Source organism: Lemur catta, chromosome 5, assembly GCF_020740605.2.
Source record: "Lemur catta isolate mLemCat1 chromosome 5, mLemCat1.pri, whole genome shotgun sequence".
Classification (NCBI taxonomy): Eukaryota; Metazoa; Chordata; class Mammalia; order Primates; family Lemuridae; genus Lemur; species Lemur catta.
In genome coordinates this window covers 77,068,502-77,212,680 of record NC_059132.1, presented here as the reverse complement: position 1 = coordinate 77,212,680, position 144,179 = coordinate 77,068,502, and the positions used below count along the sequence as shown (strand labels likewise).

General features: G+C 37.6%; 1 protein-coding gene and 1 pseudogene across 3 annotated transcripts; one reads left to right on the top strand and one right to left on the bottom strand.

The window, feature by feature from the left end:
- Nucleotides 1-74,776: 74,776 nt before the first annotated feature.
- On the top strand, nucleotides 74,777-75,333 carry LOC123638810 (annotated as a pseudogene).
- A 13,482-nt stretch (nucleotides 75,334-88,815) lies between these two features.
- Nucleotides 88,816-137,075, bottom strand: RBM46 (RNA binding motif protein 46). 3 transcript variants are annotated; one of them, XM_045550676.1, is made up of 5 exons: nucleotides 136,908-137,075; nucleotides 121,553-121,714; nucleotides 119,605-120,072; nucleotides 118,314-119,096; nucleotides 88,816-89,757 (listed from the first exon to the last, which is right to left on the bottom strand). In XM_045550676.1, exons 2-5 carry the CDS (start codon nucleotides 121,701-121,703, stop codon nucleotides 89,558-89,560), a joined length of 1,602 nt encoding a protein of 533 aa, XP_045406632.1. In that variant the 5' UTR covers nucleotides 121,704-121,714; nucleotides 136,908-137,075; the 3' UTR covers nucleotides 88,816-89,557. The 3 variants fall into 3 exon arrangements, with proteins under 3 accessions (XP_045406632.1, XP_045406634.1, XP_045406633.1); XM_045550678.1 differs by lacking the exon at nucleotides 136,908-137,075 and adding an exon at nucleotides 136,633-136,778 and having other exon boundaries at nucleotides 88,816-90,825; XM_045550677.1 differs by lacking the exons at nucleotides 88,816-89,757; nucleotides 136,908-137,075 and adding an exon at nucleotides 98,286-98,341 and having other exon boundaries at nucleotides 121,553-121,703.
- Between the last annotated feature and the right edge of the window lie 7,104 nt (nucleotides 137,076-144,179).

Here is a 144,179-nt window from a genome sequence, read left to right as displayed (position 1 = left end):
ACTGGCCTGGGTGAAAACTCCCTTAAATTCTCTGAGTAGTAATTAGAATTGGAGGAAAAATTCAATGTGTGAATAGAAATGACTATTTGGTATTTGACAGCTCATTGTTTCCACTGGGCAACTCCATAAATAATATACTAAGCAATTTGTGCATGAAGTGGAACCTGCTTTGGGTTGATGATAAGAGGTGGTGAGGAGCTTGGATTGATCTCCATCCCAACTCACTGCCCTGTCCCCGGCTCTCCCATGTAAGGTAATGCAGCAAAATCACACCAAGCACTAGGTACTTAGCAGAGATTAGAGAATGAAACCAAATAAGGATTTGTCAGAGCAAAGGATATTTCCTCAAGGATATGAGAATAATATTGGATATCTATACAAATAATACAACTAACTCGAATCTCTGAAAGCTCCATGGTTAAGCAGAAAAAAATCCTGTTGTCTGGCAGCTCTATTTTTATCTTCTTTGAAGGTGTCATGTTACAACAGTAGACCTGGAATGACGCTCTCGAACTCATATCAGCCTAGTAGGAAGTGCGGTACCCCACCCCAGCCAGGCCACCCTCCAACGTAGAGGGAATGTTGAGCAACGTCAAGAGAGCAGTCTTTGAGGTCAGACACCTAAAGGTTAATTAATTATTATTTATGTCACTTAAACACTGTGTAGCACTAGTGGTTTTCTATAACCCCTTCAAGTTTCAATTTCCTTGTCTGTAAAATGAGATTTGTACAATCTAGCAGAAAGTTGCAAAATCTAAAAGAGATTAAAACAACTTTATGCCAAAGACCTACACAGAGCAGGTGCAACATTTCCATTCCTTTTTTGCTCTACTTCACAGATGCTGGAGGCTCTAGCAAACTCTGTCTTCAACTATAGAGATATTGAGCTTGCACCTAATGTACTCATTCTGAGTTACTAAATTTTGTATCTCAGATTTCACTCTCCTTTTCTCCATCCAATGTTTCCTCTGTGCATCTGGCCTGCTGTTTCAACCCGCTTGGACTCAGCAGCTGCCCTCTACAATCGCGTAACCTCCGGCACCAAAGCCAAGCTGTATTTTTATTTTTCACTATTCTCCTATCCTCCCCGCAGGCCTTCTGAATACATGCTTCTTTCTGAACTTCTGCATAAAGCAATGGCCCAGATTAAGTCATTGATGTGAATCTTCTTTTTAATTATGTTATTCACAGAAACATTATGCTCTTTTCAGAGTGCAGCATGGCTCATTCTGTTAAAAAGTATGATCCCCTGGGTTATGTGAAAAGGATATAAATGAGGCAGATTAGAGGCTGCTTGATCGGCTTCCTCTAACATCAGGAGATTTGGCTTGAAGTTGCTTTTTCAAAGGCCTCCTGAATACGGTGAGGGCTGGTTTACCCTGGGCTTTTGCTTCCATTTCTCCATTCACAGAAAATGTATTTAATTCACTGGTATTTAAGTGTGTGTGCTGAGAGAGACAGACAGACAGAGACAGGGAGACAGAGAAAGAGACAAAGAGAGAAGAGGGTGAGAGATTGGAATTCAAAAGGAAATACACAGGAAACATTAAAAATGAGAATAAATGTTTTGTCTAAGTGGGCTCTGAACTCACAGAGGGACAATTTCAGTATCAATGAATGTTGAAGATTGAAGGTGACTTTGAAAGGATTTAGCTCACCTTTTTAATTTTGTAAATGAGGAAATTAAGGGCCAAGATGACAGGAGTAAGAGACAGAGCTTGGAATAGAATAGAATTAAGGGATCGCCAGGTCAATGTGATTTCCATTATACTGTAGGCAAAAGTAAGTCTGTCAAGCAAGGTGTGCAGCCTTTGCTGTCAGAAGTTCTAAAAAAAATATTTTATTTTATTCTAAGGATAAATTTATAATCAGAGACTCAAGAATATCCAAGTCCTGAGATATTACTCATCTCTCCTTCCCTGGGAACTCACAAGAGGACTCTGGGAAAGGAAGACTAGTCATATGGGGAGGGAAGTATGTATTAATAAGTGAGCCAGTATTTGATACTGCCAAAGTTGCAGTATGTATCTCATACTTGAGCCGAAGTTGGACTCTTAGATCCTTCTGCAAGTAAATCTTGGGTACAGCTGGAAGGGCTGGGCCTATGCAGCATGAAAAGCCAGGAACCAAAGGAACGTGAATCTTCTCAGATGCTCAATTATGTATTTAGAGAACTAGAAAGGGAGAGAGCGGCCTGGCCAGGCCTCTCTAGGAGAACAGAAGAGAGGGCCACACACAAGTCCCAACCAGTGAGCCACAGTAACCACCCAATCAGCTGATAAAACAGGATCCAATAGGTGTTCTGAGCTCTGCCTAATCTGATCAATAGTTATCCCTCCCTTGGGAAGGAATTAGTTAGGAGTTGTCCAGAGGCCAAGCAGTAGGGCTCAGAGGACAGAAACCTTCCCTTCTCAGTAGTGCTAGAGTAACAAATCACATGTAGGATGCAAGGCTGCAGGGGCAGTGGACATGCATCCTCTCTATTTGGTGAGATAACCCTGAATATATCTGATTCACGTAGAGTAGTAATGCTATTTAGTGTCTTCATTGGTCATATATAAAGGGATTCACTGTGATTAGAACCAAACACTCATTTCATTATTTGAGCAGCTAAGGTTCTCTCTTAAATAGTTCTCAAAATTACTTTAAATTATTAGTATATTGACCTCTTGATTGGTGAATTCAGCACAGGCAGAAAACAGAAAACCCAATTTTTAATTTTTTTTATTTTTAATTATTATGGGCACATAATAGTTGTAAATATTTATAGGGTACCTGTGATGCTTTGATCCCAGCATATAATGTGCGATAATCAAATCAGAGTAATTGAGGAATCCATCACCTCAAGCATTTATCATTTCTTTGTGTTGGGAACATTCCAGATCCACTCTTTTAGTTATTTTGAAGTCTACAATAACGTATTGTTGATTACGTATTGTTGATTATAGTCACTCTGTTGTGCTATCAAATATTGTTCATTCTAACTGTCTAACTACACTGTTGCACCCATTAATCATCCCCACTTTATATCCCCCTCCCTGCTACCCTGCCCAGCCTCTGGTAACCTTCATTCTACCCTCTATCTCCATGAGGTCAATTAGGAAACCCAATTTAAAAAAAAAACAAACCTTGGAAAAAGAAATTTTTCAACTAGTCCCAGAAATCTATCTCAGTTTCTATTCTACCAGCTAAAAACATGGAGACGCAGAGGGGTGAAAGGGCTCATTTGGGTAGAAAGGCAGTGAGGCCCCAGCTTCCAGGCTCCCAGCTCAGCATTTTTTCCTTTATACATCACAGCCTCTGCATGAAGGAATAAAAGCACAGACATTTTTCATTTGTCCAGTCATCAGCATTAAGGTCTGCTGTAAATATGCGGGGTCTGGTCTGCTCAGAAACAGAAAAACAAATTAATGATCAACTGGTCACAGTCATGACCTTTAGTTTATGAGCTTGTCACTGTATTCCAAAACAACTCTCCTTCTAAATGATCCTCAGAGCCTTCTTTTGCTACCATTTCAAAACAAGGCTACCCAAACTAAACAAATGTTAAATTAGCACACGCAGGAGCTGTGAAATCCCACAGCAACCAGAAAGTCATTGAACACACTTTCCTGAGCTCTCTGAATTCCAGTACAAATGGTAAGAAGACATCTGCCAGCTCTCCTAATGGTGCATTCAGAAAAAGTCCTTCAGCAACCTCTAATCAGAGAAAGTTGAAATCAAAATCAAATCGCTTCTCCTCTTCCCTCTTGCTGTTTAACTGTATATGCCACAGACATAAAAGTTGGACCCCACCTGTCTAAAGAGCAACATCGCAATTTGAAGTGAGTTGCTGAGATGGGTGGATTTGTCAGAGCCCATTCACCCAGGCGACAGCTGCGGCCGCAGCCAGATTCCTAAAACATCTGCTGAGCCATTGGCCTGGGGTAGAGATGAAAGCCCCATCGGCTGAGTATACTCCAAACTAACTTTTCTTCTCTCAACTTTTTAAATAAAAATCTAATAATCTTCTGAACAGAATTTATTTAAATATCAATTATTTAAAACAGGGTTTAGCTATTCCTCAGACACCCATAGGAAAAACTGTGAGGCCACAATTCTCAATTACAATGAAGATTGTAATTGATTTAAAAATTGATCTGAAAGAGCAGGTTTTCTTTGCCAGATCTCTCACCAATGCAAGAGCTCCAGAAATCGTTGCAATCTACAAGCTGGACCTCTGCTATGGTTGAAATTTGTCATTGTCAACATTCCGTCACCTTACCTTAATATGAAAAACTGTTCATAAAGCGTTTTGAGCTACATTATCTGAGTTTTAATTTCATCATAAGGCTGTGGAGAAGCCTTATGCTTCTTATGCAAAGAAAATATTATTTTTCCCTTTTATAGATGAAGAAATTCTAATCTACGATGTCCCAATCTCCCAGTCTGTATTTAGTAGAGTCAGAATTCAAACTCATCATGGTCCAAATCCAAGTCTAATGTTTGTTTGCGCTGCTACATTGTGTTACCCAGCCTCTCTGAAGGACCACACAGCCTTGTCATGGCCTCTAAGCCAGAGGTGAAACAACTGGCAGCCTCTCCTTCCACCCTCTGCCTTTGCCGGTGATTCCTGGGTGGCGTTGGAACAGCAACATCATGTGGTGGATGCAAGACCCTGGAATGAGCCTGCAAAGTTTGAATCTTGGCTTTTCAATGTATTATTTATGTGATTTGGTACATCACAATTGTTTTGTGCCTCAGTTTCCTGTTTTGTAATATTGAATGAATAATTGCATCAATTTCATAGGTTTTTGTAATGAGTAAACAAGTCAGCCCCCAATAAAGCACTTAGAACACTGCCTGCTACAAAATACGTGCTCAATAGATGCTAACTATCATTATTTCCTCCTGATACTCAAGTTGACAGACAGAGCCATGAATAGTGAAATCCACATCGTTGTGTCTTCCCAGAGTCCGTTTTTCCACTAAAATGCTTAAGATTGGGTTTCAATCCCTCAGAGCCACAGGACAGATGGTAACTGCATAATTTAACTGGGATATGCAAGGGATAGCAAGTGTTTATTGTCATCCCCTTCCAAGATACTCTATTTGTATTTTGACAGCAGTCTTATAAAGACACAATAGAATAATTCATAGCTCACAAACTTCCCACGGTTCATACATCATCTGAGCCCCAGTGTCATCAAACTTGAATCACAATCTCTAGGGACAGAATGTGTATTTATTTTTTTTAAATAGCTAGTTTATTGAGATCTAATTCACATACTGCACAGTTCACCCTTTTAAATTGTATTGTTCCATGTTGTTTATTCACAGACTTGTGCAATCATCACCACAATCTAATTTCAAAACATTCTCATCACTCTAAAAAGAAAGCGAATACCCATTAGCAGTCCATTCCTGTCCCCTCCTCCCAGCCCTAGGCAACCACTAGTCTACTTTCTGTATCGATAGACTTCTCTAATTCTCAATATTTTATGTCAATAAATACATACAGTATGTGGCCTTTTGTGACTGGCTTCTTCACTTAGCATGATGTTTTCAGACTCAACCATGTTGCACCGTGTATCACTATTTCACTCCCCCTCTTTATTGCTGAATGATTGTATGGATATAGCACATTTTGTTTATGCATTTGTTAACTGATACATATTTGGGCTGTTTTCACATTTTGACTGTTATGAATAATGCTACTGTGAACATTAGTATATGGGGTTGTGTGGACCCATATTTTCATCTCTCTTAGGTGTGTAGCTAGGAGTAGAATTGCTGGATCAAATGGTAATATTATGTTTACCCATTTGAAGAACACCCAGACCACTCTCCACAGTGGCTGCACCATTTTACATTCCTGCTGGCAGTATATGAGGACTTTAATGTCTGTATATCTTCATTAATACTTGTTACTTTCTCTTTTTTATTTTAATCGTCCTAGTGGCTATGAGATGGTATCTCGATGTGGTTTTGATTTACATTTCCCTAATGACATTGAGTATCTTTTCATGTGCTTACTATTTTTATTTCTTCTTTGGAGAAAAGTCTATTCAAATCCTTTGCCCATTTTGAAAATTGACTTATTTGTCTTTTTATCACTGAATTGTAATAGTTCCTTACATAGTCTATTAACAGATACTAGACCTTTATTAGATACATAACGTATAAATATTTTCTCACATTCTGTAAGTTTTCTTTTCACTTTCTTGATGGTATTCTTTGAAGCACAAAAGTTTTTAATTTTGATGAAGTTCAATATTTTTCTTTGTGTTCTTGTGTTTTTATTGTAATATCTAATAAACTATTGCATAATCCAAAGTCACAAATATTTATCCCTGTGCTTTCTTCTACCTGTTTTGTAGTTTTAGCACTTATATTTAGGCTGTTTATGCATTTTGAGTTAATCTTTAAATATGGTGTGAGGCAGAGAGGTCCAAGTTCATTCTCTTGCTTGTGGATATCCAGTTGTCCCAACATCATTTGACAAAAAGTTTGCCCTTTCCACATTAAATAGTCTTGGCACCTTTGTCAAAAATCAATTGCCCATAAATGCAAGGGTTTATTTCTGGACTTTAATTTCTATTCCACTGATCTATATGTCTATCCTGATGCCAAGTGCCACACAGTCTTAGTCTTGACTACTGTAGTTTTATAGCCAGTTTTAACATTGAAAATGTGAGTCTTCCAACTTTGTTCTTTTCCAAGTTTTTTTTTTTTTTTTGGCTATTCTGGATCCCCTAAATTTGTCAGTGAATTTTAGAATCAATTGTTAATCTCTGGGGGAAAAAAGCTACCTAGGGTTATGATAGGTATTTCATTGAACCTGGAGATGAATTTGGAGATTATTATCAACTTAACAATGTTGAGTCTTTCAATCCATAAACAAGGGATGTCTTTCCATTTCAGTTCTTTTTTAAATTTTTTCAAGATGTTTTATAATTTTCAGTGTAGAAATATTCCACTTCTTTTATTAAATTTATTTGTACAAATTTTATTCTTTTTGCAAGCTATTGTTAATGGAATTGTTTTAATTTCATTTTTGGATTGTTCATTGCTAGAGTGTAGAAATACAATTCATTTCCATATAGATATCATATCCTCCAACCTTGCTTAACTCATTTATTAGTTCTAATAGTTTTCTAGTAGATTCCTTAGGATATATAAGAGCATGTCACCTGCAAATAGAGATAATTTTACTTTTGTTTTTCATTTTCAATACAGATTCTTTTATTTCTTTTTTGGGTCATTATAATGCCTTGTACCTCCAGTACAATGTGGAATAAAAGAGATGAGGGCAATCTTTGTCTTGTTTCTGATCTTTGAAAGGTTTTAGTCTTTCACAATTAAATATGATGTTATCTGTGAGGGTGTTTGTAGGTGTGCTTTATTTGGTTGAGAAAGTTCTCTTCTATTGCTAATTTTTGAATGTTTTTATCATTTTTTAAAAAGATGTCTCATAACATCAAATGTTTTTCCTACATATATTGATGTGATCATGTGAGTTTTTCCTTTATTCTATTAGTATGGTATATTGCATATTAATTTTTGCATTTTTGAACCAACTTTGCATTAGTAGATAAATTCTTCTCTCTCTACTTCTCTACTTCTCTTTCTATTTCTACTTCTCTTTCTCTCTCTCTCTCTACTGCTCCACCTCCATCCTATTAGTTCTGTTTCTCTGGAGAATCCTAATATACTATCCTCTTGCCATTTTTTTCTATTGGTTCTATTTCTTTATTGTGCCTTCTTTTCTCCTTGTCTGCATTTTTTCATTAATTGCATACACTTGCTTATCTATTTTATTACCTTTATTGGCTTAGTGATTCTACCTTTTTATTCTTTTTCTTTTACTGTTTGGAAACCCTTAGCTTATCATAGTCTACCTTTAAATAACTTCATATTAATAACATAATGTAAGAACCTCTACAACTATCTACTTCTATTTCCCCATCCTACTATTGTGGTCATACATTTTATTTCTATACAGGCTATAAATTCCTAAATAAAATGTTATTATTTTTGCCATACATAGTTAACTTAAAAAATAATTTATTAATATTTTAAAATGTTAAAAAGCTTTTTAACATTTAAAAATATTTTAAAATATATCTTTTGTTTTTCCCCCATGATTACCATTCCACAGAAACATGTTTCTTCAGCAGATACAAAGTCCTAGCTTGTCATTTTCTTTCAGTCTGAAGAACATTCTTTAGCATTTCTTAAAATACAAATCAGCAAAGGACAAATCCTCTTATTATTTGTTGGTATTAAATTATTTAATTCACACTGATTTCTAAGTGACCGTTTTGCCCGACAAAAATTCTAGGTGGACTTTTTTCGTTCAACATTTTAAAGGGTGAATTTTATTATTTTCTGACTTGTATAGTGTCTCATAAGAAGTCTGCAGTTATTTTATATTTTTGTATCTTTTTTATTTTTTATTTTTCTCTAGCTGCTTTTGAGATGTTCCTTTTATTATTGATTTCCAACAGTTTGATTGCAGTATAACTTTTTGTGATTTTTTTTTTCTTTTACTTATCCTGTTTGAGGCTAATTGAGATTCTTGGAATTGTGGGTTATAGTTTTTATTAAATTTGGAAAAATTTTGGCCATTATGCCTTCAAATATATTTTTCCTACCCATTAGACTTCTTGATATTTCTCCATAGGACATTGAAGCTGCACTCTTTGATTTTTGTCTTATTTCTCTTCATTCTTTATTTTTGATACATTACATTGCTACATTTTTAACTATGTGATCTTTTCTGCTATAGGCTCTAAGTCTGTGATGACGTGATCTAGTGAAATTTTTATTTCATATATTATATTTTTAACTACAGAGGTTATATTTGTATCTTCTATATATCTTCTATTTCTCCTCTCATCATGTTCACATTTTCCTGTAAATTCTTAAGCATATGGAATATATTTATAATGCCTCCTTGAAAGATTTTGTTTGCTAATTTCATCATCTCTGGTATTTAAATGACTATTTCTATTGCAAGAGTTTTTAATTTGTTTATTGATCATATTTTCTTAGTTCTTTGTATATCTAGAAAATTTTGTTTGTAGGCTAGATGTTGTGAATTTCTCTTTATTGAATGCTGGATATAATTTTATTTCCTTAAATAGCATTGGGCTTTATTCTAGCAGGCAGTTAAATTATTTGAAGATTACTTTTAATCCTTTGAGGGTTGTTTTTAATCTCTTTTTTCAGATGGGCCTGGAAGTAGTCTTTTCTCTGTAGGGCAAGTTTTGCCCTGTGAATAAGGCATGACCATCTGTGGTTTTTACCAAATTCCCTGTATAGTCAGTGTATACTGTGCATAGTGGGAATTTAATTCCCAACCTCATATATGCTCTGAGACTAGGTTAGCTCACAATGCCCCACTGATTGTTCTTTTATTAGGAATTACTCTTTACCCAGCCTCATGCCCCATGCATGTGCACAATGGTATTGATCCAAAGACGTAAGGAGATGACCGTGCACATTTCTGGAGGTCTTTCTCCACTTAGCCTCCTACTCTACAGTACTCTTCCTTGAAAATTATAGCCACCTCAAAGTCCTTATTTCTGCTTCTTTAATTCAGCAAGACTACTGGTTTCCCTCTTTGTGCTACTCTCCAGTAATTTCTTCCAAGAAGAAATCCAGAACAATAAAATGACAGGGCTCACCTCTTTTATTTCCCATCTCTCAGGAATCTCAGCCTTTAACTGTCATTTGCCTGGTGTCTGAAGACTGTTGTTCCTTATCGTGTCCAGTTTTTTAACTGTTTTGGCAGCCGTGTAAGTAGAAATTTGTTTACTTCATCACAATCAGAAGTGGAATTCAAAGTAGCTTTCAAGATAGGATTTACACAGCCATGAATATATTTTGAAACCCAGACTTCTGAAGGAAAACAGCAATATTTTCCGATTCAGCACGTTAGCAATAACTCAAGATTTACCTCAACACATGACACTGTAAATCTGACTCTAAATACCGTATGTTCTGTGGTGACAGTGTAGCAAAAAAGAAAAAATAAATAAACATCTTGTTTTGCTTCCTGAAACATCCACCACCAAATCCAGGCCCAGCTGCTTTAGATGCTGATGTTCTCTCCTTTGAAGAGTTTATTACCAAATGAAAAAGAGAGGTAGGGAGTGGCTTTCTTCACACATGCCGATTCTGAACAATATTAGCTTCTCCACAATTACATGGAAACTAGGATCTCTGGAGAAATCTTTTATTTTACTGCAGGTGACAGCTATTTGGTTTTATGCTATTTTTCTTTGCTCAGTAAATGCTTTTTGAGAAATCAAAACTGGGCTGATGTCACATCAATACAGCAAAATATTCAAGAACCAGGTGGCCTTCTGGATCCTTGAGTGTGGCCTTTTGACTGGATCCAAATTTTATAGAACAAATCCTTTTAAAGAAGGAATTTGTTCTGTGAATTTTGGATTCGGTCGAGGGGTCACACTTAGGAATCTGGAGGGCCACATGGGGCCTTAAGGCTGCAGGTTCCCCACCCCTCAGTGCTTTGATTTATTCTATTTAAACTGATACACAAAATTTTTCTAAATTTAATTTGATTCTTTCCAATCAGCTAAAATGAAAAATGAGCTTGATGGTTTGCTGAGGATGGACTTGATCCCCTTTGCCTTTGGCTGCAGCCTGGGAGTGAGGACGTGGGCACACTAAATGCTGGCAGAGTTGCTCTGGCAACTCCAGCCCCAGAGGAAAGACCAGGCGGAAGGCCGGCAGTGCCTGCTGCAGCTCTAGAGGGAAAGGGGAGACAAGCTGCCCCTCTGAGATTCCCAGCGTGCAGGTGTGGGGACGGTATGTTCAGGGCTGCTTCCTCTCCATGGAAAAGCCTGATCAGGTTCAAAGTCCAGTCTGAAATACAATCAGCTCTCTGGAGCTAGCCCTCAATAAAACCAACCCGCCCAGATCTGGCCTGGCCAGATCCCGAGAACAATTTATCTCATTCATCACCAGCACAGATGTTGTGGGTCAAGAATTCAACAACTATTCCCCACCAAGGACCCTTTTAGATAATTTTCTCCATATGGGCCCTATGTTTTGAAAAAGATGCCTATCAAATAAATTTCAAGAAAAAAATTTACAATTTTTATTGACCAAAGGATGCTGGGGAAATACAGAAAAGTACATGAAATGAACCAGAGATACCCAATGCTACACTGGCCCAAACCACAGAACCTGATACTTTACGTAGCTTCTCAGGCCCGATGGAAATAAATGTGTGATTCCCAGTGGGCTTTTTAAGATCCTGCGCATAGCTCCAGAATCCCATCTCTAGCTTCAGGAATCAACACTTAAAGTTGACTTATCTGGATTTAATTTCCAAAGTGAGGCTAAAATCAAATCTGGGGCAGGGAAGTTAAATTAAAACTTGCCCTTTACTTCTTCACAATATTGTACTTTTAAAGACATGAAATCCAATCGTTCCTGTACTTCTGAGTGCATTAGAGCTTCGTGCTCTGAAGCCGTCTCGTTGGGCCTGAAAAAGATGTTGTACTTTGGTCTGTACATCATCAAAAGAGCTGCATGATTCTGGGGAGGGCAGGAGGTGACAGCAGAACATTATCAAGAGTCCTACCAATTCAGTGTATTTGCCTCTGATAGACACTCTCAGATAGACACTCTCAGATAGAGAGACCTAGCATTAGGATAGACAACCTAGCAGATAGACAACCTAGCATTAGGACTTCCCTTCACAGAGATATACTCCAGGAATAAAAACCAAAACAATAATGAGAGGTCAAACTGTCAAGCTGCTTTGAACCACATAAAAACAAATTTAATAAATGTTGCTCAGAAGTTGCACATGAATAATCATTAGGGCTGTTATGTCTGCCTTTCTCTGACAACTCATGCCTCTTTCTTTGGATCTTAGGATCTTTCTTTATCTCTAAAATTGTTCCACTGAGTTGACTTGTAAAATTAATTCACAGATAATTCAAACATTGTGCCCTGATTTGATAATCAACCCAACATCAGCATCAGAGAGAGTCATAAAATAGGTGAATAATTCTACTAGAAGTCCTTTTAACTTAAAGAAAGTGACCAAGCACATATTTATATATTCAACAAACAGTAATCAGACAAGCTTGAAAAATGCTAAGTGTTTTTCTCCCTCATTACACAAGTAACTGAAATGCCATTTTGAAAAATGGCATGAGCCTGGGTAAGCAGTCTCCAGCAATACAATTAATCACAAGGAAATATATAAGAATTGACAGGTTTTTTGCTAGACCCAAAAGTAATAACATTTCAAGTAAGCTGAGGGCTCATGATTACTTTCTCTTGCCCCTAGCCTACAAAGAAAGCTAAGCAGTGCATTCTTTTATGAAATTTGTAAAACTGGAAAGGACTGAATTTCCTAGAAACAATGTTGACCATAATAATACAGTGATTGTTGACAGTAATCTATGCAGTAGAATTGTGTTATAGCCATAGCTGTAAATTTTTATGGATCTGCAGGCACTTTTATATTCTGCTGCACTTCTGAACAGTGTTTCATGATTTCAGGATGGCTAAATGAGGCAGAAGATGCAGGATGTGTTAGAGAACTATTTGGTTCACCATGTGGCAAGATATACAAGTGATTGGATCAGACGAAGGGACTACAAGCATATGGAGCTCATTGGGCAGATTGTAGAAAAGCCAACAGAGTTTTCCATTCATCTAAATACAGTATGCGTGTGTGTGTGTGTGTGTGTGTGTATAAATTTACAAGAAATTATAAAAATCCATTTATTTGCATAGCAATTTATTTAATTCAGCTTCATATATCATCCTATGCAGCAACCTCTGCTTACACTAAAAGAAAAATTCATAGCATAGGGTCAACCCTTTAGAGAAGGCATGATTCCAAAGACAAAGTAATCAATGAGAAGTATAGCCAATATTAATTTGTTAAACTAACACAAACATTTCCTTGCCCTCAAAGCATTTACTGTCTATTGTGGCAAACAGAACAACATTAATCAAACAATCATACAATACATATTAAAAACTGAGATAAAGACTATGTAGAAAATGTCCGGGGAGCTATGAGAGCTTTAGCAAGATGTTCTAACTTAGTCAGCAATGTCAGAAAAAGTCCCTCTCAGTAAACAACCTTTGATCTGTGATCTGAAGAATAGGTTGGATTAACTGGGTCCGAAAGAAACAAGGAGGTAAAACAATATGTGCAAAGGCCCTGGGGCAGGTGGGAGTATGGCATATTTGAAGGCCTAAGAAAGATCCTGAATTTAGTTTTGGTTATTGAAATGCAGACCCTGTAAGACAAGAAGGCAGTTGGATGTATGGCTCATCATCCTGTAGCCTTATTACACCCAATACTCCTGAAATGCCATACTAATATTAATATAAACAACACAAATCTTGTTTTTAGATGATCATGAATATACAGAGAGCCAGAGGATAGTGTACAATATTTTTATAAACTTTTATCCCTTTAGTCACCTTTCTGTGCACAGAGCATTCTCTAAGAGGTACCCAGGAGACTGAGATTTTTCAGGCTTCCCTCTTCTTTGCCTTCAGGACCTCAGCTCCACTCTGCAGAGACAGCAGGTGTTTTACATACAAAGCACCACTCTTGACTCCATCTAGGAAGAACTATGGCAGGACCTTATTGGGCAGAGCTGGAGATTCCTAGTGATAGGAGCTTTAGGAAGATGCCTCATAGTACAATATCCGTAAGACAAACGATGTCTCTGTCTCAATATTGGCTAATTTTCATAGTAAGACTTCAACATATTTATAGTAACAGAAATCTCTAATTAAACAGTACTTACAAAAGGACATTGCATTTTTATTTATATTAAACCACTGCTGAGGACTTTGCTTGTTTTGATAGTAAAGAGATAGAGAAACTTCGAGCCTTGCGTGATATTTCTTCCCATTGAATCGGGAAACCAAATTTTGAAACACTTTCCCAGTCCAGCTCCAGGTTAAACTCTGCTGATGGATTCTTGAGCTGGCATTAAAGGTGACTTTTTTCTAAACTTAATGATGGGCCACCATCAAGCTTGTGCAAGTGTTTATAGAAGGCATTTCCTCTTCTGTAAACCTAAGGAGACTGTTCACAGAAAGTGGAGCTTCAGACCTATCAGCCGCTTAAACAGAAATAAGAAGACAGAGGGAAAAAACTGAAACCAGGCTGAGGGCAGTGCTCTGTTACTTCCAGTATCTGTGTGTGTTGACCCCTCTGAGCTTTGCAAAGCCAGTGAAGATGCTCATGGTGACCGTGTAAACTGGCTGCATAATCAACTGTCTCCTGCACTACAAGGTAGCTGCTCTGAGGAAGTGAAGCCCGGGAACTTCCTTGGCCTGGAAGAGGAACAAAATTGGGCATGCCAAGACCTAAAGTCTTCTCAGAAGGATCCAGAATCAGAGCACAGCTGCCACCACCAGGAGCAGGAAGAAATCTTGGCGGTTGGAGTCTGGAAGGCGGAGGCCAAGTTCACACCACGGAAAGAGGGGGTTTTGCAAAGCCAGCTCACCTGCCAAAGTTAGTGCAATGCTTTCTGTGGATATTCTGGGGACTTTGAAAATATTAATACATTTCAAATCTGAAGGCCTCATATCTCCAGCATTTGTTCCCAAGCACATTGGCCAGAAGCCTCCAATGGATCAATGAGGTCTTCCCCTCAGTCCAGGCAACAGTAACACTCCTTCCCTCCCTCCCACCACCACCCTGAGTCCTCAGGTCTCAGCTGCCCCTTGTTCCCCTCTGGCAGAAAGCAGGCAGGAGAAGGGTTTAGCTTCCCCATTACAGTCAACAAAGCTGAGGGTAAAGACAGAATTACCATGACAACGTGGTCCGGAGTGACTTGAGACTCATCCCAGCTCAAACACTTCCTCACTGCCCCGCCCCCAGGCTTCCCTCCACACCCCCTCAGCATGTTACTTTCATCGGCTGGATGGTGCACTTCCTGAGGATGGGAACCATGTTCATTCTCACAGCTCCTGGCAACTTGCAAGGGGCTCAGAGAATAATTTTTTACTTGAATACTATTCAGCATTTTTCAGGAAGGCTATCCAAAGACTGGCTCACATTAGCTTCCAGGAGAGGTTCTAGGAATCAATACGTGGAGGGACAAGGGAGGGAGAATTTTATACTTTTCATCTTATACTTTTTGTATCATTAGAATTTTGGTTTTTGGTGTTTTGTTTTGTTTTTGTTTTGTTTTGTTTTGTTTTGTTTTTGCCACATGGATATATGAATGTCTTTTAAACAAGATGCTCACTTACGGTTGGGGCACTATACCTATGCTGTGATAATTATTCCATGAGATTCAAGGAAATCAATGATGGCTTTGAAGATTTCAGTCAGAATAGTTAGTGATTAAGATCTAGGGCATCAAGAATGGAAAAATAAGCACCACATGTACTCACCATCAAACTGGTTTCCCTGATCATCACCTAAGTGCACATTTGGGAATAACACTAATTGGGTATCGGGCAGATGTGGGGGGGAGGGGATGGGTGTATACATACATAATGAGTGCGATGCACACTGTCTGAGAAATGGACACGCTTGAAGCTCTGACTCGGGGGCTGGGGAGGCAAGGGCAATATACATAACTTAAAATTTTGTACCCCCATAATATGCTGAAATAAAAAATACACATAAATAAATAAAAATAAAAAAATAAAAAGATCTAGGGCATGACACTCATGTGTTTATCACAGCACAATTCACAATTGCAAAGATATGGAATCAACCTAAGTGCCCATCAGTCAATGACTGGATAAAGAAAATGTGGTATATATATACCATGGAGTATTACTCAGCCATAAAAAAGAATGAAATAATGTCTTCTGCAGTAATTTGGATGCAACTGGAAGCCATTATTCCAAGTGAAGTATCTCAGGAACAGAAAAACTAATACTGCATGTACTCACAAGTGGGAGCTAAACGATGGGTGGACATCGCCACACTGGGGTATAATGGACTTTGGAGACTCAGAAGCAGAGAGGATGTGTGAGGGATCAAAAGTTACCTATCAGATATAATGTACACTATTCAGGTGACAGGTGCACTAACAGCCCTAACTTCGCCACTATACAATTCATCCATGTATCAAAAAACCGCTTGTACCTCCTAATCTATTGAAATATAAATAAATAATGAAAAATTAAAGTTTTAGACAACAGTAATTATAATCACATGCATAATGGTACAAAGTTCTAAATATACAAATACTGAATTTGTATATTCAGCATTCAGAGACTACCTATAAGTCTTTCTCTACCCAGCATACCAGTTCTTAAGAGCTAACTGGACTAAGAATTGCACACCATGATAATTCAAAGCTGTTGTCAAATAACAACTTCACACCAAGGAATCTAAGTTAGAAACGGGAGAAACAGGTCCAGACTAGGATGGAAGAAACAAACAGGCGACACAGAACACAATAAAACGTGGCGTAATCAAACAGCAGAACTATAGTCTGTCTCCGGATGAAAGCCATCCATATGAAAAGAAACATTTTGTTTTTAGTTGCCATTTGTGAGTGAGAACATGTGGTATCTGGTTTTTTTGTGCCCAGCTTATTTCAGTTAACATAATGACTTCTAATTCCATCCATGTTGCTGCAAATGACAGGATTTCATTCATTTTTATAGCCGAATAGTAAGTTGATCTCATGGAGACAGAGAACAGAAGGAGAGATACCAGACGGCAGGAAGGGCATGTGGGATATAGAGAGGTTGGTTCATGGGTACAAACTTACAGTTAGATAGAAGAAATAACCTCCAATATTCGACAGAAGAGTACAGTGACAATAGTTAGCAATACTATATTGTATATTTCAAAGTAGCTAGAAGAGAGGACTTGAAATGCTCGCAACACATAGAAAGGACAAATACTCAAGGTGATGGAGTCAAATACCCTGACTTGATCATTACACATTCTGTGCATGTAACAAAATATTCATCTGTACTCCATAAATATGTAAAATATTTTGCATCAGAAAAAAAAAACAAAGAAAAGAAATGTGCCTTTTGAAGATGATGCCTTTCACCGGTCTGGATGGCGGCCTCCGTGCCCTGGTGGCTTCTGTTTTAGGTGTAAGCAAGCAGTGATCACCAAGGCAGAGTGCTGCCTCACACCATCAAATCCTCATGCTGCTTTTTCTGCAAAAAAAGGCTCTGCCCCAGAGGGCCATCACTCCACAGTTTCCACTATCATGTCTCAAGCTATAGGTGGTAGCCTCATCAGAGACACCATAGGGTGTTAATAAAAAATAATCTTTTCAATATGTTCTTTTAATCCCATGATGGCCAAAGGCAGAGAAATTCTTTGGAAGAAAAATAGCTAGTACTGGAAGCCCCAGCTCTCTTTGGAGTAGAGCAGTTCATTTATTCACCAAAATGAGGAACTCCTAAATCTCCTTTAAGTCGTAGAGGAAAATCACATTGCAATCCAATTCCAGTACAAAGGAAAATGGGGTATTTGTTTGTCTGAGAGGCCACAAATACGTGACTGGCTCCAGACAACTGGTATAATTTGGCCAGGTTCTTGTATGCTCTTTAGTGTACTGAGCACCTGCTAGATGACCCAAACAGTTGTTGATAGCACAGGAGTAAAATCCCCAATAGATTCAAAGTGATCAATTTAGATACTGGTCTATCAAGCACCTACCATATGCCAGACACTGTGCTAAATGCTAGGTATGATCTTTGCACCCAGAATGTTTGTACCGTCAGAACCAAGATATTCACACTCAGCGAATAATTGGAGAACAATGCGGAAGAACAGAGGGTGGAGTGTCAGCAGCAGGGACAGTGTCAGAGGCCAGAGTCAGGAGAGATCAATACAAAACATGTAGCTCAGAAAGCTCCATGGACCGGGTGGGGAAGACAGGGCGGTGCCTTACTGACAGAGAAGTGGCCTGAGCAGGGTTTGGAAATGGGTGCAGATGAAAATCATAGGTTTGGGGAAGAAATGCAACAGGTCAGACAAAGCTTCTGTTGGAGGTTTTGGGAGCTAATGTGGAGTAGGAAAAATGGAACCAGATTACTAAATCCTTTGATAATAAAGCAGCCCCAGTATACATGACGACAATAGAAACTAGTACAACCTCCCTTCCTGGAATTCCCCTAGTGCTAAAGCCCATTTCAACATGGAAAACTTTTTTTTTCTTGACAACCATAAATCTAGTTCACATTACTAATTTGGATTTTGTTACTTTATGTAGGATTTTAAAAATACAGAGCGCTGGTACCACTATAGGGCTCTAACGTCCTCCTAAAGTATTCAGTGATGAAGGGAAGATGAAGATGAGCTAGCCATGCTTTGGTGTAACTACTCTGTGTTTGAATATCAGCTCCTCACCTGGGCCAGGCACTGTGCCATGTCATGTAATACTTACTGCAAGCCGCTGAAGCCACTTCCCTATTTTCAAATTAAAAATATGTGCCCCAGCAAGATTAAGTAATTTTACCAAAGTCACCCAATTAGCAGGCAGTGTGTGCACATCAGCCCCGGGTCTGGGTGACCCTAACGCTCATGTTCTTCACACTTTGGCATCTTCTTGGTGCAACAAACTTAAAGCTAAATAAGCCTGTCCAGACAGCACTAAGGGGACTCATGCTTGTCTGTTATGCCCATTGAGGATGCAGCATGTTGCCCATGAATATCAGTTAGGGCCACCCAGTGTGAGACGCTCTCCCCAACAACCCCTAAAAGCTTCCTCCTGCTTTATTCATTATTCCCCAAACAGGAAGTGCTGCTTCTGTGCTGGGCACTGCTGTAGGCTCTGGGCCGGAGCCAGGAGCAACGCAAAGCCCTGCCCTGCTTGTGTGCCTTCCCCTGTGGAATAAACAAATGCTGGGAAAGCAGTAAGAAAGAATTTGTTGACACAGTAAGTAACAAACTATGAGCAATAGTTATTTAAATTCTGTCAGGTACCCCTGAGGCAAAAATGCTAATGTCAGCATCAATGTATACAGCTAACTAGAAATAAAGCACAGCTAAAGATACAGTATAGCCTTACATCAAATAATCATTTTAATTTCTAAGGTATTGGTAAAATGTATCATTAGCTAAGAGAAATGTCCTTTTCTTGTCTGGGACTTTTCTTGTGTTCCTCACCCTCTACTAAGCCACTTCTGAGGCTTGTGGGATCAGATTGGACCCTTCCTATGGGTTAGGACACAAAATGAAATCTCAGTCTCAGGCTATAGTTACTCCAGGCAGAGACTCTGAAACCACAAGGCTTTGATGGAACTCAGTTCTCTACTCCAGCCACTTCCCCGGTGCCTGCAGCTCAGATTTAAGGTGAGGCAGGTTTCTTTCACCGTGTGGCCTGTAGATTTTGTCTGGTGACGTGGCAGGGGGGTCATGTATTACACAAATGCCTCTTCCTCCTTCCCCCTCAGATCAAGTAGTGAGCATTGTGGGGGACGGAAGGGGAGAGAGTCCTTTTAGTTTCCCTTGCCTTTAAAAAAAATCTTTTTTGACTGGCTATTTCTCAAATGGATTTCTCCATTACATTAGAAAGCCATTATTCGACTTTTGTTCCCCAAACTCTGTCATGTCTTCCTCCCACTCTCACATCATCCATAAAATATAATTCTGGCTTCTTAGAAACCCTAACACTTCAAGTGACTATAATCAGAAATCTACTTGATTCATCCAACTCAAGTAAAAGGAACTACAATCTGTTGTGTTTAATATGGGTTTTTGTTTAATTTTTCTATAAATTAAATTTCTTAAATTCTGTAACCTAAAAATATTCTAAAAGTACTTTGAAATAAAAACTTGAAAAATAACTTCAAACTGCTTAGCAAAGTCTCCTTTTGAGAATGAGAAATTACCTAAGTGACTTTTAGCAGGACCCAGTTTTAGTTCATATTACAAATCAATCTTTGTACTTTACTGATCAGCAACATTTTGTTTATTGAGCACTGTAGAAGACTTTCTTTTTTAAAGGCAAAATGTAGAGCTCTTATTTTCACTGTATGTTTTGCCTATGGTTTGTGCACAATTGAGATTTACAACATATAGCAGAGTGTGCACACAGCATAAATAATATAAGAGCTCTACTGGAGTGGAAATAGACAAAACAATATACCTCAGAATCCAGAGTTACTCCCCCTATGGTAACCACTCATGCATCCACCTTGGTCTCTCTAGAAAGAAAGAGACAGGAGATGCCCCTGTGTTAGAAAAGGTACAGAGGTTTTGGAACAGTAGCTGAGACCAGCATGCATTTCAAGGTCAGAAGCCTGTATTAGCTTAAATGCAAGCCATATAATTTATTGGCCCAAGAATAAAATTGCCTGGTTATGCTTCATATTTTCAACTACCAGAAACCACTTTAACCCTTGAGAGGGTTAAATAGGAAGGATGCATTTGAAAATATTACTTATTAAAGCGCTCTCTCTCATTTTTTTTTTTACTGCTGTAAATTCTGCTTCCATTTAAATGCAAGCAGAACCAGACAAATTGCTTTCATGATTCTCTTCCTATTTGTGTTTCTATGGAAATGGATTCTTTATTAGGAAGGGGAAAGCTAAAATCAAAAGCCTTATAAGCAATCAAAGCATAACTAAAGGCATTTTATTGAGCAGTGGTCAGACCTCATCCACTACAAGGTAACATAATGTTAAAGTAGCCCAAACTTACAGAAATAAACACTCATGCGCCCACTTTACCTCTTCCAGAGATGTTTGGCCTCTGGTGTTTTCCTGAACAGAGCTTAAGGGAGGCCTGTCAAATACACAAGAGTAAGAACTCCAGGGCTATGATTTATGAATCTTTACTACTCAACACTACTGGGTCTTTTTGAATATTTCCCTCTTAATTAGTTTGCAAAATATGATGTTTGCCCTAACATATGTGCTCAAGAGCAATGGAAACTTTTGGGATACGCTTAAGAAAAATGCAGTCTAAAAAGATAAAAAAAATAATTAAGCTGAATTTCAAAGTGTAAATAATAATTTGGTATCACTTTCATCCTTATATCCCAACCATTTCTTAATAACCAACATTTGAATTAAAAATAAGTCAGATTTATACTGTCCCTATGTTGTGAAAAACTGACATATAATATCTATTGCTAAAAGTTTTTATTATACAAATCGTGTCTGTTAGCTGCTATCAATTTCCACAAACTTTTGACTTCAAGATTTTTGCCAAAAGTGCTAATACTCTCTTGTGACAGGAATTTTGCATCAGTATCAGCACAGGAACAAATGACACTAATATTTTCTGTGAATGTTCAATGTTTGGGAAATGTACCTGATATAAATTCATTAAATAAAACTAAAAAAAATCTTAGTTTAAAATAAGTCCACATAGTTATATAAAATATCAAACAATTTTTGTCACATACATCTATATGCCAAAAAAACATAGCCACATTAACATCTGGGACCGATGATCTGATTGTACATTTCAAATTTTGTGTTAAAACAAAATGATGGCAAACATATATGATACTCATTGATTTTGTGTCTTAGAAAGAATACTCAGCAGGCTAAAAGAGCATTACTTGAAAAACGCTTTTGAAACCGATTATCTGACTTTTCTGAAGATATACCACCTTCTTAATCTTTCTTTTTTATTAATATTCTCAATAAGGAAAGACAATACAGCCATTATAAATTTCTGACCAAATGTGCCAGGGAAGCAAATGCCTGGCTTCCCAAAGAAAAATACAAAACAAAAGAAAAGAACACTTGAACTTTATGAGAACAAGTGAAAGCTATCCAAAAGATTTCATTATAGAAAACTAGGAATCACTTTCCATTTGAAAATATATCCTTACAATGTCTTTCATCCCAATTCCAAGGTAGAATAATGCCAAAACTGTAGCTTCTATGAATCATCCCTCTATCTTCCCTGGACTCTTTCCCACACAATTCCATGTGCACCTCTTGAGTCCTTCCTAAGCTGGTCTAGCTGGACACATTAGTGTTTTAGGACAAGCCTATTGATATGCACTCTTTCCTATTTCTTCACTCTCATTTTCTAAGAGGTATAGAGGAAGTGGTAGTAACCAGAGCGGACAGAGAGAACATGGTGTGTGTGAATGAGACGTCTTATGGTGAGGTGAAGGACAGGCATGCGAAGACTAGATGGCCAAAGTGTGTTCTGTTGAAGGGAGCCAGCGAGTCCAGGCATAGACTGAAGGTGGTTGAAGATTCTGCTTCAGACTTGGAAGGGATGGAAGAGGGAAAGGGATCTGAGTGGGAGTTCCTCCAGGAGAAAGGCAGCAAAAGGCAGTAGGGGTGGGGGAGTATTCTGGGAAGTGTTTGCTTTACCCTAATTATCACTTTGAAAGTAGAAAAGAGAAAATAGGTGGTGACTGTTACCTTTGTTGAGAACAGGTGCTAAAAAGATGATTGCAGTCAGATGATTAAGTTTAATGAAATAAGTACTGTAAAGTAAGAATTAAAAATCCTGTTCATTGCCCATTACAAGCTAATTATTAGAGGGCCTATTCTTCATTTTATACCAAAATAAAGTACTTAATGGTAATTGATATTCATCAGGCATAAAGCAAAAGAAAGGATGGAGTGCACTAGGGGAAGGCAATAAATGTACGGCTTTATTTAATTTAATGTACACTTTCAGCTTTCATCAACACAAGGGAAAATGTACCTAGTTTATGCCCTTTAACAGTACATAGGGAAATGACTCAGAATCAGCAGATCTTTTACTCAGCCACACTAATCAATATTTTTTAAAACTCGTATAGACCAAAGAGAGAAGGGGAGAAGCGGGGGATAGAGCTGGGGGTTAGGGGAGGAAGGGAAAGGGGAAGAAACAAAAAAAGGCCTCATCAACATGTTACTATTATGACAATGGATCACAGCAACTTAAAAAATGAGAATCCGTAGATGTTTAGAAGTTTGGAGCAATAGAGATATAATCAAATGAAGTCACTTCTGTGAATTAAAATCGGAACACTAATTTAAGGTGACATGGAGGCTGTCAAACTTTCTGGGTTTATAGTGCCCTTAGTGTCTCAGTCATTTTTCATGCCCTCTGCACCCAGGTCAAGAGAAATATCTAAGAGTTAGTTACATCCAAACAATTTATTAAGTTTGTGTGTCCTAACAGCTTAGTAGATGTTTTAAAATAATGTGCATAATTTAATATATAAAAATAACATTTTTATGTCAATCTCAGCTACCATTACTTATAATGAGAGGTGTGTGCCTAGTGGGCGCTGTGCAACTTCCCTGACAAGCGTCTGGGGTGTCGCACGGTGCCTTGGTGCACAGTTTGAGAACTAAGGGGAAAAGTACTTTATAGACATCCGTGAGAAAAAATGGTTTACTGAGAAAATAGACATGTCAACTAGAAGTGGAAAAACAGTATTGTATACCTAAGAAGCAGCATAAACGAAAGGTTAGAAGGTTGAAAATGCACATGATGCTTGAAGAATGGCAAGTAGTTAACAAAAACAACAAAGACGTATTGGTACCCACCATGTGCTGGGTGCTGGTCAGCAATAGGGACACTGAGGAGCACAGGGCTGACATGAGCACTGCCTTCATGAAGAGGGAAAGAAAGAAAGAAATAAGCAATTGCAATGTAGTGGGGTAGAGATGAGAATGGGGGGAAATCAGGAAAGGATTTCAAGCAAATGATATCTGAAAGAAAATCTTAGCGTTTAATGGTAGTAAACCAGATGGAGGGTATAGGGAGTATTTCAGACATATAGAATAAAACACACACAGCTCTGGAGGTCGATTTAACTATGAATTCATGCAGTAAATAAATATTGGGCATTTACTACGTGCCAGCCATTGTTCTAGGTTCTGAGGATACAGTAGTGAGTAAAACAAAACCACTGATAGCTTAGAGCTGCATTATAGTTGGGAAATATAAACAGTAAACAAATCACTATATATTATATCAGAGGTTGGTACAGGCTATGGAGAAAATTGAGACAGTATAAACGAATATAGAGAAAGTAATGGAGAAGTTCTGTGAGAGCCTTCCTTGAAGTGCTGGAATTGCTGAAAGTCACCCTGTGTCACTGGGACTCAGAGTGAGACAGTGGGGTTAGGGGTGTTTGCGGGTGAATGGTAAGAGAGGAGGCTGAAGAAAGTCCCTGGCCTTGGGAAATCCCTGCTCGAGCGATTTAGCCTGGTCTCAGATGGTGGGGATGGACTTTCCCACTTTAAGGGTTACAAAAAAAGGGTAACAGTAGCAGTATCCAAAAATAATTTTAACCAAAAGAAAATCATCATTTCACAAAATAAGGACTGTGAGTTAATTAGAGGTGCAATTAGACCCTCGTTTTGTAAGAGATGAATCTTGGTCTCAAACAGCCGAGGGTTAAGTGCAATCTAACTTAGATACAGTCAGTCTAGATTAGACAGTTTCCCTCAGAACCCCCTGGGGTGGCCCAGGACCACATGACATTCGACATGACCAGCTTGAGGCCATCACTTAGGCACAGCTATTTTGGGGCAGAGACATTCTGATGCAGCCTAAAAAAAATTTAATTTTATAAAAATTTAATTAAAATGTTTTCTCCTAAACAGAGACAGTTTCATTCCTAAGATGAATTCCGGGGGTAGCCTATGGAAATTATATCTCTAACCTGGTTTGGGGTGTGTGACTGAGTTTGAGTGAGCAGGTGTGTCTGTGAATGTGAGAGAAGACAGGGAGACTAACTCCAGTTGAAACTGAGAACATTCAAGACAAAGAGTAGAGTTGAGAAAGAAGCTAGTTTAGTTCTAGATACATTAAGGCCAACGTGTCTACAGGCTTTGGAGGTAGAAATGAGCAACCGATGGCTGGAAATTTGGGCCTAGGATTTATTATAACTCTGCATTGTTAAATTAGTGCGACCATGTTATACAGGAGAGATTTTATCTAATTTTGTAGCATAGTAATAGTGAGTTATGTTCTTTATTTTTCATAATTTTGCCATCACTTCCCCAAGAGATAGAGTGTGAAAATGTAAATTCCAAAATTCACTGCCCTATCATTCTAAGAGGTCTGAAATTAAAAGCCTAAACTGTTTGAGATGATGGATATGCTAATTACCCTGATCTGATCACTATACATGTATCAAGACATCACTATGTACTCCATAAATATGAACAATTATTATATGTCAATTAAAAATAAATTTTTTTTAAAAGACTATCCCATAATAGGTGTGGCAGTACGAATGGCACTACCAACACTGTTGCAAAGCGGCCAGCATTCTCCTAGCTGTTGGGTTTTCTCTAGGAGACGTATCATTCCAGCACACCCGACAGCTCTCATGCAATCTGCCACTCCTGTGGATTTCTTCCTGCCACTGTTGACACACCATTGGTTCATTTAGGAGTTCCATTTAGGAGATCACCAAAATTGACTTAAATACTTCAAAATTTCTTCTGCTGTTTGTAGGGGGTAGGTCTTCTCCCCTTCTCTCCACCTCCCTGCTTAGCCTCATCAAGGAGCTTCCACTGGTCTCCACATCCTGTTTTTCACTCCGAGAGCAAAGCAGCTGTGTTGGGGTGAGTGATATTAGGAAAGATAACTGGTTAAGGAAGAGATAGCTACAGATGAAATAATTGGAGTATGACTTTTTCTGACTCATTTCTTTATGAATGATAACTGTTCCTTGTTCTCAATTTTGGCATTTCCAGCTGTAATATGCATCTTAAAAAGAAAAGATAATGACTGCCTCCTTCTGTCCTCGCTTTTTGCTCATCCCCTCACCATGACGGGCTTCTAAATGAGTGATGAGAAATGCCACGCGAGCTCGGCTTGCTCGCTATCAACAACCCTAATGGCGCACATGGTGCCAAGATGCATAAGTTAGTGAAAGGGCAAACAGCCCAGCTATAATCCCTCACATAATGTTTCAAAGGCTCTTTCTTGCATTATTCCTAGGCTGTGGGATAATAAGCCCATTTATCATATTTTCCTTTATTCTCCCTCTGTTCTTTCAAATGTCTAATATTGTAGGGGAGTAAAAGCAACCCGACTTTCTGCCCATCTCCCTGGGCCAGCCAGCCTTCTCCTTTCAGTGCCGGCTCCCTGGAGTGCTGCACCCCGATCAGTCAGCTGCATGTCCACAACCCAGCAGCACTTACTAGTTACAGCTCCTGACCGGCACTGGTCATAGTAAAACAATAATTTCCCCTGTGACCAGTTTGACTGAGGAGACTCACTGCATTGGGGCATAATTAGGATGATTTTATTTTTCAAACAACTGATGGTAACTGTGCTCTGCCCACCCCCCAACTTCCTACTGAGTAGCAGCCTCCATTTTTGATCCCAATCTGATTCCCTAACTTTTCACTTTTTTTAGTATTGACCATTGCACTTGACTATTGGATTTTAGTTAGTAAGACTTAGACCAGATCATTTTTAAACTTAAATCTCATATCTGAATCAATCTGACTCCACAATCCCCTCCTCCCTCACCTCTCCTATGGAGGATTAATTTTGGAGTGGAGTTGGAGTGGGGTAGAAATATCTGTTCCTTCATACCCCTTTCTTTCTTATATTGATTACTCTGGTGTTGGGGAGGAGAGCAGAAAAAAGCCATTTCTTTTTGTGTCAGTTGACTTTCTTGAATTAACTCTCTTTTCCTTTCTTGGCCAGAAATAACCTTACAACTGTTGGTCAGTTGTTGTTCTCATTCTGTTGATAATCACCAGTGATGTTGCTTGCTATCTCCAGACTCCTTTGGACAAGCAGAGGCCCCAGAAGACCTTACTGACATAGTACTCAATCCCAACCTCCTCCTATGAAATCAGTGGTCCCTTGCAAGACTCAATTGTATTTTCTTTTTTTCTTTTGAGACAGAATCTCACTCTGTTGCCCGGGCTAGAGTGCCGTGGCATCAGCCTAGCTCACAGCAACCTCAAACTCCTGGGCTCGAGCAATCCTCCTGCCTCAGCCTCCCGAGTAGCTGGGACTACAGGCATGCGCCACCATGCCTGGCTAATTCTCTCTCTCTCTCCCTCTCTCTCTCTCTCTCTCTCTCTCTCTCTCTCTCTCTCTCTCTCTCTCTCTATATATATATATATATATATATATATATATATATATATATATATATGTTTTTAGCTGTCCGTATAATTTCTTTTCTATTTTTAGTAGAGATGGGGTCTCGCTCTTGCTCAGGCTGGTCTCAAACTCCTGAGCTCAAACAATCCTCCCGCCTCGGCCTCCCAGAGTGCTAGGATTATAGGCGTGAGCCACCGCGCTATTCAACCACCCACCGCAGTTTACCACTGACGCCAGTTCCAGCACATCACTGAAAAAGAAAGAAACTAAAATAGTTTTATTCTTTTACTTAAGGCCTGCAATCATTTCTCAAATTTAGAAAGTCAGAAAGTAGAAAAGCCAAGAATTAAACCCAGGTTCTCTAAATCCAAATTTGGTGTTATCACCTCTGCATTTTACTGACATATCCTGAGTTGCAACATTTGTCAATTCTCCATCAAGATGTTCTATGACCAAATGTTTCCAAAAGAAAAATGTCTGGAAAATACAATATTGTCTATATCCCTCTTGGGAATTCATATTAACATTAATATATTATGTGTCCTGAAAAGTCTTGATATAAACAGACCTAGTTAACTTATACTCAATCAACCCAGTGTTTCCCAGAAATATCTGACCAGAGGCCTCCTTCTCATCCCCTTTTTATTCATATAATACCAGTTAAATTCCAATAGAACTCATGTTCTGGGAGACCCATTTTAAGGCATATATGCCAATTTCACATGTGTGTCCTTGTCTCCCCACAAAATTGTCAGACGCTTATTTAACAAAGGAATTAGAAGCTAAATTTTTTTGTCCTCCCCAGCACATGAGGGCTTAATACAGTAGGGACACTATGTGATGTTTTAAATTGAATCAAATTCAAAGAAATGCCAGTCAGGAGCAATGAAAATACAATGACATTTCCCTGAGGGGACAGTTTCTCTTTTACAAGACACAAAAATGATTTGCTGATATATTTTAATTCAAGCTGATAATTTTCTGTAACTATCATTACCTCCTCTTTATGGATATTGAGCCCCAAAAGAAATTAAATCTCGTCTAATACAGGATTGTTTTCATATTATAGGTTCTTCAGGTATAATTTAAATCAGTCAAGCAATCAAGCAAAAATATTGGAACTTTCAAATGGATAGTATATGAGTTTAGCTACCTTGCCATAGCACTTAGGGACCATTTTTCCTATTAAGATTGTATTTTTAGAGCTTTGTCATGCTCCTTAACATTGCTAACTGGGTGTCAGTCAGTCTGACTTCCAGTGTTTCTGGCTGTAAGAATCATAAGTCTTTTAATATAAACAGCAACAGGAATGAGCTGCCCTCCAGGTATTCATCAGAGAGTACAGTTTTACTCTCACAGTCACTCAATATTCACCACAAGCTTAGCTGAGAGAAATAATATTTATGGGGGTTTTCCTGAAAGATATATAACAGAATCCAACTATTATATTATATATAGATAGAGAGAGAGAGTGCAACTATGCTTTATTAATTCAATGTTCCTCATTAAGACAAGATCTTAAGAAGTTTAGAGAAAGAGATGAAGGGAAATTTTAAGAGAAATATTCACTTGTATCAAACCCCATGACAGCCAATTCCTGCAGGAAGAATTTTGCTTTTAGTGGATTTCAGTGCCTTCTAATACACTTCTACACATCTTTATTTTTGTTGTATATTTTTTTTATCTTGTTGACTCGTTTTTAATAGCTTGCTGATTTTTTTTTGTCATTTTTAACTTCTTACTGAAGGTATCTTCAATATTATTGAGGGATAACCCATTTGTGTTGCTATAAAGAAATACCTAGGCCGAGGCGCGGTGGCTCACGCCTGTAATCCTAGCACTCTGGGAGGCCGAGGCAGGTGGATCGTTTGAGCTCAGGAGTTCGAGACCAACCTGAGCAAGAGCAAGACCCCATCTCTACTAAAAAATTGAAAGAAATTATCTGGCCAACTAAAAATATATATAGAAAAATTAGCCAGGCATGGTGGCACATGCCTGTAGTCCCAGCTACTCAGGAGGCTGAGGCAGGAGGATTGCTTGAGCCCAGGAGTTTGAGGTTGCTGTGAGCTAGGCTGATGCCACGGCACTCACTCTAGCCCAGGCAACAGAGTGAGACTCTGTCTCAAAAAAAAAAAAAAGAAAGAAAGAAAGAAAAACAGTGGGATGACTCAGGCACACTGACCCATGTAACTGCAGAGCTTTGGTGAGGGTAGGGGTAAGGCTGGCTTCAAGTGCAGCCGGATACAAGTTCAAAATCAACCTCTCCCCCTCCCACCCCAACCAACAGCTGCAAAGGAGGCAGAGAAATTGGGTATCTGGTATTTTCATCTTCAGTAGTGGAGACACTGTCTCATAATTTGAGAGATTCCTCAACAAATCAGCATGAGCTTCAGCATAGGCACTGCCTTAAATAAAATCCTGAGAATGCCTCCCTTTGGTTTGATTTGCAGCATACTGGTTGGGTGACCAAACAGCCATCTCTTTTATCTCTTTCCAGCCTCCCTTGCAGGTGAGTGTGGCCAAAGGTGCAGCCAGTAAAGCACAGTTTCAGATTTCTAGGGAGGGGAGAAGGAGGTGCTGCTGACCTTCAGGTTTTCTTCTGCCTTGTGCACACATGCCACTGATGTTACATCTGATGCTGCAGATTCCACTTGGGGACCATGAAACAAAAAATGCGAGGCTGAAAGGCAGCAGAAGAAAGAAGGGCAGGGCTCAGTCCCCAAAATGCTGACAGCTGCTGGACCAGCACTATCCACCAACCATCCACCCTCAGACTTCTTGTTATGAGAGTCAAACAAGCTCGGATTTGACTAAGCCATCTTTCATACAGAGTTAATGAAACTTACAGCCAAATATATACTTTAAATAAAACAGGTGGAGTACCAGGATAGAAGCTAAAAACCATCAAACTGACCCAAGGCAACAGCACAGGGGTGCAGCCCCCTGGGAGGTGTTGTCCCTAAGGTGTGAGCTGTTCCACTCCCTCAATCTCAGCATTCAGCCAGAAGCTGCTCACCCAAAAGACAGCAGCTCTTGTGACCAAGGAAAAACAAAAGAGTCCACTCGTGACAGTCCTGAGGGCTGTGTTGGTGCTGGAAATGCACATTCACTGAAAGCAATTGCATGACATCTAAAGAGCTAAGAGCCTGAAAGAGAGCTTGTAAAATGCCTCAGAAATCACTCCCCAGTGATCTGGAAGTGAGGAATGGATTAAGGATAGGTGATTAGGGTCAGCTTGTGATGTATCATTTCATCATCTTACACCCTTGCCATATGCTCAGGCAATTGCAGCCCCAGGGAATACTTATTACAGGAAAAGAATAAGGCACTAGGAGATGTTAGTGCTTCAAAGAATGTTGGCTCTCTAGATGTCATGGGGCATCTAGATGTCATCAGCATGACTTATCAGAGCAGTATAATTATAAAAATTATGGGACTAAATTCTGCAAAGCATAAGTGGTTGCCAAAATGGCATTTAAACACTGATGTGACCTTGCTGTGTCCCTGGGCATCAAACGGAGATTTCACAGAGCACAGAGCAGAGGGTCTAGTTATAAAGAGAGACATGAGGATTTGGGGAAGGAAACTGAGGGAAAAAAAATCAAAATGAAGAGGTTTGGAAAATACCTAATTTTTAAAGGCAAAAAAAAAAAAGGGCTTATTGTGCCTAAAGAAAAGAAGGAAGCTGTGGTATGATTTTAATAATCAGTCATCTTTAAACATATGCTGTGCTGTTATAACAAAATCAGAATGCTATTCAATTCTGCTCCCTTTTCTTGGGGGACAGAACTTCATGAAAGCGTCACTCGGGTGTGCGTGTGTTGTTTGGTTGCCTTAAGAATTGCTCCTTCCTGGGGAAAGCGTGACTCACCAAGATGTGATGAAAGCTTCTCCTCTCTCCTCCTGGAGAGTTTCTGAGAAATCAGTCCCGTGGTTCTAAGAACCAGGCCGGCTTTTCCACGGCAAGAGGGTCCCCACGTTTTGTGTGCTGTGTACCACGTTGAATCAAAGTCTAATGAAGAACAAGTGAAAGCCCACAGAGGGGACAGGAGGGCAAGGGGAGGAGAGGGTAGCACGTCTGCCACCGTCCCTGACAGTCTCTCAGCAGATCCTGGGGCTGGAACACGTGGCCCTGAAGGGGGCACCCGGCAAAGGTCCAGGAGCCCCCAGAGCTGACGCCAGCACCGTGGCAGCCTGGAGGCCACTGGCCAGAGCCCCACGGGCCTGGAACCAGCGACCTGCCCAGCCCCGGGATCCCTGGGCTGGCTGCTCACTGCCAGGTCAGCGGGGTTGGGGGGCTCAGATCTGAGTCCACATACTCCAAATATTATAACTTAACCTCCCCTGGAGGAGCAGGCCCCACCACACCCCAGGCCTGAGGCCCCAAGGGACTTGCAGTTGGTGTGGGAACGTCTCCCACACGTGGACTTTGGGGTTGGACTCAGACAGCTGGAGCTGGAAACCAGGGAGAAGGAACACAGGGTAATCTTCCTTCCTCTTCTCCCGCCCCTCCCCTTCTCTTTACTGTTAATATTAAGTGACGAATACCCTGAATACTCGTGTTAAGTGGCCCGAATGGAGCATTGCATCCATCCTTAGTGACACACAGCTGCATTACGGGGTGTGAGTGTGCTGGGGACGCCGACAGCAGCTGGGCAGGCACAATGCGTGACCGACAGCGGAAGGCCTTCCCTGAATGTGACTCGTCTCCCTTTGGTCACTATCTCAATACTTTTGCTGTGAGTATCTAACAATTTCAGAATAGCATATTTTTTCTAGCTCAGTCTTAAGGATGGACACTTCAATGAAAGGAAGTTCCTTAGTTATCTGCTCAGACAATGCCAGTATTCTGAGAGTGAGTAGTTTTTGAAAAAACAATTCAATAAGAGGGTATGAAAGGTTAAATCTTCCTTCAATTAGAATTAGCTCTATTTATTAATAAGATAAAATCTGCTGGTAATTACTATTAAGTGTACCATTTTATTTCCTTCAGTTTAGCTTCAAAGTGTTAAGTACTGTGAAGCTTTTTAATCTTTGGGATTTTTTTTCTTCAATTCTCTGAGGTCCTGGCATATAAAGATTTATCTTAGTCCCCCCAGAAAATACAGACTTCTACAGGGTAATATAGAAAGGAGAACTACTGATAAAATTTTTCTAAAAAAATCATATAAATATGAACTACATTTGTTTCATAGTTTCAGGAAAAGGTGACACAGATAATTCTCAGGCACCAAAGTGACATTCAGCTGCTGAGTCCTTACTGAACTTCAGCTACCAGATGGGAATGCCTTCAACCTCCCACACTGTGATTCCAAATCTATCTGCACCTATAGCCAACCTCCCGTCTCCCCTCCCTCATATGATTAATAAAAAGTGTCCCTTGTCCAACCAAAGGCCAGTTCTTCCTCACATATTCTAAATCTCATTTCTTCTTCCTTCTCAGAGATCTCACTTCAGCCAACATAACTTCAACCTGTCCCTCACTACGGGTTCCTTCCCGTCAACATGCTAACATTAATAAATTTACTCTATTTAGAACAAAAGCAGTAATAAAAGCAACTACTTTCCCCCTTCCCTTTATTCTTTTCTTCCTTCTAGAGTCTAGACCATCTCACCTACCCAATTCCAAATACCTGCAACTTCCAGTGCTACCTCTCAGCCCAGCCTCTCTTCTTCCCTGACTGCCCTATTGCCGTCTCCACTTGCACGTCTCACAAGCATCGCCAGCCTGTCCAAAACTATACTGTGATCTTTCCCCACTGCCATCCCTCCCGTGTTCCCTATCTCAGGAAATGATGCCACCTGTTTATTCAAACCAGGAGCCCACAAAGGATTTTTGTCACAGTCCTCTCATCCTCCACCTTCAAATGCTCATCTGGCGTTGCACATTCCATGATCAGTTCACCTCTCTTCATCCCAACTGCTAAAAAAAAGGCCAGGCTACCTCTGAACTTCTATGTCTTCAATAAGCCCCTAAAACAGCTGTTGCGTGGAACTTCTTTGACTTCTCATTGGCAACTGGGACCCAAAGCTGAAGACTTAAAGTTGTAAAATACTTCTCATGGTAGAAAGAGCCAAAATAATTGAGGACCAGACACCACCTCTGGAGTTACCAAGTATCTGAACTGGTCTTGCTATGCCCACACATTATCCCATCCATGGAAACAAAAGACAAGAGAAGAGGGACAGAAGGGAATCATTCCATAGATTGTCAGCCTACAGGCAAGTCATGTGGCTCGTTCCTCTTCTGTCCTCCAGAGAGGAGAAGGGGATTCTGTTCCCCATGTTGCAAAATAAAGTGATGGTGGGGTTAAGAAAATCACTCAGATATTAGGGAGCTCAGCAAAAAGAGGAATGTGTAAGTCTAAGTTCAATGGCAGAAAATAGAAAACAACCTAGCTCATTTAATGGGAAAGAGAAATTATGGAGGAATAAACAGTTTATGGAATCATTGTTACAGACAATGAAAAATACTCTGGGGTCCTCCCAGAAACCACACTGCAGGGAGTCAGACTGCCAGGGTGGCGGCTGCCCCACTATGGTCAGGAAGCTGTATGAACCAGAAACCACGCTACAGCGGCCAGTTCCAGGAACACACCACCTCCTCTGTGACCCACACATGCAAGAAGGGATGTCTAAGCTCCTCCTTTCCACGCCACACAGTTCCTGAGTTAGTGGAATAATACGTGGTATGTGCATCTTTATGTTTTTGTTAGTATTTGTGTGTATGCTCACACATGCATAAAAGCAAATTTATGGACATATATAGGTTATATCTGAACAGTTGTATTTTAGGATTATATACTTTAAAATTTTACTGAAGGAAAAATATGGCAGAAAATACACAAATATGAACGTAGTTGTATACATAGTTATGAGTGTTTTTTTCATTTTTTTGTTTCTGTTTTCAAAACTTTCAGAAGTGTTTTTATATTTTTACTATTCTTTAAAAATTATTGATAAAATTTCAGACATTCTTAATAGAGTCAAGGACAAGTTTATATTTACGAGTTTATATTTACCCTTTAGGTAAACCCTGGATAACTTACATTATTTATGGTAAGGGCCAATGAGACAGGCTTAAGCCCTGACTCTTTCAATACAACTTCTCTGGAGCTTATTTTAATATGGTATTGTGTTTCCTACACTATCATTTTGACATGGAGACCTTATGTCATTATCATAAAATTCTAGTTGTAAATTAATTTACTCAGTAGATATTTATGGAATGCCTACATGTACCTCATGCTGTGCTGGACAATACAGACAGGGACAGTCAACAAGACACAGTCCTTTGCTGTGCTGTGAAGGGGCCATCCCCAGGTTCTCACAGGAGCACAAAGGAACAGGGCCTGCCCCAGCTGGTGCGGGACGGGCTGTGCAGCAGAGGCTTCCTAGAGATGGTATCTATGCCAAGTGTGGGAGGAAGAGTTTCAGGTGACCAGGTAAATAGAGGAAAGGCGAAGGAGGAGCCAAGGATATTTTGGGCTAGCAAAGGCCCACAGCAACAGTGGGCAAAGCTCTTGACAGAAAGTGAGGAGTGGCTGAATGTAAGAGCAGCAAAGCCATACCCCCGGTGGGTGGGACAGGCATGCTAAGACATTTGAGCTTGATTCAGAAAAGGATTGTTTGAAATGAATGAAAATTATTCATTAAATTCAATGATTGAAAAGAATACAGAAAGAAATGCATTAAAAAGTTTTAAACCATTTTAAACAATTAAGAAAAACTAACTTACAATTTGGAAAAACCACTGCTATGTAAAGAATAGATGGAAAGGGACAAAATAAAGACGAAGGAGTGGGGAAGATCCATAGAGTTGAGAGACGTTAGGTGAGTGGGGCTGGCAGGACTGGCGGACCAAATGAATGCAGTGCACGAGGACACAGGGGCTCTCAGGAGTGACGCTAGATTCCTGACATGCGCCCCTCCTAATTGACAGAGTGGGCCAGAGTCTGAACTGGGCTTAAGACTGTGCCCTCTCTTCTTTCAGCAAAAAATAGTTAATCCTATCGTTCCAGACATTCTCATTTTTATTTTTAAAATTCCTGTGTGCCTATTGAGTACTTTGGGAAACTGATGTGAACTTCAGACGCTCTGTGTTCTCAAGTATTAAAAAGGAATAAATTTGATTACTTTGGGATGAATTTCATTTTCTTCCTAATTTATTATATGTTTCCATTTAATCCAAAAAGTGGAAGGCTTTGTGGCTCTGGCATAAATAGCAGTCTAATCTTCCCGTATGAGTTTCTGTTATTTAAGAATCAAGCAACCATGACTCCTAGCTTTAAGTCTAATCCTCACGGCAAATTTTTAATAGATTCCTTAAGCACAAGGGTTAGTTGTCAATTCCGCAAATAGGTCTTGTTTAAAGGTTTTTCTCCTGTTAATACTTCAAATAATTGTTCTCTTTATTCTCTCATGAATACATATGTTTACCAGAAGAAAGAAAAGAAATCATCAAGAAGTAGAAATAAGTTCGCCTTGGCTTCTTTGATAAATTGTTTTGTAAAAATATAGAAATGCTTTATGTTAGTATGTCTCATTTATACCTACAGAATATGCTATATGAATTGATTTAATGAATTTCCATATTTCATTCAGTAATGCTCTAACATTCATGTGATTTCTGAAATTGTTAAATCTTGCCACCCCAAATTGTATATATTCTTCCATACATAGCACACAGAATTTATTACAGGCACAAAAACATCTATTTCCTAATCTGAACTGGCAACCTCTCTGTTCCTCTTTGGTTCTTGTATATGTGACAATAGTTTATTAACTACAATAGCAGTAATTTCCTACCCACTGTGTAAGGAGGGCTCCTCTTGGTATTGTGGAGAGATAGAAAGTTCTTGTATAAGTCTCGTACTGTTTCTAACGAGAGTTTCTTATTTGACAGGTAAAACGAGGCAAGGAGTGCCGGGTCAGCCAGGGGCCTGAGCCGTGAGAAGGGACCCTGAGCAGGTGAGCGCTGTCCAGCTATGAAGTACAAGGAGCTCCCTGCATACAGCAGACCTTTTTGGGGCAAGGTTGTGACCTTGGATGGGAGTTAATGACAGTACAGTGGGAGATGGCACAATTAGAAGACATTGTAGGAAAAGTCTAGGGATTAAAAAAAAAACAAAAACTTTCATTTGGAGCCCAGCAGAACTCCCCAAAACTAATTCAACTACATTGTAGCTGCTGACTCTTTAAGTTGAAAAACAGGACCATGGCCATGGCCATTGGCTTTATTTAGTCCTAGCCATTTGCCTAGGGGCCCAAATGTTAAATACTTTATGCCAGAAATCTTTAATTGCATAAAATGCTGGAAAGCAGTTTCTGTAACCTTATTTTCTAGGTCCTGTGAAAGCCTAATCTATGACTGTAAGCCAAAGCCTAACATTTATATTGTTCTTTCAAGTGAGTTTGAAATTTGCAAAAGTCCATTCACAGATATTATTGGTAAACTTTTTAAAAAATTCTCATGTACCAATCCAAATAAACTTAATACTAAGTAATATCTATATATAACATCTTGTTAATCACATTCTAGAATTTTTAATATATTTTTAACACAAGCTGAAAGTACAAGTGTCCCCTGTGCACATGTTCTCCATTTTGTATTTTGTGAATTTAGTATCAAAAGTCTTGCCTAAATGGAATGTCATTATGAATATTCCCTTGCTCATATGATTGAAATGCTCAACATTCTTTTAACAGGATTGAATGGGACTCTTCTTATTTTCTCAGATTTCTACTGAAAGCCAAAGCTGAGAACAATAGATAGCAATTATCTGTTTGTTAAAAAGAGAGCTAGATCCATGCATGCATAATGTATTAAAGATTTTTTTAAACCACCATTCCCAACAGTTTATATAAGCACAAAACTAGAGTTCAATGAAGATGCAAACTTAATTGGGGGAATGTCTATAAGTAGTGGATGCTTTAGCTTTTCTCTTTCCCTCCCCGGAGGGAGTTACTTTCTCATTGTTCCACAACAAATGGTCTCCAGAAGAACCAAAGACTGGAGGACTTTCTAAGACAAGACTGGCTCTCATTCCCTGACTGATGCTTGTTGAGCTCCTGAAACCCTCCCTATGGAGCACAGTGAGAGGATTCCTGAAGAAGCTGTCTTGGGTTCCAGAAGTTTTGAAGCATGTGGAAACCCCGAGTGTGATGCTAGCTTAAGGCAGAAGGCTGGCTGAAGCCACTCAAGACTCCACAGCAAGGGGAGAAGGGAGCAGTGGCATTTGATGGCACTTCCATCTTGTAGCTAAGCATGTGTGAGTTTTCCACGTGTGATTATTCTGGAAGGTCAGCATACATGAGCTGCATTGATGGGAGCCCTGCACTGATGCATCATGTGCAGGGGGGGTGGTGAGGAGCTCTGCCAACAATAACCAGGGAAACAGATTCCCTTTTCCTCCTCCTCTAAAACATACCCAAGCAAGTAGATGGAACTAACAAGAGAGACACAACGACAGGGATAGGAAGCCTCCTTGTCCCTGTAGGGGCTGAGACTCCCTCTTCCAACCAGCTATCCAGTTGGAAGAAATCCCTCCCACCTGCTTCAGGTGGCATTAGCAGGGACGTGGCAGCTACAGCAGAATCAGATAAACCAAGCACACTCATATAACATTAAAAGGCTGTGAAAATTAGACTGACATTGGAACCACAAACCACAGAAGGAGTCTAGGACCTGAATGTAAAACCTAAACAGAGTGATTGCCTAATCAAATATTAATAAAAGGTTGAAATATGACCCGGAGTCTCCTGACATAATAAATAAAGTGTCCAGGGATGCAACTGAAAAATCACTCAACCTACCAAGAAGGAAAATCACAATTGAAATGAGAAGAGAATCACCTGATGCTAATATTAAGATGACATAGGTGCTGGAATTATCTGACACGAATTTAAAAGAAGCTGTCATAAAATGCTGCAACAATCAATTACAGATTCTCTTGAGAAAGATAAAAAACTAGAATATCTCAGCAAAGAAACGAAAGTTATTAAAAAGAACCAAAGACAGCATAAAACTTAAAGATAAATAACAGAAATAAAAACTTGCTGAATGGGCTCAATAGTGGAATTGAAATGACAGAGGACAGAATCAGTGAACTTGAGGACATATCAGTAGAATTCACCCAGTCTCAGCAACAGACAGAAAATGCACTAAAAAAAAATTTAATAGCGCCTCAGGGATCTGTGGAATAGTAAGCAAAGACCACACTTTTGCATCATTGGAGTCCTAGTAAAAAAGGAGAAAGAGAATGAGGATGAACAATTCTAAGAAATAATGGCTGGAAACTTCCCAAATTTGGTGAAAGACACAATCCTGGAAAAAGTAAATATTAAACAACTATAAATATTATGTTTACACATCAGAAATGTAAAGACTCTAAAGCAACAATGTAAAACTATAAGTAAAAATAATCAGTAGGTTGTGGTAAGGAAGTGGAAGAAAAATTTTTAAATATTACTTTCATATTCCATATCAAGAAGTCAATTCATAATCTATAAAATATTGGAATGTGCTAACTCTAAATTCTTAGTGGTTTTCTTGCTATCTTTTCTGAACTTTGGAGGTGTTTTTAGGTAACAAAATTCATCTCTGAAGTTCAACAATTTCTTTAGTTAGATTTAGATTTTTCTTCTGTTAATCCAAGCAAAATTAAATACAATTTTAATATTAAAAATATCATTTGTGGGAGGATTCCATTCTCTTTAAAAAAATGTCTATTTGTATAACCTTTCTATCAGTGTATATATATGTAGAGAGATGTTTGGGATTATTTTTATGAAATAGTAACATTTGTTATTATTAAATGTGAGATTTTTTGTTGTTGCTTTCAAATCATGTACAATTCTTAGATTTCTTATAATGAGTATGTGTCATTTCTTTAAGATAAGAAGTAGTCATAGTATAAAATTTTCAGCAATTGAAACAACTTACATTTCCAAATCCATTTAATTTTATCCCTCATCTAATTGTTTATTTGGTGTGTTTCCTGGCCCTCAGCAACATCAGCTGGTGACACTAATAAGCAATAAAATGGTAAAATGAGATGTCTGAAGATGAAGTGGGAAATTGAGCGTGATTAACTTATAGATACAAATTTGTTTTCAGTAATTGATAGTGGGGCATATTTGGGGCTAATAGCATGAATTTTATGATTCTCAAAAGTGTCATGCTCTTCCCCAGTAGGGTAACAAACCTGACAAGCGCCAGAAACACCTGAATGTCTAATATTTTTATACATGCGATCATAGTCTTACAGCAATATACTAGGATATCTGGTAAAAAAATGTTTCTAATCTTTTCTTAAAATTAGCAATATAATTCATATAATTGTTATTAAATTGTGCTGTAGACAGATGTAGATGTCTCATTACATTTTGTGGCCATGGATGAGGACACAGAACAGGCATTCAAATTATTATGTTTCTTGGATTTGATTTAAATGCTTACCTGCATAAAATAAAATGGACAAAATGAAGGGGAGAGAGGGAGAAAAAACTTGACCATATTTAATTGAATATTTCAGACCATGACCTAAATTAAAATTGCATTAATAACTGAAAAAAAGGAAAAAATATTGTTTCTAAGGACCCATCTTACCTGGGAAAAGAGCTACCACTATTTCCTACTAGAGCAATGGCTTGGTTCCCAAGCCTGCCTGCAGTCAGTTAGGGAGTTTTTAAAATACTGAAGACTAGGCACAGCCTTTGGAGATTCCTTTGTAATTGGCCTGTGCATTAGGATTTGTATCAGCTCTCCGTGATTCTAATGTAAAGCCAAGATCAAAAACCACTGTCCTAGAGGAAGCAGATGTTTAATGGCATGCCTTAAGACCAACTATATCTTGAAAGCAATTTAAAGCTCTATCACTTTACTGGATCAGAGCAGGCTTTATGCTGAGGAAATTTGCTTTTAAGAATTCATCCATCTTCAAGGAAACAACTTGTGTTAGCCAAAGAACTAATTGAAGAAGAGTCACAAAATTGGTAGAACCTGATGATATCTAGTTCTACTGGAAATTACTGACAATAATACTACAAATAGCATAAGTACGGTTATATTTTCTTTTTAAAAAATCCACTAAAAAGTGAAAAAATAATGAATAAAAACAACTTTAAACTCCAGGCCAACTTGGCAGTCCAAGATTATTTGCCACAAACTCTCTATCTACTATCATTTTTCAACATCTAAGTGATTGGGTATCATACTCTGAATTTCATTTCTTTAGTTAAAAATGTACCCAAACCGTCAACAAACATTTACTGATCCCCATTCTAAATATGGATTTTCATCTAAGAGTGGAACTATGACTATAAAAAGTCATCATCGATATATTTTTTTTTTTGCACCTCCAGATCTCAGGCAGATACGTCGATATACTTTTAAAAGAAAAGAGAGCAGATGTGTGATGTAAGGAAACTTAAAAACACAGAAAATCTAAGGGGACTACAAAAACAATCCAATCATGAATCTAGGACATTGATAAATAAAGTCCTTCTCTTATGTCCATTCCATGTCACTTTATAATTCTAAAAATACCAGTGACAGCCACTATAATGAACAGTGTAAAAAATGTTAATATTCATATGTCAACAATTTAATTGATTATACCTGCCCTCTGCAGTGAATAAGACTAGGCAAGGCAGACCAGTCAGTACACATCACTCTCACTGCATCAGCAATTTCCTGGTAGTGTTTGCTCTGAATGGTTGTGTCCTGTGTCACACCAGCTAAACATTTTTTATTGTGATTTTAACACAAGATCAATGGTATGCAAGCAAATCAGCACTCCAGGAGAAGGAAGAAAAAAAAAAAGCTTTTTTGTATCTCTAGTGGGCTGAAGGGTGGCCCCTCCAAAACCATGTTCCATTCCCCAGAACCTGTGAATATTATCTTATGTTGCAAAAGAATGGACATAACTTTATATGGCAAGTGATGTGATTAAGGTTCTTGAGAGGAGGAGCTCACCCACCACCTTGAGAGGTGAGCCCTAATGTAATCATATGCAACCTTATAAGATTTAGGCAAGGGGAGTTTTGAGACAGAAGACAAGACGGTAATGTGACCACAGAGGCAGCAACTGGAGCGATGTGGCCACAAGTCAAGATACACCTGGAGCCACCAGAAACTGGAAGAAACAAGGCACATATTCTTTCCTAGAGCCTTCGGAGGAAGCATGATCCTGCCAACGTCTTAATTTTGGAATCTTGTTACAGCAGCCTCAGGAAACGACTACAGTAGCATTTGCTGATTTATGGGATGTAAATAGTCTCACCATGGCTGATTTTAAGCTACCAACATGAAGTCTTTGAACACGGGGTTAGTAAGGGATGCACACACGGGCTGTGCTGAGCTGGTACAGGCCTGTTCTGGTAATTCAATAGCCTTGGATATTGGTGCACCTTTTTAGTCCCCTTCTAATTTCTTACTTGGCTTTCATTGCCTTCCATTTCTTTCTGCCAGGGACAATAAAGTGGGTTATCCTGTGCATCCTCTCATATCAAAATCACCCAGAAAAAAAGACAATAAAAATGACTAAACATTCACTCAAAATAGTAAGCTAAAAGAAATCTTGCATTTTCATAAAACTCAAATTAATGTATTCTATTGATGAATTTAAATGGCATAACAAACAAAAAGAATAAGCTGCAAACTCCCTTGCGCTAAAATTCTGCCTCCACTTAGTAACTGGTGGCCATTAACAAATTACTGAGTTTTTTTTTCTTATCTGCATGCAAAGTTTCTCCCATAGTAAGAGTTCAACAAAAGCTAAAATTATTTTACTATCATCTACATTTGTGATGGTTAATTTTATGTGGCCATGGAGTACCCAGATTAAACATAGTTTCTGAGTGTGTCTATGAGGGTGTTTCTCCATGAGATCAGTGAAGAGGATGGCCCTCCCCAATGTGGAGGGGGCCTGCACAGAACACAAGGAAGAGGAAGAAAGAATTCACCCCTTTTCCTGCCTTACTGCTTGAGTTGGGCCATTTCATCTCATCTTCTCCTACGCTTGGACTGGGATTTATAACATTAGCTCTCCTGGTTCTCTGGCCTTTGTACTCAAACTGAATTATACCACCAGCTTTCCTGGGTCTCCAGCTTGCAAACAGCAGACCATGGGACTTCTCAGCTTTCATCATTCAGTGAACCAACTCCTCATAATGTAATAACACCTGTACTAAAGATGAGATAGACAATTTTATTCATTTGCTGAGATAAAGATGAAAAGTAAAGTTGGAGCTCAAAACCCACTGACCAGGGAGCTGTGCAAAAGCAATTGCCACATGTAGAGGATGCAGCTTTTGGAAAGTATAGAAAGAAGAGGTGAGAGGAAGAATGGTGGGGCAATGAAGCTTTCACAGAGAAAGAGAAGAGTGATTCGGGTAGTTACTGTGGGGAATTTTGTGCAAAGAAATGTCTTAAAGATGACTTGGAGAAGGCTGAGCCATATCATATGCTGTGCAGCAAGGAAATTATTTTCACAGTAGTAAAAGTTGCTGGTGGGTAATGGATGGCCTCAATTATAATTGAGTGTGTTCCAAGAAACACCTTTCAGTGCTCATTCTGTTTTGACATTTCTTCCCAAAGTATATCGTGTCACTCAATTAATGTAAATTTGACAGCCATGTTGAAGAAATATTAATAAAATATATTCATATTTTATATTTGTATGTATGACATAAATGCAATATATCCAGTCCCTGTCTTTACCTTCCACCCTTCAGTCTCCACACAAGGGACTTTTCACTGACAGAGTTCTACGGGCTGATGCCAAAAGTCAAGTTCATTTAGACCATTATTAGGCTTTTCTCTGCAAAGAATGGTATTAGGAAACATTATTCTGCATCTTCTGTGCATAATTGCCATGTGGTAATTTACAGAAACTATAACATCTCTTCCACAATCCTGCTGTTAATAACCCCAGGCAAGAATTTCTAAGCAGGATTTATCATCAAAATCAAGAGGGAACGCTTTAGAAATAGAGATGATCATGGCTCCCCCAAATCTACTGACCAAATCTCAGGAAATGGTTTTTCAAAGGATTCTGATCCTCACGCAGGTGTTGGGAACCACAGCCCTGGCAAGTGTTGGGAAGTTCTCTGTGGCAACACTCACTCCTGGAGCACTTTCCAAGTGTCCACTCAAGTAGAATGGAGGACCATAGAAGGATTACAGATCTCATGTAAATAGAATTTAAGTTCTGTAGATATAGGCTCCCCATTCTTCATCCTCCCCACATCCTCTTTGCTTAGGGCTGCCTGAGACCTTTTTATAACAATCCCACAACTGTATCGAACAGATTGTAGGAAGGAGGATGAGGGAAGAAACAGAACACACATACATACATATTTAGGTTGGTGCTAAAGTAATTGTAGTTTCAGCATTGTTGAAATTTGCTGTTTGATATTGGAATATATTCTTAAATAAATGTGGTTATGTTATACATCATTTTAATGCTCACTTCTCCCTTTATATTTTTTTTTTTTTGCTAATGACTTAGTACTTACTGTTTATTTTGTATTTATTTTAGACTGTGGAAATGATGTTAGACAAAAAGCAAATTGGAGTGATTTTCTCATTCAAGTTCAAAATGGGTTGTGACTCAGCAGAGACAACTCGCAACATCAACAACATATTTGGCCCAGGAGTTGCTGGCGAACGTACAGTGCAGTGGTCGTTCAAGAAGTTTTGCAAAGGAGATGAGAGCCTTGAAGATGAGGAGCACAGTGGCGGCCATCGGAAGCTGACAACGACCAGCTGAGAGCAATCATCGAAGCTGATCCTCTTACAACTACACGGAAGTTGCTGAAGAACTCAACGTCGGCCATTCTACAGTAGTTAGGCATTTGAAGCAAATTGGAAACGTGAAGAAGCTCGATAATTGTGTGCCCCATGAGCTGACCAAAAATCAAAACAATCGTCGTTTTGAAGTGTCATCTTCTCTTATTGTATGCAACAACAACAAACCATTTCTCAACCAGATTGTGACATGCAATGAAAAGTGGATTTTATGTGAAACCAGCAACAACCAGCTCAGCAGTTGGACCAAGAAGAAGCTTCAAAGCATTTCCAAAGCCAAATTTGCATCCAAAAAAGGCCATGGTCACTGTTTGGTGGTCTGCTGCTGGTCTGATCCACTACAGCTTTTCTGAATCCTGGCAAAACCATTACATCTGAGAAGTATGCTCAGGAAATCAATGAGATGCACTGAAAACTGCAACACCTGCAGCCAGCACTGGTCAACAGGAAGGACCCAATTCTTCTCCGTGAGAGCACCCAACCACACATCGCACAACCAATGCGTCAAAAGTTGAACAAATTGGGCTACGAAGTTTTGCCTCATCTGCCATATTCACCTGACTTCTCACCAACTAACTACCATTTCTTCAAGCATCTCAACAACTTTTTGCAGGGAAAACACTTCCACAACCAGCAGGATGCAGAAAATGCTTTCTTAAGAGTTCGTTGAATCCCGAAGCATGGATTTTTACGCTACAGGAATAATCAAACTTATTTCTCATTGGCAAAAATGTGTTGATTGTAATGGGTCCTATTTTGATGAATAAAGATGTTTTTGAGCCTAGTTATAATGATTTAAAATTCGTGGTCTGAACCACAACTACTGTTGCACCAACCTTAATAGGAAGTATCAAAAACAAACAGGAAAATAGAAATTTTTAACAATTATGTATATCAGGTACTTTGCAAATTTTATTTCATTTAATCTTCACAACTCTGAGAGGTGATCTATTATCATCAACTGATTTTAAGTCTGGGGTGAGAACTATTCAATACATTACAGGGCTATGTAACTACTTGAGTTGTAAAACTAGGAACTGGACCAGGCGGTATGATCACAGTAACCACATGCTGAACCACCAGGCTATAGCGCCACAGAATGAGGCAGTGCATCAAACAAAAGCATTTCGATGCTTGGCGTGAGCTAGGGGAACAGAAAAAGACCACCATGGTTTCTCACCCAAGTGGAAAGATAGATGGGGTCGGGCTCCTTCAAGAATCATGGAAGGGGAACATAGGAGGGAATTATCTCCTAATCAGCTTCCTGCTTCCAAATCTCAGGTCTGGGAACAGAGTGCATCTTTGCTCCCATTAGTCAAAAGACATTTATAAAAAAAAAAAACAGTAAATGCAGAACCAGCACAGGTGCCCCTCGAAGACTAATGAAGCACAGGACACATCAGGTGGCCCTGTTTCCAGGGAGTCACTACAGGCAGGGGCAACCTGAGTAGCAATAAGCACCAGTCAAAAAATCAACAGATGTGATTTCAGAGTCTTTTCTGTGGAGACACTGTGTGCCCAAGGAAAGCATTTAGTGCTTCTGCTTTCTGGAGCCTGCTCACAGCTGAAAGGACAGCAAATAACATAATGATTCATTAAAAACAGACACATGAGGAAGACATTCGAACAATTCTTTAGGCACATTAGGAGGGAATGGATTTACCTGGGAAGATAAACGGACTAATATCTGATAAATGTGTGTCAAGCCGGTCCTAATCTGGGGAGTAGGTAAAAAATTTCCCCTGACCAGAGGTCTTCTTAAAATCTGACTTTGAAGTTATGATGGTTATTAAATTGAAATGTTCTGTATTTGTGTATGTCTTTTATGTGCTGCAGCGACTCATTTCCTTTAATGTTCAAACACTATTGTTAAAACAAATCTTGACTGGGATTTCTGTAGCCCTTGTGCCAGAAATATTCATGACATAAAAGGCCTGGGTTATTCATGGACATCACCATTCTTTTCATCACCATTTCTATTCCAAAATGCAGGAAACTTCCCCCATTAGACATCTCAGGACACAGACACCCATTACTCAGAATGCAAAACGCAATGCAGGGAAGAGAGGTTTATGGGAAGGCAGGGGAGGGGAGAGGAGGGGAGAGGAAGGGAAGAGAAAAACCTTTCTGTTCCCCTTAATGAACTGCAGCATCTGAAGGAATGTATAGGTACAATATGTTACCAGGCGAAAACAGGAGCTAATCATGAACATGCCTGGTGCAAAATACTATTTTGTGCTGGTTTTGCGGGATCACATTCCAGTCCATGGGGACCCATGTTCGGAAGCCTCAGCTGACTTGTTCTCCCTCCCCGAGACCTTGGCTCATCCCTGCATCTGGACCTCGTGGCCAAGGCTGATAAATTCTCTCCCAGTCCTGTCCAGGGAGTGCCAAAGGTGGCAGATGTTTACATTCTTTACAGCAATCAACAAGAAAAAAAGCTTTCCTTATGATATTGTCTCTCAAAGTAACTCCAATACATATTATGTTAAAAGTACTCCCTTTCCATCAAAAATAAGGAACAGAAGAAACAAAAAGGTGAAGGGACAGAGAATCTCATCCTGCCACATAATCAAAAAAAACAGCAGCAATGCAGAAACACTTCCCCTCTCTCTCTCTCTCTCTCTCACGCGCACACGTGCACGCACACACACACACACACACACACACACACACACACACACACACTTCCCACAGCCCCAGGTACCCTTCAATTAGGATTTCTAAATGTCCCTTGATGGAGAATTGTTTTCAAACCTGCATCCTCAGGGCCCAAGTTCCTCTCCACCAAAAAGTCTGCTGCACTGCCCTCTGCTGGAATATCAGTTCCCCACTCATCTGGGAGGGTTTGGGCCGGCTGTCCTTCAATGTCGATAGGACTAGGAAGCCCAGACATCCCCTCTGCTCTCTCAGCGATAATCTCTGCCCTCTCCGGTGGGCATAACTTGATCATAAATGCCCCCTCTTTAGGAACACTTAGCTGGTTATGCCTGAGCTGCCCATGATTGCCAGAAGCTCACGTAAAAAGGGGTCTCCTTGACTCCTTGCTGAGGTTCCCCTTTGCTGCTGCTGTTCTTTCTACATCCCAGGGAAATAAGGACGCGCTGCAATGGTGCTGCAATCTCAGGGCCCGAGTTTCATTTTGACTCAAGGGACAAACCAACCTCTAGCTGTGGGGTGGCAGACCACTTATTTCCTAGTTTACTCTCATTCCTCACAAGACAGGAATAGCTAAATAACTGAGGGCTTTCTGACCCTACTGTGGATGCGGAGTGGCTGAAAGCGAGGGTGAGCTGGAGGAAGGAAGTTGTTTTCAAACCTCAAACGTTGCACCCTAGAATCCTTATTTTATTTAAATAGAGCCAAATTAACAACTAATTCCAACAGTAACCTAGGTTTCATTTCCTTCCTATAACAAGCAATGGTTATTTTGGCCAAAAACATCCTCTATTATAAACTAAATTACTTCTTAAAACAAAACATTAATTTAAAAATATGGAGTAATTGCCCTTCAAATTGCTATATTTCCAGAGGTTTGCACTATATCATTTTCTGGGAAAATAGTCATTCTCTCTAAATTGTGTCTCTCTTTCTTTGTTTCTCTGTCCTTGAGGAAAGATAAGCTTGAGTAAAATTAATCACAAGAACTTAGCAAGTCCCCAGTTTAGTTATAAATACTGCCTTACACCTGTCTTACCAAAATCTTGAACCAGGAACACTATGATAGAATTTTTAATGTATATATTAATTGTATTTTTTTACCCATGTTCTCAACTGAGAACACTTATATATACACATTTATTTAAATTAAATTGGAAAAATACTTTTAACATGGACAATATAATTTTGTTATATATTTCCTTCTCTTAATAATATGTAATAATCATCTTCCCATGTAAATTTGAGTATCTACAGTATTTTTTTTATTTCAGAATATTATGAGAGTACAAATGTTTTGGTTACATAAATGGCTTTTGTACCATTTGAGTCAAAGTTATAAGTGTGCCCATCCCCTGGATAGTGTGTACTGTCGCCGTTAGGTGTGAATTTACCCATCCCCTTCTCTCCCCTCTCTCCTGCTTGATTTCCGATGAATATTACTTCCACTTGTGCACAAAGTATTGATCGATTAGTTCCAATTTAATGGTGAGTACATGTGGTGTTGGTTTTGCATTCCTGGGATACTTCCCTTAGAAGAATGGTTAACAGTTCCATTCAGGTTAATATAAGAGGTAATAGGTTATCATTTTTTATGGCTGAGTAGTACTCCATGGTATACACATGCCATATTTTATTAATCCACTTATGTATTGATGGGCATTTAGGTTGTTTACACATCTTTGCAATTGTGAATTGTGCTGCTATAAACATTCGAGTGCAGGTGTCTTTTATAGAATATCTTTCTTTTCTTTGGGTAGACGCCCAGTAGTAGGATTGCTGGATCAAATGGTATTTCTATTTTTAGTTCTTTGCGGTATCTCCATACTACTTTCCATAGAGGTTGTACTAGTTTGCAATAGTCTTTTCCACCTTCACGCAAAAAGATATTCCAGTAAATCAAAACATAAAATTAGAAATTTGGTGCTTACATTTCCTTATTTTGCAAGCTAATAAAATGAAACAAATTAAAGTTGAGCTCTACAATTACTCAAATCAAGGCCAGGCATGATGGCTGATGCTTGTAATCCTAGGACTCTGGGAGGCCCAGATGGGAGGATCACTTGAGCTTAGGAGTTCTAGACCAGCCTCAGCAAGAGTGAAACCCCATCTATACAAAAAATAAAAAATTAACCAGGTGTGGTGGCATGTGCCTGTAGTTCCAGCTATAAGGGAGGCTGAGGCAGGAGGATCGCTTGAGCCCACAGTGAGCTTGCAGTGAGCTATGACGACACCACTGCACTCTAGCCAGCCAACAGAGTGAGACTCTGTCTCCAAAAAAAAAATATTTAAATCAATCCTCAATCCTATAATCTCATTTGATTCGCACAACAGTCCTATGAAGCTGTTATGTAAGTATTACTACCTCCATTTTATAGTTGACAATGAGAGCACAGAGATGTTCAAACACTTTTCTAGCTAGATCACAGAGTTGAAAGGTGGAAGAATTAGAACTAACACCAGGGTTCTGACTCCCAGTACAGAGCCCCTTCCAAAATACTGTCACTCCACTAACTGATGCCTATTAAGGAATTTGTGGATTTTTTTTTTTTACCTCAGTGAGTATTCTAGAAAACCACAGCTTGATCTCTTTAAGTGGCAAGATTGTGAATATCCATTATTCTTCCTTAAAAATTAAACTTTTGTATACTTGCAGAACATAGCGTGGTGCTCTCCTTTAAAGGAAGGCTTTGTTCTATCTTGTTCCAAAATCCAATAGCAAAGATGATAGGGAAATGGCAAGAAAGTGTAATGAACAATGTTGAGACTGAAAATTAAAATTTTGATCTTACTGTTAAACACATTTGGATCAAAGACAACTAAATGAAATTGTGACATAAAACCAAATGACATTTCAAGTCACTTGAAATGTTGTGCTGAACACCTACTGTGTTTTTCCCCTGGGTGCTACCCTCCAGGAAAGCACCATCTGGCAAGGCAGAGGGGCCAAGTGCACTAGTGAGACGCACCTGCTGAGGGCCAAGGGCTTGGCCTTCAGGGGCCTATAGCCCCAGACTGAACCCCAGTTCTGTGACCTACCATCTATGTGACCTTCACCGCTCTGAGCCTCATTTTCCCCCTCTGTAAACTGGTAATAGTCCCCACTTCCCGAAGTGTCTGACTACACTCCATTTGCCCCGGGATCCATTCTCAGTACTTCTCTGTCCCCTTCTCTGCTGAGCTCTAAAGACTGAGCCCCCAGGCTTTTGGGTCATTTGAATTCTGGCTGGTTTCAGCCAGTAAGAAGCACTGTCAGGAGGTTGGAAGGAAAAAGGAGTGAGAGTTTGGAGCAGTTATTCGCCCTGCTCACTCCCTCCTTGTGGGGACCTTCCATGACTACAGACAGCTCTGTTTGTACAGCCCCTCACAATGGCTCTAGCTCTGAACTTGGCCAAGGACACTATTTCCCCTCTGCCCCTTTGTGTCAGGGGCTAATAATGACTTCGTACGGCACAGCTCCAGCATTCCTTGTTGGTTGCCTTTACCCTGCCCACACCCCTGTAAACAGTTCCTCCATAAAAAAAATGCCTTCAAAACTCCTAGCTAAGTGTCATCTGTTTCCTGCCACCACCTGGACTGATTACACTGCTCAATAAATACCAGCTATTATTATCACGAGTCCTCAACTTTTCAAACCTTACGCAGAGACACACATTTGGAAAACACGGTCATAAATGAGAGGCAACGCATCGTGGAAGTTTCCTATAAGAAAGGGGCATCGAGCTGGACCTTGAAGGGTCACCCAGTACAACCTGGAGCAGTCAATATTTTGGTCAGGCAACCGATTTCCCCAGAGTCATATGGTACCAAACTGTTACATAAACTTACATGTATCTCTTCTGTTTTACTATGTAGCAAGCTTTTTCATTCATTTAAAAAAATTATTAAGGTGTGATTATGTAGCAGGCACTGTGCTAGATTCTGAGCATACAAAGCTTATAAGGATTGTGCCTGCTCCTAAAGCCCCCAGATGCAAAGATTAGCAAAACTGTCACAAGGATGATGTTTAAGGTGGTTTTTCACTTTGAAACCACTACACCAGTAAACAAACAGTGCAAAACACACAAACTATTGAGGACATACACGAGTGGCTAAGGCTCCCCAAAGTCTCCCATGTTTCTCGGGGAGATGCTCCTGACATTTGGCTGTCACTGACAGGACTAAGCAAGGAGCTCACTGGCAAGCTGACCTCACTTGATTTTGCTTATTGTCCCTAGCTCCAGTCCAGGCCTTCCATTTATATTCTGCTCTGTGTTAAGGGGCTTGCCTCTGCCAACTACATTTCTCAGGCTCCCTGGACAGCTGATTTCATTGGAAGGCAAGAAATAAACTCCCTCTCTCCTCAAAAAAAAAAAAAAAAAGACTTAAGGAAAACAATATTTCCCAAGATGCATGATCTATTGACAAAAGAACAAACCTTTAAAACTATCCTAGAGATGGTTTAAGATATCTCAACAGAGTGTCAGCAAACTCTGTGCATGAAATCACATTAAAATCACGTAGGAGTTATAAAAAACATTCACGCCTGGGTCAAACCCTGAGATATTATGATTTAACTGGAACGGGTGTGGGCTAAGCATTAGCGTTTTTTTTTAAAGCTTCCCAGAAGATTCTAATGTGTACTGAGCACCAGTAAAAGTCATTACATTAGATCATAGGGGTTTTTCTAATCAACATAGTATTTATCAACATATTCTACAATTTTATTTTTATTAAAAGCAAAAACAAAAATTATTTAATTAAATACTTAACCATGAAATAGTGGAATTGAAACACAGAGCCTAGAAGATCCGGGCCCCAGCTCTGCAGGTGTTATCTCTACAGGCTCGAAAAACCCTCAAGATTTTCTGGGTCTGGGCTTCCTCAGCTGTAATACAAAAAGAAGAAAGTAAGATTTACTGAGATACAGGTATGCTCTCCCAGCACTGTGAAGTATCATCTCCTTTACCCCACACTCAACTGTGAGACTATCCCATTATCATAGATGAAAAGACTAGAATGAGAACATCGAGCAACGTTCCAAGGCCACATACATGGAGACCTGGCCTGACCGACCCTCACCTCCAGGCTCACTCTGCTCACATCGTGATGCTCTCCACAGCCCCCTGGAGCCTTAAAATTCTGTGGTTATATCAGCTATAAATGTAATCAAAACTATCAGGGGTGTTTTATCTTGGAGAAAAGAGTAGAAAGCGGTTGACACATTTTATTCTTTGTCAAAAAGGGTCAAGTGACAAACAATGCCAAAAAAAAAAAAATCCTACTTAATGAGATTTTTAATAACTCCTTATACCCAGGGGCTTAACAAACGTGTGTCACCTAACTACATGCAGAATGTGACTCAAGAAAGAAAAAACCACAAAATGAATTAATAATGACATACAAGGACAAAAGAAATATGAAGAGATAGCAACACTAAGATGATGCTCAAGATAAAACTCTAGTGATATACACTAATGTGCAACACATGTCTTCAATAAGGACCTTGTAACTCTATTTTTTCTGAAATATTGATACAACATTAATATCACAGAGAAAAACCATTATATTAGAACAATGACTAGGAAAATAGGAGACCATGGGAATTATCCTAACAAACAGTTATAATATTTTCATTAGACATATCGGACAGATCATTGCTCCCAGAGGAAATACAAACTGAAATATTTGCTCTATGCCCTGAGTATAAAGGATTTTTAACAAAGTAAAGTACAAATTGGATATATTTTTCATGCCAAAGCTCATGTTAAGTTCTCCCAACATCACTAGACATTTCTGCCTAATAATAAATAGTCAATTCCCTGGTGAATCTTGTAGAAAACTTGAGGGAAAAGAAAAATAAAGGCTACACTGGGAAATAATCCTCAGATCAATGCATTGTTTCCTTCACGTCAGATCTGCCTTGCAGAAATGGCTCAGACCTCTCCATGGCAACTCGTTACTCCTTCATTACCTAACAAGTATTTGTGAAGTGCCTAGAAAGTAATCCTGCCAAGCACTGAGGTTACAAGTGCAAGAACAGCACCTCACCTTATGCTCAAGCACCTCTCAGTCCAGTGGGGTAGAGGAGCCTTAATCACCAAAAGGAGTGAGCACATCATTCCCTGAGGTCACTGTAGTCAAAGACAGTGAGACAGCCTTAGAAAAGCACAAAACAAAGGATACTGATGTTATCTTTAGGGTCAAGGAAAGGTAACTCAAGAAATAAGAAGAGAGCTCTCTGTAGAGTCAGGTTGAAGTGAAGAGAAAAGGGAAGAAAAATCTGGGCAGAGGGAACCAGCAAATGCGAAGGCTCTAAGGGCAGGAGGAAGCATGGTGTGCTCCTGAAACAGAAAGAGAACCCAGTGACTAAGTGCAGAGAGCAAGAGTGAGGGGAGAGAGGGGACTGCAGAGGGAGACAGGAGCCAAATCCAGTGGGGACTCTGGGAACAGGCATTGGAATTTTTAAAAGCTTCCTGGGTGATTCAAATGTACAACAAGTTTCTAGAACCACTATATTGGATCATACATGGTTTTCTTTTCAACCAAGTTAACATTTATCAATTATTAAACTATAACTTTATTTCTATATACAGCAAAAATCACCTATCGGTTAAATCTAATAGAATAATTGGTCCTTGGAACTTGGTGTCTAAAGACCTGGGCCCCTAGGTGCAAGAGCATTGGAGGTAGCAGTGATACAATGGCAGCTCTGCATTTTGAAAAGATTACTGGCTTCGGCGTGGAGAATGACTTGGAGGGGCAGAGAGTGTGGGAGTCCAGCTGGGAAGTAACAGCAGCAGTCTAGGAAAGAGATGATGATTGCCCTCTCAGCACTTTAGCTCTCTTATCTATAAAATACAGGGGCTGGACTAGATAAGCCCCAAGGACCCTTTCAGCTTAATGCCATCAAACACAAAGGAGGGTATCTTTGTTTGAGAAGAATGTATTACAAGTCCAGGGCACACCCCAAAGTAGTGAAATGAAAGCTGGAGGTGCTCAAAGGTTAGATTCTCTATTATTTCCACCAGCATCAAATATGCTATAACAACTCCGTTTTTAAAAAGCCTTGACCCCCTATTATCTTCTTGATACTTCCACCTTTTCTCTGCTCTCCGTTCGTGGAAATCTATTTGCACTAGAGCCTTAACCATAATCACATGCTGCCGGGGAGCCGTACTATCTCTGGAGCTTGTGAAAATAGTATTTTCGGTTAGAAAAGAAAACATCCTTGGTTTAAAGCCTTCATAAGGACAAAAATGAAAGTTTTAAGACTATTTTTCTTTCTAAAGTTTTGTCCCTAGCCAAAATTATATACATGGATGTTTTTATTCACAAAAAAATTCCTTATTTATCTTTATTCTCCCTTCCCCAGGCAACATCCATAACAGGGCTTTGCAGATAATAGTTGTACAAAAGACATGTGCTGCACAAATGGACAGAGAGATTATTTATAGATGTTTTCCCCTTGAAGTGTCTCTTCCTGGTGAAATTTTGCTTAAGGATTTTATTACTCTGTGTCCTGATAAGCAGCTGCTCAATGTATATTTGTCATAAGAGATGATTCAGGATATGACTGTAATATCCCTTCACTATTGAGTACCTACTATGTGCAGACACTATTCTATGGCCTGGGGATACAGAAGTGAAGACAGATTAAGTCTGACTTCATGAAGCTTTTATTCTAGTGGGGAAGACATAAAAAATAACTAAATATAACATTATATCAGATAATGTCAGGTGGAAACAGAGCTATTAAAAATGTCAAGCACTGTATGGTGTTAGGGTTAATACCACCCCCTTCTGGATAAAATTCACTTTTAGGCATTTTTAGAGGCTGGAGATATCAATCATGTCAGCGACAGCCAGCAAAAAGGCTCTGAGAAAGGGCATGGAGTATGGCAAGAATGAAATCAAGGAGATGAAGAAGGTAAAAAGATAGTGGCCATCACGGAGTACTACTTCGAATAGCGGGTCAGCCTATCATCAAAGTTGTGAGTTGGGCGAGGGGGCCGGGATACATGGGAGAGCATTCAAGGTACCAGCAGCAGCAGGTACGAAGCGCTGGCCAAGGAGCATCTTTGCACTGTCAGGCACATCCACAGACAGAGGAGAAGGTAGATTAGGGAGGTCAGTGGGTATCTGACTTTGTAAGGACATGCCCCATAGCGAAAGTTTTCCATTTTATTTTGGAGTATTGCAAAGAAAGTTGACATAGTCAGCATTTCATTTTCTTAATAATCACAATGGCTTCTGTTTGCCAATTAGGCTACTGAGAGAACAAGAGGGGAAACAGGTAAGCTAGTTCAGAGGTTATTTCAGTCCTTCGGCAAGGGGTGGTGGTGGTCCAGAATGTTTTGTAACAATATAGAAGGCAAGACATGGTTTCACGCAGGGTATATGGTGAAAACAAAGCCAAAGGACTGACTGGATGTTGACTGTGAAGAAAAGAAAGGATTCAAGAATGATGTCAGCATTTGTAGAGTGAAAGTCTTATCATTGATGGAGACTGGGATTCTGCAGAAGGCATGGGTATATTGAATGCTATAGGAAGAATTCATTTTGTGACATGTTAAATGTGAGATGTTGCTACAGTCTGAATGTGTTCCCCAAAATTCATGTGCTGGAAACGTAATACCCAAGGCAACCATGTTGGGAGATGGGGCCTTTTGGGAGATGTTTAAGTCATGAGGGCTCTGCCCTTAGGAATAGATTGTTGCCCTTATAAAAGAGTCTGATGGACAGTTTGGTCCCTTTTGTCCTTCCACCTTCTGCCATGTGAGGGCACAGCATTCCTGCCCTCTGGAGGACACAGCGTTCAAGGCACTATCTTAGACCAAAAAAGCTCCACCCAGTATGATTCTATTTATATTATAGCTTGAAAAACAAAACAAAACTATAAGGATGGAAGTCAGTGGTTGCCAGAGAGTGGGGGGAGGGAGAGAGAAAGGAACAGCATGAGGGAATTTTTTGGCAGGATGAAACTCTCCTTATCTAGGCGGTGGTAAGATAACTTTATGAACATGTCAAAACTCATAGAACTTTGTATGCCAAAAAGTGACATTTACTGTATGTAAATTTTTTAAATAAACTAAAAACAAAAATAAATTTAAAATTTTAAGGTGCTTATGGCTACTAGGAAAGCGAGAAAAGGATGCACCCAATGGAAAAGCAACATTTCTCCCCATCTTTGTTCATTGTTTATGATGTAGCTATAATTCTCACCATGACATGTACAAAGGACAATATGAAGAGGCAGCTTATTCTTCAAGAGCACATTTACAGACTCTTACATTGATCTGTACTTATTTACAATATTGTCTTGGTTATATCTTACCTTTATGTGTATATTCTGCATAAAATTTAGCAAAAGAGTAATCACAGAATTTTTATCTAAAAATGGTGTGACAGAATTAATACGAAATGTTATAACATCTGGCAATTACTTGAGAAATAACATTTGATTCTGGTTTTCTTCCTTGCCAACAATCTCAGTTCTTCTGAGAGATGCTAAATAGCAGTTGTTCTGGGAAAACATGGCTGGAACTAACAGACAAAGTAACAATTGCCTTATTATGACAGTCCCCCTCCCCCCATGGGACTGAAGCCTCTCTGTGATTTGCAAAGTGATGGAATTCCAGCAAAAGCAGTAATTTTCATTCTTACCCTCCCTAACATCTATATTAAAAAATGGTTAGATGGGGGAAGACAGTAGAGACTTCTTCTGGGTGAGCACAGAATCTCTGTAGTTAAAAAATTGGAATTGGTTCCTTCCTTTTCCATTGATGGCAGAAAGACAGGAAGAGTACTTTGAACTACATCGTCTTCAAACAGCAGTCTCTAAGAGAAATACTGGTAAGGTTGGCAGTTGATTACATTGACTGGAACGAACTTTTAAATACTTTGGCATTGACTGTGTGATGATATATATGTAGCAGTTAGTTAAAGCTCAAAGTTTAAGCTCCAGGGGCAGTTGGCTTAATCAAGAATGCACAGTTCAGGGTGGCCAACTATTAATAGCATTACATCAAAAAGGTCCATACAGTAGAAGTTTTTACTATAATTACTCCCTTTATCCTATTTTAATCAACTATTGACACTTTGGTAATTATCATACTGATGTCAGACATATATTGTTATAACTGAGAAGTGTAGTTTATTGACTTGTATTAATATGTAAATCCCAGAAATTGGCTCTTATTGATGAAACAATCAAGCATGATCACGATATGAAGATTGGAAAAAATGTTTGAGATATGCTTCCAATCCTTGCATTAGGACAATATAAGAATCCAACAAAACCTTCATCTTTCACCTTTAAAGATGGAGCCTAAAGCTTGATTCCTTAATCTGTCCCTTGCCTAGTCACTGATTTGAGAGGATTTCTGATTATCTGATGCTAAGTGTAAGGATAAAAGAATACTACCTCTGTAGTGCTGTTGTGTGCACTTCAACCTTTCATTCAAGGTATGGTCAGAACGCCTAAGCCAACATAGAGTTAGGGCTTCATTGAGCCTGTAGAGTAAGTTGTATGAAAATATTGGAGACATTGGATGCTAATAAACCTCATAATTTGCTTTAAAAATCATTATATTTTCATGTATTTAAAAATCCCAAAAGAAAAAAATATTTAATCATTATTTTGTTATTGTTTTTAATGGGTGGTGTTTTTGTTTGGTTTTGCATTACAATTGCAGAGAACAAACAAAACCAAAACTCTTTAGCCAGCTGGAAAAATTTTACCCAGTCTTTCCAAAAAAAATCAGTCTCTTCCCAATTAAATCTCCCTCTGTTCCCAAGAAATTGATACTCCCATTTTAATACTACCCTGCTCTCACCTCAGACGTAGCTCTCCCAACTAAATTTCCTGACACCACTAAAGCTAATTTCTTCAGGCCTCAGGTCCCGCTTACACCTGTGTATCTCTGGGAACTCACCAGCAGCTCCCACTCAACAGCCTTCTTTCACATTCCTCCAAACCACATTTGACTTGTTGCTCAAGGCCTATAGACCTACCTTTGGTTTGGATTTTCAGGGATTTTCAAAGATCTAGAGGTCTCTCTTTACTTCAGAAACAATTTACTCCTAACAATTATGCATTCTGTACAGATGCACAGAAACAGCAAAATACACTAGAAAGAAATCACCAGTGGGCTACTATAGACTGTGGGTAACTCAACTTCCTTCCTTTCAAGCTTGGATTTGGAGGTGAAAGAACAAGAGAAGAGAAAGCAGCTAAGAAAGAAGATGGCAATAGTAAAACGAGAGCTGAAATGCAGGAACTATATCAATGTTTTCACATATAAAAACTTTATTAATAACTCCTGGGTTTTGCAGTACAGAGCTGAATCCAAGACCATAGTGTTTTCTCTAACTGACTTCAGAAATTATGGAGTATTTTGAAGCTTCCTGAATTCTGTTCAGAGATTATGTCAATGTTTTTGGAGTGTTTTTCTCAACAATCAATACTGTTTCACTAATTCAATTAAATGCTCACTCTTCAATTGAGAGTTTGTTTAATCTGATGTATAGTAAGCCATCTAATCTTGGCTGGGGGCCAGCAATGCCAGAAAGCCTTTCACAAAGAAAACTGCCTGAGTATGAATGTCCCCAGGATGTGTTTCAAAATTATAGTTCTAAATGCACCTATCAATTTTGATCATACTGGACAATGCCAAATTCTCAGAAAACAAAATCATCAAGACAGAGTTGATATTGACAGAGTTGATGGAAAATACACATATTACAAAGAGGGCAGAAGATTCACGTCACATTTCCAGGAAAAACCTTCTACTTACATGACTGTCAGAAAGATCAGAACCTGTGTACCTTACTCAGACGGTTAAAAACAGAGGGGCAATTATGGGGACACTGATAGGAAAATTCAACAAGTGAACTAAGACAGAGTGTGACCTTGGACAAGGCACAGAAATTCCCTGGGTCTCTGTTTCCTCATTGTCAAAGTAAGAGGATGGAGTGAGTGAATTTGACAGTCTCGCTCTGCTCCAAAATATTATAATTCTACATTTGACTGGAAGGATTCCAAGAGAAATTGTCCATTGTCCTTTCTTTTTTTTCTTTACTTCCAGAAAGAAAAACTTCAGAAGCACCTTGGTTTGTATTTAGTAATCACTCCCATCTCTGAAAAAATATTAAATTTAAGTTCTTTGCACACTGTGGAGGAGATATATTTTAAAGCAATAAAAATAATGGGAATAAAATATATCACAACAGATGTTCAAAAAAGGAATGCAGTTATAGCATTTTTTTAATTTCAGACTTTTTGTTTGAAAAAAATAAAAGCCCAGAAACAGGTTACTGAAATATTACAAGTGTCTCACTACATATGGTGATTTGTTCCTTTTGTTTACTCTGTTTTCTAAATTGCCTTCAATGTCCATGCACAGCTTCTATCAGCAGAAAAAGAAAAGGGGAGGGAGGTGAAGAAGGACCTGTTTTGTATATCAGCTAGGAAGTATCCTTTTTCACATAGAATACGTTAATTGAAATGCTATCTGCATTCTGGTTCTTTTCTATTATGGGATATTTTGTATTTCTTAAAATAGTTTTCTCAATTTAAGAAAAATTGAGGTAAATCATGCTTCAATTTAGACTAAAATTAAGGATGAAGGAAAGCATCCAACCTGAAAATAATTTGGTTCCGTAAGAGTTTAGTAAACATCACTAGTCAGGACAAACTCCTTTCCTTTATTTGGCCTGAACAAGGAAAGAGGATTTGTCTGGATTAAGGGGTCTCCGCATCCATACAGGGAGAGCCAAAGGGTCCAGGGTGGTGGGGCAGGCAGGGGTGGGGAGGACAGTGAAGAACACGCCTCACAGAACATGTCAATCACAGCAAGGACAACCAGCAGTCCCAGGCAGGTCCTCAACTCTCAGTCAGTGTCATGAGCTTTTTGACAGCCTCTTCCTCAGATGAAGGTGAGGTGACAGCATGAGACACAGAGGCAGAGAAGAGGAGTGGATGAGTAAGGTCCCCTCCAAATTCAGGGCTGTTAATAACTATTAACACTTACAAGCATTTACAGTGTGCCAGGCACTATTCTAAATGCTGTACATGTATTAATGCACTGAATCCTCTCAACAGCACTATGAAACAAGGGTTTTTACAGATAAGGAAACCAAAGCATAGAGCAATATAATAACTGCCGTAAGGCCCTGAGCTAGTAGTGTTGGGAGCACCATCCAAGCCGGGCAGACAGACCCCAGAGCGGGCATTCTTCATAACTTCATTCTACTGCCTTGCTCCATATGCAATAAAGGAAAGGGAAAAAGAAATAAAATCACTTATAATGAAAAGAGGAGTTATTCCTAATAATGGGGACAGTAAAGAAAATCAGCAAAATGTAACTCTAATAATCCACAAGGGGCCGAGAGAGGAGGACTCTGACTTTAAGGTGTGTGTTTCTGTAGTCTCAGATGGAAGCCACTTCATCAGTGTCCTAGCTCCGGAGCAAGGGGACGTTGGAAAGGGAAGACAATCAATGAAGAAACTGTTCAAGTAGATTAGAGACATATCCATCATACCAAGAGTAGATTGAAACTCTGGCCAGAAATACCAAAATAAGCCCTTTCCAAAATTAAAAACTCATTTCTCAATAATTCCCCAATCTAATTGAAATCTATGTCTGTGGGAGAGATTTAGGATACCTAGAAGCACAGACAACAGAAAACTGTGATTCAACAGTTGAGTACCTTTTCACCACAAATAATTTGGGCTCAATCCTCAGAGGCAAATACTCTTCAATTTAGACAAAAGCAAGAGTAACAAAACAGGGTTGTCTTGATATGTCAGAAATATATATACAAAAATCTCTCCTTGGAAATGTGTGTGTACATGTTGTTAATTTTTTCAATTTATTATCTGTATTTATAGAGGGAGCGCTCTCGGGAGGAACCTGTTGCAAAGTGAGGGAAGCAGACCAAGGCAAGTGAGGAAAACTAAGCTGGGATGTCGTCTTGCCTGGAGACCACAGGGATGATGCCTCCTTAATGCAAGAGAGCCAGTTTTTGTGGCCATGTGATAGTTGCTGGGCATGGTCTGCAATGGAAGGGAGGGTGAAAACATAGGGGCATAACAGCATCAAATGCAATATACTGTTTTAAAAATAACTGTTGAACTCCATCCATAAATAAATTAAGAAAAAATAGTAGAATGCAAGAATATGAACATTCTGATTTCAATTAGGTAAAAGTACATTTAGGAATATGCACGAAAAATGTCTTTCAGATGAGATTTCCTATCTTTTCATGAGGTTATCTTCTCCTGCCTGACACATAGTAGGCAAGTAATAAATATAAAATTAGATATTTGTTAATTGGGCTAATTACTATCCTCAGAACCCATTGCCGCACCAAATAGATTATCCACAGATTCTCTCATACAGATGTGGCAAGGGTCTGAAAAGAAAAAAAAAAAGATTATCCACAGATTCTTATAGTTCCTGTTAAGGCTCCTGACAGCAACTAGGCATTGTGTCTATGTGAGTAACAATGATGACATAATCTTCAGAAACTGAGCCCTGCCACAAGGAAAATGTTTAATATAGAACCTGCTGCTCCTTTCTGATTAAAACTTCTTTTTCTAATGTATTTTCAGAGCTTACTGAAAAACAATAATACATGATTATGACTTGATTTATTCTAAAGAAACCCAAATACTTAATTCTATATCTGCATTCATGAAGTTTCAGCATAACGTTAACAAGAAGAGAATATTTATGGATGCAAATGGTAGTAGACACATTGCTCCTGCGATCCTTTCAATTTGTTTTCCTATGATTCTTATACCCAAAATGTGGTGGTGGCAACATTCTATTTGTTCTATATATACTAAAGCTATGCCCCTCAATAAGGAGGGTAACCATACATCCCAGGGGGCCCAGGGCCAACCAGGTTTGTGCCTAAGTCATCTTATGAATAAATGCATGCCTGGAAGGGAGATAAAAAGGCCCCACAGGGTGCCCGAAGTTTTGGGGATCTGAACTTTGACCTGCCAGTGCAACTGTAAGGGTAGTGATCACAGCCTTAAGCCATGGTTAACCCAACCCCTACTCTCCCATCTAGTCAATAAGCATCACAAATTTGGGTTTCTTTATGCAGGGGGCAACTGAAAGCTCACTGTATCTGAGCATTCTTGAGTCTGTTACAGGACTGTGGCTCTGAGGCCTCTGCCCCAGCTGCCTCCTTTTAGTCCATTAGCTCCCAGCCCTCAAGGAACCTGGCCTCTGAAGTCCACATTTTGCATATCAACCCTAAGCCTCACCATTATTAAATTTAGTTCCCTTTCTGATCTAGATGAGCCTAAGGCTAGTTGCCTCTTCAGATATTTTACAGCTATCTTCAATATTCTTTCTTCTAAGCAAATATCATTTACATATTAATATTTTTCTAAATATTCGACCAATACCCATTTCAATAAAGACATCTTCAAAAATATAAAACCAAAAGGAAATGATTTTATTTTTTAAATCACTCATAATCTCAACACTTCAAAGAAAATCACTACTAATCTTTGGTATGTTTTCTTCCTACACTTTTTTTCTTAATGACTTAATATTTATACTCTGGACAGAAATGTACTATAATATTATCTGTGGCCTTTTTTATTTATTGTGCATTTCCTATATCAACCTTCGACAACACGTTTTTTAGTGGCTCACTGGCATCCATTGTGTGAATCTTTGTCATTAGTTTTTCAGTCAATCTCTGTGTGGTTTTCACTCAACCACTCCCTCCCCTTTGCTCTATTATGCAGAAGTATCTTGTGAACCAAGAAGAAGAGCATGGAAGGTACTGGGAGGTGATGAGAGAAGCAGAAGTGGCTTCAGGCTGGCTTTGGTGACAAGATGGTAATCCCAGTAGCCTTAGTGTGACTCATGCTGCCCTGCAGCAGGCTCTGCACAATCTTGATTGAGCAAAGAAATCTGAGGATGCTTTCAGCCTTGGCTAAATATGACTAGAGATTATTCTTCCTTTTTTCCTTATTTCCTGCTACAAGGTCTGAGTTTGAATTTGGTTAACAAATAAGCTTCATTTCAACTTCCATTTCTATTTTAATTTTATTTTCCTATGGAAAATGCATTATATGATGTCAATAATGTAGAAAATTATAATTGGCTTCTCTTTTCTACATAAAATCTGAAAATAAATTTGAAAAGCTATGCTTTGCAACTCTGACATTTCCCTTTTCTGACTTTTTGCTCTAGCTAAGACTTAGTCTTTTTATACTTGTAGAATATATTCAGTTACCTAGGTTACAGAGTGAACCCAAGCTCAGAGTATTAGGTTCACAAAGGGATGGCTACCTTTCTAACGTCAAACACAGAGAATGGGCTTACAGTCAACATGAGAATACAGACTATGTGCATCCTCTACAATTTGAACTGGGAAGAGACAACTGATGGCATCCATCGAAGTGAAAAATGAGATGGCCTAAAACAAGAATATGACTGGTAAAAATATTTAAAATCATATTGTTAATTTCAATTATAATAATTAATTTCTTGCCAGCTCTAATTTGGAATCAGAAAGAGCACCACCCCTTAATCTTCCTCAGACTAGACTTATTTTTGTTTGGCATCAATATAAATTCAAAAAAATGTATACTGTAGTTTTCCCCTTTTTCACATAACCCAAATGTTCTCATCAAAAAAATCCTGTCTTTGGCCAGTCAAATAAAATAGGCTTGAATCACAACTTGCGATTCACATCTGTGTGGAGAAAGAGCTCATCATTCCTTCAGTGATTCCAAGGATTCATAGAGATGGAACCTCAGGGATTCAGATTAACCTTCAGCTCGGTGCTCCTGTTTCAGCTAATAGATCATGTTAATCTCATTCTGCGTCATGTCAGCCCAGATGAAAAACTCGGAACTTCTCCTTTTTTTGCCACCAAACCCTGTTTGCACAAGGTTTTTGTATTTAAAGCATTGTTCTGAAATGCTTTAAATGTAAGTTTACAACTTAAAACTGCAAAGCCAGAGAGTTAAAATAACCAGAGAGTTAAAATAACTCTTTCTTCCAAATTTTCATATTTCAGTTGCTCTTTCTCTTTACTATATTTGCAAAAACAAGTTCCTTTCTAAGTTTCTGAACTATCTTCCCTCTTTGCAAGAGTGATTTTTTTTGTTTCACTACAGCCTCTTCAACTCCGTGTGGCCCAAATTTTCGTGCATCTTCCTTTCTCTTTATATTAATAGCAGTCTTACTGATGGTACATTACTTCAAACTAGCACTCCCATACCTAGTGAGGAGTTCCTGAAGTCTGAAGTACACAGAGACACATTCCCATTGTATCCATTAAGATGTTCACAATGGCAATTAAGAATAAATGTCACACTGTATTCAACAATAAAGGAATTCATTAGCCCATGTTATTAAAAAGTCCTGAAGCAGAGTGACCTTTAGAGTTGGTTTAGACACTTATATCATAAAGGACATAGTGTCCTTCACACACAGTGCCATCCCACAGTAAGAAAGCTACTAACATTTTCCCATCTCACCAGTAGGAGAAAGAGCTTGATTTCTACAACCATTGGGCAAAATTCCTTAGGTTTTCAGTGATTGGATCACCCCAAATTAATCCCTATGTCTAGAGGCATGTCATGCAGTGAGTGGCTTAAATAGAAATTACCAGAACTGTGGCAAGAAGAGGGGGATTACCCTGCTTGGTTTAAATCCAGCCAGGCTGGAGATGGGGTCCATCCCATCTAAACTACGTGGGTACTACACAATGGGGGAACGTTGGGGGGACTCTCACACTGTCCACTACAGCAGGGAGTCCTCACCTGCAAGGCTAGCAGCCCAACATGACACTCTACAGGGATTGCCTACAAAGAGACTAAATGTTTTGACAGGTCTGTCAAGTTCTGTACAGTTTAAACCACTTCCATCTACCCTCAGCAGGTGGTAAACAAGGCATGAAATGACAACTCCACCATAAGCTGCTCATTCTCTCATTTCCACTTTGCCTCACCATTTGGACTTGATATATAGCCCCATTTCCTTACTTCAACTTCCCTGACATTACAAAGTGATCATGCTCACCCAACTGAGCCATTGTTGCCTCCTTCTGCCTTAGGAGAACATGGTCCTCCACCTCTGCCTTCCTTCCCATCCCTCCAGGTTCCTACAGCCCTGAGGAGTACTGGGCTTTGCCAGTAGGATGCTGGACTCTTACAAATATGCAGAAAGCACACTTCTGTATAATAAATCTAATTGTAGCCAAAACTTTCTCTTATCCCGGGATATGCTCATTTCCATCTCTGTTTTTATAATTACAGCTGATTTTGCCTATGTTCTGTGTCTGGCACTATACTAGACACATTTTTAATCTCAATAAATTCTCACAACGAAATTATGTTTTCCAGCAAGTTTACAGATTAAGAAACTAAGGCTCAGATGAAATAACTTATTTAAATCATTTACTGCACTAGCAGAGCCAGGTTTGTCTGATTCTCTCTTCCCTGGGTCATGGTGGAGTACAACCTGGCCTACCCTCACCTTTTGCCTGGGGAGGATGTACTTACATATAAATAGGGCAAAAACAGGCAAAATATTTTATTATTCAGCTGAAGCTTTGTACCCAAAATCCATTTCAGAAACCTAGAAAACTGATCTAGACCACAAGGAAAATTCCTTTTTTTCTTAGGTTAGAGACTAGAGAAGTCTCCTTCCCTTCAAGTTCAGAGAAAACTCTTAAATCTCCAATGAAAAGAAAAACTGTATTTCATAGGGCCTGGGCTATTGGAGGTGCAGACAAAGAGCATATTACTCACTGTCTCTGTGGGCGCTGACCCAGGCTACCCATCCTACATTTTCCAGGCTGATGTGGTAGCAACAGACTTGGTTGCACGTAAAAGAGCGTCACAGTGACAGCTGGCTAGGGCTGCTAGAGCCCTGACTCTTAAATCCAGACACACAGAATAAGAGAGACTACATATATGTGACCCACTTAGCAAACACCAGCTCTGGGAGAAGAAAAAAGTACCCCCGTAATATTCCAGCATTTGCATAACACTTTTCCTTTTGAGTAGGGGGATTTCTTGCCCTAACTCTTCTGTGAAGAGTTATAAGGCGGGATATCAGGGTAATAAAATTTGAATTCCCTCTTTACATAAGAATCTCAGATGCTGATTATAACTAGAAATACTTTGTTCACAACTTTCAACATTTATTACTTGCAACAAAGTATAAGGTTCTAAGAAAACTTCCTGGGACCTTTAGTAGTTATGGATTCGGTGCAATTAAAGTGTGTCATTGTAACACTGATTTCAGTTAGGAGATCACTTCTTCAGATGACCAAGCCATGATTCTGCTCACTGAAATAGTTCACATGCTGTGACTCCACTCACGGTTCCTTTGCCAAAAGCGTCCCCAGAGCCCTCTCTGACATGTGATGTCCAGAGCAAAAGCTGTCCTGGGTCACAAGAAATGCCCATCCATAGAGAGAGAGAGAGAAAACAGGCATTTTGTGCAAAAGGCCGTGACCATGGAGTAAGACAGTTCTCTTTCAGAGGCCCTGGTCTGCTTGTTCAACTCACTAAGCTAGTTCCACAAAATAATAATAATAATAATAATAAGCATAAAAGGATATTTATGAATTCAAGAAACCAAAGAGCCTAGAAAATGGAATGATTCACCTCCAGAATGAGCGAGTCGGCTTTATTTGATGCCTGTTTCATGTAATTAGTAGTAAAGGATGGAGCCTTCATTGAAAATCTGAGTTTGCAGTCTTCATTTCCAAAACAGTTTACAGGGTTCCGTGACTCTTGATACTTTTCAAGATATTCTTTACTATTCTGGATACCTACTCTTTCCCTCCCACTCTTGTGCTTAGAAGAAGACAAAACTGGATCCAAACATACTTGTAGACTCAGAAGTAACTGGGTGTGGGTGGGAATTGCTGCTTAGATTTTGAAAGGTCTAAGTGACAAGTTTGGTACAGCTTGATGATGGAACTTTCAATGCCAGAGTAGAGTCTGGGTTTGAGCTGATAATGAGGACCTCTTCCAGTTTTGAGAAGAGGGAAAAACATTAAGAGATTGAGATTAAGGATATATATTTTGACACCATAAAATCCACTAAAACACATTCATTAGGTAAATATGAGAAGTCATGTCATCAATAACAGTCTTTTTTCTTAAAGATTCATTTGATGGCAGAATTAAACTTGACAAAGATAAAAGACCTAAAAGGTTAGAAATGGGATTCACTTTGAGGTTAATCATTTGACATTCAGCAGTCAACTAATATTTTAGAAACTACTACTACATGTCAGGCACTTGTCAGTACACAAAAGTAAACAAAACAAAGGGTCTCTGCTGTCATGGAGCTCAGGAGTCTAGTAGAAATGATCACTATTTATGTGCTAAACCAGGCAGCTGAAAATGCATTTTAATTACCATTGAGAGTATAATACCATTAATCCTGTTTTACATAAGATATTAAGACGGTTGCCTATGGTCTTGCAGGTAGAGGCAAGGCTAGAGCTTTTGAATATTATGTCATGCTGCCTACATCAGAGCTGTAGCCCCAGAAATCTAGTGGGACAGATTTAATGTCCTGGAACCAGAACATTTTTAAGGCCATTTTTTAAAAACAGAAAACTGTTCAACAGTGGCTCCTCTTCCAGTAGTGGCAGGGAGAGGGGAAGCAGGCTTTTATAAGGAGTTTTTAAATAGGTAGTACATATATGAATAAGCTTCAAAACTCTATGTCTTCTGAGAGTTTGATTATAATGTGTCTTGATGAAGGTCTATTTAATATATTAGCATTCTCTAGGATTCATGGATCTAGGTGTTCATTTCTGTCTCCAGATTTGGGAAGTTTTCTTTAAATAAACTTTCCCTTTCTCTTCTCTTTCTGTAATACCCAAAATGTGTCTACTTGTTTGATTGCATTCCATAATTCCTGTAGGCTTTCTTCACTCTTTTTCATTCTTTTTGTTCCTCTGACTGGGTAATTTCAAGTGACCTGTCTTCAAGTTCACTGATTCTTTCTTCTTCTTGAGAGTCTGCTATTGAAGCTCTCTATAAAATTTGCCAGTTCAGTCACTGTGTTCCCTAGCTCCAAAATGTGTTTGGTTCTTTTTAACAATTTCTGTTTCATTGCTGAACTTTTCATTTTGTTCATGTATTGTTTTCCTGGTTTCCTTTAGTTCTTTATCTGCATGGAAGCCTGATTAGGTTATTTCCACTATTTATTCTTCATAGGAGGTAGAATAAATGGATACCCACATATACCTCACACTATTTATGCCAAAGTATTATATTTTAAAATAAGCTGCAGACAATATAAGAGTCAAGAATTATCAAGCCTTGTATTTATGTTACATATTTAAATTATCTCTTCCTATGAAGAAGATATTTTTCAGTTCTGGAGCTAGGTAGCCACATGTACAGTCTTGACTTAGGCCCACAGCATGGTAAGTCCTCCTTTTGTGCAAGAAGCAGAGCTCCCCAAGGTACTGGGCCAGGCTGGGTGCTGCCTGGGTTGAGTCTCCTGCATTGGCCCTTCCCCTGTGTCTTCCTCCATCTCACATGTAGGTTAATACAAGTTTTATAGACCTCATTGTTAAATGAGTCTTGTAGATGAAAGTATGGCAAGTGGCATGACTCCTGGGCAGGGCAGGGAGGGGCAGAGATTGGACAAAGCTGAAGCCAGGCAAGGCATGGCAAGGGTAGGAAACAGTACAAGGATTATCCAGAGCCAAATAATCTCACACCAGCAGACAGTCCAGGCCAGGTACTTGGACACTTAAAATAAGGAGAGTAAGAGGTCAGAGCAGTTGATGGGTCGTGGAAATACAGGGCTTTTACCTGCTACTTGCCACAGTTCCCAAAGGTCATCAGTCAGAAAACACCCTGAGAGTGGACCTGGTGAGGTATTGCATGGAGGGAGACTGTCATAAGGGAATTTTGGGTCAGAGAGAGCTGGGTTTCAAAAGTTTTAAAGTTCACTCAGACCCTTTATACCCAGGAGGCTGAATAAATCCCCAATGGGCAAAGCTCTTGCAGGTGGGTTTCAAGGGATTTGTAAGAACCAATGAATTCCCAGCAGTGACACTAGAAATAGAGAGGAATTTATCAGTCAGATGCAACGGAACTTCCTCCACCCATGGCCAAGTGCAAACAGTATAGAAGTCATAGGCCACGTGACCTCCAAGTGATCCAACCCATGGTAATTAACCAATTAAATTACATATGATGTTTTATAATTTTCATATCACTTTTGCATACATTTTCCCCTGACTTTAACACATTTGTTGAGTATTTACCTGTTTTCCAACTATTTTATCTTCACAAGGACCCTATTTTACAGATGAGGAAACTGAGGCAGACAGATTTAGAAACTTACCTAAGGGAAACAACTGATACTATAAATTAGAATTTGATGTCTGTGTCACCTTTGCAGAATATCCAGAATGCAAGTTCAATGAGGGCACGGACATTTTTGTTACGTTCACCCCTCTATCTCTAGTACCTAGAACACTTGCCAGCACAGGAAAGGTATTCTGTAAACATCTGTTAGCTAGATGAATGACTCCATCCACTAGAGAGTTCTCTTTTAAATTCTACTCATAAATTGAACAAAGGTTATCAATATGGGGTGTCTAGAGCCTGCAGAAAGAAACACAGCATAGATTAAATGAATTATCTTATTGCAAATGCTTTAAGTGCAAACATTTTTCACAGACTAGAAGACAGCATTGTAAAAAATTATGTAATTACACATTCATTTTAATGAGACCTTTCATCTGTTCTTCTTGTGCACATATCTTTATAATAATTTTCATAAGGGAAAACTGCAGGGAGTCCCATGGCAACAGGGCCTATTCTTTGTCAAGAAGAGATACACAACTTCCATCATTTTGTGATTTGATTTACTCATGAAGGAGGGAAGAGGAACTACAGGAAGAGATTAAAAAAAAAAAAAGACGGAAGAAGAGGAGAGAAATCATTATTTCAGTGAATCATCAATATTTTCTAGGTGGATGCATAGAGTTAATAAATTGGTAGGCAGGTCTAATGTATCTCCTATTCTCCTACTGCCTACCTATTATCTCTGCAAACACACCTAGACACCTCCCGCATCCCTGGCAACTCAAAATGCCACCTACAAAGTGCACCACTATTTGCTTCATGCAACATATAACTGAGTGCCAACAGTGTCCTTTGGCTTCTGTCTCTGAGCTCCCCTGAGTCCCTTCCTGTCTCTGTTCACTGCTTCCCTGCCCTCTAAATGCCATCCTCCTCCAGGATTCCATCACAGTTCTCTGCATCTGGGCACCCCAGCACCTGCCCAGGGAACTTCTGCCTCACCAGTGTCAATACTCTCCTTTGCAAATCTTGATCTCCAGCCCCAGCTCTCTTAAGTGCCATAACACCTTCCAAAAGGCAAAGTAGATCAGAGAGCAAATGCCTCAGAAAGGGAGATAAAGGGAGTTAAGGCCACTGGCTTTGGGATTTAGGAGGTCTTTGGTGACATGCAAGAGAGCATTTTTGTGACGTGTTGAGCCAAGCCATATTAGAAGCCATTAGACCATATGTATTGTCTGTGCAGTCAAAAAGAAGCAGCTTGCTTAAATTTTAATCTTTCCCCATTTTGACATTACCCTTCTAACACAATTTTTTTTTATCCCCACTCCTCATCAACACAGAATCTCAGTCAATCTCATACTTGCCTTCTTACCTTCCCCACTATTGTTAACTGCATTTCATCCATTCTCAGAGGCTTAGCTCAAGCCTTACTCTCCCTGCTAGTGTCCCCTTGCAGCCTCTGAATTACTGGATCAGTGGATCATACTGAGCTACTGCTTTTTAATTATACCCTAGTCTATTTCCCTTTTGTTGCAAACTGAACGTAATTCGATTTGATCATATACAATTCTTAAAATAAGTAATTTCTTTTTTTTTTTTGTTTTTTGAGACAGAGTCTTGCTCTCTTGCCCAGTAGAGTGCCATGGCCTTAGCTTAGCTCACAGCAACCTCAAACTCTTGGGCTCAAGTGATCCTCCTGCCTCAGCCTCCCAAGTAGCTGGGACTACAGCATGTGCCACCATGCCCACCTAATTTTTTCTATTTTTAGTAGAGACAAAGTCTCGCTCTTGCTCAGGGATTAAGCTGGTCTCAAACTCCTGAGCTCAAGCGATCCTCCCACCTCAGCCTCCCAGAGTGCTAGGATTATAGGCATGAGCCACCATGCCTGTACTTGCCCTTTTTCAGGATGCTATGCATTTAAAAATATTTAAATATAGAAAAGATTCGGGGAAGATATAAAAGATTCAGAACATGAATCTCCCACCTAAACTCCAATATATTTCTAAGTTTATTAATGAATACAACTAGGGAGTGATATGTAGATGTTAAGATTTCTGTTCTCTTCTTAAAGGAGACTCAACATTGAATGATAATCAAAGATTTCAGGGTCATACTGACATGAATCCAATGTTTGAAAAAACACAAAACTCAATCTTGAGTCACTGAAGAGAAAATAGCAATGTTGCCTACAGTGCTGAAGAGCCCACACCTGAGCTACTACCACCGGGAGGCAGGGATGAAGTGGAAAACTCATCTACCACTCCAAGGGATAGTTCAGTGGCTCATGCTACCCAGAAGAAGTAAACAGCACTGAGCACTTTAATAGAAAGTTTATCCTTTCCAAAATTCCAGTCCAATTTTCAGGCAGAACTATTGACCTGCTGAACGACTCTGAATTTGAGCTGAAATACCTCATCTTTGGAAAATTGCTCATTATCCTCAGTTCTGCCCGAGCAATCAAGGAGACTGCAGAACCAGCACCCTGTATCTGATCAAGTGTATAAAGTGCCAGTCTGTCTTTAGAGGCAAAAGAAATACATATCTTTTTAAGGCTCTTTTCACTGTTAGGGCTTTGAAAATTCCATTTTACTCTGAAATAACAAAATCTGCAGGTTTTTGCTAAAGACATAGAGCCTTTCTTTCTCTCCCTGATAGAGAAGATTCTGTAAATGGCTTTTCAAACTGCCCACCTGTACCATATTTGCATATATAATGTAATTAATGCCTTAAAGATAAGTGCAAGCATACTGCATGTGTTTTCCTGCTTTATGGATATATACATTTTTTAATTACAAAATAACAAAAAGCCCAGTGTAATTGGGACCACTGTTCTGAGAGAAATCTATTGAGTGTTGTAGTCCCATGTATGCTATTAAGGAGCTCTTAAGCAAGTTACTTACCCTCTCTAGTCTTAGTTTCTTTCCCCATAAAATAATGGACATTAACTAGATGCTCTCTAGGTACTTTTGACATTCACTGCATATGATTTTAATTCTGTATTTTGTCCCTGGATGCACACACTGATTTAGGCCATGTGGCCTGTGCCCTGAAGGAAGGATGTGATTCTGGGCTAGTTCTAGTGCTTTTGCCTTGCTATGTGCTTTCAGGAAGTGTAACAATGAGGGCAGTCACAAGAGGTAGCAGACCAAAATGTGAAAGCTTTACATGCTCTTCATTTGAAGGGCTTTCTCTTTCGTCAATTACTTAGCAGCTTAGAGCCTTGCCTGTGCTTCAGAATGAGGGCCTCATAGTGTGGCCTTCACAAAGAGGGAGGGAGGATGGATGCATGATGGGCTTCCGTCTAGGGAGGAAGGTGAAATTTCAACGGAGCTACTTGAATTGTTATGAATCTGAAGCCCCAACAATCCAGATCTGACATCCCAGTTACTCTTGAATCACCCCCCCAAGTTTCTCTTTTCATCTGAATTTTCAACCAGGTTCCAGTTCTATAGTTCCAACTGACCATTAGATGGATCCACTTAGAGATCCTTCTGAGGCCTCAAGTTCAACATTTCAAAACTGAACTTATTTTCTCTCTCCACATCAAATTAGTTTTCCCATCCTTGACTTCAACATCTCAACATATCTTAGGTCTTTCCTCCCTTCTCCAGCCCTTCAGTGCTCTGCTGTTTCTGAGAGAAGTTTAAGTTCATGCGGCTTCAATGCTTATTTCTCTGCATGCCTGCTTCACTTGGTCTTTATCTCTACAAATTCATTTCTTGCGAACCAACTCATTTATATACTTGAAAAGATTAATTTAAAATATTTCACCCAGTATTTTTAGTTGTTTTCAATGGGACATATAATCAGTGTATCCTGTCTGATGAAAGTGGAATTCAAGAAAATATTCTGTAGATTCCTTCCATTTTATAGTGGGATTCAAATATGTACCTCATTGGGTAATTCCACTCTGGATTTACCAAATCGAATACCCTACATATGCAGTGAGAGTTATTTGCCCAATGGCTAACCAGTAGGCTTGAGTCTTTTAATTCCTTTCTAAAAGATTCCTTTCTTAAACAAAATAGTTAAAATTTAAATCCATTTTTAAATACAAGGACTAATTATAAAATGATTTAAGAGCAAAGACAGTGTCTTATTCGTCTTTTATATTCCCAGTTTTGAACAAATAGATAATTTTTTTAATGAACTATTTGCTTTGACAGTCTAGCTACATATGTGTTAAGATATGAGAATCACTCTAGGAAAATGTAGAAATAAGAGAAAGCAGGATGTTTTGTTTGTTTTTGCCATTTATACTGTGGCATATGTTGAATAACTAAAGGTTGCTTAAAATGGAAATGTCTTCATCTGTGCAGGTACAGTTAATAAATTCCATAGAAAAGGCTTCATATGAATCAGTGTACAGCAGTTTTCTGACTATTCACCTTTCCTACAGCAAAGAAAAGACCTGTAAGTGGTACTGCCAAGCAGATGCATATTGTTTGTTACTGGAATTGAACAACCTTCTATCCCTCAAATTGCTAAAAAATTACATTAAAGCAAAGTCAAGGGAAAGAATGCCATCAGTAGAGGAAAAAAGAATAAGAATTCACGTATGACTCAACATCAGAGCTGGAAAAAGCCATGCACAGCATTTCACTTTAAAGTGGCTCTTCAAAAAACCAGCAAAAATAGGTATAAATTACAACCCACAAGTTCACTAAAAACCTCCTTGCCTCAAGTTCTATGGTCTTACCTATTCATTATTATTCAACAAATATTTATATAGCACTTACTATTTGCCACAGACTGTGCAACATTCTGAGCACATCAGAAAGCTCACAGACAGATAAGGCAGACAGATACATAAATATAATGTAAAACAAATGCACGCATTTTTCTTTTTCCCCATCACCTAAATAAACTATAAAATTGTGTTCAACTAAATACTGGTTAATTATAACCAATGTCCATAAACATAGATTTTATTTCCCAATTGACAGCTAATGCTTAATCCAAGGTTGTCTACTATTAAATTCAGAGTGAAAATTGGGAACTTGAGGATTCCTGCCTTCACAGGGTATTGGTTAATTTGAATGACGTGCTACAATTTTCCTCTAGATACTTCCGACATAAAAAGAACATTACACACTCCATTATGCTGCCAATCTGAGGCCTGAGGAGCAAAGAAAGAAGAAGAAAAAATGAAACTAGGCATTGGAAGTAAGCCTGTGAAATGAAAGCACGGAGTCCCATTTCCAGAAGCTAATGGTCCTCATCAAAGCAGAAACAATAAGCATAAAATCAAATCTCAATGAGGTTGGAAATTCTCTGCCTCAAAAACATGACATTATTGAAAAAAATAAACAGTAGAAGTAAATAAAATTGGGAAAGAAAGAGAATGAGGACAAATTTATACATTTAGACTAAAAGTAATTTTAATGTTTACCTTGAGTCTTTTGCAAAATGATTGTTAACCCTTGGTATTGCAAAATAAATGCATTCATTACAAGTCACAGAAGGACTGAGGAAACCAGATGCATGACTGGTAGAACATGGTTTGACTGACTCCAGGGGAAGGAAGAAATGCCCAGGCTGCTCTTGCCTCCCCATCTTTTCAAGCCACTCTCTCCCCCATAATTTAAACACGTCTTGAAACTTATGACCTACACAAAGCCCATGAGTCCACGTGAATCAATGGCCTTAAGGGAGACAAAAGCATGGCAGTAGGAGACCAAATGCTAGAACAAAATGTTCAGTCATAGAAATTGGGCAGGAGCATGGAGAGAAAGCGATACAGTGCAATGATGTCACCAAGGACAAAGTGGAACAGAGTGGGCAGGCAAACCAAAGGTCCTATGAATAAAGGGACTTAGTGGCTGGGGGTGGCGGCCCCCAGGAGGCCGAGCGGCACCCGGCGGAGCGCACGTCGGGACGGGCCGTCCCCGAGGGGTCAGCGCTCCTACGTAGTTGGTCCCCTCGGGGTAGCCGTAGTGTCAGGTGACCGACCCGGCGGTGGCCACGTGACCACAGGGCACCCGGCAGGATCATGGCGGTCCCCAGGCAGCCGTCCCGCTCCCGGGAGTGGGGGAGGAACGTCGTGTGCGAGGGGAGGAGCTAGGCGGACCGCGCCAGGGAGATGCGCGGCCCGGAGCTGGGCGAGCCGGTGGTCTTCCTGAAGCCTCCACCGCCTGCGCCCCCGAGGGCTCGCCCACCCTCGTGCCCGCCCACACCCGCACCTGCACCACGAGCTGGAGCGGGGCGTCGTGATGGGCAGGCGCGGCCACGGACGACGTGGGCGGCTACGCGCTGTGCCTGGACATGACCGCCAGAGACGTGCAGGATGAGTGCAAGAAGGGGCTGCCGTGGACCCTGGCCAAGAGCTTTACGGCCTCGTGCCCGGGCAGCGCGTTCGTGCCCAAAGAGAGGATCCCCGACCCTCACAACCTGAAGCTCTGGCTCAAGGTCAACGGTGAACTCAGGCAAGAGGGTGAGACATCCTCCATGATGTTTTCCATCCCCTACATCATCAGCTATATTGGTATGTTCACAGAGCTGTACAACCATCACTCCAATCAATACTTGAACATTTTTGTCATCCAATAAAGAAACTTCCTAACCATTAGTAGTCATTTCCCATTCCTCTCCCCCTCCATCCTATTACCCGCCCCTCCCAGCCCCAGGCAATCACTTGTCTAGTTTCCATTTCTATATATTTGCCTATTCTGGGCAACTTTTTAAGCTTTTGATTCTAAGAACACTTCCAATTAAAACTTAAAACGCACTTACTAGCTTTCTAAACAAAAACTAGCATTTGCCTATGGAGCACACTCTCCCTCAGTTTGAAGAACTACATCAGTGAGCTCCTTTGGTTATTCAAATAAAGATTAAGTTACCACCCATTGTTCTGGTGGATAATTGATAAGACAACTTCCAGATTGGATGCTGTTACAAAGAATGCATTATAAAGAACCTGGTATGGAATGAGATAACCTAATGAATCCCTGCTACAAACTGGGTACCAGCCAATCACAGACCTCACATGTGATGGTGGGAAAGCCTTCCCTGACTCCTTGATGATGAACTTGTCCAGTAGAATGGGATGGAGCAGTACAGTATTGGCAGTATTGGTGGTAGAATTATGACATAAGACCATATTTACAGATACAGTCATATTGGGGGTTAGGGCTTCAACATATGAATATGGAGGGGATACAATTCAGTCCATAGCAAGAGGCCAGGAAATATCTGGCTGTATTCCAAGGAAGAAGAGGAAACAGGCTTGGAAAGTGGTTATTCAGGCTCTACCACAGCCCACCCTTCTGTTCACCAAATATTCATTCTACTCTTCTTTCCACACAAGGAACACATGTATCCCCTCTTTGAGGATAGAAGCCAAAGGCCCACCCACTTACTACATCCAGCTCAAAGTCCAGGATCTCTGGGTGATGTATGTTCCCCTCCATCAAGTATGGAGGTGTCATCGCATGGTCTAGTGACTTATAATCAAAAAATACAAGTTCTCTGTTCCCCTCACCACATACGCGTGTGCGTGCGCGCGCACACATACACACACACACACACACACACTCTCACTCCCATCTAATATACTCATGTGGTATAACAAGGAAAGAAAACCACAGTAAACATTTCATTTGAAAAAGAAAAAATAGTTGCTGGTCCACAGCAATGATGAAAGTCTTCCAGACAGGAATTTTGAGGAAACTCTATCCTGGAAGTTGGGAAATTTCTTTAATCAGGTCCTGATTCCGCTCTCTGGAGGAAATTCCTTTGTTCATTTTTCTTTGCATCCCCCGGCTTTACCCTTTGGAATATTCTTCTTTGTCATTTATCCTCAATGGCCACATCTGAAGTGGGTGTTAAGAAGTATGTCTTCTTGGGGTTATGAGGCTTTTGTGACTGCTCCCTACTCGTGTAAGTTTGGGAGCCCAAGAGTTGTTAAAAGGATCATTCCATTTGCAAAATAATTTCCTCCAACACTTATTAAGCTTCTGGACTACTTGTTTCCACTCATTTCCACTCATTGTTTCCACTCATTTCCATGTACCAAGAACCACACTCAATGGTCTTTCCTAGATAGAAGTCTCAAAGTGTGTTGCATTTCCTTGCTGTCTCTCACCACCAGGCATCTCTCTTTTTCATGTAATATGCACTAACATGAGGCTCACTGCTCCTAATCTCATCTTTGCTGCAGGGCTGAGTCCCTATAGGCCTTTTTTCTTTTTTAAAAGATAGGGTCTCACTCTTGCTCAGGCTGCTCTCGAACTCCTGACCTCAAGTGATCCTCCCACCTCAGCCTCCCAGAGTGCTAGGATCAGAGGCATGAGCCACTGCGACTGGCCCCAATAGATTTTTTCACTATTTGAGTTCCAGAAATTGTTGGCCTCATCATCTTTGCTGATCTCTTATAATCCTAGGAGTACATGATGCTTACCAAGGAGTACTGGAGCATGCTTTATATTATAAGATCAGTGTCCAGGTCTTTAATTTCTTTATGTATTTTTTTCCTAAAACATGTCTGCCTTATGACATACCTGAATTTCAGGCATAATTCTTGTTCTCTTCCACCAGCATCCTTTTGTTCATAATCTCTCTTTCACCCCAAAAAGGAAAAATATTCCTTTTACCCATCAGAATTTGTAATGGTACATAGCCTTGGGGTGTTAAAAAATCTTTGCACACCAAACTAGGAGATAGTTAGAAATGTCAGTTCCTGGTAGAAAAAGTGAATGACTCTAATGACTACATTACTAATCTTTTTTTGCGTATATATAGATAACTTTCAATTCTTTGCTTTCAAAAAAAAAATTAAAGGAGGGCCTAGTGTCAGTGGATAAATCATTAAAAATAAATTTTTGATGTTGGAGCAATAATTCAGAAGTTCAAAGAAATGAGATTGTTAAAACAACTTCTTCCATTCCCCTCTACTTATTCAAGTACACAAGTTTCTCAGCACTTAAATCTATGAGTGAATAATATGAATAAAACTATTAGTGAGCTCTGTCTCATTCTGGCAGTGAGTAATATTCACACACAGACACATAAACCAATGTCTCAGCTTATATCCTAGGATGACTCCTCTTATGATCACAGGATAGTTGCTGATGTTCCAGGAACCACATACAGATAACAACATCAAAGCTTAAAAGAGACACTTCCTCAGAAAAATCTTTTTCCCAGGGCTACGAAACAATTTACAGGGGTCCAACCCAGCAAACCTTTTCTACGTCTCCTTGGCCATATCTGGGTTGTTCAACTTTTCCCTAAACCAATCATGATTCACTTCTAGAGCCAGGTGGAGCCCAGAATTTCCTGATGCAATTCAGGTGACCAACTACCTGAACAAAATCAGGATTCTATGAGCAAAAACACAGTGTTGAATAGGCAACCAGCAATGCCTGCCCCACTGAAATAATTAGGATAGGTTCTAACTTCTCTTTCCTCCTTTCATATCCTCTATGCGCACGGTTGCAACCACAGCCAGCTTTGCTCCTTAAACACAGAATGGACCATATTATTCTCCTGCTCAAGATGAACTTTTAAAAGCTTCTTATTGCAAATTATTGTACGCAGAGTTGTGGAGGATAATAATTCTCAAAGATGAATGTGATTCCGTTCTTATTTTCAAGGAACGTAGAATGCATTAGAAAACGTAGTAGAAGAGGCTGGGAAGGTATCTTAGAATCAAGTAAGGCTGATCTTGCAAGCAATGCTAAGAATTCACTCATGTAGAATGAAGGCTAGCTCCCCTCCCTCCCACTATATGCAATATATTATAAACTCTTTGTAAAAAAGAACTGAATCACATTCATCTTTGAGAGTTATTATCCTCTACAACTCCTAGCACAGTCCTTTACATGTAATTTAATATTCACTGAAATTTATTGAGCATTTGCCATTGCCAAGCACTGTTCTAAATACTTTCCAAACAACAAATGATTTAATCCTCACCACAAGGAAGGTCTTATCTTCAGCGTTCAGGCCATGAAACCGAGGTACAGAAAGTTTAAGTACTTTGCCCAAGGTCACAGGTATAACTAAGCACAGGTGATCGAGTTTATACTGTTCATCATATATTGCTGCCTCTAATTAGGATTCAGTAATTGATTATATGATACAACTTAAGGAAAGCTCTCTGAATGAATTATTTCCACTTGTTTCCCAGCAAACTAGTAATGTTGATTATCAGTTACATGCCAGGCACAGTGTTGGGTGCTTTCACATGTATCATGAAACACCAGTTTTCCCATTTTACCAGTGTGGAAAGTTTAATCTACAGATGTTAAGTAATTTAGCCTACATTACCCAGCTGGAAAGCATTATGGCTATGCCTTTTCTCTTTTTTTCACTACATCAAGCTACCAGTAGGAACAACATAATTACTTATAAAATCAGATAAAACAAATTAAATGAGCTCTTTCTGATAAAGCAGTTGGGCCTACAGAAACTATGACTTCTTGGAAAATCTGCCCTCCATTTGTATGTTTTAGAGATTCTAGCACCTGAATCTATTGTTTGACCTGGCTTACAGGAAGTTTCCTTTCTGTTGATTTCTCAAGCTCTATGTGTTCACACGAGCTGCTGTGAGGTATGTCGCCATGAATTCTTGGGTCTATAAAATATTCAGAACAATTACATACCCAAAGTTGATTTTCTCTGCCAGTGAATTTGCTTAAAATGCTAGATGGACTTAAATCAACCAACACTTGATACTTGATCTCTTCCCCTACTCTTCACTCCTGCCTCCCCATATCATATGCCTAGGATTGTGTTCAATAGGTTACCACTCTTTGAGGATGTTTTAATCCCACTGAATAAATAATATTTCAACCATTAAATAATTAAATAATTCATCACAATTATGTGTGATATGTTCTATTATAATTACACAAAAACATAAAATAAGGTCCTAGAAAACTTAAGATATCAAAAAATCTACAAAAACTATTAAAGAGAAGAGGCCTGGAGCTAGACAACTTCCAACTCACTATGCAACATTGTTTACACTGCAGGAATTTCAGTAATGAACATCATTTTTATAGAAAACTATTCTGTAAGTGAATGTTGTTATTGCAAGTTAAAAATAATAAGTTGGTGGACTAAAACGGATGAAAGCAGAAGTAAAATCTTTCTCATTTGATCTTTAATCCACATATTCAGTAACTGTTTTCTCTGTCACCCTTGACCTTTTTTGTTTCTATTAAAGTTCAAAAGGTAAACAAGAGAACAAAAGAACATAACCGATAAACAAAGTACCAAAGTACAGAAATGTCAGGGAGCAAAGAACAGCAAACATTGCTTTCCCATTTGCAAAAGAATAGTTACCAACTGTGATTGGCATTGTAACCAACTGGGACCCACTTAATGAAAATCCTTTTTCTTAGTTAATTAAGTTATATCTAAATCACAGAAAGCTGTCAGGCAGATGCATGTATAATCAAAAGCTGTTTTATGTGAGCCCTACGTATAAGTGCCTTAGGAGTCCTTAACAGTGATCAGAAAGAGTTGGAAGAGTCAGCAAAGGCTTCATGAGGATGTGGCATTTTGAGGTGAACAATGAAATGAACAGTATCTCAGCGGGAAACAATACTTACGAGAGAGTTTAAAGAGGAGAAATGAACTTGAAGGGTGTGGTAGCAAACTGATTAAGCCAGTATGCTCCTTTATAATTATCAGAAGTTTATGGCAGATATCAATGGCCACCAAGGGGTAAAGGCTCTCAGGTATAAGCAACAGCTCTAGGGCGCCTCCCTACAATCTCACTACTCGTTTCCAATAAAAATATCTATCAGACTAAATTTGTCTACCCTTACAAACATTTATTAGCAAGCAGGCAAATAAATACATAGAAATCTGTTTTATGAGGCCAAGTCCCAGCTCTGTCTTTTTAGGTGATATGACTATAACTGACATGAGAGGTTCACTAGAGATAAAAGCAGTAATATTCCAAACGCAGGGTCAACCAGCCTGTGTTCAGCATTAGGCAAAAAGATATTTCTGAATATGAGGCCACCCATAGACAACATTTTGAAATCAAGCCATGGGCACCATTCCAAAGAGTACAGACTGTTGGGTCTGCTAGATTCTTAAACATTGTCCAGATTTCAGGCTAATCCACAGATCTTGAACACAATTCATTTCACTAATGAAAACTAATTTCTAACATTCATTTAACTAATTAACAAAGCATCCAGTGTTGATTACAGCTAATGATAGCTGAAGAGCTCACAGGCACTTTCTCCTGCGAGTGTCCTTTTAATTAAATGCCACATCACCACCCCTAAAGAGTGTACTCCCTGTTCAACTAATGACTGCCCATGTGGATTAAAACTGATTAACACACTCCTACATATCACACCATTTCTGATGAAAGATTCTAAAAAGTAAATTACCACTGGCAAAACAGGCAGGAAACAGCAATAAATCCTCTAGTGAACCAAAGTTTAAAGCAAGAATGAATATTGGCCAACATGATGACGGGCAAGATGCTACCAGATTACAGAAAGTGCTAACTACCAGGCAGGGAGATTCATCGGCATCAGGGAACCACTGAATAGGAAGATGCAGTAGTACTCTCCTCGCAGGGCAGTGGGTAAAACAATGCGCTCTAGAAGAGGACTAATGGGTGTGAATCCTAACTCTTTCAGTTACTAGCTTTGTGAACTTGGGCAAGTTGTCTCTATTCCTCAGTATCGTAACCCATAAAATGGGGATAATTAAAACATCTAATTTATAATGTTGGGGAGAATTGTAAAAGAAAATAATATAAAATTCTTACAACAGTATCTGGCACAAGTATGTAGTGAATAAATATTAGCTACTAATAGAAGCAGGTAAGGGTATTATAAATGAAGGTGTGTATGCAAGAATGTAAAATAAGACACCACTAAATTGCACCCAAGTGTTAATCTCCACTGGGCATGTCTTCTTGCCCTCTAGGCACTAATACTGGCTACTTATCGGACCCCCTCCTTTTTTTCCCCAATGTACCTGATTATATGCAGAATTTACATTTGCAGGATTAAATTAGCCCTTGTGCATGGTAGTGATGCCATAATCCCTCAAATGGAGCCCTTATCATTTAGAGATGATGCTGGTCCTATCAGACCCAACTAGCTACGTGGAACTGTACTAGTTCAACAAAGCCTGGAGGCCAGGCTCAGTGGCTCATGCCTGTGATCCTAGCACTCTGGAGGCTGAGGTCAGGAGGATTGCTTGAGGTCTGGAGTTTGAGAACAGCTTGAGCAAGAGCAAGATCCTGTCTCTACTAAAAAATAGGGAAAAAATTAGCCGGGCAACTAAAAATAGAAAAAATTAGCTGGGCATGGTGGCACATACCTGTAGTCCCAGCTACTGTCACAGGTATGAGTCTTTGGAAAGCAGACTCTGAGGCAGAGTTTAGTGTTGAGAATATTTATTAAGGAGTGCCCTTGGCATCAAGGGAAGCAAGGAAAAGAATGGAGGGAGAAGTTGATCTGTGCATCTCTGCCATCCTCAGCCAACTCCACAGGAAGCTCTGACACTAACTGGCCCTATAGTATGATCCTTCATTGGGCTGAAATGATTGTGCCTTTATATTCCTGCCTTGATCAATCACTGTATCTCAGTACTCCTTTACTTCATTATCTTCTGAAATGTCACCCTCTCCCCTATGTAAAATGGCCTTTCACTCACTTTCCTTTATCCCTTTTTTCTTCATAGCAGTTACCTGACAGTATATTTTTATGATTGTTAGTTATGTCTCTCCCCAACTAGATCATAAGCTCTATGAAGGCAGGGACTTTGCTGTTTACCTGTATCTCGAACAGTGTAGGACAGTACCCAGCACGTATTATTCTCTATAAGATATTACTGAATTAATTAATTAATGAAAGCCTGCCCACAGAGAAGGTGAAGAATGAAGACATGAAGCTGTCTAAAGGCTTGGAATGTTTTAAGGTAAGGAGCTCTGATAATCAGAGACAAGCCACCAGACATATATTTGTTGTGTAAAATGAGGACCTGCAGGTTTGTCTTACCTACCCTCAGGCCCGTTAATGGGTTACAAAGGATATCTCCAAGGGAGGGGGGCATGATCAGGTGTGTCTGACCTCCCTCCTCCTGGCAGGCAATTTAGTTTTAGTACATCCCCTTGGCCAAGAGGGGATCCATTCAGTCAGCCGGTGGGGGGAGACTTAAGATTTTATTTTAGTTCACAACTCCAAGGTCAGTAGTCTCTTATCAGGAAGTGTCAAAACTGCAAAAGGGAGGAGCAGTATTAGGTGCTGGTTGAAATCGTCAGTGGAGCAAAGGGCAAGTTCTGTTTAACCTCCGGGAAGAAATCCTAATGGCAATTAGGAAGGGCGGGGATATAACGAGGCTGTCGGATCTCCCAACCCATCATGGCAAGATTTGTTTTTAAGGTTTCTCTGGGGTGTCCTAGGCCAAGAGGAGGTTTGTTTAGTCGGTTAGGGGGCTTAGGATTTTGTTTTTATTTTTCATGCCTTTGAATTATACAGAGACGTGTGCACCTGTAACCTTTCAAAATAAATACCCCTTTCAAATTAAACTGGTTTTTGTGAATTTAAGTGTCTTATAACTGAGTGATCCCTGTCAAAGACAACTTGGAAAAATAGGTGTAGTGACAATGAGATGTAGACCTGGGTGGGCCGTGAAAGCTTTGAGGGGAAATGATAGAAGAATATTCTGTTCTGAATATTCCTTTAGCCTTTACTTCTTATTCTAGTCGCTCTTTCTAGCTCTACAAACATACAAACAAATTATAGTAGGTAGCCAGTCATGCTCTTAGATGATGCAGGCCATTCAAGAACTGTACAGGCAATAAATATTATATAACAGTAAACTAAGATTTACTCAAGGTAACACATAATCTCTTAAAGTCATTTTTCTTTATTAAAAAAAAATAAGGCTAGAATTATTCTTCACCCAAGAAAAATAGAACAGGAGTCAAGCACATACATACGTTACAATTTTTATTTTTAAAAAGCACTTACAAATCTTTACTAAGCCAAGTTGCTGATATTGCAGGGTTTAATATCTTTTTTCCCTTGTAAACTGGAGGATGTTTCCCCCTGCAGGAAAACTCAGGTCATTTCGCAAGCTGTTATAGAAAGATACTTCTAGTGTGTGGAGGAGGGGATTGGTCATTATTCTTGCTAGGGGGAAAAAACATTGGTCCTTCCTCTTTATGGGGCTTCTGAGAAAAGGCAGCTTGGAGGAAATGGCCGCTGAAGTGCATTCTTTTGCATCAATTTTGACAAATCTAGGAGAAGAAGATATACTCATTGTTTTCTCCTTCCCATAAACCTCAAACAAAAAAGAAGCATAAAGCATGAAATTTCCTCCTCTGGTCTGCCTTTAGACTAGCCATGGGTTCTCCGATTAGACACACTTAGAATTATAGGATGGGAATATGCAAGGAGATGGCTGAGAAGGTAGGCTGGCTGATGACTGTTTATCATAATGCCGTAACAATCTGAGTCTCATTTTATGTCCCAATGTTGCCACTGAACCAGGTATTGCCCGCTGCACAAAGAAGAACCAATACACCGAGGCAGTCAGGGTTGCACTGGACAAAGGGTTTAATTCTGCAGAGTGCTAAGTGGAGAGACAGGAGGAATTTCTCAAATCCGCCTCCCCAAGAATTTGGGAGAAAGATAGTTCGGTGGGCAAAGGATTAGGCAGTTGGGCTGCTAATCGGCTAGGTTTGGGACAACATCACAGAGGTATAGAAATCATCTTCTTGTGTTGAGTCGGTTCCTGGGTTGGGGTCACAATTCCAGTTGAGTCAGTTTCTTGGTATGGGCTGCTGGTCTGGGTGGGTCAAGCCAGTCCACTGGAATGTGGGCCTGGAAGATATCTCAGAAACTACCTTTAGGTTTCAAAAAAGTGGTATTGTCTATGAAGAAAGCTAAGAATCTTTATGACCATCAGGTATGTGACTCCTGAGTAGCAATTACAGGACAGCAAACTAGGGGACAGTGGCAGGTTATTATCATCATTTCTAGCTATGCTTGTGCCTTTGCAAAGTTCAGGCCCTTACCACAGTTCTCACCTTGCACCCCTTTATTACTCTGTAAACGACGGTTTCACCAAGATTATTCCCCCATCTTGGAGGGCACATGTTTATGTATTTAATTTGTAACATTTTATTTGTTCATACACTTGGGTTTTTTGTTTTGGATGGATCATGCAAGGTAAGGATCTAATGGTATTTATTTTCTAAATTTTTGAAGCATTTTCCTAATATATTTGACATTCCAACCTACATTGACATACACGGGTATCAATCTTTCAGCTTACTTTTCCACAAAGATTAAAATTTCAAATACTCAGTGAGTGATGAATGTAACAGCAACTTGCTAGAGAGATGGCTGCCCCATATCAAAGACAGCACGAGATAAAAAACTTCTCAGCCCTGTCAGTCAGGCTTCAGAGCTGCAGACAGAAGCTATGCTAGATATTCCACACAGAAGGGGACTTAGCACAGAAAATTGGGTGCTTAAAAAAACTCCTGAACACAAACGTAAGTCAGGAGCCCACCACTGGACAATTTAGATTTCAAGGTCACACACACACACACACACACACACTGCCCCCTGCCACCTGCCACCGGTGACAGCTCAGACATTGGGTATCTGCTGGTGCTGCTCCCACCGCAACTGCCTCACACCCACAGAGCTGACGACTAGACACTGGGAATTGCCATGTGCCACTGAAAACACTCACATCTGTCCAGCTTTCCTCACCAGCCAGCACAGCAGTAGGAAGATGGCTTCTACTGCCATGGCATCTACTGCCATGATGTGGCTGTGCCAATTTATTCTACCAATTTTCCATGTATGAACATATGGGTTATTTGTCATGATTTGCAGTTACAAATTACGCTGCCACAAATCTAGTTGTACATATGTATTTTTATTTTTGGTATACTGATATAAATTTGTAACCCCTTTATATTTTGCCTTTATAAATCACTTTGATTTAGCTGTTTCTTATATAGAGTACAGAGTTGGATCTTGTTTTGTAAGCTAGTTTAGGGTAAGCCCATTCATAACCATCACATTATTTTAGGATATAATTATTATGGGTATTGTTATATTTACTGTGTTTTTCTCTACAGGATGAGTTTTCTTTGTTCTTTTCTTTGACTATTTCAGGTTTGTATCTTTGCTCATTTTTAAATTATAGTCATCCTAATAGTGGTGAAGGGGTATCTCATGTGGTTTTGATTTGTATTTCCCTGACTCAGGATGTTGAACGTGTTTTCATGCATATTGGCCATTCGTGTATCTTCTTTGGAGGAAATGTCTATTCAAATCTTTTGCCCATTTTTTAATTATTTGCCTTTTTAAGTGTTCTTTATATATTCTAGATATGTCCTTTTCTAATTATATAACTTGCAAATATTTTCTCCCATTCTGTGAGCTGTCTTTTCACTTTTTTTAATTTCAAAATATTAAGGGAGTACAAATGTTTTTGTTACATGAATACATTGTAGAGCTTTTAAGTGTGCCCATGGCCAGTATAGTGTTCATTGTATCTGATGGGTAAATTTGTGTCACTCACCTCCCTCCTAGCCTCCCCTCTTCTTGCTTTTCAATGTCCTTTACATCTCTTTGTGGTGATATATACCTATCATTTAGCTTCCACTTGTTAGTGAGAGCTTTCACAGCAACTTGGATGGAAATGGTGACCATTATCCTAAGTGAAGTATCTCAGTAATGTAAAAACAAAGTCCCTGAGTTTTTACAAGATGTTTGTTTTCATGTTGCCAAATGCTTGTTTGAGGATATTCCAGTTTCAAGTGTTGTGATAATGTTTTCTCCGATTTAGTGGTTTTCTGGAGGAAATCTTCATCAGCTGAAATATTTTATTTCTGTTTTCTTTTAATAATGGTCTGTAAAGAAAACTGCTTTGTCTACTTATTCCACATATGGGATTAGCAGTTTTGTGTCATTCGTAAGATTCCAAATTCAAGAATGCCCTCTATTCTCAATGTAGTACAGATTGTGTAATGGATATTTTTCTTTTTTTCTTTTTTTTGGTAGAGTGGAGAAAGTTTTTTATCGTGGTAAAAAATATATATATAACATTAAATTTACAATGGTAACCATCTTTAAATGTACAGTTCAGTAGTGTTAAGTATATTAATTTTGTGCAACAGATCTCTACAACTTTCTCCTCTTGCCAACACTGAAACTCTACACCCACTAAACACTAATTCCCTCAACTCTCTCCCACCAGCCCTTGGCAACTACCTTTCTACTGTCTGTTTCTATGATTTTGACAACTTTAGAAAGTTCACGAATGGAATCATACAGTTTTTGTCCTGTGACTGGCTTATTTTTCTTAGCATAATGTCCTCTAGGATGGTTCATACATGTTATAAATGTGATAGAATTTCCTTTATTTTTAAGGCTGCATAATACTCCATGGTATGTGTATACCACATTTTCTTGATCTATTTGTTTCTGGACATTTGGTTTGCTTCTACTTCTTGGTAATTGTGAATAATGCTGCGATGAATAAATATGTGGAAATTTCTCTTCAACATGCTGCCATGTCTCAGGAATGGTTCTCTGAACAAAGTTGCACACAAAATTTGATAAGGTCTGTCTTTAGAACTGTTTCCCTCCCCAATGAGTTGTATCATATAGCTAAGATTTAACAACAGTTTGTGAGCAACTTAATAAGCAAACTCTCATTTGGAACAAATGCCTTACACAGCCTATTTTATAAGAATTAAAGCAGCAAATATGTACTAGCTATGTTCATAAGTCAAATAAAATTTTATTCAGTATGAACAAGATTAACTGGTCATCCATAACATCACAGAAAGGGACAGTGTTTGACAATGTACTGATTTCTAACTTTCTGGTTAAAGGGATGAAAAAAACTACAAAGAAATGAGTACTACACTCTTCATATAATTATACTCAAACAATATCAGCTACCACTTTTAAATGCCTTCCATTTGCCAGGTATTTAAGTTTATCACCATTTTACAGAGGTGAAGAGAATGGCTTCGAAAGGCTAAAAACTCATCCAAGTCCCAAGAGCTGTTACTTGGCAGAAGTGGTAATCAAATCTGATACCAAAGCTTATGTGTTTCCGATCTTATCACCACAGGTCTCCAAATACATTGCATGGCTGGTAAGCTCTCTCAATTATTTGAGATTTCTTTTTTCCAAAGTTAAAAAGCTTTTCGGAAACTTGGAATTATTGTGAGTTATGCCATTTCAAACATTTCTATGAAAAACTAAATGTGTCTGTTTCTCTTCTGGCTTGAAGCCTGAGTCACTTCTGTATCCTGGAGTATTATCACAGTAGCTAACAAAATGAACACTGTTCGCTGAACGAGATGCATCTATGAGCCACATATACATGGCAATTAAATCTATAGAATTCAAACACAGTTAGATAAGGAAAAAAACGTTGGTTTAGTGTCCATGCTCATTTAAATTGGAAAATCTAAGGCAGTAAACTAGAAAGGTAAGTAAGTATTGCATATGACTTATATGAAATGAAACTTCTTTACAGGATGAAAAAAAACTAAGATTAATTTAATCTTCATTTAACTTCTGCTTGAAACTCAAGTTGGTAGAAAAATTATCTGCAACCATTTCACATTGTTTCTAATTTCTGTGTCCCATACAGCTGCATAATGAGCTGATCAACAAAGGTAAGGTTTGATATCTGAAAGATTTGTCTGTGATATCAATTATAAAAACCATCATCAGAAATTGTTATAAATGTGCACTACTAAACTATTAAATAGTCAAAATGACCTGGATTCATTAATTATTCATAAGTCAAAGGGGGAAACTTCAGTGGGTCTAACAACAAAATATTTCTATTGGTCCCTGAAAATGATTTTTCTTACTACTTTACAAAACTAACAATGTTTTGGCTACAACATCCTTTGCTTTGGTCTTATGAAGACACTAAGCCCATGACTATAATTCTAGGCTCAGACCTACTAAGGAAAACTGTCCTCAAGAAAAGGTCAAAGTGATTTTAAAAGGTAAGTTTTTTTGGCATTGTAATAAAAATAAAACACACATCTTAGAAGCATCATATATTTAATGTCAAAAATCTGAATTCAAGTACAAAAATTAAACAACACATGATTTCAACACTTAAAAACCATAACACTTCTTATTCAAACAACAATACAATGAATATCAAAAACACAAATGAAGCATAACTATAAAAACCTTAAATATAGTAACAGCAAAATTATAATTAATTGTAACAAGTAATTGTTAACTGTAATATCTGTGTTATTTTCAAGGACAATGGTGGACTGTTTTTTCTTTAGTACTGCATAAAATCTGCATCTTAATCTTTTTGTTTCATCATTTCTTTCCACATAATAGTTACATGCTTCTGGTTATGTAATTGTTCTAATCTCCAATACAGATAGTGATAATCAAATCTAGTATAACCATTGTCTTCAACTGCTTTCATATTTGTGAAATGCTATTCAGCAAAGTTATTGTACAAAATATTAACATAAACTACTGGGTTATACTGCCCACTGAGGAATTAGAAGAAAATCTCAAAAGTTTAAAAAGAATAGTAGTTTGCTATACCTTTATCAATAGAAACCACTGAATAACTTTTTAAACTTTGCATTTTTATATTCTATAACTCTGTTATGCTGCATTATAGCTGATGTTTAGTATGTTGGAATAAATATCTTTTTAAAACCAAATGTGCAAACCCGATTCTAAAAATAAAACAGAATTTTAATTTGCATGTTTTACACAAAGAAATTTTCATACTAATGTTTACAATATTTTCTTCAGAAGAATGAGGCCTGATTGGAGATATATAGTCGTTGTCCAACATGGCTGCCATTAGCAAGTGATATTGTTGGTGACAAGGGATAGCCTGGATAAGAATAAGGCCTTGAAGTATAAGGAAGCACGCTGGGAGTCCCAGAAGAGAGGGTAGCACTAACAGGGGAAAGACTATTTATTGAGCTGCGACGGAAATTGTAGTCTGTAAATAAATACATGAACAATTATGCTGCACATCTTTATGGATACAAATTTAATTCAAAGAGACAAAGCACTAAAACTATAATCACATTTTAACATAATGTTCTAACACTCAAAATCCTGATGACACTATCTATATTGCTGGTAAAGACTATTGCAGCATTCACTGTACTGCAAATCCTAAGAATTTTATCAGTCAGTATTGCATTCCCTTCACTGACACAATGCTTCAGAGGTCTTACTAGAATACATTCTCGGATATTTTTTTATTTTTTTGATTACAGAAAAAGAGAATCTCTGATTTCTCTAGCTTCACAAAGCAGCTTCTTTGAAATTTGATTCTGACACTAAGGGGTGGTCCATGAAGGAAAGATAAAAACAGTGAATTCATATTTGCTTTTTTTCCCTGAAACTGTATTAGGCATCAAACCAGCAGAAACATTCATCCCTGGACTGCAGAAATATTTGGTGTAAACAAACTGTCCAATATTTCATTATTTAAATACAAATATAAACATTTATATAACTCAACACACCAATTTAACATTAGAGCCCTACTGATACCATAAAACAGTAAAAGGAGTTACCTTTATAAAATAAACTTCAAGAAACCGTTATCAACTTATAGCATAGAAAAACATCCAAAAATTAAACCAAATTATTAAAAAACAATTATATTTGAAATAGTAGTGTTCCACAATAAACATTCATCTTATGCATCACTAATTTCCTGCTTCATTAATTGTAATATATATGTATATAAAGACCAAATTGGTAAATCCTGTACTTTCCAAAAACTCAACTATGTTCTTCAGTGTAGAATAAGCCAAGGGTGTGACAATGACTATAAAATTATTATTTATAAAAGGCATGGTGTTTCTAGGAATGCAAGAAAAGGAATTAGGTCATCTACTGTACAGGTAGTTTTTTTCTATAATATTGTTCTGGTACTACAAATGAGGCTGAAAACATATGAGCATTAACTTAATGTTGCCATGGGACTTAATGTTTAGTCAACAGGAATGAGATCAACTGCAGGAGAATAAGCTCAAGCAACATCAGAAAGGACCTAGTTAAGACAAAAAATGGAAAAAATAAAAATCAGTTAAATATAGCTTTAATTTCTAGCACTGTAAAAGTCTAATTAGAATAATTTTACAACCTTTTTATTTTTATAAATGGTACTATAAGATCAATATAGCAGTTTGTTCCAGGAAGATATAAATATATTTAAAGTAACCAGTTCCAAGTATTTTCAGTATTTTGAAATTGGATGAGAAATTACTTTGATACTATTTGCTTTTCTAAAATCCAAATAGGATGACTCCAGGTATCACAGAATTTTTTTCTTTTAAAGGATCCACTTCACCCAAAGGGTTACAGTATCTGTTGAGTATAAACTTAAACATTAGTGCTCCTGCATAGTTCCAAATAACTGCTTAAAAAAAAAGGTCTGACTCTTTCCAGAAGAGATTATTATGCAAATATAGTCAATTCATTATTAGCCACTTACCTACAACACACCTAGCTCTTTAAATTTTAACAATGTGGTCATCGACATCATAATTTAGAAGAGCAGACTTCTGCAGGTAGGGGAAATGTAGTTTTCAAAGAGAAATTAGTTTTGCTTAGAGTGCATATCTACTCAAGAGGTAATACAACCTATTCATGAAATGTGGATATAGGTTTGTTCAGGGGACGTTTTCAAAAGAAGCTAGCTAAACAGTTGGCAAGTAGCATAATGCTCAGCATATCCACATTTCCGATAGTCCCTACTATAAACCTTTAATTTAAATACTAATGGACTGTTTATTCTCATATTTTTAAGGAGAATAACTTAAATACAAAATTAAAATCTGGTTATGGTGACTTTATTTAATAGGAACAATCAAGAGAAGAATATTTCCCACAAATACTACAAAGCTCAGGAAACAAAAAGCTTCAGATATTTATAAGATTTTACAAGCATTTCAAGAATAAATTTTATTACTAAAATCACTAAGAATCCAAATATATTCAGGAAAACATCTGGGCAGCTAGAAAACACAATACAGATCAAACTTAATGAATGAAATGCAAGCTGAAAATACTTAATTGGTAAGATAAACCTAGAAGTATAATTGTTTTCTTCAGATCTAACATATAATTTACATATCATAGAAAATAAAAATCAGAAATTCTCATTCATTTTTAGGAAATAATAAATGAGTTAAACTCCTAACTTATACTTACTTGCCCACCTCTGGTTTTTCTTCCCAATGAACATCCTAAGCTCTTTAATCTCACTGTTTCTGCCTCACACTGGGATCTGAACTCCCCTTTCCCCTTCTTAAGGAATGATACAGAGCCAATTTCAGAATTTTAAGTTTTACTCCAGGTGCTATTCAACTGTCTTTACACTTTTAAAACTGAGGTACAATTTACATACAATAAACTACATACACCCTATGTGTTCATTTCACTAAGTTTTGATAATTGTATAAATCTATTGTACCTCACACCCAAAACAAGACATATAACCTAATCATCAATCCAGAAGTTTCCTGTGCCCCTTTCCCGTCAACAGCCCTTCTGCTGGAGGCAACCACTTTTTGGTTTCTATCACCATAGATTAGTTTTACCTGCTTTTGGACCTCATATTATATCTATTTTTAAGTATTTTTTATATCTAGCTTCTTTCTCTTAATATAATTTCTACAATTCACTCATGGTGTGTATTTCAGTAGTGTGTTCCTTTTTATTATTACTCCATTGTATGAATATACCACAATTTCTTTATCTAGTCACCTGTTGCTGAATATTTGGGTTTCTAAGTTTTGACTGTTATGAACAAAGCTGCTATTAACATTCTTATACAAATATTTTTGTCAAAATATGTTTCAATTCTTTTGAGTCAATACCTGGGAATGGGACTGCTGGGTCACAGGACAGATGACCCACGCTGCTTAAGAGTTCTCCAGTGTGACCCATTTTATATTCACACAAGTAAAATATGAGACCTCCAGTTTCTCCATATCCTCACAAATATTTGGTATTGCCAGTGTTTTTAATCACAGCTATTCTAGTGAATGTAAAATTATATCTCATTGGGGTTTTAACTGATTCCCCTTACGACTAATAATATGTTCATTGACCCTTTAAGTATCCTTAGTAAAGAATCTGTTCAAGCATCTTGCTGATTTTTTATTGCTTTGTCTTTTTATTGTTGATACTAATAAAGGTTTTGACTAATAAAATCCTCTAATTCAAAATCACAAACCAGGAATAGGTTGAGATCTTAGAAGTCTCTAATTCAAATGACCTCTCTCACTAATGAATGACAGAGACAAAAGATGGTTGATTAGGTGACTGATCCATATTCCCACAGCTAAATAGACACACAAGTTCAAAATCAGGCCTCCTGATTACTATGAAAGTATGTATTATTTCCACTTGATTAAGCTTTTTCACTCTGGAAATCTCAAACAGGGTTGAAACAAAGTGTCCAAAGAGGTTTTTATGGGTGGGGGATAGAACTAAAGTAGATCTCTAAGCTACCTGGCTTTTGCTTGCACCTACCCATTACCACACTTCCCATTTCACCCCACGCACCTTATTTTATATGCTAAACTTTTATGGAATATTTAATTTGAAAAGATTGTTTTGCAAAAAAAACCCCAAAAAAGTGTAAGAACTGCTCTAATATAATGGATTATTAAAGATAACATTTTGATCAAATTTTCAACAATTTCATATTTATATACGAAATAATTACAAATATTTTCATAGAACAAATTTGATCTACACAAAGAGCAGCAAACAGGCTTAACATCAAGTGCCAATTCTAATCAAGCGGTAATGGTTAATAGGAACCCTGGATTCAGAAAGATTCCAATGGGTGTATCTGGAATGAGCAGGAAAATAAGTAATGATTGTTGTGCCACATCTGACAAAGGAGCAACGTAGAGACTGGCAGCACACACACCATACACTTGTCAGTACTAGTTACACAGCTATTTGGTTTACTACCTTTCTCTGTCCAACACAGAAACAATCTGGTAGTGAATACAACCAATATGTTTCTCAGTTCTTTAAGTAATGGATATGCTGTTTCACTGACTTTGTTTCTTGTTTTGTTTCTAATTCTATCTTATACATCTTGACCAAATACCACTAGATCTCTAGCCGCTTTTCTGTCTTAAATAAAGGTAGGGAAAATCCTTAATAGAAACTTTAAAGTGAGTTCAGTGAAAAAACGTCTTCTCATTAATTGTGAGTATCTTTTTGTTTCTGACCATTCTTCAGACTAAATTTCTACTAAAAAGTGTATTTCTCAAAATTGTTTTTTCTCCTTGTTGGGTGAGTTCTACCACATCCACCTCCTTTTTGGTGCACTTTAATGCAGTGGGTTTCAGTGTATTCACAAGGTTGTACAATTAACACCAACATACAATTCCAGAACATTTTCATCATCCTAAATGGAAACTCTGTACCCATTAACAGTCACTCCCCATTCCTTCTTCTCCCCGCCCCAGCCATTAATTTCTCTTTCTGTAGACTTGACTATGCTGGGCTTTTCATATAAATGGAAGCATATAATTTATATGGTCTTCTGGAACTAACTTCTTAGCAAAATGTTTTCAAGGTGCATCTATGAGAACTTCATTCCTTTTTATGACTGAATAATATTCATTGTGTGGCTAGACTACATTTTGTTATCCATTCATCAGACATTTGGGTTGTTTCTACGCTTTGGCTATTATGAATGCTGCTGATAATAATGCTGTGTTCAAGGTTTTGTTTGGACATATGTTTTTAATTCTCTTTGGTAAATATCTAGGAATGGAACTGCTGGGTCATGCTGTAACTTTAAGTTTAAATTATTGTAGAACTGCCCAATTGTTTCCCAAGGTGGCTAAGGCTATGCCATTTTATACTCTTACCAGAAATGCATGAGAATGAAACACCTGACCTTTTGATCAATGAAATACATTTCCCAAGCCTTTAATACATATGTTAAGCATTTCCTTAAGATTTCTATGGGATCATTATTGAAAGTTTTGGAAAAATTCATTTCATCATTTTATTATTTTAATTTCTAACATACAATAATCAGAATTGAAATAACTATCTCAGTAACTTTCACTGAAACACTGAATTTCATCTGCAGAAAAACTTAGTTGTTTTACTGTACTATACATTCCTAGAACATAAAGTATGGCTGGGCTCAAATACAGAAATAAAAAACCATATATACTGAAACATATACAATATTTGTCACTTACTATTTTGTACTTTCCATCTTAGTACAAAAAATCAAGAGCTAACTGTAAAGCAGAGGAAATATTTCTCAGAACTGCTAGTTACTAAGCAACTTATAATGTATGAAATATTTAAAAATCATCAATTAGAAATTTTTAAGTGATACTTTTGGCTAGCACACATATGTCAAATTTACTGGCATTTTTACTTCATTTTCCCTATTACAAATTTTTTTTGGGGGGGGAAGGTATTCTTATTGAAAGAAATTAGAAATATTTTATCCCAAAATATGGCATTTTGACATACTGGATTCACTGAAAAAGACTCAGGGTCTCTCTGACCACCCCCTCCCCCAATTGGCTCTCCCAAAATCTTGAAGTTTCATTATCTGCCTGAGATCCAGAACCACCTAGGAGAACAACTGTCTTTCCATACCCTACCCTGTTATCTCAATATCTATAGCCGGGAAGATAAAGAAGGCAACCAGACTTGGCCCAACCCATTTTTAAAATAATTTAAAAAATAATACCAGGTTAATTTAATTTCCAAAGAGAATCATTTACAAGTCAATCTGTTTCCCTCATCTATTCTTTCTCCCAAGTATCTATTCATCCTCTCTAGTAATCCTTTATACCAGAAAAGCATATAAGCTTCTGAAACCCTGGGGGGGGGGGGGGCGGAAATCCTCATTTTCTGGAGGTTCCCATGTATACATGTTATATTTGAAAAATTTTCTCTTGTTAATTTGCTTCATTGTGAGTTGATTTTTTGGTGAAACTTCTGAGAGCAAAGCGGAAATTTTGCTTTCACACCCATAGTATCTTCTACTTAATATTCCCTGTCAGGCTCCTGACAACAAAAAGAAGTAGACTTAGAGTGACCACTGTTTTTTTCTAAGACTAGGCCCACGGAGGAGCTTACATTTCTGATTAAGACAATTTTAAAGGAGGTTTTGAACATGTTTATTTTAGTAATGGATGGCTAAGTTAGAAAGAAAGTTACTGCCTATAACTGCTTCCTTATAAAGTTCTGATTGGCTAGTGTCTGTTTATTTTTACCTAATTATAATTTTTCAAATTCAGTTTTGGGAGCAAAATCATCAGCTTTTGTTTCTAAATTCAAATCATTTTTCAATTTACAATATGTTTTCCCAAATCTGATTTGGGTTTAAAATTCTTGCTGTGAAACCTTTACGATATATAACAATTACCATAAACATATAAATTTGTCAGATTGTGTATCTTTATTTAAAGAAATTATAGCTGTTTCATTTTAAATCATCTAAGGATTACAATTTTAACCTTCAAAAGCAAGGGTTTGAAATTCTAGAAAATGCAAACTAGAGCAGTTGCCTGGGAAAGAGAGTGGGAGGAAGGGAAGGAAGACAGATTGCAAGGTGCATAAGGCAATTTCTGGGAGTGACAGAAATGTTTGTTTTCTGAATTGTGGTGTCATTTCACAGATGTATACTTAAATCAAAACAGACCAAATTGTACACTTTAAAAATATGTGTATGTTCCCTGTGAATACACTTGGGGCAAAAAGAAAGAAAAAAGAAGAAAAAATATGTGCATTTTATTGTATTTTAATTATACCTCAATGAAGTTACAGACATACAAACTCAAGTGTTTCTTTGGGTTAGTTTCAGTGTTTTCCAAACTACATCCCATACAATTAAAGTGCAAGCACCCCTCAAAACATGAATCCCACAGCCAAATAATCTCCAGAAAAGTTTAAGAAAGATAGGTTTAAAAGTTAAACAGATTGCTACCTCAATTATTTAGTTTGCTAATGTGCATTACGATTTTCCAAGGGGACTATATAGTATAGTTTTCCCCAAACTTGTTTGACCTTAGAAACAGTTATTTCACGGAAAACTCTGAACATCAGTCTGGGAAGAGCATTTAATGGGGCTAATGCATAATGGGAAAACATTAAAAACAAAATGGAAAAAAAGTTTTAATTATGCTAAACACAGCAATTACAAACTCAAATGCCTTCAGAGGCAAGACTTAACACACAAAACAAAAACAAAAAGATGACCAAAAGTAAAACAATCGATGCCTATTTGTATTGAAATTAAGCCTCCTCACTTTTCTTCCAAAAAACTGAGACAAAACAAACCATATCCAGAGTTTCCAGTTTGCTACCTTTGTATTAAAAGATAATTATGTCAAATTCCTTTTAATGCTAGTTTCTAAACCATTTAGAAAGAGCATAATAGAACATTAGCTGATGAGAGAAAAAATTATGATCAGGGCTACAGCAATCTAGGTTTTGGTATGGATAAAAATTATAGCTCACTAGATAAACTGGGCAAAAAACTGAAGAGAAGCAAAAAGTCTTAGAAAGATAGCAACTTTCGGTTTCATTTCTATCAGTAAAATCAGTCCTCATAATTCAAAATTTGAACTATAAAGTTGTGAAGGAGATAGTTCTAAGACTCGCATCATATAATTGAATTTTTATGCTAAGATTAAAATCTGTAATAATAAAGTATAAGTCTCAAATATAATAAATATATTTCTCTTTGTATCTATAGAGTAACAGCTAATATTATTGAGCATTATTAAGTGCTAAAAATAACCATACAAGAGCAGTACAATTGAATCCTTATAACAGCCTTATAAGTACCATTATTATCCTCTTTGTCAAAGAGGAAACTTAGGCACAAAAAGGCGAAGTAACTTACTCAAGGGCACAGAACTGTATATGGATTGCTTCCGATGGAATCACGACATTCTTTTTGCCTCTACCAAGTAAAAAGGAGTTTGGAACGTAATAATCTTTACTCAAATCATAAACTACCTTTAACTTCCTACTAGAGTTTATCTTTCTCAGTACCTAAGCAAAATAATTAAACAATGAGTTCTAGTAAATATAACTTTTGTTCTAAATTATTCCAATAAGATTTTTGTTTAAGAAGATTGAAAAAAATGAGTCCCATTTTCAGGTAAGTTTGAGAAATACTGGATAATCTACAAATAACACACTTCACTATATCTAATTTATCATACTGTTTACCATCTTGGGGGTTCATGGTACACTAGCATGTTAAGTGTTGAGAAGACCTGAATTACAGAAACCAGTTTAACTCTTTAAAAAATTTGCTTTACATCTATAATTAACAAAGCTATTATTATAATCAAAATACTTCACAAGTTTTCATTAGACAATTTTAAACATTTCATATTTCTTCTTAGACCCCTAAGAATAATAATTTATAACTGGCTTTCTGAAAACTAAATATATCACTTAATTTTCCTAAGAGATTTTTTTCTTACCTGTTTATTTTCTCCAAATTCTTCTACACAGGTCCAGGCTGAAGAGATTGTGTTCCCTGTCTGTAAGCAGTGAAGACAGAAAAGAATTGAGTCTTTAGATTGAGGTTATCCTTATTTTGGAAGTGCATGGAATCCTTGATAACTTTAGTTAAAAATCTTTTGTTCAGCAAATTAAAAAGTAAATTTAGAGAAAAAGAAATAAGTGGCAAATAGTTTATCTTTTCTTAAGTTCTGCAAAGATGAACAAAGAGAATAGCATGTTGATTTCTGAATGAAAATTATGAGTTAATACATTATCTGAAAAAAACACATTTATCTTTTTAAATAAATCAAGTTATTAGTTTTTCTTTTTAAAAAGTACTACCTTACTAAGAAAAGATTTTAAAAATAAATTAGATGGCCCAATTTCTAACAAATTGCCAAAGAAGCTAAGCAAATCTGGAAAACACAGATGTTGTAGAAGGTGTAGTTATTTTACATATGAAACAGCATTTCCTTTCTGTCTTAAAAAGAGAGATGACCAAAATACTACTAAACTTAAAAAAAACAAAAAACAAAAAACAAAAAACTTTTGACTGCTAACAGCTAAACTTTATCTACTTAAAACCTAACTTAACCACATATGATACAACTGTGGGCATCTATCCATTTTAGTGGTTATGTCTTTATATGTTTGAAAGCTTTCTGTTAAGGATGTATATCCAACTCTATGCTAAGAAACTATTCAGAAAAGTATAAACAAATGAAAAATGTTTGATGATCTACAGAAAATTGTAGATTTTTAAAGAACTATCTAAAAATTACAACTCAGTAGAATAAAACAGTCACAGTATCTTCTGTTTTTACATGATGAACTAGGAAACCCTCCCAGTGAGAACTAGAAAACGTAAAAAATTATTAAGAACAAAAAAATATGTCTGAAAGCATTAAGAATAATCAAGACAGTGACAAATTATGGGGCCATGATAATAAACAAGAAAAAAACCCGAAGAGACATGCACCTCTTTGGGAGGTGCATTTCCTCTAGAAGGGTTGGCCAATTTCCAAATGAGAGACAAGAGGATAGGGAAGGTGACAAGAGATAGACAAACTTCTGAGGCTAGGAGGACAAAAACTAGAGCTCAGGAGCTACTGATGAGGCATGACTGGCAGCCTGAGTAAAAATGAGCCAGAAGTAGACCAACTTTAACAAAGACTAAATTCAACTTCTAATCTTCTCAATCCCCACCTGGATTAAGACAATCTGGGCTTGCCAATCCTTTGACCACCTTTCTGAAGCCAAAATAAATCCTCTCTGAATAGAGATAACATCATGATAGCCTTCAAATTATTGCTACAGTTTTTTCATATACAGTATCTGGCATTCAATTAAAAGTAACCGGTCACACAAGGAAATAAAATAATATCACTTAAAACCAACAGAAACAGCAGTTAACAGTAGTAGATCTATAAAATAACTACGCCTACTATGGTCAAGGAAAAAAAAAGACTAAAATTTTGGGAAGAAAACAAATCATAAAGAAGACAAATGTACTTCTAAAACTGAGAAATAAATCCAAATGAATGGTATTATCAGCTTATTAGACACAGAAAAAAAAATCATGAACCAAAAGGCAGGTAAGAAGAAAATATACAGACTAAACATACAAAAGGATAGAAAATAAAGCAAGAATATAATTGATATATGAGACACAGTAAAAAGGTCAAATGTGTAACTGGATTACCATGAAGAAAAGAGAGAAAATGGAACAAAAACAATATCTGAAAACAGAGTAACTTAGAACTTTCTAGAACAAATGAAAAACATTGATCCAGATTTTAGAAGTGGTAACAGTCCCAAGCAAGACAAAGACTCAGAAGACCACACTTAAGTCCAACTTGGTAAAATTTCTGAAGATCACAGATAAAGAGAAACACCAAGAGTATTTTTGAAGGCAGGGGGATGACAACTCCCAGTTTATGTTCAAAGGAATAACAAGTTGACTGACAACTGACCTCACTACAGAAACAATGGAAGCCAGAAGACAGTGGAATTATTACTGAAAAGGGCTAACCTAGAAAAAATACCCTTTTTTCAAGGGGCAGGTGAATTAAAAATATATGCAGACTAACAAAAACTGAAACAATTTGTCGTGAGCACTGTACTGTGTCTGGGATGTGATAAAATACTAATTAATATTAGATTCAGTAAGTTAAGCATGCATGTAGGAGTCCACAGGATAATCAACACTGTATAACTAACACAATTGGAAAGAAAAACAGGCAAAAGAAATTATCTGAAGGCAAAAAATGAAGAAAGTGAAATAGAATAGGCAGAAAAAATAGAAAGCAAATGGCAAGATGAGGGACTTAATTCCAACCATATCAGTAAGTACATTAAATGCAAGCTAAGCAAAAACTCTAGAGATAGACTTTGAACAAAACCAAAAAAGAATAACAACAAAACAGCCTAACTGTATATTAGGCCCACCTGAAGGCTAAGAAGCAAGAAAACTAAAAGATGGAAAAATGTATAACATACAAACTCTAGCCAACAGAAAAGCTTTTTAGTTTATGTTAGTATCAGACAGAATAGACTTTAAGGCAGAAATGCATTAGGGAGAAGACAGTAACAGAGTAAAATAATAAAAGGTTCAATTCACCAGACAAAAAAATAATAATTCTATATTTCTATGCACTGAATACAAAACTTTTTAATATATAAAGCTTTAAAAATTGACAGAAGAGAATAAGATAAGTTTATAATTACAATGGGTGATTTCCATAACCCTCAGTAAACGATAGAATACACAGACCAAAAATCATAAAAAATACAGAAATTTAATAGTATGATTAACAAACTTGACCTAATTGATGACATATATAGTCTTATGGGTTGAATTGTGTCCTTCCCAAAAGATATGTTGAATTCTGAACCCCTAGTACCTCAGAATGTGGCCTTATTGAAAGGTCACTGCAGATGTAAGTAATTAAGATAAGGACACATTAGAGTAGGGTGGGCCCTTAATCTAATGTGACTGGTATCTTTATAATAGAGAAACAGAAGAGAATGCCATGTGAAGACACAAATACACAGGGAAAAGACATCCATGTTATGACAGGCAGAGATTGGAGTGTGCCATCTACAAACCAAGAAACTCGAAGGATGGCTGGCAAATACCAGAAACTACAAAAGGCAAGGAAGGACTCTCCCCTACAGGCTTCAGAGGGAGCATGGCCCTGCTAACACTTGAATCTGACTTCTAGCCTCCAGAATATGGGATAATAAATTTCTGCTGTTTAAGCAATCCTGCTGGTACTCCACCCAGTTTGTGGTATTCTACCACCGCAGCCCTATGAAACTAATACATTGCAGTTAACAACTACGAACACATTTTTTTAAGCAGCCCTGAAATATTTAATTGGATCATTAAAAAACAGAGGACTAAAATAATACAGTATACATCACAGGAAAATGAGTAACAAAAAAGTTACTACAAAAATTTCCATATGTTTAGATATCAACACAAACAAGGTCAAAAAGAAGCCAAAACAGAAAACAGAAAATATTTTGAAACAAATGATTAAAAAATACAATACATTAAAATGTACAGGATACAGCTCTAACCATACTTAAGAGGGAAATTTATAAAATGTATATAAAAGAAGGGCTGAAAAATCAATAAACCAAGATGGCTTCTTAAATGATATTCCACATATTCAAAAAAGGTATAATATCAAACGTACACAAATTCTTCCAGAGAACAGTACAAGAAAAAAATTCCCAACTGGTTTTACTAGGAATGTATGGGACGATCTCACTAATGAACGTAGATATAAAAATCCTAAAGAAAACATCAAAAACAAAATTTAGAAATATATAAAAAAGATAATGTACCATGCTCAAAGTGGGTTTACTTTAGAAATACAAAGTTGACATAAAATTTAAACATCGATGCCACTCGTCATGTTAAAAAAATGAATAACAAAAATGATAATTATCTAAACAGATGCAGAAAAGTATGATAAAATTCATAATCCATTCATGACAAAAACTCTTAGCAAAACAGGAATAGAAGGAAATATGCTTAAGCGATAAAGGGCTTCTATAGTAAAAGCTACAGCAAACATAATGCCTTAATGGAGAAACACTGAAAGTTTACAAGGATGGCTTCTATCATGTGTATTCGACACTGGATGACCAGTTCTAGTCAGCGGAAAAAGACAAGAGAAAAAAGAAAAGTATAAGGATGGAAAGGAAGAAAAACCTCATTATATGCAGTTGACATGACTGTGTATATAGAAAAATTAAAGTACTGTAGAGTCAAACCATTAGAATCAAATAAGTAGGTTTTTTCCAATAATTAAAAAATAAATTGTATTTACATAAAATAATAACAATTAGAAATCAAAATCAAAAGAAGGCATCTTTTACAATGAGACCAAAAACATTAAACGCCTAGGAATAAATCTGATGAAAGATGTCAGAGATATTTATACAGTAAACTACTGAATATTTGAGAGATATTAAAGAAAACCTAAATGAAGAGATATATAATGTTCATGAGTCAGAAGGCCTAATACTACAAAAATAATAACTTCCAAATTGATCTACAGATTCAATTCTAGTCAAAATCCCAGTAAGAGTTTGGTTTTTGGTATAAATTTACAAGTTGATGGTAAAATTTATACGGAAATGCAAGGGCTAAGAAGAGCCAAGATAATTGAGAAAAAGAGAAAATAAGTGGATATTGTCTACCAAACACCAAGACTTCTCATAAAGTTATGCAATTAAGACAATGTGGTATTGGTGCAAGCAGACATAGGATCAATGGAATAGAATAAAAAATCCAGAATAAGGTTATGTATTTATGCTTGTATATATGGAAGGAGGGTGAGATTTATGCTAACGTGGCACTAAAGAGCCATGGGAAAACGGCACTCTTCAATAAATGGTGTTGGGTAAGTGACTATCCATACTGTGGGGATGGGGGATGACACTGGTACTTACTTCATACCCTCACTAAATTTAGAAGATTAAAAAAGATTTCTAAAAAAATAATATAAGAGAATATTTCATGACCCTGAGGTAAGATATTTTTTTTTTGAGTAAAGATTTCTTAAGGAGGATACAAATGGCACTAACTTTAAAAGACTGATAAATTCAGTCATTAAAATTAACAACTGTCTTTTTCAAAATGTACCATGAAGAGAATAAAAAGGTAAGTCAAACAGTTAGAAGACAGTATTTGCAAAATACATATCCAATAAATGGCTTTTGTGTTAAGTAATAAAGTAAAAAACAAGACAAATCAATAAAGGGATGAGACTTAAACAAGAAAGATAACTTCATCAAGAGAATAGCCTAACACTCTATAATCCTACTAAAAGATGCTCAGTATCATTAGCTAACAGTAATATAAAAATTATAATCTCAATGAGACATAAATGTATACTAACCAGAATGTCCAAAATTAAAAAGATTGATACCTAAGTGTTGACAAGAATGTGTAACAACTGGAACTCCCATGTACTGGTAAGTGTAAATTCATGTAATCACTTTGGAAAACTGGTACTATCCTCTAAAGTTTAAAAAATATGACCCACCACTTTCACTCCTATGTATTCAACAGAAAATGTATGCAAATGAGCACCAAAGAGCTATGCACAAGAAATTTTCATAGCATCATTATTCAAATATTCCCAAACTGAAAGTTACTCATTTCCATCAAAAATAGAAATAGCAAATAAATTGTATCATTTCAATGAAATACTTGAATCAGTGAGAGCAAATGAATATACTGTTACATGAAGCAACATGGATTAATCTCACAAACATTATGTTGAAAGAAGCCAGATAAGAGTACATAAAATACTGTACAAATTTCAAAAACACATAGAAATAACAAGTCAGAAGAGTGGCTTTCCCTATGAAGGAGGGAGGGTAATGTCTGGAGAAAATGCAAGACAGCTTTCTGGAGTGTTGCTATTTCATCATCAGCTGGGTGGTAGGTTACACAGATGTGGTCCTTCATGGCAATTCACCAAACTTACACTCATGATTTGCACACTGTTCTGTTTGTAATGTTACAACTTAAGTGAAAGGGGTGGGCGGGGAGTGGATAAAACACCTGCTAGTGATATACATAAAGGAGAAGTTGACAATGTGTAATTATGATAAAATATAAAATCACTGATAATACAGTTACTATCAGAACATATAAGAATGACAGACTAATTTATAAACTATAAAGGTGATTTTCAGTACACAAGCTACATGGAAGTACTATTAAACATCAAACAAGCCTTCTGTTCATAATGCCTTTGCTACCTACCACTTGGAGTTTTAGAATTAGTTTTTTGTTAATCTTTAATTTGAATGAAATCAGATTTAACAGGAAAAATGCTGAAAATCATCAATTCTGACAATTAAATTTCCTTAACATATAGAATAGATGGTAATTCTCAGAGCAAAAGAAAATTGTCAGTAGAATTTAGTATAAAACACAAGGTTACTACTTACTGGTGCTTTAGCACAATTTAATTTGCCACTTTATTAGTGTCATTCCTTTTTTAAAAGCAGCAATTGTTAACAAATATATTCTGAGAAATTATTTCAAAATTATTTCAAAATTATTCAAAATTAATTATTCAGTAACCAAGACAATAAGAAAGAGACCAGGGAAAAGAAAAGGCATGCTGAAAAGTCAAGAGTAAGAATAGGATAAATTAATCTTCAAAGATCAGAGAAAGGATCTTTACCTGCTCTTTGTAAAATAGGAATCATTATAAGTGTTATGTTTACTTTTCTATATGTAAGAATAAGAGCCAAAAGAAGGATAAAAAAAGGTAAAAATTCTACTAATTAGGATCCTAATTTTCACTGACTGTAATAAAACACTGTAGATATGACTTGTTCTATAAAGATGTGATGAAAAGTTTTAAAAGTCAATGAAAACTAATTGTACAAGCATATTCTGTATCTATGAAGATGATTCTATTGGTCTTTAGTTTGAGGAAAAAAATCCCATAAATTTTAAAGTAACTGATATGAAAGATGAAAAATTGTTTTTCAGACTCTCATGTATGTCATATGATAGACCTTTGCTATATCTTCTATTGAAGACAGAAAATAACTGAATGCACAGGATTCCAGTGTATTCCAAATAAGCCTGCTATATTAGCACCCTGAATTACCAGGGTTTTTTTATGCCTTTAGGAAACTAAACTGAAAGGAACGATACCATCTTTTCAGTCTATACCTGTGTAGGAGAATAAAAAGGAAATGCAATGCTAGTATACACCAAGATTTTAAATAATATATAATAAGCTACTGCCAATTATTTCCTATTTGGGAAGCCTTAATCAAATGTTATAGATGACACTAGATATAACTGTGGATTATATAAAGAATTTAAGAAATTATAAAATTGTGTATATATGATCCATTATGTTCTATATTATACTGTTGCTATACAGTTTAAAAATTACTACAACCTTAATATCCTTCCACTATACAAATTTTTACATATATAATAAATCCAATATAAAATAACCCATATACCCCAGACTGTATTTCAAGAGTTTCTACTATTTGAAACCCCCATTTCATGAGCATTTTAAAAATTACATACTGATAATTTCTACCTCAGTGAAATATACATGGAGATATCTCATTCCATTAACTACCATTCATAATTTGTTCCTGTGGCTGTACCTGCCAACTCCGTGTCTCAGATATATTTTTTTCAATCTTTTCTTCTTTCTGCTCAAAGTAGTCAAAATTTATCTCTTTTCTTGGACTCTTTATCTTTTAACCTTACAGTATGTAGATCACTTTAAATTATTTGAAAACACGATATGCTGATTACTAAAGAAGGAGATAGTACTCACCTATATAACTGCAAGGCAAAACAACAAACCATACATGTACAAAGTCCCTTGGCTTTTAAATCTTGATGGAAAAAAATTATATAATAGTAAATAAAAGTCACATAAAAGTTACTAAATTGTTGAGTAATATTATAAAATCATTTTGGGTTACTATATCCCATAGAAGCAAGTGATAAGTAGATGAGGATCAGCGTAATATTCAAGTAGAGTGAGCAGCACTAAGAAAGTCCTAGAGTTACTCATGAGCAGGGCAAATTCAGCAGGAGGTATATGTCTATGATTAGGTAAAGTGGGGCCAAACAATAGAGCATTTTGAACAGAATGTGGAGTTCAGAGTACTTCATTATACTCCAACAGTAAGCCATTATAGGTTCCTGCACAAGAAATAACAATGAAAATGTATAGTTCAACATATTTGAACTGATAAATTATATGGCTGAACTATGTGTTGAGATGTTTTGAATACAATCAGAGAGTAAAATGAGAGTAACAAGGGAATAGGAAATAGATATGAACAAACTTTGCCCATTTGAAATTCTGTCTAGGATCTGGATGAAAGAAAAGACCCACACCATCTGCCACCTTGATACATATGTCATCAGTCGGCAAAGCTTATCCTGGAGTAAACTTAAAAATCCCAAATCTACCTTTTAAACAAGATATGTTCACAAGATCTCTCTAACTTAGAATAATTCATTTAGGATTCAGCCAGATATCCCAAGATCCACACTATACTGGAGTGGTCTGGTGTAAGGGCTTTGAGGACTGGTAAAGCCAAAATTGTCTCTGAACAGGAGGTAAGGTATGGACCAAAAGCCCGTCACATTATATTTTAACTTTTAGAAGAATAACTTGTCGATAGTATTCCACAAGTCCACAGTTACCAGATGTTTAACAGTGAACAAAGGGCAGTTTTTCACTAGAATCATGCGTAGTTATAAAGAATAGCAATTGAGGGCACAGCTTCTTGGCTAACTGGGATCTTGGGCAAATTATTTAACCTACTGAAGCCTCAGTTTCTTCATTTGTTAAAAAAAGTGAGCAAGTATCAACATTAAAATAATATCTACCCCAAAGAATTGTGAAAATAATGTATTATGTAAAGGTATTTAGCACAATATCTAACATACAGTAAATACTCAAAGAATCTTAACCATTATTACTACTAGTATTTATTATTACACATGATAGGAAACTCTGGTGTCTGCAGTTTGTTTTCTGAAAATTATTATTCTTCGATATTTACATAGAACTTAATATGTAAAAGGCACTGTTCTAAGTCCTTTACAATTTTAACTCACTTAATACATGTAATTATCATATGAGGTAAATACTGTTATCATCACTCTTATTTTACAGATGAGGAAATTGAAGGGCTGAGAAGTTTAATAACTTTTCCAAGTAAGTAATGAAGCTGGATTGTGAACCCAGAAAATATGGTTCCAAATGCCATGTTCTTTTGTTCTACATTGCTGATATGCCATATTAATATTAAATTTAATGTACTAAATTTCCTTTTGCTGAAATTATTTTTGCTCAAAAAAAAAGTGCAATGTACCACTTCCTGATCCTCATCCCAGATTAGGTCAGGTCATCCAGTCATATGTTCTCATAATACCCTGCACTTCTTCAGAGCATTTATCAGAACTGTAACTGAATAGCAGTCTACCTCAATAAACTGAAAACTCTATTATATTATAGTTAAGGCAGCAACTGTGTCTGATTCACTATAGTGATCCTCAGGACTTTATACAAAGCACAATGTTCAATTCAATAATAGTATTTGTTGAAGGAACATATTTTAACAAGATTTAACAATCACCCTGCTGCCAGTTAATAAAATGAAAATGGGAATGAAAAGCCTAAGGGAATGAATAAGCAAAAGAGATATTCACATGAGAAGAGTAAGGATGCCCAAATCAAACTTGCTTAGTTTGGAAAGATAAATTTTTCAGAAGGCTTCAAAACAGCAAGGCATTATACTCCAAGTGGTTTTAGGGAAGATAATTCTGAGTTGCAAGAGTCTAGTGGACACTCTTTCCTTCCCCCATATATTTAACAAATATAAACATATTTAAAATAAATGTTAAAAAGATTAAAGGATTTGTGTTTGTTTTTTACCGAGCGATATAGAGTTTAAAAGCTTTGATGGTTCTCGGTTATAGTAAGTCATAATCTATCTCCCCAAAATTTTCTTCTATTAGACTTAATTCCATTTCCTACAGCTTCAAAGATAAATTTTTAAGTTTTTCTTCCATATGCCAGCACTTCAAACATTTAAAGATAGTAATCATATTCCCCCTGTAAATAACATTAATATTTATTTTATTATATTATATATTAATTTTTCAAATATTAATATTTCAGTTGTTCACTATCCTTCTTCATATTATGGAGTTTTCAGGCTCTCCCTAGCTGCCAAGGTTGAATTAAACTGTGGTGCCCAAAAGCAAATAAAACATTCCAATATAGTCTGAGCAGAATAAGATTATTTGGTCTTAACACTATGTAACTTTACTATTTTGCCTTGAATTATATATATTACTGTGAGAATCTCTAGTGTAGAATGATTTTTATTCTGGTTTTGACAAAATAATACAAGTTCTTACTCTTGGCTGGCTAACTTTCATTCTTTGCCAGCTTATTTGTTTAATAATAAAATATACAAAGGAATATATACAATTTAGATATACAGCTTACATAATTTAAAAAGTAAAGACAAGTACTCACCCATCCAGGTTTACAAATAGAAAATTAGCAATACCTTAGAAATCCCTTTTGCATCCTTTCCACTTTCTTCCTCTAATCCTTATAATCACAATCCCCTCTAGTTTTTCTTAATGGTTTTATCATATATTCACATATACCTAAAGAATATGTTATTTAGTTTGGCTTGGATTTATTTTCCTAATCATAATTTCCCATTGTCTCAATTCTTTCCATTTATAAATTGCATCCTTTTATATTTTGCATATTTTTAATAAGCACCTCAAGTCTTCTATGAAATGAGGCAGGGATGAAAGTGAATAATCCACCCAAAAAGGATAGAGAAAAGAAAGAGGGCAGATTAACATTCTACTTATATGAGTGTACTGCATCAATGAGACAATGGCCATCTATCCCCAGTAAGAGTAAGAAATAGGGCTGAGGGAAAACTGAACCCCTTTCAATCTTTTCCTAGGTTAGCTGTAATAATAGGGCTTTTTAATTTGTGTAAATTCCCTGAATCAATATACCATATGTTTAAAGAGCCTCTCAGGATAAATAAATATAATTAAATAAATAAGCCAATATTTGGATTATTTAGTTTCAATTTATTCATGCCTCTTTTTACTTTCAGAAAGAGTCTCCCTCTGTTGCCTGGGTGAGTGCTGTGGCATCAGCCTAGCTCAAAGGCAACCTCAAACTCCTGGGCTCAAGTGATCCTCCTGCCTCAGCCTCCCCAGTCAATGGGACTACAGGCACGTGCCACCATGCCTGTATAATTTTTTCTATTTTTAGTAGAGACAGGGTATCGCTCTTGCTCAGGCTGGTCTCAAACTCCTGATCTCAAGCGATCCTCCCACCTCAGCCTCCCAGAGTGCTAGGATTACAGACATGAGCCACTGCACCCAGCCTCATGCCTCATTTCTAAAAATAAATATTTGGGAGTTGACTAGGGAAATTTTCTTGCACAGAAATATCATAATATAGAATTTCAGACTGAAAAAACTGAAAATAAAAATCATTATTACATAAAACTTCATATGAAATCTTAAAGCAATGAAATAATTCCCCAATTTATCAATTCAAAAGAAAGAGTACCTGATATTACCAAGGCCTCAGAGGACTGATGAAAAGCCTATCCATTCCCCTCCCAAGCCATGTTAGCTAATGGAGCAACTCCCTGCTTGTAGCATAAACAATAAAAATAAATGAATTAATTTAAAATGTAAAGACTTTTAAAAATCAAGTGAGTTTTTTCAAAATGCTGGTACAGAAATGAGAAGTAGAAGAGTCACAGATACCTACCTACATTTTAATACAAGAATTTAAAAATCTTAAGTCTACTAAGTAAATCATAAGGAGAAAATTAAGAATAAAAGGAAAATCATGACTACCTAATCGTATTTTAAATCCCCCTAATAATCTGAGAGCTTTGAACAGTGAAAGTAAATCACAGTTTTGCTTAGTATCTCCTCTTTCTCTTTAATTCTTAAGGGAAAAGAAAATATTTTCCAATGTTCTGGTATCATCCCTATTTCTATACTTGATACACCTAATTTTACAGCCAGGAATCCCTTAGGGATTCTTAATCTCATGAAGAAACACATGTAGACACATAATATACATAGGTGAGACTCCTTTAAATTAATAAGTACTACCCTGCTTAAATTATTTATTTATTTATTGCTTTTAATAAAAAGTACAGAATACAAATTTAAACCTGTTTTCCAAAGATTCATAATGGATCACCTGGAACCTTATAAATTCTATGCCCAAAATAATCCAATACTTTCATAAATCCGTAACTACAGATTTGGTCACCCTTGGAGCAAAAATTAACAGGGCAGCAGAAGAAAAAAAGGCATTCACATATATGGCACATACAGCTGCAAATTTTATGGATACTCCTTTACCCCATAATCTGGCCAGTAAACAAGCAGACTGGAATGTGTATTGCTGAAACAAAGTTAACATGAAAAAAATTAAGTTAATGGACTTCCAGTCTTACAACAATTCACATTCAAAACAGGATTTTTAAAAAAGTCAAAAGAAGAAAAGTATGCCTACTAACATCTTTAGAAAACATAATGAAGGACTATCAAAATGTACAATAGAAATAGTAAAGTATAAGTCAATATATCCATTCAAGTTGGAGTTTTCTATCATGGTTTACATTTTTATTTATTCAAGTTTATTTGTTCAAGTGTCAATCCCTTGAATTAACTTGTGTATAAAAGTCAAGTTATACTGTTTGAACACACAACAAAAGGGTGGTTCCAGAGTACATTCACCAAATTATCAGGTAATATAATTAAAACAGATCAATGTTTTCTAATGATTGCACTCCTATATACTTTTAACCTAAAGTTATAGACAGAAATATAGTAGAAATAATTATAGTATCAGTGTGGTATAAAGATCACATTTACTAAACCAAAAGCAATACAGCCACAAACAAATTTATTTAGTTACCCAAATTATTTCCTTAAAATATGAACTATTGTATATATGTATATAAAAATACATATACAAGGCATTTTTCAGGTTATAATTCTAGTCTCACTTTTGTTATGAAACAAATAATGGCCCATATGTGATTAACAGATATTTAACTAAATACTATCACTTTTTAAGGAGCAAGAAAATCCAAGTAGTTATTAATATTCTGGTGACTTAAAGCTTCTAATTGGTTAGGGATACTAAAGTTTTTAATTTTGTTTTCTTTTGTTTTGATTCCTCACAGGAAAATGTATCATTCTTAGAGGTAAGATACTACTAGATCTTGCTATATGATGTATTACTCTAAGACAGGATGAATGCTCTAGAATTGATGATATATCAGGTATTAACTAGTAAGGATAGATAGTATGTTTGATTTTAATCAAAAGGCCTAGAAGCAACAGACACTGAATAACTTTAAAGTGGTTAAAAGCACAAAGTAAATTCACAGTGAAACCATTATTCTAAAACATCTTCTGCCTCCTCATTCACTAGTCCATTCACTTAATTATACTGCTATAGCATAAATAATTATTGTCTACTAAATGTTAACTAGGAAGCAGAGATAACGGCATGATAGGCTGAAGACTAAGTGCAGCTTCTCACAGAGATTTTCTGATTCTAAAACAAACAAACAAACAAAAACATACAAAAAAAAGACACAGGGATCCTAAAAATCAATATAACATTAAAATTCCTTTCAAAGCCTCATTAAACAATATATTTAGGCGACACCATGTGGCAAAATTGTGAATTGCTGCTGACACCTAGAAATGGAATACACATACAAAATTTATTACGGCATTTCACAAGAAGGGAAAATTTTAAAACCATTTTTTAAAAATATGAATTAGATGATAAATTAGACATTATATTTATTAATACAGCAGTAGCTCCTGTTAAAACTATTTAAGCAAGTACTTTAAGAATGTATTAGCCAAAGATACTAACAAATTATAGTGTAAAAGATCAAGCATGAATAATTTTATAAAGCAAATAAAATCACAAAGATCAATGTAAGCAGTTAATCAATATAACTATGAAACAAATATTGATATGTTTTAATACATATCATTATTTTCCTAAATCCTCTGTTACAAACAGAAAACTAGTTTCCAAACTTTTAGGTAATCGTTTTCTAAAGTTTTGGTTTTGACTACAGTAATTTGCAAATTCAAATAAAAAAATAACCAAAAAGCAATTATTTGTCATTGTGCAAATTATGAGTTGACTAACTGAAACTTTTATTTTTTTTCTCCAGTTGTTCTGTGAAGTAGACAGACATAAGCTTTGAATTCTATAAAGTAAGAGATATTAAACTGATGAAGGGTTACTTCTTATAAAAGCAGCTCTTGGTTTTAAACTATTTGAACTCAAATATGTATCCTGGCAGATATAAAATGTTTTAAAATATTATTTTTGGCCCTAGATAAGATTTTTTTAAACCATTTTTTACACAAAACCATGGATTTTTGAGATAAAAGAGTCTTTAGAGCTCACCAAATAAAATCCTGACATTTTAGAGGTGAGGGCATTGAGGTCCAAACATTGATTCATTTGCCATTCCAAGGTCACATTTTGTTGACGGCTGAGATTACAGGATTCTTGTACTTTTATTTTACTACTCATTACTTTATCAAGCTGTTTCTCTCACAGTACTAACTCTATGGTATTATTTACAGTCCATTAATGCAAGTGTTAGTAAGATAACAATTATGAATAACACTAGATGATCATTCAAAGGGTCTTTCAAAAAATAATAGTAAACTTCAAGAGGCGTACAAATACATTTTCATCAGGACTGGGCCCTCTTGGAGGGTCAAAGACACATAGTTGAGTTAATGGAATTTTGGTCTCACCATCTGATCATATGAAAACAAATAAATATGTAAATTGTTGATGCTGATGCCTTCTTCTCATTTAACTAGGTAAATTTTAAAGCAAATCCAGCAAATTACCTTTGTGCTTTAAAATATCAGTTTGAAATAGTATCATCAAAGTTAGAGCTATCATTAAAACTGAAAAGTATACCTTTCTGAAAGTACTATTATTCTTCTATTTATAATAAAAATTCCATTATAATATGATATAATCATTTTATATTTAGCATAAGTGTCCACTAAAATTATTTCTTAAATTAAAAAAAAAAACCTGGAGAAAGTTTCTCTTTATTTCTAAGCAATTTATTGCCAAATTTCTTAAATATAAAATTCTATTTTTTTATTATTGCATTTCTGCTCATCAATCTGGAAATAATGATAGCTCACAAGAAAAAAAGCACCATTTTTCAGATTAAAGCTTCTCATAATAGCATAGAAGTCCCTGTCTTCCAACAAAGTTACAAGTAGTAACACAAATCAAAACCAAATTTCAGTGCTATTAAAGGGATAGCAAACATAATGACTATCATGCTTACCATTTATATACATACTAGATACCACTCAATGACTTGAAAAAAATTAAAGATTCTAATGATGTATGTCATTTTAAAGTTGCATATGAGAAACAATATGCAAGTCAGCCACAAAATTAGTATTGAATAAAGTTCAAAAGATATTAAAAAGATAAATATTCACACATAAAATGGTCCACACAAATCAGGATGAATTCATCTAGGAAAAAATTACTTGCTCAGAGGAAAAGCAAGTACCTCCAATGTAGTTTTATTTTAAAAAAATATATATCTGCGAAGTTTTAAAAAGCAGGACTAATGAAATTTCAAGTAACTTAAATCTGCTCTTTTCAATATCTGAATTCCTCTTAAAATCTGACTGAAATCACCAAAGCAAACACCATACAGAACTGCTTGCCATTAACCCATTGCCATGCTGTTTTTCTTTTTTTTGAGACAGAGCCTTACTTTGTCGCCCTGGCTAGTACCAAGGCATCAGCCTAGCTCACTGCAACTTCAAACCCCTGGACTCAAAGCAATCCTCCGGGCCTCAGCCTCTGTAGTAGCTGGGACTACAGGCCCACACCACCACACCCGGCTAATTTTTCTATGGGGTCTCACTCTTGCTCAGGCTGGTCTCGAACTCCTGACTCCTCACTCCTGCCTCCTGCTTCAGCCTCCCAGAGTGCTTGGATTACAGGGGTGAGCCACTGCGCCCTGGCCTCATGCTGTTTTTCTAATAGGAGTTTGCTCCTGTTGTGCCCCTGTCTCTCCACAGATGTTTACAACTCAGATCAAGTGGGAAGTGTACCCTCCCTTCCCTGTATGAATAGAATTTGTGTATTTGCCTTGTTCACTAGACTGATCCCTTGACAGAAAAAATGTTTTATTTATCTTTAGCTCCAGAATGCTTAGGAAAGTACACTTAGTACATAAGAAGCTTTCAAAAAAGATCTGATTCTTTGATAAAACTTCATCAATCATGGCCAGAACAACAGTACACAAGTCAGATGAAACTAAATCAATGGCATAAGCTAGTTTGTGACAGAGGATCCTCATCCCTTTTTAAAAAAGCTTTAGTTGGTCATACAAGTAAGAACAAAATAGCACTTGCATCAGTGAGTACTAAACAAATGTAAAAACGAGAACAGATGCCTTGCCTACAATTATTTGTTGATAAATTATTTAACAAGGTGAATCACCAATACACATGAGACTACGAACTTTCTCCTTCCACTAAGTATTCTCCAAGACTTTCTTCTTGAAAACTATAAGTCTCCAAGACTTTTCTTTATCTCCTTGATTCTGCTTAATCCACTCCTACATGGCAAAGAATCCTCTAGAGAAAAGCAGTGGCAATACTGGAAGGCACAGAGTCAAACTTTAAGGAAAAGCAGGATTATTAATATTGATAGTCTAACCCATTAATAAACAGATAACAAAATTATGAACTAGAAAAGACTTATTTAAACAGAAGTGATACACAAGGACACAAAATGTCTCTATATACCAAATATTTAGTGTAGAACCTATCTATCCTAATCTCCAAATAAAAAGGTAAATGACTGTTTATATTACATCTAATAGTCAAAAATCATCAAGGTTAAGATAGCATAATAATGCCTGAAATAACATCAAACTGAGGGGTTAAAATAAGAATATTAAGGCAATTTTTTTAAAATTCCTATCCCCAAAGAAAATATCTTAAAAATAGTAGTTAGGAAATAACATTCATCGGAAATCAAGCAGGACGGAGCGGGGAGGAAGGGATGGGTAAATTCACACCTAATGGGTACAATGCACACTATCGGAGACATGGGCACACTTACAACTTTGACTCAAACGGTACAAAAGCAATTTATGTAACCAAAACGTTTGTACCCCTGTAATAATCTGAAATTTTTAAAAAAATCTTCAATTACATAAGGAAAAGACCTAAGTAGTCAAAAGCACTATCTAAGAAATTAGATTTATTGAATTCTTTAAGAAAAATAACCAAAAGATGATTTAATATGAAAAGACCTCCAATAACAACCTCTCAAGACCTCAGAAAGATTCAATCACTAAAACATGAAAATATTTAGCAGGATATCAGTAACACACCAGTACCTACAACTGATCTCAATCCTGAAATCCGTCAAAACCCTACAACCTTTACCTAAAGCAAGGTGTACCTAAAAACACATTAGCCCTTCAAAGCCCAAGAGGCTCCAATATTTTTTTTCTTTCTTTTTTTTCTCTCCACCCCCCCACAGGCTCCAATATTAACAGAGTGGGGGGGAAAAGTGTGCCAGAACACTGCTATAGCAATACTCAATCTAATCTTAACCTGCCATGTGGCAACATGGAACCTCCTGCCCCTGCCCCTACTTTAATGGCCCCTGAAGGTCTGACATTTGTTTTCTGATCAAAGTTTCCTAGGCCCCTGACCTCTGGCTCTTCTGCTTCCCTGAGTTCACACTTTTTCCTCAGTTTCCTAATTGTATTACTGCCTGTAACTCAACAACCTTCACTTGTATTTCTAGTCAAGCCCCATAGGATTTTTCTATCACTGTCAGTACACAAGTCCTCAGTCCTTGTGTACTGCAACCAGATAGGCTCTAGGGTTTAATTTTTGTTTAGATTTGAATCTTGCTTACATTTTATTAGCTCTTCTCTCTGATGGTCAATATAGCCGGAGAAAATACATACAACACAAATTGTTCAACTTTTTATTAAAATTAGCTTTGATACAAGCTTAATAAAATCTGAAATAGATGACTAAAGCAAACTGCACGTGCCCTCTAAGGATTTCATTCATCGAAGCTAATTTTATCACTAATTAACCATAATCAAGTTGGTAATACTATACCCAATCAGGGGTTTTCTTAGGGAATTAGAAGTCAGTACTAGTTAACTATGGCCCTTGGACTCAAGTAAAATGCATCTTAATAAGGGAGTTAAAAGCTGATGAAAAACCTCTGGTTCCATAGAGAATCTGATCTTCCATGTGGGATAACCAGATGGGCAAACCATGTCTACATAAAATCTGCCATTAAATAGACTAAGATGACTATGTTACAAAAATCTTAGAAGTTTAAGTTAAATCTGTAAGGGAATGAGTAGGGATAGAAATAAAAAATGTTTCCGCATTACTGTGGTAGATCAGACGCAAGTATTCTGGGAAAACCTTGCTCAGCAACTAATTACCTATAACCCACTCAAAAAGAATGTTTTAACCTGTTTTTCTCAAAGAACCCTAACTGGAATTATTTGCTATCCACCTAATTTTATCTTTAACTTAGATTGTCTTTCTTAAAAGAAAAATGGAAGGACGCTATTTTATGCATCAATAGAAATCATACCTAAAAATTTATTAACTTAGGTGATTGTTAAACTCCCAAATATCTCCAAACTAATAATTCAGGACACTACTGAAAAGTTTCTTTGAAGGAAATCCTACCTTCAACACTAAAATTTTGATGGTATCTCCAAATTATAATCTCCTAAAAATATTCATAATACCATGAAAGTGGCTATGGTAGATAAGCAAGTCTATGTAGAATATACAAAAATGACTCTCCCTTTTGAAAATGTTTTTCCTTTTTTACTGCCTTCTCTTAAATTGATACTGAGAGTATCAATTTGAAATATATATAAGCTTCAGTACTATGGTTCTGCAACCATATAAAAAATCAATTTTAAGCTAAGAGTCTGACAATTATAATCAAGAAAATTATAATCCTCAGTAGGAGATCTTTCCCTTTTATTGCTGACTCTCCAGAAACCACTACTGTTCTAACAAATATTATTTTGGGCACAAAGTAATCACCAACTAAAATCTATAGCTGCATTAAAACATAAGACAAACTGATAGGGGGGAAAAGGCTAACATAACAATAAGAACAGGAAGTAGGAAAACACAAGAGTGATATTATGTCTTTTCCTTTACAATGTCAAATATTTAGTTAGCATATCTTTATATTCCCAAAGCCTTAATTATTCCTCAAACATCTTAGAGAAAACTAACTTTGTTAAAAGCATGACATTAAAGAAGAGAATGGTCATAAACATCTCTTAATGATGCTTTTTGTCTTCCATGAGTCATAATGACAAATTTCCAGATTGGTGAGCATAAGGCTGTGTCTACACATGACCCACCTGAAATGCCTCTGACTTTCCCTACCCCTGCCACCCAAAAGATTAATGTGTAGACTTCACCAAAGATACAGGAACACTCTTACAAACTGGCCTAATTAACAAATCCTAAACCTTATATAAAAATTTTTATTGCAAATGAGATCAGTCATTATAAAAACAATAAATTAATGCAATAGACTCATGAACTCTACAGTAAAACAAAACCAAATTTTCTCCTATGTAAGTAATGCTTAAAAAGCTAAATGTAGGAAGATTACACAGGAGCCAAGTTTCAATAGTTTATCATGAATTTGCAAAACTGAGATAAAATTAATGTTAAATACCACTAAAGTTAAGAGTTCAAAATTAATGAATTCATAATCTATAATAGTATTTCCTAATTTCATATTCTATGATATTATTTAAAGTATTTTTTAAACTTACCCAAATGAAGTAATGTAAACTGGGCTGCCAATTCCTTTGCATCTTCTAACGTAGTACAGAGTTTGTCTGGCATGAAGTAACTCTGGGTTCCATTTGCGACAGCAGGAATAATTATTTTATATACCAAGAGTACTTTTCCATCTTGACTTGTTGTTGAATATAAATAATATTCTGGTGGTGCCCAATTATTTTTGTTGCAGTAATAATCCAAATGCATTACTGCAGAATTAAAATGATTGGATTTTAAAGAATACACACTAATTGGAGTAAGCTTTGTTCCGGGGAAAAAAGGATAAGTGCATCTTTCAACTTCAGAGGGGCTTGGGCTATGCTGACCATTGAGACGGGTGGGAAGAGTTGGTGGCTTCCCTAGAGTTTTTGGGTGGCTCTCTTCTTTGTTAGCAAACACAATCAGGTTTTCAGAATTGGGGCTAATCTGACCATTAAGATGCTGTCTCCAAGTGTTTTCTTTATTTACAGGTTTTGCCAGTGTTACCTCAATACTTGCTCCATCAATGCATTTTCCATTCATAACAGACATAGCAGCCACTGCATCTTCTCGGTTAAAAAAGTGAACAAAAGCATAATCTCTAAGTTTCTTTACTCGTTCCACTGCACCAGGCTTAAATTTATTGAATTCTGCTTTAATTGTTTCCTCTGTAGTTGAAATCATTAAATTTCTTACATAGAGAACTTTAACTCTCTGCATGGTTTCCTCATCAACCTCTTTCTCTGGGTCAGCCCAATCTACCTGAATGGTGTGGCCCCATAGTTGGAATGTTCCTGTAAAAAAGAATTAATTTAAACAATTAAAACAAATAATAAAAGTTAAAAGTGTTTTAAGTAAAACTGTTCCTCCAGAGAAACAGAAATTCAAATACACATCAATGTATTTGGTTAATCATTTCTTTCCTAGTCACATAGAAGTTTTTACTACAGCAAACCTAACTAGAATTCATGGTGGAATTTAAGAATCAATAGAACAAATACACTTCAAAGATAGACCTTTATTAGCATAATTAAGTATTGCTCTTTTTTATAAAACAATAATTAATACTTCAATTAAAGTGTATACACTCAGTAAATCAGTAAATTATCATAAATATGACATAACAGGAACAATTTCTTGTCTTTTAGAATCATTTGATGTATTGTACTTCTTCTCAGTTCTTTATTCTTCTTTAACTGGCATTACATATTTTGATAATATTGCTCTACAAAGTACTGTCATTTTTCCATATTTGTAATAAGGTTAATATGGAAAAAATGACCTTTAAAAGAATCAGTTTACCTGGAATTAGTTTCCTCCTCGCCATAGCAGCAGCTCTGTGAGATTCATATTCAACAAATGCAAAACCACGATTTTTGGTCTTATCAGTTGCACTTGGATAAACAATGACATCTACAACTCCTTCTGTAACTTTCTTCATTTCATCCAAAATTTCTTCTTTCTTCTTTTCTTTGGGAATAGCTCCGATAAATAATCTGCAATTATCCAAACTTACACACACACCAATAAACTTCCCAGGCCGAATCTCATAATTATTAAGAATTCTGATGGCCAGCTGGGCTTCTTCTTTTGTAGTATACATCACAAAAGCATAACCTCGATTTTCACCACTAAATTCCATCATAAGTCGAAATTCATATATCTTCCCAGCTCTTTCAAATACAGGAACTAACTCATCTTCATACATATCACGAGGTATTTTTCCTACAAAAACTTCACAGCCTCTAGGTGGAGGTGGACCTTCCCAACCTGAAAGACAAAAAGAAACAGACACATAAATTCTAATAAGATATTTATATTCACTATTCAATCACTTATCTATTCAATAAATTTGCTATGAGCCTCCTACATGCCATCCACTATTCTAGGTGTTGGGGAATTAATAGTGAACAAAATAAAGCCCCTTCCCTCATGAAGCTTATATTGAATACAGAAAGGAGAAAATAAGTGAGTGATAAGTGCTATGAAGAAAAATCAAGCCACATAATGGGTGCTATCTTCAATAGAGCGGTCAGGTAAATTTCTGGGTACATGAAATTTAAGCAGATACCTGAATGAAATGAGAGAATGAGCCATGAGGATTACCTGGCAGTTGCGGCTGCCATGTTTGGCGATTACCCTTCACTGTCCTCTTTAGGTTCTTCCCCAAAGCTCTTCCCTACAGGGTAAACTGGGAGAAGGGTATTCACGAAGAAGGGTATTCATGAAGACGAAAAAGCAAGTGCTTTGGATGTTGCAACAACATAGAGTATGGAAGCCTGTATGGCTGAAGTGTACTTGAGGGAAGAGGAAAGTGTTAAGCAATACAGCCATTAAGAAAACTAGAAGCCAGAATTTAAAGTTAACTGGAGGGTGTTGAGCAAAGGAACTGGCTATTGGTAGGAAGGTCAAACACTGTTTCTGTTCACCTGTTTGCATTTGGTTTTCTATTAATAGTATAAACACCACTCTTCTACTCACTGCTCTTTCAGATTTCTCTCAAAACGATCTTCTCTTTAATACCTACAGTATCCTTTTCCCCACTGCTTTAATCCCAACTTCTTTCTCAACCCCACCCCAACTTCTTTCTCAACTGCTTCTCAGACCCAGAGCAGGATTAAAAAATATATACAAGTAAGGCATGAATACCATTTATAATCGACCTGTTTCCTCTCACAACAGTAACAATGACTGATGTGGTCGTAAAGCAGTTACAAGGGAGGAGCTATTGTTTGGGACACTTTGTGGGACCATACGAGGGCTGTCCAGAAAAGTATCCAGCCATGTAATGTGAAAAATTATATTAACAATGGCTGGATACTCTCCAGACAGCCCTCATATACCTAATCTAAATGACTACATTAAAAATTTAATTTTTTTTTTTTTTTTTTGAGACAGAGTCTCGCTGTGTTGCCCAGGCTAGAGTGAGTGCCGTGGCATCAGCCTAGCTCACAGCAACCTCAAACTCCTGGGCTTAAGCGATCCTACTGCCTCAGCCTCCCAAGTAGCTAGGACTACAGGCATGCACCACCATGCCCGGCTAATTTTTTTACATATATATTTTAGTTGGCCAGGTAATTTCTTTCTATTTTTAGTAGAGACGGGGTCTCGCTCTTGCTGAGGCTGGTCTCGAACTCCCGACCTCGAGCGATCCACCCGCCTCGGCCTCCCAGAGTGCTAGGATTACAGGCGTGAGCCACCGCGCCCGGCCTTAAAAATTTAATTTAAAAGAATATAAACAAATCCATACCTGGAGGGGGACCACCAAATTTCCTTTGCCCATTTTCTTGAACCATGTTATAACCAGTCTTTTCCATCAAAGCAAGTAATGCTGCTTCATTCTGAGTACCAGTTCGAACTTTACTGCATCCATTCGTTCCATCTATATTTTCTTCATTCATGGTTGCAATTCCTAAAACAAAGTTTAATAACAGTGTTTACAACATATAGTACCAGGAATCTATGAAGGATTTCTTTGGATTGTTTGGATTGCATGAAACCAAGGACAGTTGTGGTTGCCATGTCTGGAGATTACCCTTCACTGGCCTCTTCAGGTTCTTCCCCAAAGCTCTTCCCTAGAGTAGAAACTGGAAACTTCTTTCAATGTCACTGACCAATTAAGCAGTACCTTTAGATGGCCTAAAGTAACAAGTAATGGAGGCAAAAGAGAAACAGAAAGGAACAAAGAATGGAAAAACAAAAGTGAAAGGGAGCAAAGAAAAAGGAAAGCAAAAGGAGTAACAAAATATACTGCCATCAATGAATATATGATCACTGCCAATCTATATAACCCAAGGTTTAACAATTTTATTATACAGGCCAACTGGATTTTTCTGTGACTTATACTTGCCAGATATACCATAGGCCTAAGGGTAATACTGCTCATGTTGTCAGCAATTCTCAAGAGCTTTACCAGTTATCAGAAACTGAACAGATGGTTGGAATAATTAAACAGAGCTTCAAATCAGCCACTGTTCCTATTTACTGGAAGAAGTTACCAGAGAGAGCAGGAAGCACAACTGCTTGTAATCTGAACAGCAACAGAAGCTACTGTGATTTTTAACTAGCAGCAACTTAACACAATGACTTCAATGGGTGAGCAGGAATGAGGGTGGAGGAGATGAGATCTCTGTTGATCACCATATGTAATAACATTTTAATTTTTTTTTTTTTTTTTTTTTTTTTTTGAGACAGAGTCTCACTTTGTTGCCCGGGCTAGAGTGAGTGCCGTGGCATCAGCCTAGCTCACAGCAACCTCAGACTCCTGGGCTTAAGCGATCCTACTGCCTCAGCCTCCCGAGTAGCTGGGACTACAGGCATGAGCCACCATGCCCGGCTAATTTTTTTTGTATATATATTTTTAGTTGGCCAGATAATTTCTTTCTATTTTTGGTAGAGACGGGGTCTCACTCTTGCTCAGGCTGGTCTCGAACTCCTGACCTCGAGCGATCCACCCGCCTCGGCCTCCCAGAGCTAGGATTACAGGCGTGAGCCACCGCGCCCGGCCACATTTTAATTTTTAAAAATGAAATTAACATGTACTTTAGGGTTTTTTCCTAAAGATCAATATTGTGATTTATTCTGTTCCTTAATTTTATATCTCTCTAATTTATAGCGTTACCATGAATAAAATGCAAAAACTAAAATTCACAGTATGGAGAATGCACTGGGAAAGCTATTTTGGCTTTCAACAGAACCTTCCTAATCATAAATGGAAAACAAGTAAGTCATTGTGGCATAGCATTTTAAAAAGTATGAAATTTTGAGCATCTCAATTTCAGACTTCCTAGTTGTACAGCCTTGGGCAACTTACTCATTTCTTCACACCTTAGTCTCTTCATTTGAAAACGGAAGTACAAGTTATCACAAGGTTGCTGTTAAGATTAAATCAAACAATGTTATGTAAAAGGCCTGTTGAAATTCCACAAGGATCAAACATATGATAAATGCTAGAGAGCAGCGCATCCTGACCGACACAGGCAGCACGCTTTTTTCAGAAACATCTTTCGTTTTTCTCAAAGGTGAAGGTGTGGGTGTGATGTGGTACATACATTCCTAGGGATGGATACCTGTGTCTGTACAATGGATTCTGCCCTGAAGGTGGCAGTGGAGAGATGTCACCAAAAAAAAAAAGCAAGTTATCCTCACTAATATTTAGTTTAACATAAGCACAGTGGCTCTAGAGCCAGACTGCCTGAATTCAAATCCTTTCTAGGCTATAATTTTGAGTAAATTACTTAGCTCTTCTGTACCTCAATGTCCTCATCTGTAATATGCAGATAATAATGTAAATAATGCCTATCTTATAGAGTTTTTACAAATAATAAATCAGTTAATTGGTATTTAAAAAAACCCTCCAGGGTTCATTTTTTGGCCTTAAACAATAAAAAAAATTATCCACAAATACTAATTTTTATGCATATATTGGAACCTTTCAAATCATTAAATATCTACAAATAACTATAGCTTACAATCCAGGTATACAGCTTCAAAACAAAACTGTGACACCAGATAGAAACAGGCTGAGAAAAACAATCATAATAAGTTCAGTTTACTTACTAGGTCTATTATAAATGCCAGGACATTTCTACACATTATCTCTAACCTCTAAACTACTGGGAGTATCAATCTTGCTAAAGGAAAATTATTATTTCCATTTAACAGATGAAGAAACTGAGGCTTAAACAGAGAAACCATAACACCCAAGATCACAGAGCCGGAAAGTCACATAGAATTCAAGCACAGGTCTGCTTGATATCAAACATCCCTTCCTGCCAAGAAAATTATTTTGGCATACCTTCTGCTATAATTTCACCTGAAAGTTCCGTAAAGAACAAGGAAGACCCACCTCCCCACTACAAGTTGACTTTTACATGCAAATGGAATATTCACAAATTATAAATTGATACTGCTAAATTAGGTGGCCTCATAAATCCTTCCTAGTTTTAAAATATCTGAATTTTTCTAAGTGATGATGAATACAGATACAAATACATCCATCATATACCACACACATGCAATCTTTTTACAGTTTTTAAAACTGCTTCCACGCTATTATTATATTGCATCCAATGGAGTAAGTTCTGGGGTGGGAAAAAAGGCAGGAAAATAGCTGATGCACCCATAGAGTTTCTACCTGCCTTCTACCTCACTTCCTTAAACTTAATAACCCTAGTCCAGTTTTCTTTCCTAAGACTCATTTATCAAAGTGCCTAATGAACATAAGTGTTGAAAATGAGATGTTCGTGAGGCATCTCAAACTCAATATATCAAAAACTAAATGCCATTTTATCTTCCAAACCTGTTCCTTCCTGTTCTAACTTCTCATTCAATTCATCCATTCAACAAATGGCACCACAACAAACATATCCCTCTCTCCTTCAAACTATCACAATCAGAAACCTGGGAGTTATCCCAGAGTCCACCTTTTGACTCACAGCTAATCGGTCGCAAAGACCTGAAGATTATACCTCAGTATTTCTTGAAATCAGTCTTTTCCTGTCCATCCTAGAGCCTGTTCTCAGAAAATTCTTACTTGAATTAGTGCTAGGTTCCTAAACGTCATTCCAACTTTTAGTCTTGTTCTCCACAAACAAAATCTCCAAAATGCTGTCAAAGTGATATAAAAATATATATATTTCATATCATCTTAAAATTCTATTTTAAATCAAATCTAAGGGAAACAATGAGTAAAATGTTTTTTTAATCTTGAAATCTGGAAGGCCCTTCCAATAATTAAATTAAAAAATCTCAAAGGAAAATGTTTTTACTATACAAAAAGTACTTTTGAAGGCTAAAAACTAAGTCAAAAATTATAAACAGAGAAAAATAATCTGTAGCTCATCGGATAATGGGGTAATTTCCTTAAAATAAAAAGAGTAGCACAGTGTCATAGTTTAGAGCAGACTCATGTACCAGATTGGCTAAATCTGAATCCCAGTTCTTCCCTTTACTAAGCTGGGACCTTGGGCAAATTATTTAACCCTTCAATGACTCCATTTACTTGTCTACAAGTGGATAATAACAGTTTCTACCTCACAAGGTACAAGGATCCAGAGGATCAGAATAAAGGGCTTAACGCAGTCCTTTACACATAAGCACTAGAAATGTATTTAATATCTAATGAAACACTAAGAAAAATACAAACTGCTGAGCAGGGACTGCAAACTGAAATTCATTCATTTGTTCAATACTTAGTAAGCACCAACTGTGTCCCAGACACTATTCTTCATGTCTGGGATGCATTAGTAAATAAAATACTAAAATTCCTCCGCACAGTTTATACTCTAGTGGAGAAAAAAATAATTGGTGATAAAAAAATAAGTAAACAATAAGATATACGGTAAGTTTAAGAGTAATAATAAGCAAACAATATTAATATAATATGCAATAAGGTAAGAGTACTATAGGGGAAAAAAGGGACAGGTATAGGGCACTTGGGATAGTAGCAGCTTTGGCAGGAGAAGACAGGGTGTAATTTTAAACAGGATAGCCAGTGTAGGCCTCAATGAAAAGGTAACCTTTGAACAAAGAATTAAGGAGCCTGTCCATGCAGCTATCTGAGAAGAACCACACACAAAAATGGAAAAACCAAGACAAAAGCCTTACAATTGAAGAGTACTTGGCATGTGCAAGGTACACCTTGTACATTAGGTAACTTAAGGACTTTAGTTTTTATTCTCTGTTAAATAAGGAGCTATTATAGATTCTGAGCACAGGAGTAATATGATCCTTCACTTTAAAAGGACTGTCTGGCTATTGTGTTGAGAGGTCAGTAGGGCAAAGATGGAAGCAGGGGGACCAACTAGAAGACTACTATGAGAATCCATGTTGACAGATGACGGTGGCATGGACCAGAGAAGTTGAGGTGGAATGGATAAGTAGTCTGACTTGAGATATATGTTGAAGGTATATCCAACAGAATTTTCTGACATATTGGATATGGATTATGAACTAAACAGAGAAGTGAAGGATGATACAAAAGCTTTGGCCTGAGCAATGACAAGACAGAAGAGGAAGGCTGAGTGGAACAGGTTTTCGGGGTAGGATCAGAGTTCAGTTTTGGACGTGTTAAATTTGAATATCTACTAAACCAACTCAAATGCCTTCAAGACCCTGACAAGAAATGTTCAGAGTTGAGGTCAAGTACAAGACCATCAGAAGTGGTATAAACTGTGCTTTTCCATTAATAGAAAGCCCAATGCACCACCTGAAAAAGGCAATGGCTACTCAAGTCTAGCAAACTAATACCATAAAGAAATCTACCTTGTCCTAATATGCCAAATTTTCCAATTTTTCAAGGAATCTAGAGATTTTTATGTAAAATTTCCCAATATTTAAAAACTAAAAATTAATTCAATTATATTATAAAAATGCAACTGACCACAAGACACCTGTAGACTTCCTATGGTTCAAAATCTGGGTTGCATGAGACAACTTCTGACTTGAATACTTTCCCCGGTACCCGCCACAGTGCTTGACACATGGTAGGCACTCAATAATTATTTGTTAGATGAAGAGACCAACACAAAACTCAGGAAAAACTAAAGACCTCCTACAGTGTTGCCAGGTATGCATTACTAGAATTATCTTTTTAGAGGGAAATTTGACAAGTTATCAAAATCTAAAATGCACATTATACCTCACAATTCAATTACTAATAATTTAACCTATAAAGTTGCATGTTTGCTGAAATATATATGAAAAGCAACAATCACAAAAATATCTCATTGTCCACCAATAGAGGCCTGAATCAAAAATTATGGCATAACTATACAATGGAATATTATGCAGCTATTAAAGAATGTCATAGACTCGTGTACTGATATGGAAAAAACATTCAAGCAATCAAGATAAAGAGTGAGCTGGAGAACAATACATTTACTATCATACCAACTGTGTACATATTGTTTTTGATATATATGTACACATTCATAGATGTTTGTAGAAGCATATAAAAATTTTGGAACAATTTATAAGGAACTTTAATAGCAGTTATCACTGATGAGTAGGAATGATGAGTCAAAGAATCTTCACTTCTCACTTTTCTCTGAATATCAAGGGCATGTGCTACCTGCATTAAAAATAAAAAATTCTTTCAGGGTTTCCCACTGTCCTTAAAATCTTTTGAAAGCCCTAAGGGTCATTTCATGATATGGCCCTCCAACTTCATTTCTTATTATATACCAACAACAATACTTACCTATTTGAAAATTCTCAAATATGCCATTTTCTCATATACCAGACTTTACATAAATTGTCCCCATAGTCCTTCACTAGTTTCTTGGCCTTTTCCACTCCTAATCATCTCCAGGAAAACCCTCCTTGACTCTCCCTCACAATTCTAAATTAGGCATTCCTTTGTATGTACTAATATCATGGAACCCATCTCAGAGTGCTATGATGGCCAATCCTCTCCACCTCCCTCCCCAACATCAAACACTGAGAAGAGTCTAGTCTTTTATTTCTGAATCCCTAGCACCATGTAAACTCTCCAACATATGATGAATGTTCAATGAATGAGATAGGGAGACAGGGACATCATGATTTAACTAAAAGTAAGAGAATTGGGTGAGAGAAGACCTGAATTCTAGTTCTTGGTCAGAGACCTTTGATAAATTACATTACAACTCTGACCTTTACTTTTCTAATTTGTGAAATTCCATTTTATGTTTATTTCTGCATTTACTTATTTGGTATATTAAATACCACACACAATGACAGGCACTTTATATACATTATCTCATTTAGTCTTTTAACTTTTGGTTTGAATAATAATCCTATAAGTATCATTCTTTTCCATTTTAAAAATAAACAAACTGAAACTGAGATAAAATCACTGTGTTAATAAATTGATAAGGTAGATATAGACAGTCAAACCAGAGATCTGTCTGCCCAAAGGTTGGGCTTCTAACCTCTACTTTATATTATCCTCATTTTATATATTTAAGAAACTGAGATCTCTGAGAAATGATATGATTTACCCGAGGTCATGTAACTTATAAATAACAACATCAATCCCTGAATACAGATTTCTTTCACTACAGTTTTTTTTTAAATATTATAACACAGAATCAATTATTCATGATTCTTTTGAAAAACTATACCATGATTAAAAAACAAACCAAAAGTTAGAGTGGAAAGTCTATCAACAAAAACTTTTTGGAAAACCCCTAATAAAAATAATTTCAGATTTATAAGACCTTAAAATCATCTAATTCAACCACTCACTTGATATTTATAACATTGCTGAAAAACAGCATCCATCTTATTCTTAATTACAAAGAACTCACTATCCTCTAGAGCAACTTATCTTTAGATAAATCTTTAAGTTCTTTCTTATAATACATCACAATCTCTTTCCCAGTAACTTTCACATGTCGATCCTGATTTTATCCTTCTGGCCAATCTGAACCTGGTTCTTTCATATAATTACATTTGAAAGATGATTCAAAAGATGATTCTCCTCTTCTCCAGGTTAAATGTTACCAGTTCCTTTAACTCAACATTTCTTAAACTGGCATGCCTTAGAACATTATTCAAAGAGCTATTAACAAATCTCAAAAATGTGTTCCATGTCTACATATGTCTGAAAAATCACTATACCTCTCCCTTAAAAGTACTATAAAGAACATCAGCATATTTAAGGGCAGGAAAAGTTTCAGTTAAAAAATTTTCTGGCTGAATGCAGTGACTCACGCCTGTAATCCTAGCACTTTGGAAGGCCAAGGCAGGACGATCACTTGAGGCCAGGAGATCCAGAGCAGCTCTGAGCAAGAGCCATCTCTATAAAAAAATAGAAAAATTAGCCAGGCATGGTGGTGTGCACCTGTAGTCCCAGCTACTAGGGAGGCTGAGGCAGGAGGATCACTTGAGCCCAGGAGTTTGAGGCAGTAAGCTATGATGATGCCACTGCACTCTAGCCTGGGAGACATAGCAAGACCCCAATACCCTGTCTCAAACACACACACACACACACACACTTCCCAGCTTATACTCAAGTGTTCCCCAAACCTATTTCAGCACGTTACCGTAATTTTCCTTGGCATACCTATAACTTTCTATAGAACTGTCTGGAAAACGCTACTTTAACTGTTTCTTATATGATATAGTTCCATCTTCTCTCACTATTCTGTCTCTTTTTTCTTTAGAAGTGTAGTGGCCAAAATTGAAAAGTCTACCAGTACAGACAAAGACCATATTAGTGTTCTACACAGCTGCATTATATTGTTAGTTCAAATTAAGTATAAGGTCACCAAAAACTCCAAATCTGCCCTGGCCTATATAGCATAACTAGATTTTAGAATCAATTGAATTTCATCTTATTAGATTCAACCTGCCAGTCCTTTGTACCTCACGTCTTATCTTTTACCCACTTGCATCCAATCCATGAAATAGTCTAATTTATTTCCAAGATAGAACTTTTCTTTTCATATTTGCAAACTTAATTAAGAGCTATCTGTCCAAATATAACCAGAAAACACCTAAAAACTGACCTCATCTGATCACTGAGTATTAATAGGATTCTGCATTGCCTAAAACAGCCAACATTCTGTCATTCTTGTAATGACAATGACTATCCACCCATCAATACAAGTGGGGCCCTGGGAATTCATTTTAAAATGTATTTACATTTGAAGAACAGGTGCTATGTGATATTCTGAAGAAATTATTTTTTAAATATTAGGTTATTAAGCATGGAATGTCCGATTTCTTTAAGTACTAAGTTTGACAGTTGCTATCTCTGATATATTTCACTTTGACACTTGTTTTTTTTTTCTGTGAAGGTACAGCCTCATTCTTTCAAACACATATTTTGGCTTATGATTAGCTTTCAAATTTTTTTAGAGACATTTTTGTGAAACCATGGGTAAGTCCAAAATTTGTGTTATATTTGAATATGAGTTCTGTCCTGGAACCAACGCAGCCCAGACAGCTCAAAAGATTAACGATGTGTTTGGGAAGGATGTTGCTAATGAACACACAGTACATTGATGGTTTGAGAAGTTCTGTTCTGGTGATTTTAATCTTGAAAATGAGCCATATAGGTGACTTGAGACCAAGGTGGATAATGATGAGCTGAAAGCTGTAGTGGAAGCGAATCCATCTCAATCTACACATGAATTAGCAGCAAGGTTTGATACCATTATTCCAACAATATTGGACCATTTGAAACAAATGGGCAAGGTAAAGAAGCTGGATAGATGGGTACCGCATGAATTAAACAAGCATCAGAAGAGAAATCATCTTGAAGCTTGTTCTTCTTTGCTGTCACAACATAAAGGCAAACCATTTCTATAGCATACTGTTACATGTGATGAAAATAGATTCTTTTTGACAATCCCAAGCATTCAGCACAATGGTGGGATAAAGATGAAGTGCCGAAACACAGTCCAAAACCAAACATTCATCAAAAAAACTAATGGTGTCTGTTTGGTGGTACAGCACTGTTATTATCTACTACAGCTTCATGAAATGTGGTCAATCCATTATAGGGATGTCTACTGCAACCAATGGGATGAAATGATGAGGATGCTTGCAATAAAGCAGCTGAGATTGATCAACAGACATAGGCCAATCCTCTTACAAGACCACATGCCACAAAAAACAATGCTGCTCAAACTATAGAAGCTGAACTTGGAAACACTCTGTCATCCACCATATTCACCAGACCTTGCACCAACTGACTACCACTTCTTCCAGGCTTCGGACCACTTCTTGCAAGGAAAAATACTCAATTCTCAACAAGCTGTGGAAAACGTTTTTCACGACTTCATGGCACTCGCTCTCTAGGCTTCTTCACTGCTGGCATAAGCTACTGTTAAAATGGCAAAACTGTGTCGATAGTTTAGGTGCATATTTTGATTAATTATACTGCTTCTTGTCTGAGATATAAAAAACTAAATTTTTGATTTGAAATCAGACATTTCATATTTAATGACCTAAAAATAAAGCTACATTATAAAGACGCATCTCCAGAAAAGGTAAAATGCTATTCAGCTTTCCCTCAATTTCTCCTTTCTTGCTCATTTCAACATGACAGGTATTATCTCACTTCTTTTTATATCATTTTTAGATTCTTCTAATTTACTGGCCTCACACTGTTATTAAATGCCAGAATTAGAAAATAGGAAAGAATTCTTATCAAGGGAAAAGTCTTAAGTCTGTATTGCCAGCTAGCTGTATACCTTGCACCATACTTCAAAGACAAATCTGATTTATATGTCATCAAATCCAATAACTAAAACAAAGTATTATTAATAGATAAAAGAAATAAGTTAATTTTTGATCACCAGAACCTTAATAAGATAAAGTAACTTTTAGCGTTTTGTCTTTTAAAAAATGCAATGTTTTTCTGTTAGCATTCCTTTAAAGTTAAAAGCATTTTAAACTATATAACTCCCTTTCTCCACTCAAGATTGTATTTACTCTAGGTTTTGCTATTATACCATCGCTGAAGATTTTGTATTGAAAAAAAAAAAAAACACATTAGGACTGCAAGGGGACCTTAAGCCACCTCTAATAATGTACGTGAGAAAACCAAGAGCAAATAAGATAGAGATTCCCTTAAAGTCTCAAAACTAGTTATTGGAAAGACCTGGGGCTCAAACACTGCAGTCTCATGTTGCCTCAGAAATTATGGCTCTCTTCCACAATTTAGTCTAGAGGGACTTTGATGATCTCAGCATCCCACAGGACATCATATTGGTGCACATTGATACAATGTGGAGAATAAGGAAGGTGAGATTTACATTTCTTTGATACGCTACAGCAAAAAGAAAAAACAAGACTAGTTTTATATGGTACCTTACATATGCTACTTATTGCCTATAAAGGCAACAAATATGCTCCCCTTTTATCCAAAATGTAGAATAAACAACTTTATCTTTTACTATAATTCATAGCTAGCTCTAAATAGCTGATTTCTGCAACCCAACCCACCCTAGAATTACCTGACAGACATATTTTGGGGGTTAATCCATGTCCCTAAAGATTTATTTTTAAAGAACTTACCTTGGGTCTTATGTTAAAATAATAGGCCAGTCCACACATTAAAGACTTTTTTCTCGGCCAGGCGCGGTGGCTCACACCGGTAATCCTAGCACTCTGGGATGCTGAGGTGGGAGGATCGCTCGAGGTCAGGAGTTCGAGACCAGTCTGAGCAAGAGCGAGGCCCCATCTCTACTAAAAAAAAAAAAAAAATAGAAACTAGCTGGACAACTAAAAATATATACAAAAAATTAGCTGGGCATGGTGGCGCATGCCTGTAGTCCCAACTATTTGGGAGGCTGAGGCAGAAGGATTACTTGAGCCCGGGAGTCTGAGGTTGTTGTGAGCTAGGCTGATGCCACGGCACTCACTCTAGCCCGGGGACCAGAGCGAGACTCTGTCTCAAAAACAAAACAAAACAAAACAAAAGACTCTTTTCTCTAGTGTATTGCTAGAAACAATATGCTATACTTTGTACATTTCAAGAAATCAAAATATTATAAAAACTTGGCCAGGCACAGCAGCTCACACCTATAACCCTAGCACTCTGGGAGGCCAGGAGTTCAAGACCAGCCTGAGCAAGACCCTGTCTCTAAAAAAAAAAAATACAAAAAATTAGCCAGGCATAGGGGTGCACACCTGTAGTCCTAGCTACTCGGGAGGCTGAGGCAGGAGGATCACTTGAGCCCAGGAGTTTGAGGCTGCAGTGAGCTATGATCGTGCCACTGCACTGTAGCCTGTGCAACAGAGCAAGATTCTGTCTTAAACAAACAAACAAAAAAACCTTGAAATTACAGAAGACACACCAGAGAATCACCAATCCCTTACTCTCTTTAGAAAGGAATGTGTTCTTTTTTTTCTTTTTTGAGACAGAGCCTCGCTCAGTCACCCTGAGAGTGTCAGGGTGTCAGCCTAGCTCATAGCAACCTCAAACTGCTGGGCTCAAGTGGTCCTCCTCCCTCAGCCTCCCGAGTAGCTGGGACTGCAGGCGCTCGCCACGAGGTCCGGCTAATTTTTTATTTCTATTTTTTGTTGCCCAGCTAATTTTTTCTATTTTCAGTAGAGACGGGGTCTCGCTCTTGCTCAGGCTGGTCTCGAACTTCTGAACTCAACTGATCCTCCCACCTCAGCATCCCAGAGTGCTAGGATTACAAGAGTAAGCCACTTCACCCAGCCAGGAATGTGTTCTTATCTTAAAACCTCCAAAACATATACACATGTATAATTTGCAATTAAGAAAGTTTAAAAATACCTAATTTTAACGTATTAATTTAACCAAAGTATAATTCCAAAAGAGCCGAAATTCAAGAATCTTAGTCAGAGAATTATAATGAAACCTAAAACAAGCATACACTATACTCATTCTAAAACATTCCAGAATCAATCTGAGAGTTAACTAAATGTCCAAGGAAGCACAGCAGTCCTATACATTATGACAAAGCTGACACACCAAGGCTTCTAAGCTGACACACCAAGGCTTCCAGGCTCAACTAGTCCTCTGCCGCCTTCAGGTGTGGAATCACATTCCAAAAATCACATCTATAAACTTTTTTCCTTACCCTTCTAGAAGACCAAAAGAATTCTAGAGAGTAAGACAAGGACAGGTCCTGACCATGAGAATGACATACATGGGTTTATGCAAAAAGAATGGTAGATTAAAAGTTGTACCATATTTAAGTCTAGCTTTCACAGATTTTTTTTCCTAAACTTTGAACTTTTAAAGATTCCTCTCTAGGTGTTTCAAAAAAAATAAACAAACAAATACAAAAATCTCACTAAGCTATGAAATAAAAGGCCAAGACAGCATAGCCAATCACAGGATAGATATTCAAGTAACAATTTGAATCAAGCCTTTAAGTTCTAACTATCTTTTAATTTTAAATACCTTAATAATTAACAAAAACATACATTTTCAAATTTGTATTGCCTTTCAAAAATAGAAAATATATTAATGAAAAAATGACAAACACAATTTTAGCAAAATATGTGAACACCATTTATCAAAAGAAATTTGTTTTAGCTGTATTCAAATTACTTTAATTGAAACTTCATCTTCCAAATTATAAAAATATATAAAGTTGTGAAAGTGACCATTATGTCATTTTACTATGGGTTTTAAAAATAATAAAAAATAACTCAAGATATCAAATACCTTTATAGAGGCACATTAGATCTTTATGACATTCCTTAAATTACATGGTATTAAACTCCTGATTTGTTAGTTCAGTTGTTATTGAGTATGGTACAATGAAACCATGGTTGCCAGGTCGATGGAGGTTTTTCAGCAGCAATTCATTTTAGTGACAGACTGCACTATAATAATATGGTTGCAAAATGAGAAGAATTAATCAAAAGTGTGTGGATATCTAAAACTATTTCAAAATAAAAGTGTATAGATGGATCAGTTCAATTTCTTTTTAAATTATTTTTACTAAAAATGAGAGCACATTTAGCTAGAAGTTAAATATATAATGTATAACATTTTAGTACTGGGTGTTTCAACACACCTAGTATTGCTCTAGAGGGCAAGTTTAAATTTAGAATGACTTAAAAATTGAAGTATTTGAAAAATAATGTGCAACTAACAAATTTTTTAAATATTGCTCTGAACGTAAAAGCATATATGCTCCTTCAATTTAGAATAAGATATCCACATATTGTTGTCCAAGTTAAGTGCGCTACTATTCCTGACATAAGATCTTCTATAAACTATTGTTTTTGGAATCCATTATCAATTTGAACATAGAGATCACATTTTCTTCCTTCATTTTCTTGTCTCATCAACCATCAGGTAAAATAAAATGGGAAACAATATCCAGCATTAATATGTAAATCTAGACAATTTTCACACCAATTATTTGATTTGTATTCACCAACCCTCCTTAAACTGAAATGTTTAAGTTTCCTAACAACAAAAATAACATCATTAAACATATGAGGCTTGATTTCAATTCATACCTTGGGTATGTTCTTGTTATTAATAATTCTTTCCTCATATCCAGTAATATACATTTTTATTTTGTGTTGATATGTATTATAATTTTTGGCAATAATATTCAAGTCCAATACTCTACCCTCTTAAGTGAAAATTAGCAACTAAAGCAGAAAATAAGGCATTGTTAATATTCTGCAATTATAGCCGTAATAGTTATCTTTATGTCTGACACGGCACACAGTTCCAAACAAATTTTAAAATAGAATGAGTTAATTGTGTACTCTGGAACAAGTCTATCATTAGAGCTCATAAGGAGATTTAATTCCGAAAGGCTCTAAAAGGAAGTTTGTCAAACTCAACCATACATCGGGGTGATTCTTAAAAATATCTTCCCATTATTCAAATAAGTAAAATTCTACCGACCCCTGAATATGTTCTTTGTATGTCAGTCCACTTATACATGCAGCATACCCTGTTTCCTGGTAATAACGCCATTCTCAAACACAAAATGGGGCAGAATCTTAAGAGAAGACAAGAATTTAAAAGTTCCTACTGATATTGCCTCTTTGATATTAGCCCACATTAGAAATTACCATACAATATATAAGTTACAGAGAATGTATCAGTATTGTAAAAAGCGGTAAAGCTTAAAGAACTTCAATATTAGCTAAACAAAATTTACATAGGAGGAAACTGTTGGCCAAATAAATCAAGAGGCTTCACAAAGCATCTCAGAGTTAAGTATCAACGCCAGAATTAAATCCCGGGGCTCCTGACTCCAGGTTCTGTGGTCTTTCCAGTACCCCAAAGAAACATTTTAAAAATAGCAATGAAAACTATCAGACGTCAGAAAACAAAGATGGAACTACCGCGTGTATCACCGTCCATGGCAGCCTGCCTCGTGCCGCGGGGGAGCGAGGGTCAGTTATCTCCTGCGCATCTGCAGCCGTCCGCTGTTCGAGCCCAACAGAAAAGACAGGGCGTGGGGAAGAAAGAGGAGAGGAGTCAAAGACGGAGGAAAGTTCGAGGCTCGTCCCCGGTTCGAACTCAATAAAAACGACGAGGATACTGCTAAATCTCACCCAGCCAGAACTCAACCACACTACCCTGAGCCTGCTCAATCTCGCCCGGCAGTCGGGACGCCCCAGGCGTGGTCCCAAAGCCTCTAGCGGGGATGCGCCGGCGCAACAACGGCTAGCGGGCCGGAAGGCCAGCGGGGGACCTTTACCTGCGGCAGCCGACGGCGGGAGAGTGTCAGGGGAAGAACATGGAAGGCAACAGGTGGGAAGCGGCCCAAAGGCGGCGGGGGGGGGGGCGGAAATAAGACGGAGAGCGGGCAGGGCGCCGCGGGGCGGAAAAAGCCGGCCCCCCGACGGGGTGGGCAGCTGGGGCCGCGCGGCCGAGACCACGCGGGGCCGGGGGGTATGGCGAGGGCGCTGTCCGCAAAGATGTTCCCCGGGGCTGGGAAGCTGCGTCTCTGACACTCGCCCTCCCGCTGTTAGACGGAGCCGGGGCACGCAGAGGGCTGAGCCCCGCAGACACCGCCTCCAGCGGGGCGTGGGTCCCCCTGCGTATCTGGCCTAACAGCCAGCCGGACAGGGCTATTTGCGGCCAGGAGGCAGGGTCTCCAGCCGTTAGCGGCAGTTTGGCAGTGACCCCTCTGCCCCCAACCCATCCTCACCCCTTTGGGTCTTCAAATGTTGGTCCTAAATCCTTGCGACCAACGACCACAAACCGCCGCCGTCACCGTTTCGGGGACCAGTCAGTCGGAGCAGGGGGGTCGCCGCAGGGGGGAGGGGAGCCCACCTGGAGGAGCTCGCGCTGGCCCTCGCGCCTGGGCTCGGCTCCCAGAGGGCACCGCGCGCGCGGCAGCCAAGACAGCTCCACGAGGAGTGGTACCTCGGCCAATCAGTAATCAGCCCCGGGGAGGAGCCCATGGGGAGGGGGCGGGATCAAGGTTTAAAACCAAAGTTGGCTGGGGGTGGAGTGGCAAAGTGTTTGGAATGACAGGTACTTTAGCCAATTAAGGCAAGTAGAGCGATTTTTAGGGTGTGGATGGTCTTGGAGTACTACTAAATGAAGGCGCTGCGTTCTGTGTTAGGACGTTTAAAAACAAGAACTGTAATTGAACTTCTTTTATTTGTTACGGAAAAAACATAAATGCATAGTAAAGGTTCTTTTTCTTGTATTACGGAGTTTTAAAGTTATAATGACGCAAAGCAGTCATATATCCTAACTGTGGACCTTTTAAAATAAGGTCTGGAGGTGGAGTGCCTTATAAAGCCAAAAGACGGATTTACATAGAAGTACAAAAAGGTTAAATGGTTTAATGCCTAAGGGAATGGGTTGAATTAGGAGACTAATAATGGGCCTGACTCTACCAGTAACCAGCTTGGGGAAAAGTTTAGTGGTGGTGAAACTACTGATCCTGGGTCTATGCTTATGTAAAACCAACTTTCAAGAATACGACTTATTTTATTTTATTTTATTCTCTTCTCTCTCTTTTTTTTTTGAGACAGTCTCATTCTGTTGCCTGGGCTAAGCAACCTCGAACTCTTGGGCTCAAGCAATACTACTGCCGCAGCCTCATGAGTTGCCGGGACTACAGGCGCCCACCACCACGACCGGCTAATTTTTCCTATTTTTTTTAGAGATGAGATCTCACTCTTGCCGAGGCTGGTCTCAAACTCTTGAGCCCAAGCGATCCTCCCGCCTCGGCCTCCCAGAGTGCTAGGATTACAGGCATGAGCCGCCACGCCTGGCCAAAAATACAATTTTTTGTCATTGTGTACACGTACTGAATTTTGTTTCCCTTGGAGACAACTAGGGATTAAATGTAGACAAAGAAAACAATGCCTTTAGGAGACAACTCTGTATCTATGTGTAATATTATCTAGCCATAGATAGACTAATAGAATATTAGAACTGGAAAGAACCTAGATCATGTGACTTCCTTAACAAACGAGGAACTTGACACCCAGAATAATCACCTGGGTGACACAGGTCCCCTTATTTTCTATTTCAAGGTGATTTCTTCCACATTAACTTATGATTTCAGTTGGTTTGTTTTCTCCGTATGTTCAAGGAACTAATGAATGTCTACCAATTTAAATTTTCTTCGTTAAACTAAATAAATTAAATAGTTTTTTTTTAAACTTATTGCAACAGTGAGGAATTAGCAGGAATTTTGGAGCCAGACAGACCTGGGTTTAAATCCTTACTTTATGATTTTTGTGGTTGTGATACCTTGTGCAAATTACTTAACTTCTCTGAGCCCACATTTAAAATGGGGATTGTGAGGATTAAATGATAAATAATATTAGCAAATATTGAGCAACTTGTATGTGCCAGAAACAATTGTAAGGGATTTTTGTACATTAGTTCGTTTAATTCTCACAGCAACTTTGGCAAAGATACAGCTCCACTTTACAGATGGGGAAACTGAGACACAGAGCAAAGTTATACAGCAAGTAAGTGGCTGCAGTTTGTCTCTGAAACCTGAAGACATAACCGCTATGCTATACTGTATCACAATATGTCCAGAAACAAGTAGAACAGTTGACGTAATTCTAGGTGCACACTGGAAACTCAACAAATACTCTTTCCTAAACTCTCTGCCCTTCAATCAATGAATACTAATCTTGTTTTACATAGGATGTGTGCATTCAAAATAAAGCCACTAGAAAACCTAGATTTTTTGTCTGTTTGTTTTTGACAGGTCGTCAGTTCTCTGCCTCACGAACTGCAAGAGCAGTAATTGTTATATACTATTTGTTGCTGCTCTTTTCTCTGCGAAAAGATTTCCTACTTTCTTCGTGTTCGTGCCTTCTCATTTCCCAGTAATTAATTCTAAATACTGTTAAAAGAAAAACTTTTGGACAAGTTAACAGAGTTTAATTGAGCCAAGAACCAGAATAGGTTTAGAGCAAGTCCCTTGCTGCCACGTGGTTGGAGAGAATTTGTGTACAGAGAAAGGAAAGTGACATACAGAAAACGGAAGTGAGGTACTGAAACAGCCGGATTGGTTACGGCTCCGAATTTGCCTTATTTGAACAGAATTTGAACAGTTGGCCACCTGTGAGTGGTTGAAGTATGGCCGCTGTGATTGGCTGAGACTTGGCTACTTGTTACAGGAGTAGGTTACAGTCTGTTTCCACATCCAGTTAGGTTACAGTTCACTATGTAAGCAGAAACCTTTAGGCCAAATTTAAAATAGTAGAAAGACAGCTTTAGGCTAAAGTTAATTTAACAATACAAACATGTTTAAGGTTGAGCTAGCTGCAATGGTGTTACAAATTAATATATTCGTCTGAAAAGTTAAAACAGGTAAAAATTTCTAAGAGTTGCTGTAGTATCCTTAAAGAATCACTAGGTGGAGATGTTGTGCGGTACAAAAGATAGTTCCATATTGGAAATGTTGGATAACCAATGTGCTGAAATATGCAAGCGGGTTATTTCCAAAATGCATTGTAAGAATCCCACAGATAATCAACGTGTATCATTCTTGATAATGAGCACCACAAACAACTTCTCATTCAAGTAACTGGCATTTTTATTGGTGTAATTATCACAGTTAGTAATGGCCATAATGTTGAAAAACATGTAATACCTAGGAAATTGGAAGCTTATTTGTTTATAAAGTAATGTGTGTGCATATTGTCTACAGAAATATACATTGATATATAAAAAAGGTATCATAAAAGCAATATGGTGAGCATTTAATTGCTTTGTGTGTAGGACTAGATTTTGTTTTACTTCCCACAAGGCCAGCAGTATTGAAGGACTGGGTAGGCCACCTGCTATTCTGGTATCAAATTCTGGAAAGGACTCCAGAGACAGAAATAGCCACCACATCTGAGAAACTATACTGTCACTGCAAACTGCTGCTCATCGTGTTATGGTTCAGAATATACTTAGAACTTCCAAAGCAATAGAAAAATTATCTTGAGGTGTTTCTCAAGGCTGTCCACCATTAAGAAACATTTTGTCTGGTAGCTAAAGGAAGAAAATTGGGGGGGGAAGAAGACTTCTGTTACCAATTCATCCATTCTGTAGGCTTTGATGGAATATTTCCTACTATTTGTTATGGTGCTATACCCTAGAGAATATATGCAGAGGTATCATGTACACAATCCCTGTCTCAGCTCTGTCTCCAAGAAATAATTATAAAATTATTTATAGATCTTGTACACCATGACAAGTGTTCCTAAATTAGATTGTGTCCAAGAATTATCCTAGGCAGTTGTCAAAAATGCAGATTTTCAAGATCCTTTCAGAGATTTTAAGTCAGGAGATTTAGCAAGTGGGATTAGGTCATGTGCATATAAGAGAAAAATCTAAAATAACTTGAACAGCTTGAATAAGCTAGCAGCTTATTTGCTCTGGTGGCAGACTGTCCAAGCCTGATATGGTGGCACAACAGGGACCCAAAGTTGTTTCTTTCTGCTTCCCCACCTTAGGTGGCTGGCTTCCATCCACAAAGACACCTCATAATCTAGAAAGACTTCTGGTCTCTAGCCATGGTGTCCACTTCCAGGCTGTCAGCAAGAGAAAGGGGAAAAGGAAATGTATACTCCTTCCCTTTTTAGGTGTCTTCCTGAAATTCCTACACAACATATCTCCTTTTATTTGATTGGTCAGAACTTTTTCACATGGCCAGGAAATGTAGTATTTTAATAGGGGTATTGCTAATCGCAGGTAACTTAGGATCATGTTACTAAGGAGGAAAGGGACAATGATGCTGGGATAGCCAACTAGTAAACTCTGCTCTACTGCCTGTAGAACGTGGCCCAGGAACCTGCAATCATCAGTGATTCTGATGCAGGTGGCCCATGGAGTGCACATTAAGTAACAGTACTACAGGAAATCAGAATAAGGGAGAAATTATAGTTGGCTAACATTATGGTTTTTAAAAAAAAAAAAAAAAAGTCCATTTGATGGAGGCAACAAGCCCAAGGAAGATGTACTCTCATTTATAAAGAATGTTGGAAAATGGGGTATCATTGTTAATTAAAAATTTTAATTGGCTAAATATTCATATTATTATATATGGGTTGTTTCCAAATATTTAGAATAAACACTGTGTGTGTGCACAGATGCACACAAAAATTGATCACAAACGAATGTTCCTCTCAGGTAGAATCTGGAATGATATAAAACCCCAGAATTATCAATATGATTGCTAATTACAACTGAACAGTTATTTTGCTTGTCTAAGTTCTGATTTTGGAAAAAGAGATGTTCGTTTATAACACAAGCTCTGGTTCTGTGTTAAAGCCACACTTCCCTTTTCCCTTTCTCCTCCTTTCCCTGATAGCTTCCAAACAAACTCCCTTGTTACCCAGCTTCCACACACAAAAAAATGTCACTGCCACTGGCCCTTTCTCTTCTTAAAGTCCTTCCTTTAAAAGAGCCATCACATCCAGTTGCTGTGAGCCAAGCCAGTCTGGCCACTACTAGGATTTCCAAAAGGTCAGCAGCTGGGTCGCATCAGTTGAATGGAATGGCCAGACTGACAGAACAGGCCCCTGCCCCCAGGGCACATGCTGTGGCCCAGAACATCACCAGCCTGGACCTGCTCCACAAAGGCGTGGCAGTAGGAAAGCCAAGCTACTGCCTTGATTCTGAGAGCTAAATTGTGGTGCAGAAGCTGGAGGACAGAGGAATCTCTTTAATAAACATTAACAGAAAGAACTGATGTGTGAGTACAAGGAGGAACTGTAAGCCTAGAAATAGTCCTAGTAATATGGAGGAGGCCATACTACTTATAGCCTCTCAGGTAACATTTATTAAGCCAAGCCCACTGGAAAGCTCGACACAGTTTTACTCTAACCTTCACAATAATCTTGAGAAGTAGTATCAACCTCATTTATATGTGAGAAAATTAAGACTGAGATAATTTGCTCAAGTTCCTCAATAATCAGGAGCAAGAAAAAGAGCTAGGCCTTTCCATTTCCTCACGGAGACTTCCCCAGGAAGGATGAATAGAATCATGGGAGAAAAGTGAAATTTTGATGGGGAACTGCAAATTAAATGTGATAGTAATGTTTATGAAACAATACAGAAAAATTAGAAAATTAAATAATACCAAAATGTCTGGTCTGTATAGATTTCATTCCTACTAAATCTAGAAATGAGAAAATTATTTTAACAATCTCCCATTAAATTAGATGGTAGACAAACAGGAAAAAATGCAAGACAGAACAGCTTTTTTTGACAATGATGACAGTAGTCATGGAAACAGGTAATGATGTAGCCAACCTAAAAGCCCACACGCTGATCTGACAGGGTGTGCCCACCATGGAAGCGTGCGGGCAGTGGGGCAGACACCCCAGAAAACTGTTGTACTCGCAGAGCCAGTCAAATCTGCTTCAAATTGGTGCATGCCAAAGCTTTTTTAAAATACAGTAGTCGTGCAGGCAACAGAAGAAATTTAGGAGTACAGAAAAAATCATTAGTAAGTTAAACCCAGAGGCAATTCTAAGAATGGGGATTTTAAACTATGAAATAAGACTGCAGAGATAAGCAAATGATTAAGTAAGAAATTTACGACCCATAGAGATAAGTGCCATGTTTATGCACATAAGCCACTGCCTGAGTAATATCACCATTAATGCTGTCAGGCAGAGATTAAGGGAGACCACACAGAGCTACCTCTGTCTCTGGTTGTAAGGAAGATCTGGTGTCTCATCTTCCAGATGCAGAGGGAATAAAACACCTGCTTTACACACTCAGCTGCTCAATATAAATGTGCGGCAGGGAGGAAGGGAGGAAGGAAAAGGAAAATTAATGAATGGGTGGTTAGATGTTTGAATGTAAGTCTGCTGAGGAACTAGAAATGAAATATCTTCCTTACCTTGACTGCTTGTCTATACAAATTAAAAAGCTAATAGCTGGGAGATAGTGAAATTGTACTCATTCTTTACAATTTATGGGTGCCACTATATACACTATGAGGACTAGACACTTAGAAACTCCTTAAAAGAGCTTATGATTTTGTTAGGGAACAAGACAAGCCAACAGTAAATGAAGCAAACCCGTCAATTTTGAACTTGGAGCATGAAGGCATTTCACAGTGAGCTTAATGGCCTCTTGAGCTCTGCCTCAAGGCCATTTAAAATCACAGGTAGAAGAAAGATGCTGGGCCTGTCTCCACCAGGTGGCCCCCACCCTGCAGAGGGCACTCAGGGTGTGGTCTTTGTTTTGTTTTCCCAAACTGCTGCAAACATTCAAGGTGGCACTTAATAGGTTTCCAGAGGGGCCCCATGAATTTAGGGGGACTGTCCTTATGAGTATAGACTCAGGGCCTTCTGACAGGTGCCATCCTGAACCATTTGCCCCTCCTGTCTCCCACTTTGCCCTCTGACACATTTCCCATCTCCTAGGCTAATTTCCTCTTTAGGGCCTCACCCTTCAGACCTGACCGTGACTTCGATCTTGGCTTCTCAATAGCTTCAGCAAAGACTCTGGGGCTTGGTTCCTAAGTGCTAAAGACTGTGGGCAAGTTTAGAACTGTAGGAGGATATTAAGGCCTGTCTGCTCGTAGAAAATGGCCAAGACAGATTTCTTCTGAATCAATATTATTACACACATCACACATGTAAATAATGTCCTTTGGTTTGTAATGCAGGCCTGTCATTGCAATAGGAGACCTTGAGAAGGATTGTACCCTTCCCCATTGGTGGAGAGCCTGAGTGGGCCATTTGCCACCGCTGCATCCAAGCTTCTTGGCATGCCCAGCTGAGTTCCAGCACTATAATTTGGAATGTGGATTACACCTTGCATGGGAAAGGTGAGCAGGTGAAGAAGCCCTTGAACTCTGAGGCACCTGAGACTAGACATGATGGGAAGACGAACACATAAAGTTTTACATCGGGAAAAAATAAAGATCAAGTTCTGAGAATGAAAATTGACTGATCTTACCTCAGTAAGGAAATAAAAAAAATAAATTCAA

Bases quoted from the DNA above. Each gene is read 5' to 3' on its own strand.
- RBM46 (XM_045550676.1), bottom strand. From the start codon at position 121,703: ATGAATGAAGAAAATATAGATGGAACGAATGGATGCAGTAAAGTTCGA. The intron at 120,073-121,552 runs GTATGGATTTGT...TTTGTCTTTCAG, and splicing joins ATTTGGTGGTCCCCCTCCAG to GTTGGGAAGGTCCACCTCCA. The intron at 89,758-118,313 runs GTAAGTTTAAAA...ATTTATTTACAG, and splicing joins GTTTACATTACTTCATTTGG to ACTACAATTTCCGTCGCAGC.